Source organism: Aythya fuligula, chromosome 4 (assembly GCF_009819795.1).
Source record: "Aythya fuligula isolate bAytFul2 chromosome 4, bAytFul2.pri, whole genome shotgun sequence".
Classification (NCBI taxonomy): Eukaryota; Metazoa; Chordata; class Aves; order Anseriformes; family Anatidae; genus Aythya; species Aythya fuligula.
In genome coordinates this window covers 35,005,859-35,127,182 of record NC_045562.1, presented here as the reverse complement: position 1 = coordinate 35,127,182, position 121,324 = coordinate 35,005,859, and the positions used below count along the sequence as shown (strand labels likewise).

At 41.1% G+C, this 121,324-nt stretch overlaps 1 protein-coding gene across 3 annotated transcripts; it reads left to right on the top strand.

Annotated features, from left to right (window-relative positions):
* The first annotated feature begins 58,154 nt into the window (after positions 1–58,154).
* Positions 58,155–104,977, top strand: SMAD1 (SMAD family member 1). Of its 3 annotated transcripts, XM_032186989.1 has the most exons (8): positions 58,155–58,358; positions 79,480–80,098; positions 92,656–92,913; positions 95,577–95,693; positions 99,242–99,463; positions 101,500–101,756; positions 103,543–103,688; positions 104,536–104,977. In XM_032186989.1, exons 2-7 carry the CDS (start codon positions 79,699–79,701, stop codon positions 103,684–103,686), a joined length of 1,398 nt encoding a protein of 465 aa, XP_032042880.1. In that variant the 5' UTR covers positions 58,155–58,358; positions 79,480–79,698; the 3' UTR covers positions 103,687–103,688; positions 104,536–104,977. The 3 variants fall into 3 exon arrangements, with proteins under 3 accessions (XP_032042880.1, XP_032042878.1, XP_032042879.1); XM_032186987.1 differs by having other exon boundaries at positions 103,543–104,963; XM_032186988.1 differs by lacking the exon at positions 58,155–58,358 and adding an exon at positions 58,978–59,000 and having other exon boundaries at positions 103,543–104,963.
* Positions 104,978–121,324: the final 16,347 nt, after the last annotated feature.

The window sequence follows — 121,324 nt, the reverse complement described above, 5'->3', positions numbered from 1 at the left end:
GATGGATGGCTGCAGGAGGAATGACTGCACCTGCAGAAATGCAGTCTACTGGAGTTTAAGATTATCATACTTCAAAAATGTAGTAGTCCTGTAACATTTTGACTTCTGCAGAGTTTTGGTCAAGGCTGGAACCCTGGCCTGTTATTTTAACTGCTTTGGTTCCATGTAGATGTGATATCATTTGAGGTGTTTAGCATTTCAGGTTAGTAGTACCTTAAAATTGAAGAGCTGACAGCATAGTCACCAGCTTAATATCTTAGCACAGTGAAGCAAGCAACAGAAGGGTTGGTTTGAGTTAATGGAATAAATTCCTGTGAGAGAACTAAATAACATTATCCCACATTGAATGCATTAGATACGTTAAAAAGACAGCATTTGACATGATGTTCACATTTCTTAACTCCCTACCAGAAGTATTTTTGACACTGCTAAGTGGGTGCATTCTGAGATTCTGGCCAGAATATTCCACTACAGCCACCAGTTTGGAGAAGAAAATTTGCTTTTGTTGCTTTATCTTAGGCAAATGGTTGCCATTCATTATTAGAGAAATGACAAAAAATGTGTGGTGATAAAAACTGTTGCTCCTACCCTTGAGGAACACTTCATCAAAACGTCTTGAAGATGTTGTACGTCAGTAAGAGGTGGACAGGGGGAGTCCATGGAAGGGGTTAGGAAGTGAAGAGACATTTACAGAAGTAAATGTGTGACTGCAGCTAGAAAAGGTGAGGGGTTTGGCAGCAGCAGTTTGGTTCAAAAGCAGAAAAAAATGTTTTCTGTAACTCAGTAAATAGCAACATATACTAGAGGACTGATTTAAATCACCGTCATGAAAATGATTCCAGTCAGCGCATAGGAAACTTTGATTTTAATGATTGCTTTTAATCTATTTTTTTCTTAATGATTGATTTTTCAGTGATTGGAAACCATTAAAATGTGCTGATTATATTGTATACATAATTTAGTATTTCTGTTTGCTAACAAAGAGGACATGCTGTATCTACATACATTGAGACATCTCAGAGTTTAACACAACATTTATACACATTCTTAGTTTTTATATTTGTTAGTCCTGTTTCTTTTTTACTAGATTATTATTATATTTGCTTGTGATTCATGTCGAGCGCCTAGTGGATGAATGTGGGAACTGAAAAAAAATCAGAAGATAAAAAAATATTTATTATTGCTTTTAGTTAAACAAGGTTATTATCGAGGTATTTGAACCTTTTTCTTATGAAGATTATCTAAGTATGTTTTGCATTGAAAAAGATGTTATTAAAAACTGGAAGTACACTTGCAGCAAGATAATTTAATTTGTTTGATCACTCAGTCTTTTAAGCCTGCAGAACGTGTAGAGATTGTCTTGTCCTTTCCTTTTTTTTTTGATTAATGGATGAAAATAATTAAAAGAAAAACAGCTTTTTTGATCTTCTACTTAGTTCCTCAGCTAGGGATAATTCACTTAAATGGATTAGTTGAATAAACAGAAATTAAGAAAGTATTGCCACCTAGCTTGCAGAAAAAAGATGCTTATCAAAAACTTTAACAGTAAACTGAAATTAATCATTCAGCAGCTTGACTTTCCATACAGCCTGAACAGAAAGTCTGTATCACTTAGTAATGCTACTTTTGTAGTATTGTTCTTTGTAAGTCAATTTTATTTAGTTTTAAATTAACTGATCCGATTAATTCTGTTATTATTTTATTTTAGAGACATGGAGAAGTTACCATGGAAGAACAACTTTTCAGCCGTAGACATAAATCAAGAACAAACTCTGAAACTTCTAGGAACCAGGTACTTTTTTTCACATTTAAGAAGGTTACAGATGATTTAGGGAGCCTGTCTTTTAGCAAAGCTGGGAAAAAAATAACACTCAAGTATAGAAATCTCTAATATTGCTAAAGAATATTCCTTCTTTGACTTCTGATGTGTTTTGAAATGTGCAACGTTTCATACTCCTAACAGCTTTGCTTGAAGTAAGTGCAAAAGCAATGACATGAAATAATGCTCATAAATAAAATTGGGATAAATTTTGTTCCTAATACAGCTCTGGTGCTAAATAAATAATAATAATAATAAACTATACACAAGAAGAGGGATTTTGAATGATCACTACATAATATTTCTTCCAGTTGTGGTGTCTCTACTGTTCTCAGCAACAGAATGAGAGAATGTATGTAGCAATTCACTACAATTCACTACAGTGGCCTTCCTTAAGGTTGTAAGGCTAGTGACGGTATATTGTAGTTCAGTTTATTAGCCTTTAGATGGCATTAGCTCCTCGAACATTTTAGCTTTTAATTTTCTAACGTGTTCACGTGTTCAAGTGTGAGATAATGGAAAGGGAACGCACCAGTAACTTCTGAACTTGTATTTTGTAAAGGGGAGCACAGTCAGTATGCTCAAAGCATGCTGTCCCAACCCTCTCCCATTCCACTCCTCTCCAACACACTCACAAAGGAGGAAAAATAAACATGAAAGAGATTTTTGACGGAAAGCATGAAAGATGCAGCCCAGCTCCAGAGCATAGGGTTGAGGAATGTCTAATTCTGAGCTTGGTCTGTCCCCAGGCGTTGTACTGAAACAGCCCTGAGGTGTAAATAAAGCAGCAGGGGCTTGTCAGGTTGTTTTTCCTATCTATTCTGCCTCTGCCAGCTGTATGCAGGCACAGAAGTACCCTTTTTTGTTGGCTTTATGCCATGAGAAGCTCTTTTGTATGCTGAAGTGATACATTAGTGGCTCCCTGTGCAATGGTTAGGTCTAGTTCTACCATTAATGTGTGAAGTGACAGTATTGCAATAAGGAGTTGTGTTTAAGATTATGAAAAGAAATATAACCTACAGTATAGTGCTTTGCTGAAAATGCCATTGTGTTCCTGTTTTTTTGAACCACTGCAGGTAATGTTGCTTGAAATTATGCATTGTCTAGATACTGTGTTGCATTTTAGTAGGATAAAGGCCTTCCACGTGCTTTTAAGTACAAAATTCATGTGTATTCTGTGCAAAAGATGGTGTCAATATAGCTGATGATGACACAGGTGCATTTAAACAGTGCCTACCTCTACTCCAGAATATATTCAATGATATGCTGAATTAACTGAATGATGCATTAATTGAAAAGGAAAATAATCGAGTATGGCTGTCATGCTTAGCAATGTGCAGTTCCTCCTTCCTTAACAGCAGACCTTTTAAACGTTTTTCATCTCAGTCTGAAAGCACAAGACGTTTTTCATAAGTGCTGTTAGGTCCATTTTATAGTTGAGGAAACTGGAACATCAAAATTTGATGATGTGCACATCATCTATGAAGTATCTGACATACCTGGAAATGGAACGTGGGTGGATTCCTGATCTTTGTTCTTGTGCCTTAATTGCCAGATTTATTTTCCATTTACTGTACATCTTTTTATGGTAATAGTGTTGCCGTTTGCCGTAAATCGGAGCTAGCATTCAGATTAGGACAATGGCTATAACAACTGTTTTCTGTCTGATAGAGTACCATAAAAATGCACAGTGCTTTAGAGTAAGCACATGTATCAACAAAGCCCACAAAATATTGAATGCTGCCAGTGCCTATTTTCCTAACTTAAATATCTCTTTTTGTATGCGTGAAGTTTAGGCTCCAATTCATATGATACTGCTCAATGGATTTCCATTGTGGATTTTTTTTGTTTGTTTGTTTTTTTCCTGAAATCAGTGTGATTGTGTCTGTTTGAGAAGCCGGAATTTTGCCTTCTAGTTCCAAAGCGAGCCTTTAATAATCAAGTAGAGACATCAGATTGTATTTTGTGCTGGCATTTTGCTCCACATTGCGTTTGAGTAGGCTTTCATTGCAGCTGCTTCTCAGTTTGACTTAGTGAGGCTGCTAAAGGAATGTCTTGTTCTCATGCCATATTTGTCGTGTTCTTTTTTGTAATTTATTTACTTTGGAGAACCGAACCAGACTTAAGCATCTGTTCCTCAATGAGGTTTTGTGTGTGTGTGTTTTGACCCTGTATTGCAGCTGGTTTCATTACAGAACACAACAGTTAAGTGATTAGCCCAAGGTAATTCAGTGAATGGCTCAGCCTTCCTCAAAATTTTGAACTCTTCTGGCTCCTTGTCTTTTAAACTAGTCTAGCCTCTAAATCATATTGGCTCCCAAATTAAATGAAACTTTGAGAACTGGAAGTCACTTTTCATACTGTATAATTACTGATGGGCATCTTATGTGGGAAAATGTCTGTAAAGCTCCTGCCTGGGAATCCTACCTTTTATTTTTAAATAATGTGAAACAAAGCTTTTTGCATCAAATGGTTTATTATCTGTTGACATTAATTCACAAGGAGTATACATACATAAAATTGAGCATGTTTTACTGCAACGAATTAAGAGTGTTCAGCACCTGTAAGTTGAGGTTGAATGTGATCTGCCAGCAGGAAACAGATGAAGTTTAATACATAAAAATGAAAAAGAAACATATCTCTATTATTACCAGTATTAGAAGAAAGAGGAAAATTATTGCAGAAAAGTATCTTTCTTTCTATAGTGATTTTTAAAAGGCAGACATTTCCAGTTACTCAAAATTCTTCTTTCGAAGTATTAACAATATATTTGAAGGTTTTCTTCTCTGTGCTCATTTTCCTTGTTCCTTCGTCATCCTCGAACTTGGATAGGATTGTGTTGAACATAACTATTTGAGGCAGTGAGTAAAGAAACGATTGTGAGGAGAATGTGTAATTAGACTAATATAGTAAGGAAAAAATTGCCATAGTTTAAGACCTATGTCTTAAAGTGTGATAGTGTCTTAAAGTGTGTTTAAGACCTATGTCTTAAAGTAAGGAAAGGTTGGTTTGTCCAGTACCTTTTCTGTATTTGTTACTGTGTCATCTGGTTTAATAATAATTTTTGAAAATCTTGCCTTTCGTCTTCCATTTTCCTGTCCATCCCTGTTTAATTTTGTTCTTGTGAAAGCAAAGGAGTTGAATAAATTTGAATAAAAAAAGGAATGTTTGTTGTTGTTGTTGTTGTTTTGTTTTGTTGTTTGTTGGTTTTGGATTAGATTTTTAACTTATTAACTTATTGGTTTTGTTTGCTTTTGGAAGAGGAAGATGAATTCTGATAGCAAAGCATTCCTTAAAAAGAAATCAGTAATTGTTACTGTATAGATTAATTCTGCATATAAATTAACATCAGGTGAAATTGTTAACAGAAGATATGCACCTTATGTCAAAGCTGAACTTACAATTTTGTATCTTTTTAAAAATATGTTTTTAACATGCATATCAACTTTATAAAGAAGATATTTGTGTCTTTCAGTTCTATGTTTTGCAATGTAATTTTACCGTCTGATGAAAAGGTATTTTACCCACATTAAATCCCGATTTTGTATTCCTTGTAACATTCTGAAAACACAAAATGCCTTACATAAATACCTCTCTAATTAAATATCTTTCCTGATTTGCCAATAAGATGAAGCTAAGGAAATATATGCCTAGCTAACAAGTAACCTGAACCGAATTCTGAAAGTTAGAAATACTCCTGAACTGCAGGAAATCAGTATTTGAATACTACAGTTGATCACATCGTTAGAGGTGGATTGATGTAGCTGCTGCATAATCAGCTATTTCATGACAGCAGCTCTTGATGGGGTAGGCTCTTCCAGAACCAAAAATGGGTTTATTCCAAATTAATCCTCTTGCAAAGTAGAACTACTCTTCACTGATTGGATTAATATAGTATTAATGCTGAAATACAGGACTCATCTGAAAGAGCTGATTCAGCCAAACAACCGCTTTGCAACAAATGTTTTTGTTGGTTCCCCTAAGGTAGCTAAGGGTCAGATGCCAGCATCTTGAGGTTTTCAAACAAGAGGAAATTGAGTAAGTTTTGACTGAAACGAGTACCTAGCTCCTTGTATCTCCTCTAATTCATGAAGACATAGAGTATGAAATTTAGGAACAATAATATTCGGGAGATCTTTAAAACAAATTTTTACGTTTCTGGTGGAGGTTGTTTGATTTCTAGTTGTTTAAGTTTCATTCACATTCAGTTCCCTTTAATGTTGCCGTGCTTACTCTGGCAACAAACTTGGCTGATGTGTTTGGCTGACGTCGTCCACATTTGCTCTGAGCTTAGGCCACTGGAATTCTTAACATTCCCAAAGGGGTTTCCATCAGTTGTTACTGATTCAGGATGCTTCCTGCTGTGATAACAGACCGGCATCTCATCCAGATATTAATCCAATGATCAGGCAGCAGAGTGGTGACTGAGACAGATAGTGTCTTCTCCTGCTAGACTACTCATTTAATTTTCTGACAAATTACTCATCTTTCCTCCATCAGCACTGGACCTGAGACTGTCTCAATTCTTGCCAAGGAGTACCCCCCTATCTTTGGCTACATTTTAAGCTTTTCCAACTTGTGCTGGTTATCTCTGCCTATTATTTTTCTGACATCATGTATTTTGCTGTCAGTGATCCAGCAACACACAAATAATTTGGTTTTGTTTTTTTTATGTCTGTAATTTATGCTCCGGAGTTGAGTAAATTGCTGCACTTCAGACCCAATCCAAAGTCTAATTAAGTCATTGGAAACATCCCAGCTGACTTCATGAGGTTTTAGATCAGGCCCATAAGTAGTACTTGCCTGCCACTGGATCAGAAAGTATAAAAGACAAACAAAGGAGAACGTTGTTTACCCTTCTTAGCCAGGCATGGTAAGGAAGCATAGTGAGCAAGATGCAGAATACAGTTTAAGTTACGACTGTTATCAGCTGCTAATGCTAAATAATGCTTCGGTCAAAGACATAGTGTGAAAATTAAAAAAAAAAAAAAAGTTTGAAAAAATAGTAGTTAAGCATCACTGCGTTAAAGGATTTGAGAAGAGGCTTCTTTTATTTATTTATTTGTTTTTTTCCTTGTAATTGGCTGGTTAGTGAACTCCATGTGACGCTAACATGAGTAAAACTCTTGGAAGAACCACATGAATGCTAGCTGTTACTTTTATTTTCAAAGTTCCCATTTGACACGTTACAGAGCGCTGTAGGTAAACAAAATGTGTGATTCACTTGATGTTAGACACAGTTTGCTAATTAACAAAGGAAAGCTTAAAAAGAAAAGGAAAATAAATGGTATTTGTTTTCTCTTCTACAGAATCCAGGTAGCGCTGTGAGAAAAGGGGCCTTTTTCTCCTCCTAGTAATACCAAAATTAAATTAAACTTTTCTTAGAAGAACTGAACTTGAAAGGTTTAAAAGAAAGAAACCCATCACACCATGACTTTCCCCAGGGGTGCAGCAGCCTTTGTAAGGTAAACAAGCTGTAGCACTGTGCTGTGGGTGCAGGTGGCTAATTAGCACTCATCATTCTTTAATCCCAGGGGAAGGAAGGAAACCTTTTAAATCTATCAGAAATGGAGGTAGTCAGGCTGCAAAGGAAGCAATGTCAAGCTGACAGTGTAGATTTTGTGTGAACAGTTAATTTGATTAGATCTTTAAAGCAAATATATTTGGTATACTGTTGCACTTTTATATTTTTGAGTTAGGGCTTAAGTCAACCTTTAAAGTACTTTTATTGGTTTTAAATTTGTGAAATATATGTAACTTCAGCCTCATTTCCTCAGGCCTCATCTACACTACAAAGCTTTCTAAGCGAAGTTGCCCTGTGCTCCTACACAAGTTTGTAACCTGGCAAAACGTATCCCTTCTTTAGAAACAAAAACTGTCTTCCCATTACCAAACTAACCCTCAGCCACAAACCACGCAGCAATTGACATAACAACACTGGCACCCAGAAACTTCTGCTCCCACTCATAGCAAACTTTGTGATTTTACCCGTGAAATTTCCTGCAGGGATAGACACGCGGCCCTGGCGAAGGCACCTAGCGGGGCACACACTCTGGTGACACAGCAAGGTCAGCAGGTACGAGGCAGTACATGCTAGCAACAAGGCCTTCTGCTGCAGAAGTATAATGATTTTGCTTCTCACATGTGCAGAGTGATGGGACTCAGCTATCTCATGGAGGTCTTCTGGGAGGAGATGGTAAAACATTCAGGTATTGGGCTCCATATGAGCACTTTGCTTATATGGACAGCACCTACTCTGAACACCTACTACCCATAATCAAAGTGCTAAGTTACAGGCTTCATCATGGAGTCTGCTGAATAAAGTAACATTATTAATATGAAGGATTGAATTCAACCTTATAAGCTATGTGGTTTTGTTCACATCACAAAAACTAATGTTTAAAAATCATTAAAAATCATTAGGGATAGTTTATAGTTATAAGATCTTGTAGTGCCTGATCTTTTTCTTATAGGTCCACCTATAATCAGGTGATTATTTAATAATACCATTGCTACAAAGATCAAAGATTTTGTTTGTTTGTTTGTTTGTTTTTTGTTTGGTTGGTTTTTGAGGAGAAAATTTTGCAGGTTTGAACCCCCAAAAATGTGAACAACAGACAAGAAACCTGAAAGTTAACAAAAAGATAAATTATGCAAATGCTGATTGAAGGGAGAAGGTAATAATATTTTAGTAAAACAGATCTCAGTTGTTTAATTACAGCAGGGGGACCAGGGGGGAAATCATTTTATCAGTCTCAGTAACATTAACATCATTTTGTACTCCCAGTTGTAAGGAAATGAGTATTTTGTTATTTCCAGACCATCTTTTCCACTATATTTCTGTTCTGCTTTTCTATGGAAGCAAGCCTTTTACTTGCAGACTGTTATTGCCAGTTGATTGGAATAATCTTTAAGCCTCTTGATCAGCCAAATTTGATGGAGAAGTAGGGGTGTCAAAGACTTTAGGATACCCAAATATATTTCTGCCCTCCATGACAGGAGTGAGCTTTTCAACCCATCACCTTTCGCCTACAAGAAGCTGTAGCCAGTTGCCTAACCCGTGTGGGTATCAGTGAGGCAAATTACTCGCAAATACATGTAGTTCCATGCCAGCCATAGTGCATATTACTGCTTGCTGATCCAAAATAGTCAGAACACCGAGGCTGGGAAGGGGAAGAAGAAAACTCAAAATGAAAAGAGGCAAGTCATGGTAGCTTAAGTAGGATGTCAGCTCATAGTCACCCGATCTTTATTGCACAGCTTACTGAACGGGCTTGGTCCCTGCGAAGCATTTTATGAGACCACGAGTCTACAAGTGTATCTGCATGCAAAAAATGTAGACCCTCAGAGGACTGCAATGCTTTAGATCAGGGAAATCTTGTTTAAAGACCACTTATTTGTCACAGTTTTCACATTTGGTTCTACAGTAATGTCTGAATTTTAAAAAGAGAAAACATTTTCTCTTCCATTCATGTCTGTGGATGAGAGTACTGAGAGGAAAATGGAACTTTGTGCTTACAAGCACTTTTCCAGAATTTGATTTAATCATGTTTGGGAGACTTGTCTATCAGTGTTGTAGCATTTAGATGATTGAGATTTAGCACAGTAACTGATACTGTGCTGCTTGGTAACTGTTTGGGCAGTAAAAACAATATAGTACAAAAGTAGAAATGTGTAGTAAAGTAGTTTGGTGTATACAACTGCAGGAAATCCTTGTGAGTGTAACAACTACATGAAGTAGATACCATAGCAAAGAAGCCAAAACAAGGGTAAATATTTTGTGGTGATTTCCTTCTACAAAATACTTAGGTCAGTTGTACTTTCCAATGATTAAGTCAGCAACATTTTATTTTCTGAGGCTGGCAGTGACAAGTGGTTATGCAAAGAGGTGTAAGCAAAATATAAAATACACCACATGGAGTGAATGGGTTTATTGAAGAAGCATGTCTACAACACTAATAGGACTACTCTTTACATCTTGAAATGAGTATTTTTTGTTGTTGTTCAATTAGTTCAGTTCTAAAAAAGTGAAGTTAGATTTACACATGAGCATGATAAATCATCACAGCATCCTTAAGTCATGGAAATGTTGAAAACTAAGCCATGGTATACAAATGTGTATGTCTGTACTTATATAGTCTGGGCTAGGGGTTTTACAAACTGTCGATAATACTTCTCATTCCGATGGTAGGTGCTGAGAACATTGTGAACCAGCAGTCTGATTTGGAAAACTAAGATCAAAATACCCATACTATCAAAACGGTGATTGCCATAGTCTCTAAATTAGGAGAATTTCTGCTGTTGCTTTGCATTGTTCCCTCCTTTTTGCAGTAGTATCAATAAACACTGTTAATCATGATCATAATGAACATTCTTTCTGATCATAATGAACATTTTTTCTCCCCATCCTCAAATATAGTGATATAATCTGCTATTATCAAAAGCACAGAAAAAGCCAAGAAATCTTGTCATATTTCTGCATTGTCTCCATCCTCATGGAAATATGTTACTGCTGCAATCTGAACTCAAATTTCACTGAGTTTGTAACCTCTATCAGTTTTCTTTTGAAATGGGTATTAAGACCTCTTTTACATTAATCAGATTGATCTTATCATTCAAACACGTCTTCGTTATGTAGCTTCAAAATGTCTTTTCTTCATAACAGTTACCTAAAATTAAAATTGTTAGTGTTAATAGATGTGGGATGTAATACTATGGAATGCCCATTCTGTGTAAAGAAAACAGATAGATGTTCTCAACAAATAATTCAGCACTGTAGCATTAGCTCTTCTTTGGGTTCAAATCAAATTTTACAAGTACAGGCACTTTCAAATAACACTTTATCTATACTCTATAAAATTTGAACATCATGCAACTTCAAACTGAGAAATGTTTTTCCTGTCAGCTGTAGTGAGAATAATGTACAGGAAAAGGTGATGTAATGATCATATCACTTACATTATTCTCTCCCTAATGAATAATCTTCTGCACTAAGGATGAGCTCACTTACTATTATTGGAATCACATCTGTAAACCACAGTACACTGCTGGATCTACCAGAGTTTTGGTGCTGTAAAATCTGCCTGTAGTTAACGCTTTTCATTAGACTTGCAAAACGTTATATGTACTACATATGGAGTAAATCTTCCTCGTGAGGAAACCAACAGAAAAGAAAAAAAAAAAAAAAAAAAAGAAAGAAAGAAACAAAGCATTTATTTGCAGCATTTGTACTTGGGATTCACACCCTTCCTAAGCACAGCTGTATCTTTCTTTGAAAACCAGTCCCAAACTATTATTAGTCTGGAACATCTAAAACATGACAAATGTTTTCTGTTCTCGTTACGGCCAGAGCTCACATGACTGACACGGTAGTCTAAGTTTAATTTCAAAGTAAGGATAGAAAATCCTCTCTATTTCTATTCCTATTTGTAGTTTACATGTAGACAGTATGCTCAGTTGTGAAACTGTGTAACTTATGTAATATGCTTTCTGTAAATGATGAATCATATTCTTATTTAAACCTGATAAAATGAGTAAGGCTGGGAATCAATTTCATATTCAAGAAATAACATAATTAGAGCCACTGACTAATGTAATTCGGTGTTACAAATGCCTTGGACACACAAGTTTGTATTAATATTAATGAAGCAAGAATGGACAGAGAAGAATACATTGTGTGCAGAAAGTCACATCTTCCCCCTTAGCTAAACAGCCAGTGATCTCAAATCCAAAGCAATGGATTTATATGCATACCCCCATGTGCACAGACATATACCCATCTATAATCACTATTTACAAATTCAAGGTTTAAAAACTTCTCATATTTCAGAGATCATCAGGAAGAAGATTACTTCCCTCCCATTCACCAGTCTTTTCATGCACGTTAAGGGAAGCCATGTGCTCTCTCTTCTCTTACACTTTCTCCACCTTTTTTCCCTCTGCTTTTGCTTCTCACAAGCTCCACAGATGTTGAGCTTGGATGGGACAGGCTGAGAAGCTGGAACTCTGCTGCCCAGGCCTTGTACATTCTAGCCACCTACTCCATCCCTGCTTCACCCCAGCTGTGCTTTATGTTTCTTTAGCTAGCCAGTAAGTTAAGCTGACTGCGGGCTTCTGCATTATTCCTGCCCTTGAATTTATTATTACCTGACTGGTAGACAGCTCATTGCTACTATCTCCTCTGAAATTGCTTTCTTCCTTTTTCAGAATACTATGATTTGTAGAAGAAAAATAAAGTTAGTAGAAATAAGTGAAAGCAAAGGGGTTACCGTGTGAATCATATAGAAAACATTTGAATATGTTGGTAAAATCTCCCTATATCCTGCCTACCACAACAAAAGGAAAAGAGTGCTCAGTTATAGATATAGACCAAGTGATGATTTTACCTGCCTGGGTATTATTAGCCCATTATTAGCTCCTTGAAAACTTCATGATTATCTGCAGAAATTGGTATCACCTACAATTGGCATTAGTAGAAGCTTGGCACGTGTAGAGATTTTCACGTCCTTGTTAAAATTTAAGCTGGGCTGATTGGCATCCAGCAAAATTTTGTCTTCCTACACTACCTTTAACTGAAGTCTTTCTTCCAACAAAACACTTTAAACTAAAATTTAAACTAAATAAATTAATTGATAAATTAAAAATAAAATAAAATTTAAATTTAAACTAAAATAGTCTGAAATGAACTAAATTTTGAGGATGTGGAAATTTATTGTAGATTTACCAGATTGGGCCTGCAGTGCTCATCTTGATGCATTTCATGAACATTTTGGATGTTCCGTTTCTATCAGTTCTTTCTCCTAGGCATGTGCCACACCCTTCCCTTTGAGAGGCATCAGCATGGTTCCCCTGGCCCGTTTCAAGGCCTGAATAATTCCAGAAAATTAAGGCATGATGTCATCTACGAGCAGAAATAAGCCATTACGTCCCTCACCACTATATTAATCATTGAATTATTCAGCTCACTTTCAACCTTCATACAAATATATCACATTTGATAAAATTTCTGTCAGTTGATATTTTTGGTGGATAAATTTCAGCCAGCTAAATAAACATATTCATTCCAGAGTATGAGACAGAAAGAAGGAAAATACATTTGGTTCCTTGTATTAATTTCAGTTGTCTAAGTATTTTTTCTCAGAGATTGGGTCTAATCTTTGCCCACGTAACCATATTTCTGCAGAGCCCAGAACAGATCAGTTTTATTCTCTGCTGTGCAATGCTAGATGAAGCATCAGTCCCTAAACTGAGGAGCCAATGAGGAATTTTCCTTTCAGACTGAAAAACATTAAAGAGTATGTGTGCATACATACTCTTTTTTTTTTTTTTTTTAATTCAAAAAAGGAAGCATGTTTCTTCAGGGCATTTTAAATTTCTGTAATTGCAGCGAAGAGCACAAGGTGCAATAAAACAAGAGTACAGACGGTTACAGATTTCACAAAGTCAATGGAACTTTGTTTCCCCATTGTACAGCAGGTAAAGAAAATACACAAAACTGCTTTGTCAAAAGCAGACGTTTTAGCATAAATGCACAAGCTTTTACAAAAAACCACTTGTTTGATTTTCTTATTCAGCTTCACTTCAAAAAAATCAGGCAGAAGAAGAGTGAATATAATGGACAATAGAAATAAATTCTCTGTGAAGAAAAACAGTAAAGGAAAAGAAGCCTTTCAGAGACGCTGATCAGACTACCTTTTTACTCCTCAGTCCTGCTTTAGCTTTTACTGCTGTGCTTCATTTCATATCTCAAAGCTGAACTCTGGTCTACAGCAATCCTCAAAGGCTGGGGTTTCTTTCCCCCTTGATTTGAACATTTTTGCATCAATGCTTCTTCATCGGTGTGATCAGAATGTGCCTCTTTGATATAGAACATCAAAGTATTTGCCATACAACCTGGAGTAATTTGTTTTGAAGACTGCTTACTGCCAGTCTTCCTCGTATGGCATATAATCAACAGTCCAAACAAGAAGTAAAATCAGTGAAAGTGTGGTATTGCTGAAAAATGAGAGTGGTTCTTTCAAGCATAAAGATTATTTATTTATTTATATGTTTTTATTCTTCAGAAAGGATTCAGAAGATGTAATTAGTTTCTGAAGTAAAGCTGCATGGTTTAGTTTGAAAACGAGATTGAAAACCTCGACCTCTTGTGTGATTTAAATGCTTTCTTGTTTCATTTCATTTGACATGTGTAGTGGGTTTATGTGGCAAGGTTTTGGTAGCAGGGGGCTATAGGGGTGGTTTCTGTGAGAAAGATCTAGAAGCTGCCCCATGTTTGGGAAGGGCCCCATTGTTTTCCAGAGCTGAGCCAATAAGCGATGTTGTTTTGCGCCTCTGTGAGAGCATATTTAAGAGAGGGAAAAAAACGCTGCGCCAGACAGCAGCCGGGAGAGTCAAGGGAGTGAGGAACAGCCTTGCAGGTGCCAAGGTCAGTGTAGAAGGAGGGGGAGAGGTGCTCCAGGCGCCGGAGCAGAAGTCCCCTGCGGCCTGTGGTGAGGACCATGGTGAAGCAGGATGTCCCCCTGCAGCCCATGGAGTACCACGGTGGAGCAGGGTTCCACGCTGCAGCCCGTGGAGGAGACCACGGTGGAGCAGGTGGCCCTGCACCGACGGAGGCTGCCGCCTGTGGAAGACCCCTGCCGGAGCAGATTCCGGGCCGGACCTGTAGCCCGTGGAGAGGAGCCCACGCAGGAGCAGGTGACCTGGCAGGAGCTGCTGCCCGTAGGGGAGCCAGGTTGGAGCAGTTTTCTCCTGAGGGATGGACCCCGTGGTACGGACCCATATCTGGAGCAGTTCTGGAAGAGCTGCTGCCTGTGGGAAGCCCACGCCGGATCAGTTCATCAAGGACTGCATCCCGTGGGTGGGACCCCACAGCACAGGGGACGAGAGTGACCGAGAAGGAGCGGCAGAGAAGTGCTGTAGACTGACCATAACCCCCATTCCCCCGCACCACTCGGGGGGAGGAGGTGGAAGAGGGTGGATGGGGGGGAAGGTGCTTTTGGTTTCTTTCCTTTGTTTCTCACTTCTCTAGCTTGTTAGTAATGAGCAATAAATCTTACTATCTTCTTATGCTGAGTCTGTTTTGCCCGTTACAATAATTATTGCGTGATTTTCTCATCCTTATCTCAACCCTTGAGCCCTTTTCACATATTTTCTTCCCATTCCTCTTTGAGGAGGGGGAGTGAGAGAGCGGCTGTGGTGGAGCTCGGCTGCCCACTCAAGCAGAACCACGACAACATGTCAAGAGAGACAGATGCTTCTGTGTCCACATTTTAGAGCAGATATCACACAAGATAAATCAGTATGTATATATTAATTATCTTTATAGTTATTGTTAAAAAGCAGCTACTTCCAGGTTTAATCATGGTGACTGGATATGAGTGCAGAGCAAAACCATGTGACAATTGCAACACAAGTAAGATTTGGCTTATTGGTGGAACACAGTTATCCAGATCAGTATTTCTCTATTCATCTTTCATTTAATCATATGGAATATATTCTTCTTTTATATCTTGTTCAAGGAATGGCACTTGTAGGAGCACAAAATTTGTGAGTTCATGTCTTGGTCAGTAGAAAGAATAGTGCCACTCATTAGATTACTAATGGGAGCTTCATTTTTATAGCTCTTATTCTTGGAACCATGTCGTTACAACAAAGTTAAAGTTTTCATTTAACTGGTTAGTTTCTTCCTAATGGCTGCTAATAAAGGAATGAAAACATGACACGGATTTGCTTCCTGTCATGATGTCTGCTTTCAAGATAAACCAAAACTAATAAAATATTCTGGGAATCATGTCTTCAGTAACTCAGCAGTACTTTTTGCATAAAGGGATGAGAATTTCCCAACAAGCTCAGCTTGCAAATTATGCAAATACAGACTGCAGCATTTTGACTACATAATAAAAAATTATGAAGGAGTAACCAGTGCTGTTCCCTCTTGCTTACCAGGAGGGTATGTGGTGTCTTATCACCACCTCTCCAAACGGAGACAGGTCCAGGGTGACTATGCAGTCATAATTGCATAGTGCTACAAGATGAGTGCTTTTCCAGTGTGGGACTGGTCATCTTGCATACATAAAATGTGGTGACCAGAACACGAGGGATATAGCATCCAGCTCAGTCATGTGATGATATTCACCATATGAAAACTGAAACTCATCAGCAAGAGAGACATAGTTTTCTCAACAACTTCTCTAAAGCACCTAAGAATTATCACAAATCATGCCATCATTTTTTCTCTGTTCAAAATAGACTTCTTGACCTGACCTCAGTCATATAAATATACAAGAAGATACAAATCAAGAAGGAAACTAGCAAATAGTGAAAATTTTAACAAAAACAATGCAATCCACTGCATATAGTACTAAAAGTTAAGAAACATATTTTTCAATTCAAGACATACAAAAAAGTGTAATAATGCACAAATAGATTTCTTAATTAGATAGCTTATTCAAACTACTTATTCAAACACACAACACCTTGTGAATTAACATTGTTTTTAAGATCTGTTATTTTCAAGTGCTTTGAGATTCATTGTCTTTGATAAAAACTAAGATGTATGGGTTAGAGAGCAAGTCTGTACATTTAGCCTAATGGATAAATTTGTTCTGATTTTTAAGTGTCACAACAGGTAAACATCTACCTGCCAACTCTGAGATCAAGCATTTCAAGTTTGATGTCAAGATACAGCTGAAAATCAGCTGTATTTTAGCTGTGTGATACACATCTAAACCTGATGCACCAAAAATAAAAACGTTAATTTTAATTGCTGTTAAAATTACCTGTATTAGAGATTAATAATCCAGTGTGCTTTTGTATTTATATTGTACATTTTTATTAATGGAAATTTAAATAGTTAGACTTTGGTTACCTTTTCATTTCACATCCCCTTTGTTGTAACTCCTCACCTCTGTCTGAGAAAGGATTTTGGAAGCCTTGCCCAGCCTTGGCTGGTAGGACAGCGCTGAAAACCATCCTATTATCTCTAGCTGCAGAGGCTTATTGCTTAATCCCAGAGAGAGAATAAATCACATAAAACTGACAGTTAAGGAACTTCTGGACAATGTAGGAAACACTGTCAGCCTTTCCCTCTGCCCATGGGCTCCCTGCTGATGCCTGCACCAGTGATCTACCTCAAGATCCACACCAGGTGCAATCAGCTGGCCTCATGCTCTGGGAGGAGGTGATGCAGAGAGCACATTCATCCTGCTGCAGAGTGTGTGGGCAACTCTGACTACCCAGGTGGGGTGTCCAGGCTGCTCAGAGCACCACCTGGCAGCTGTCCGGATGATGTGAACCCAGCTGGTGTTTGAAATGACTTCCTTCTTGTTTCTCTATATACCCTATTGTTATGATGAGGCATCATAAGCTGATGTGAAGTCCCGAGCTTGTTTGGTGTCACAGCAGTAGCAGCAAACAGTTTATGAACTTTTTTCCTGCCTTCTCTGAAGCTTGAAGGATGCTTGAATATGAAGCTGTCAATTTTCATCACAACCTTTGATAAGTACATAGCTGGATAGGTTTGAGCATAAAAGATCATTTATTTTTAAAGTATCTAGGAAAGCAACTGGCTAATTATTTATCACTTTGGTTATCATAGTTAGCATGGCAGCTAGTCGTCAAAGGTGGCCCTGTTGTAGTTCTGCCCCCATGTCTGATGGAACCTTGATACCAGAATGTGCACAGAAGAAATATTTTCATCACTGGGCATCTTTTAAGAACCTTATCTTTCAGCCTTCATTTTACAAGTCAGTACTGTTCTGTAGACTGCAACAACTGCGGGGAGCTCTGAAGATACTTTCTCTTACCGTAACTTCTTCTAAGGTATGCTACATTATGTAGTACTTCAGCTTACTTGCGTAATGCCAAGTTCCCACAAATTCTAATCAATCCGATTGCTGTAGAAATAGGTATAATTAGAATAACAGGAAAAAGTATGATATAATCAGAAGAGAAATGAGTCACATTTGCTGCCCTAAGGTCTAGGCTGACCTAGCGCATGCCATTGTTCTCTCAAGGATCTTTGTTTGCTGATCAATTGTAAAACGCACCTCTTGGTACATCTGGAGTCTTTCAGCTGTGTGCAGTATGTGAAGCATTAGCCAAAGCTGGTTGTGAAACTAGAAGGTAAGATTTTTACTGAAATTTTGGACTGGAGAGTAACTAGAGTGCCAATGATAAAACTGAGACTTTAAATACAGCGAATATTACAGTAGTCCTACGTGAAGCTTGAGACACAAATGCCTTCTTCAGAGAGCTGAAGTGAAGGCCAGAAATGCAGGTTTATCAACTCAGAATTTATCTGCTTGAGACCTTGCATCAAAACACATGAAAATATTCAGAGATGTAAGTGCATTATGAGGCCCATAGGTAATAGTAGTCTCCCTGCAGACAAATAAGGTCTTAATCTACCTGCATAAATGTTAAGGAAAAGTCCTGAAACATTAGCTTGAAACCAGAAATGTCAGCACCAAGTTTCTTCAGGCAAACTCCTAACTTTAATTTTATTCCTTGAATACAAGCTTCAGAAGTATGCTTTTCACCATGAGGCAGATCTAAGGCTAGAAGCAGCCTGTTATCAAATACAGTTCAGACAAATTTCAATGCGATAGAAATCCATCAGAGTATGTACAGGGTTTACATCAAAACTCATGTAAAAGCTCTCAGGATGATATTCCAATATAGTCAACTCCTGCCTCAATTTTGATGACAAATCTCATGAATTTCAACACTAACTTAATCCCAAACTGTATATACTTTCCCCTAATGCCTCAGTAGAGTATAAACCATGTATGAAATGCTCTTGCATATTTAAAGGGATAAAAGCCAGGAATTAGAATTGGTTGGCTCCACAAAGAGCAGCACTCTGATGAACTTCCCATAGAGCTAAATCCTGTTACATTTCACTGCTGCTGGTGCACTTAAAAATAGACAACCAGAATCTTCAAGTGGGGTGCCAGGATCATTGAGACAGACCTAAGCTCAGCCCCAACCAGGGAGATCCTCCTCTACCCCAAGCCGTGCGTTTGCACAGCCTCCTTCAGGCCTGACACTGGCATGTGAGCAGTCGGGAAATATATCAGGTGACAAAATTAATCTGGCTAAACCCAACCTCACCAGCAGAAAGTCATCCATCTCAGAAAAATAGGCTGAGGTGAACCCTTTCTTTAAAAATTCAGATCATTTTAGCACAATAATGATCCCCTTGCTTGGACCTTCTGTACTGGATAATCACATCCTGCCTGCTTTTTAGAAAGCAGATCTTCATATTAAACAAGCATGCTGTTTAATTATTGCAGGAATAGAAGCGTGACTACAGCACAGAACAGACTATACAATAATTTTTTAATCTAGTCATGTGCTGGAATTTTGCAAGAAGAGGATTCTCTTGTGAAAGAGGATTTAAGATTTTAATCAGAAGGTCAAAGCTAATGAATTTTTGTTCATGAACAGAATGTTGCTACTCACATTTGTTTTATACAAAAGTTACTGCCTACAGAGTTTTTAAACTGTAAATAAGACAGCATTATGCCCCTGCATATGCCTAGAAAAGTATAATTCACAGGACAAGTATTTCACTTGAACTAATGCAAAAAATAATCTGCTATATTAGGTCATAAATGAAAATGGATATATAGTCTCTTGTCTCTAGCTATTCCCATCACCAGAATATGAGATACTTTGGCAGAGACCAATGCAAAGAATAATCTCTCCCCAGAAAAGCTCAGGATAGCGATAGTGGGAATCTTACAAGCCAACAGTGGGAATAGACTCATCAGTATTTGTGTAGGCACGCACTGATCTGTCTGTGCTGAGCTTGGCTGAAGCCACTGCTGTGAGTCACTCACAAATTTAAACAAGAAGTGTTGTGGAAGATTAAACAGAGACTGAGTAAGGAGTTCACAGCCTTCCCTGTGTGTGTTTAAGATCCTGTTCATTTCACTACAGATTCACAAAGTGAACAAAAAGGGAGCATTTAACAAGTGTAGAGTGTTTCAGCTTCCTCCTCATTCTTCCTTCTACTCCCTTGAGCAATTTGGGATTATCTAAAATAATTAATTTTAAAAATACTTTAAATAAGTGTTTTCTCATCAAAAACTCTTCAAATTTCAGTGCAGCTAGGTGAGCCATGTTGCTGTAATAGAGATAAAAATTTAAGCCAAATTGTTTTGAATGTTTGTGGACAAATACTTTGAATGTATGTGTCATGCCATGTTCCTTTCTGACTGAGGAAAACAAAGAATTTTTAAAGGAGTATCTTTCAGATGTGGAAAGACTAAGTCAGACTGTGGACGTTTCTGCCACCTTTACATAAAACAGATAGAAAGCAATAACAATTGATATACTAGCTGTTGTTATTCTGTTATTGTACTAGAAAGTACTGGTGATTTCTAAAGGGCATACAAACAAATGGATTGATTTTTCACCATACCTATCCTGGTGTTCAAGGCCTGTACATTCATTTTTCAAAAAGAAAAGACTTCTATATATATTAAAAAAAAAAAAAAAAAAAAAAAAAAAAAAAAAAGTATTATGAAAAGGATCCCATCTTCTTTGCTTTTTAGGTGACTATCATGTTAAATTTGTACATAAAAGCTGGATATGTTTATCAGCTGCCCCTCTAGAAATAACAAATGCAGGATATTGTTCCGTTATCTTGAAAATTATATTACATGCTAGTTAGCAGAGATGTGACACTGGCAATGTACTGCAGCATATAATTCAATCTGATTTCTTTTTTTTTTCATCTTTGTGTGCCACTCGTAAAATCCAGATGTACTGCCAAGCTCTTCAAACACATTTCCAGCAGCAACATGAGCTGAACAAGAGCCTCTCATTCCTTGACAGACTCCTCAGGCAGCTGCGTGGGTGGCTTTGGAGTTTCTTTGTGGTCTTTCATGTGGTTGAGTTGCTGATGGGCTGTTTTGTCTGCTTTGCCCTCCTGGGTATCAGTTCTCTTTGATTTTGAGGAATTTACACATCTTTATCCATCTGAGAATACAGTTCTGTGTAAAACTTCTGAATTATGCAAACTGTGCTTCTTCATAAGAAAAATATATCTTATAAACCCATGACCTGGATTGCAGTTAAATTGCATAAAACCTCAAAATCTGACATTGAACATCTGATTGTAATTACTTATGTACTTATATATAACAAAGTACATTCTTAAAAAGCAGAACCTGATGATAGTTCATGGAATATCAATAGAGACATAAAAAATAGAAATTTAACATTTGACTGCAAAATTTCAAGCTAAATTTTATGACTGCTGCATCCAAACAAGTCCTTTGTAGAAGATGCCATCATGTAGAAGCAATGGTACTGAACTGTACTGTAAAACAGATTCCCAAATAGTTCCAAAACTGGCAAAACTGTGCGAATTCTCTTATTCTCCCTTCTCTTTGATCATCTGCAACTCCTGTCTGTGCTCCAAAGAGATTAGGATCACTGTTCCTTTCTACCTGTTTGGAAAATAGTATCATATTTAATCACATTAGCTCTTATATTTGCTTGGGAAAAAAAGTGCATACTATTTCCACACGCATAATAGCTAACACAAAGCTAAACTCCATAGTTAATAGGCTAATGAAGAAAAGAAAAAAGTTGTGATTAGTCCTAGGCTCCTGAAAATATTTATTTCAAACTGCTAACCCATGATACTGTTAGATGTGAAGTCTTTGAGTGTTTATTACCACCTGCTAGCCTATTACCACTTGCTACTGAGCTGCAGACAGGTTTTTTTTTTTTTTTTTTTTCCCCTTAGAGTGGATTTTTATTAAAGAGAAGCTTTATCACAATAGGGTTCTTGCCATAACAATATTTACCATATAGTAAGAACAAATAAGTGCTCATGGCATCTGCAGATAAATACAAAGAACATGAACAGTGATGACAGGAGAATATGATATTTACATTAGTGCAGCTAATTAGTATGATTAAATTAGAGACAGCTGGGATAAACTACAGCATGCAGACTGATAATTTTTTGACTCTGAGATATTTTAATTCAAATGATCTTTGAAGGAAAATAGAAGAAGCCTCCAGAGTGAACAAAGCACACTGCTATTGGAGGTAGGATGACTTAATAAATCTTTTTACTACTGTCTAACCGGTAGGCTACATTGTTCAAAGTCTTTATGATGTAGGGATACAGTAGCTCCCTGACAATATAAATGGAAGCGCTAGGCTTGTGAATATGTTTATTTCTCCCTGGGAGACTTGCTCTTGTCTACCAGAAAAACTCTATTTTGCAGGTATTTTAAAATTATGATGCCATAAAGTGGTTTGTGTTCCAAGTATGATTTTTTGATGTACTGTTTAAAAAAAGACAAATTATTAGTACATTTTAAAAGTATTAAAGAACTGATTTTATAAATGTGTAACAAAGCTCTTCATAATAATGGCAATGCCAAAGCTCATTCAGTCCATCCATTGATAGTATCAGCTGGGATTTGCTGAAAGGGTTGTGACAGAAAGATGGGTTGCAGGCATGCTTTGATATGCCAGTAGAACCAAGGTTTATCCCTCTCCCAACTTACCCCTGACCCAACTCATATCATTGAAACATTTGTTGGGTTAGGGTGAGTACAGGTGAGAGCTAGCCTAATTCTAAGGTAATGCTGCTCTGTTGGAAGGAGACAAAGATGAAGCAAGAACAGTATCCATTTCTTTCGTTCCCCATCAGGATTGTTTAAGATCTTCAACAACAGTAAAGCAATGACACTCGTTTCAATGAAGGCTTATGTTCTGTCTGTATCTAATAAAAAAATAGGAGTCAGCATTGGCCTGTATATCTTTACCATTACCTACTCATGGATAGATTATTGCGATATGCTATGTGGGAGCTTACTTCACATATCAACACAGCAATGAGGAACTGGTACAGAAATTGCTTGCGCTGTGTTCAGTTAGGCTATGTCAGCCTTTAACCAAAGTCTGAATTAAAGATATGACAATCAGCAAGTATTGTTTCTCTTCTGGCTCTCAGCAAGTAGACAAGCAGAGAGGAGAAATAAAATGAATCTTGGTTCTGCCTTCTGACCAAATATATCAGCCAGAACTGTTGAGCTGAGCAGAGCACATTTATTATGATTTGCTGATTGGAAGGCATGGTTTCTTTTCCTTTCATGGAGCAAAGAAGAGAGCAGGGAGGAAAACTGTGCTCCAGAACTCGTACCTCTGAGTGAAAATGCCTCTTTGATAAAATAAATCAGTTTCTACTCTGCCCACCCACCTTGATAAAGGGAAGAGCCCTGAGCCACTCACTTGGTCTGAAATAGGCAAGGCATGGATGCTCTAACAGATGCAGCAGCAGTTGCTTCATCAGAAAATGAAAAGGAATTAGTAGAAATTTTATACTATCATAATTCTATCTGTATTGATGATAGCTTCACCATTTAATAGACTAAAGAAAACACTTCTTCAGTAGTGGTGTGTGTGCAGTTGGATTTAGATCTGTCAAATTAGTGGCTGCATGTGATGTTCAGACACGCAGTCGGTCTGCATTTTCCAATTCGGTTTGTTTTTGTTTTTGTTTTTGTTTTTCTTTTTCAGGCAGATGTTGTAAATTATCTATAAAAATATTAAAGACAGGCACAAATCCTTTCTGGTAGATTCAAGTTTGATGTGGAATCCACACAGGCTTTAACATTATCTACGCAGACACTGAAACTGATATGACTCAGCAAAGATCCTCAAGTGACTCGAAATGATTTTCTGCTGCCATTTGCCCACTTCTTGGCACACAGCATCAGCCACACATCTTATTAGCTTCCCAGAAATCTGTGAAATGTTGAGCTCTGATGTTTTCTCTCAGCCACAAAGAGACATGAGTATTTTAACCATTAGTCTCCTTTAGCACAGCCAAATAAATACAGTCTGGTGAATGTAACAAGAAACTTAGCAACTCAGAGTTGCAGCACCATGGTGACTATAGCTCAGAACTAAAATTTCTATGATGTTTAGGAAGTAACGAAAAGATAGTTTAAATCTTGCTCCCTCTTTTAAATTAACTTGCTTCATTTGCATGATAATTAATCATCGTGTTACCAAGTGTTGCTTATCGAATCCATAGAAGATAAAAGAATTGTCTCTACTTATGGTAAAAGATGCACACCATTTTAATCGATATTGAAAGTAATTATTGGGAGGATTTTAACTGTATCTGCTGACAGATAAATGCACATGAATAATGCACACAGATATGCTCTTACTGCTCTGTCAACTTCCTAGTGCATAAGCATGGATAGAGGTAATAGCAAGTCGCGGTGCAGTAAGCAGTTTGTTGCTCCCATCCTCCTGAATTGCACGTGTATACAAGTCTAATAAGCACACGCAAACCCACGGTCCTCTATTCTGCAGCTACATCAGTGTGGCCAGATCTTTAATCAACCAAGTTTGAGCTCTGAGATAGCACTATGCAAATTTGTTTCCAGACTTATACCCTGCGGCACATTGTGTGTGACAGCCGGTGATAACCTGGTACTAACCAGCAAATTCCCCTTCCCTCTGTCATCACTGTAAGTTGCTGACAGGCTTTCTTCATGGTCTCTTTGAAGTAGGAGAGAGGTAAGTCACCTCTTCTCTCTGGTAGGTGTCTCTTAAAGCTCAGGCTTTAATGACGGTGAGATTTTTACACGTGAGCACAAGGTAATGGCAGTTTCTATTCTGGGGCCAGGAATCAGGATGTAACTGGAGAGTGCCAAGTGCTTTGCCCTTTATAACCAAGGCCTGCTGCTCAGGAGAAAGGAAGTAATGCTTGTGCTGCTTAGTAAATATGGCACCCTCGCTGATACCAGGCTTTTTTTTTTTTCCAAAATTGCTTGTTTGCTGCTGTTTTTATGACACTTCTTCCTGATATCCTTAGCAAAATGAACAATTCCCTTGCTATTTCATTGTGTAAGTGGGATAATTGTTGGGAGCTGACTGTGGCTGGAGATGAAGTTTACTCATGTACTTAGAGCAGGTTATCCTTTGAGAGAATGACAAATAGAACGCCAGATAGCTCAAATATTGTTGCCTGTAACATACCAACTAATGGACAAGCTGTAAACTACACCCTTGTGGGCTACTAAATTCCTTATTGTATGCAGCTGCTCTTATAAGTGACTGTAAAAATATGCCTCTAAGGAATTCTTTAGTAAAAGTAACGATCTTGCAAGAGGTCAGTCTTGTCTAACAGGCAGAATCCAAACACTTGCTTTGGTAAGACAAATAACTGGAATTCATAACACGAGGATTACTTCCTTTGAGTCAGCATTTGCCATATATATATGTCACTCAGAAGAGATGCGTACATGATCTTCCTAATAGTGTTTCTCTTAATGTGTATCAAACATTGTTATATACTCAGGGATACCTGTCAGGCCACGAAAGCCCAGCTTAGGAGGTATAGCCACTAGAAAGCAGGAATGCAGCCCATCCAAATGGCTCCGAGTACCTGTGACAGGTACCCAGTGGAGAACAAGCATCATTTCGGGATCTACTCGGGTTACTGTGGTAACAGCATGAGCACAGCCTGTGCTTTGGTTATGGGATGGGGAATGTTTGCCCAGTCCCCTGCTTAACACCGCTGCTGCTGTATCAAGTCCTAAAAAGGCCACAAGACCACACATTTTGGTTAGTAACACCATCTCTTCCATACAGACTTACATTTAACTATGTAAGGCAGCTGCCATGGCCATTCCAGACTATAAACCTGTGACAAGGATCATACATTATCCTCCTGAAAAACGCTCGCTAAATCCTCAACCCTCAAAGTCTGTAAAACAGCTAATTTAAGATCCTAAAGGCTACTGCTGTCATGTATTCCAGAATTGAAATTTTTTCTTTTTTTTTTTGTAGTTAATTTGCAATTCTTAGATACCAATTTGCCCATGAGCTTCTTTGTCTTGCAGCATGTCAACAATCATAATGACTTTTAGACATATGGATACATGTTGCTTTTCCCAGTTATCAGTCTCCTTTATTAATGATATTTTTTACGTAATTGCCTATGAACAATATGCTTGCTATCTGAAGTATTTATTAATGATATTTTTTACATAATTGCCTATGAACAATATGCTTGCTGTCTGAAGTATTTATTACATAAAAAGGAATTTTCTTTATAACAAAAATAGCGAGGAATATACTAAAAGTGGTGTCTAAATTCTGTAGTGATTGAAATACCACAAGCTGGCTGCAAAAGAGATTTTAGTATAATGTATTATTAGCAATTGTTGTTATACTTCTGTGGTTGCTTGAGACTGGAAGCAAAGTCTAGTGGCTTTTTTAATTGGTTGGAAACTGAAATGCCAAGGTATTAACAAGACTGCCTTTTCTTATCCCTGCCAACAGGCAGTTTCAAAGAATGTTTATCAGTATGAAAATGGCTCTCGGTGTCCATATATACGAGCTCTGCATGACAGAGCTAAATGGCTTGACAGCTATTTCTGTATTTAAATGTGTTTCTGATACCACAGTGCACTTTCAATAAATGTACAAATATGCTTTGGGTTATTCTGCGATTTATTCAGTTCAGTCAAAGGTAAGCTCTAGGCAGGACTTGCATCCATAAATATTGTCTGAAATGTTTGTTTCTCTCCCTTTTTAAAACAAACTCCCTTGTTTTGTGAATTGACATCTCAGATAACAACATGAGTCAGAGTATAAAGTATTTGAAATCTCACTAGCTACAGTAAATCTCATACAGGCTTTTAAAACATTTTGCTGAATCAGAGAGAGTTCTCAGCTATGTTCGGATTAATAAGCTTTTCACTCTTGGCATTTCGAAGCATGCCAAGCAAAACCCACCCTTGCTCTTCTGCTTGCTCTCTTTTAGCTTGTTCATAGGAGTTTGTTGAGATGTTTTTCAGTGTATTTGTGCATCTGAAAATACTGAGGTATCTGCTTTGCTGTTGCAGGTTTCACCTTATTGCTGAGGTTTGGAAAGCTAAAGCTTCATGTGTTTGAGTATATACCCAGTAAGAGAGGAGTCTGTTCCTAGCTGTTGCATTTTTACCTACTCCTACTTTTTGTGTTTCTCTTTTTTTTTTTCAAAACCAGTGAAGACCAGAGTGCATATTTATGGAAAGGATGAAACTCAGTAGTCATGGAACCCAAGTATAAATACGGCTGTGTCCTCTGAGAAGGATACAACTTGAGGACATTAACATATGGGTTGTTTATTACACTAATTTCTTTATTTGTTTTATCACTTCACTTTTGACTTAGACATGTGGCTTTTAAAACTTCTTGCCTACGTCATGTTACAAACAATAACTGCTGTAGGTTAAAGTCTAGCACAGTTATTTTCCTGAATAAGCAGTAAGACTAGAAAATGGTATGTCCTAACTGAAACAGATAACTGTATTAATGACAAGCTCTTTAACAATATTGATATTTTAATTGATACTGATAGGGTTCAAGGCTAACACATAGCAGTGACTGTGCATGTTTCTCTAGACACTTCTGTACATGGACTTTGTGACTACTGATAGCAGTTTAGATCAGCCTCTCTATTTGCAGGTGGACAAAACATTCCTTATAGCTGTGCACCTGTGTCTGGCTGACACATTTTCTTTTGCTGCTTTTTCTTCCTTATCTGTCTCTGACCCCCAGAAGCAGTCCAGAGGCTTTTCAAATTCCTGCAGTTCTGTGGTTCAGTTTGGGAATTATCCTAGGTTCTAGCCTCTTAACAAAACTGCTTTTTATTATTATTATTATTTAAGTTTATCTTAAAGCTCCTTACTGTTTCATATGTACATAGACACAATCACTTTTGTTTTCCTTATAAAATGTTAACTGAAGTTTATCAAAGGCCAGCTTATTCTTTAGATACTTAAAACAGGAGGAGGAACACTGATGATCTTTTTTTCCAGTTTGTTTGCTCTTGGTTTTACTCTGAATTTGAAGCTAACAGATTTTAAGAATGGGTTGGGCACTTTTCTTTCAGGAAGAATAGAAGTTGTATTGTGTCTCTGGCAGTGGATCGAGAGAGCCTGTTAAGGCCTCTTCGAGGCCTTTTCCTTTAGGGGTTTCTGAAAATTGCAGTCAACAGTCTTTAGAACAGGACTACATAAGAAAAGAAAAGATTATTTTTATATTCTTCATAATAGAACGACTAAAAATATTTTTTTTTTAAATAAGCAGCAATAAAATACTGCTGACACAAATTAAAACTCTTCACACTGCTCTAGCTGTGAACTCGAGCTTTTGTGTTGAGAACTGAGAGATTTAAACCATTATCTTCCCAGAGATTTTGCAGTGACCCAGACAACAATAAAACTACATATGGCTCTGAAAACCACACTCTATGCTTGCCCAAATAGTGCTGTTGGCCAGAATAGCTATTCAGGGTAATTGTGCGTATGTGTACTGTCTTCCAAAATAAATCAATGATTTTGTGGAATAAAAATGTCACAACAGGGAGTCATTCCAGACTTATACCATCAAAACTATTCCAGAATAGCTACACTATTCACTTTTCGCATGCAGTCCTGCAATGGTGTCCATGCTTTGCCCATGTCTTGTTGGTTTGTCTGATTAAAAGCTTGTACTTACTCAACTACATTTTAAAACAAAGATGGGTATTAATAGGAGCTCCCAATCACATTATGCTAACAACAGATATTAGGTGAAAGGCTAGGCCAGTGAAAAACAGTGACATTCGGAAACACTGCTTCTCTCTTAACCTTCATTCTATACAGTGACACTTTTTTTTTCTCCTAACATCTCTCAGTTATGTATCTCAGGTTGCATGGTCATTAGAAAGGTGACATTGCACAAGCCAGACTGTCAATATGATATGAGAAAAAAAAAACTTGCTTAAAGTTTAAAAAATACCATCTTGCATTATAAAAATTCTCAGTATTTTCACGGTGTGTGATTTTAGTATATGAACTATGTTTATTTTTTTAAGTATTAACATGGAAATGGGAGGTTACCCCAATACAGAAGCTATGGAAAGCAACAAGTATGGTTTATGACACAAGCTCTGGTCTCTGATGCTGAACCTGGAACACAGTTAGGATACCTTAAAATTAGAGCTACTCACACAAAGACAGACTAATGCATGTAGTCTAACTTCCTTTTAGAGCAACAGTAGACAGTTAAAAACGGTTTGGATAAAGACAATAAAAATACAGCAAACATACAGTCATATTTGGTTGTTAATCTTTTCATCCAGTCTGCCATCACATTCAAAACAAGCTGGAAATTTAGGTGAGCCTTGCATCAGCGTAGTAGGGCATTCCAAATCGTTCATGAATGTTGCCCCATTCAGATAGTGTCAGCGTATGATGTGCCAGTACAAACAGGGTCACTGCATGCTGGATTTGGCAATTAATTCAGAAAACTGGTGTGCCAAGGCCAAAGGGAACCCAGTAAGATAAACCTGACTATTCATGGTCAAAACTCAGGAAAATAATGACCATGGTATTCAGGCCAAATGCTGAAATGAGATGGGCTGATCTGTGGACATAACTTCATGTTGAGATTTAGTTTTCCTGTTGGTTTGCATCTTGCTATTGTTTGACAGACTGTCCAAGAATGTGCGAGATCTGAGTTGTTTTGTTTGCATTTTTTTCCCCTCACCCATCTTGGCTGAGGCAAACTCTCAGGACAAAATCCATGAAGGAGGACCTTGTGGATTCCAAGACATTTCAAACTTTTGTACTTCAATCTTGCCCTGATGCATACCTGATAAGGACACACAGAGACATTTTCAGGGTCTTTGTGCATTCCCTTTCAGCATAAAACTTAATAAGAATGTAATTGCCTGGATACCTCCCTCCCTTCTCAAATTTGGCTGTAGTTGCCTGACTGATACAAACGTTATTCAGGTTTGCAGGAAGAGACGCGCAGAGACAGTGTGATGATAATGATTTTCTTTCCATTAGAACAAAATCTAAAGATAGAATTCATTACTAAGACTTCAGAAGGTCAGGAACTCTGCAGCTTTCTGAGACCCATAATGGTAAAGGAAAGTATGTGATGTATTAATGCACCATACCTATCTTTTACCCTTGCTGTAAAGGAAGTTGTAGCAATATAATCACAGATGACATGAGGACAGTGATTCAGCCTAAAACCAGCATTCCATTACTGAGGTAAAACCAAAAAAGTTGTCATTTTCAGATTGTGCCTTGAGTTCTGTAACCAAGGAGGGGAGTAGTCGATTATTTCCGAAGCAGGAAGTACAGAAATTCTAGCACATAGCTGATTATCTGGAGTATGCTCACCCCACATGCATCAAATTGGTTCCTCTGTTGTACTCGAATCACAAGTTGCCCAGACTGTGGATCTATAGTTAACGAAGGGGGTGTGAATGTACATGCTATGAGTGATATGTAGACACATCATGCCTTTCAGGAAGGCAAGGTGTCACCATCAGTGGCAAATACAGTTTACTGTATTTGAGAGGGATGGTAATTTATCACGATCTAATTTGGGGAAAGGAAAAATAGTCTAGAATAAGCCTCTAGAAAGTTGGCAGTCCTAGTCCTCTTTTAGCCATATAGGTATCCTTTTCAAGTTATTGATCAGATTATATTATTCTGGACGAGCTGCTTTAGAAGCTTTTTTGATCTGACAGCAAAATCATTAAAATCATCATCACATTTATTACCTTTACTAGTAGTCAGAGTAGGAAGATAAAATACCAGCTAGCATTCTGTAGCTTCCCAAAGCCCATGGCTGCCTAGCCTCTCTGATTTGTGAGGCCTGGAAGATGCAAGAGACTTTCTCCTTATGAAGAGAACCTTGAAAATATGGCATGATTAAAAGAAAAGAATCACTGAATTTGAAGACTGAAGATATTTCTGCAAGGTGATGGGTTATTTGTAGTACTCTGGCAGAAGCTTACCTGATAGGTACCAGGAAGAAGCATCTTAGGAACAAGACCCAGTTTGACCAGGTGGGACAGGCAGCTCCAACAGTAACCACCTACACGAAGTGATACAGGCCAAAACATTCAAAGGACCTACCATTTCATCAACTACAGTATTACGGACAGTGTAGAAGAACACCAAAAGGGAGTCACAAATCTGTTTATCTTCCACTTCAGCAGCTATTTTGGAGTAAGTGGGAACAGATCTGCAAACTTTGGCTAGTACACACTGAGGAGTGAGTTGTGGCCAACATAGCTGTGCAGGCAGCTAATCCATTGCTAATGCAGTTGTGCTGATTCTGATTATGAAAGACCAGAAGAGAAGACATGGCTAAAGGTGCAGTTTTACAGGTGTAAGCTTTGACTGCACTTCATCCATGTTGATAGTATTGTCTCTATTGTAACAGCAAAGCCTTCTACAGGTAGATCTGGCCTATGGTCTCTCCCAAGTATATGTTCTGTCAGTGAGTCTAGCCAAGTGCAGGAATGCCTGATCTCATATTTTCCTTTAAGAGATAAGAAGCTAGCTAGAAAACGAATTTTATTTCATAGTGTAGTATCGAAATCAATGTTGATGTCCTCTCCTGCAAAGATTTTCTTGTTCCAGACAAGAACTCTCAGCGCTGATCTCCACGTGGTCACTGTAACTTTACCTGACCAGGGAACAGCAGAAAAGTTGGCTTCTCACTTCTGAAGCACCAGCTGAAGGAAGATACAGTTATGTGTTGTAGAACTGGAAGTACAGCAGGTAGAGGAATGCATTCTCTTACGGACAATATCAAACACTACAGGCAGTTAAGATTTATAGTTAATAATCGAGAATTCAGCTGAATATGTAGGCAGCTTCTCTTCACCGTTCACTGCTGCTAGCTCAGGCCCTGGCTTGTTTGGAGAATTGTCGTTTGAAAATATTATGTATGCCAGCAATTATGGCAAAGTGTTCTGTCAGTAGCGTGGATCAAGTAGTCAAAATGATGCACCGTTTACTAAGTGCTTAGCTCCTCATTTGCTTGCTGCAGTATATGAATAAACATCAAGTTGTGGTCTACGCTGAAGAAAAACTTTCCCACAAATTCTTAACACTTTTAAGCTGTGTTTGTGAAAGAGATTTAAAAATCATTGGTGGTGTGTAGCTTCAGCTCTGGGGGCACTTTGCACTTGCAAAGTGTTTATGGGTGGAGGAGACGTTTCTTCACTTCGTTTCCACTTCAGGACCCTAATGTCTCTCAGGCTTTGCTAACAAAAGGGTTTCCTTTCAGCAGCACTGTGGGAAAAACACAACTGCATTTGAATATTGTCTGTATGACAGCTTCCTCGGGCTCCACAGCTGACAGCTGTACTGATTAAGAGTTGCAGGTTCAAAAAATCTCACAGTAGGCAAGGCCCTGCTGGCTTTAATAGAAGTTACTCACATGATGACTACAAAATCAACATGATTATTTTTCCTGTATAAAGACTTGTTTGAGAAAACAGGTCTTCAGGAAGACTTATTTAAATACAAACTAGGTATTAGATTATTATTATTATTTTTTAAAATAAGCTACTGAATTCGCACTAGCACAGAGTCAGAACCATTTATTCAAGGGTTGATTTTCTTTTGTCACTAGAACATTAGATAGATTAGTGAAACAAAAACATTCATAGCTCAAGGTCCTTTCTGCCTGTGGTAGCTTTTAAACAAACCCATTGCTGAGATTTTCCTTTGCGCCTTTTCTCTGGACTGATTAGCCAGTGTTTGTTGTCTGTAGTTTTGTAATTTCCACTTCTTGGAAGATATGCAAATTCAGGAAACTATTATCTTGGAGCTTTGTATTATCCTGAAAAAAGCAAAAGGCTTACTGTTAAACTTATGTGTGAAAAGTCACCTTCTCATATGTAAAGAGCTGAGCCTTTTGTCTTTGTTTTGATGTGGGTGTGGATCAGCTATTTAACAAAAAGTGTCGGTAAAGTTCACACCACTTAATGCTTTGTGGAGACTTGCTTAAATACAGACCTTCTAAAATAAGATGTATTTCGGGTCTTCTCAATAAACAAACACTTTAATTCCTTATATAGGTCAATGATAGTCATGTGGGAGCCTTTGCTCAATTTAAATACTGTCTACATCAAAAAGCATCCTCTCTTCTGTATTTGAAAGCTTGGGTGTTTTTTATCCTATCCTAATAGTTGTTCTAATAAAAAACATTACCTCTTCCTCCAAACTTTGCTTTATTATAATATAAAGCATAGCAGAAATAGAAGGAGTTAAAGAGATTATTATGGAGAGGAATGATAGACCAAAAAGATCAGGATTGTTTTAGAGAGGGAGCCAAATACCTGACAGAAGTATAACAAATCAAAAAAGAAAGGCATAAAGAAAGTAAACTGAACACACCTGATTACCTCTGGCACTCTAAAAATGTCAGAACAAAGGTTTTACAATGAAACTGGAAAGGAAAAATACAAATGTTTGTTTTTCACTGGGAAAAAAAAAAAAAAGGTATTTTTTTTCCTTCTATGTCTTTATGTAAAATGTCCTCTGTCCTGATTGCCTATTAGCTTCTGGTCTCTGTTGCAAGAACAGATGAATTTTAATATTCATCTTTTTTTTTTTTTTTTCCAAATGTTTTTTTCTAAGGCATCAAATTTAACTTTATCCCTCGATATCATTTTTCAATTGAGTGCTGGAGAGGCCATCATCCAATCCCATGTGCTGAGCGGAGGTTTGCAGTGGGATTTAATAGGAATATGTGGTTCTAACAAGTAGCTGCCTCTCTAGGGAATGGCATATCAGACTGCACACCAGAGTGTGAAAAGAGAAGGCATCCTCCTGAGTGCTTTTAGTCCTACCCAAGTTTTCAGATACATACTTTTTGCCTTGTGTTCTATTATTTTTTAATGTAGTCTATAGGTTTTATACTAGATAATGTGTGGCAGGAGAAGTAAAGAAACAATTGATTTGCCATTTCAGAAAGCACTAAACTAGCCAAAAAATAAAAGCCTTTTGTATCTAAATGCCCTGGAGATACTTCTAACAAGGGCTTTGCAAGTGCAAGACTACCTAGGTCCTTCAGGTTGAACCACTGCCACCTGTACTGATGACTGACAGCTATTTTGCCCTATTTTGATGTGTTTTCACCGCAGCAGTCTCTAGTCTGGTAACCAGATCAAGGTTTGTGTTCACCATATTTATATTGCATTGGAAATGCTGTTTGTGTTATTTTAATCTTGATAGGGTAAGGTAGCATACAACATTTTATTTAAAATAAGAGAAAGATTTTTATGAGGAAGCCTTCATGATTAGAAAACTCCTGTGAAAAAGAGTTTTTGTGGTTTTCATGAAGTCATTCTGTTCACAGTCAGATTGCATGTCACTTGCCGCATCTATGTGACTATATCGTTTGTACATATTGCATGTGGATAGGTCATCATGATTTGTAACTAAGACATGCTTTTGGACCCAGGGAGGTCTTATTTTCCAGTGTCAGCTCTGCCACTGATTCCGTGAGTAATTGAACTGTAACAGCAAGGAGGTTTTTTTTTTTTTTTTTTTTTTTTGGTGGTGGTCTTTAATAGGAGGGAAAGCCAACCTTGTCTTACTCATACATTTGATATCCACGTGACTGGTGACTTGTAGGACGAGAGTGTTGACTCCTGGGAGTATCAAAGTGTTGCCCTGTGAGGATGGCTTTCTGCAGCATGTAAAGGAATTCCGTGATTTCTAGCAATTCTAGCACTAAGGGCAGTCAGAGGGTGAAAAATACTGCATATAGGGCTGGAAAAAAAGAATAGCATGTATTATTCTTTGTGATTTACAAATATATATATATTTTAAGTTAATATCCATTATTTCTAACAAGAATTATATCCATAGTTCTCTGCATTAAAATAGATTTGTAGGGGAAATGGGAGTAGCATGTTCAGGCTTTTCATGTTTGCCAGGCTAAACCTATCTGCTTAATTGCATGCCACAGCATCCAAACTGCAGAATTGTGTTTCTGTTTTGTTTTTGTAAAACAACTAGCTTATCCCGTGGCATTTAAAATGTATCTTTGTAGAGCCCAGAAAAGCAAACACTTTAACCATTTAGTAGTTATCAAGAGTAATTAACTGTTAACAGTGTTCTTGGGAAGTGTGATATTTTGTTAATGTTCTACAGGAAAGTATAAATAAATCCAAGGGAGAAGTTTGTCATGAGCGTCACCAAGATAGCTAACACAGAAGAACAGAGGTAGATTGCAATGGAAGAGAAAAGGAAGTAAGATTAATTATTTTCCTGACATTCACCTTTATTGTCTCAAATCTTGTGGTAACATCTCTCCTCCAACCTTCAGAGAAACACTGGGGTCTGACTTCCTTGAATTTAGGGGGTTTGTACCAAAGATGTGTTCAGTGGGTAGTATTTCTCTTCCGAGTTTTCAGAAGCAATTGCCTTTTCCAGGTGGAAGATTTTCATTTGGCTTAACCAGAACAGAATTATTTTGCTAACTTAGTGAAAACTCTGTAGGAACTGAAAGTAATGTTCCTGCTTCAGTCTTCTGATACTGACTGTAGCCCTTTTTAGAGGATATTCCTCTGACAAGAAGAACACAAGGATTATGGCAAAGCCATACAAATCTCATAGGCAGCTTTCAGGCCCCGGGACACTGTCTCGCTAGGGACAACACTGCATATGCCAAGGAGGGCACTGATCTTGTGTGCATTTCAGTCTTCCACTTTTGTTGGGTCAGGGTATCTCCTCCCCAGGGATGCCAGCCCAATATTTGAAGAAGCTTTAAAGAGGGAGAGGAAATAATATGCCTGTCCCAGGAGGGGAGAAGGGAGAAGTAGAGCAGAGGGAAGGGCAGCAGGCTGGGGAGAGCGTAGGACAGTACACGGCACAGTAAGTTGAAACTTACGTTTGCTTGTAGAAAAAGTCCTTGCTCCCAGGTGACTAGAGATGGAACAAATGGTGATGAGGGATCAAATGTGATGTTAAAATGCTAAGCACAAAGCTCTGTTGCTACTCTGCCTATGATAACAGCAGGCACTCACATGGGATGGGGGTAGGTGGGAGAGGCTTGCATGGATGAGGATGGAGGAAAATCACAAATGTTCTCTTCAGCCTTTGTCTTTTCCCTCCTTATTTTCTCTCACTCATTCTCTGGCCCCTCTTCGCCCTACTCCAGATTTTCCTTCCTTCTGGCAGTTTTGTGAATGGAGTCACATTCCTACCAGCCTCCTCAGGATGGCTGGAAAGGAGGCAAACGGGGATAAGGGTTGCAGCTGGGGCTGAGCCACGTTCTGTCCCCGCAGCAGTGCCAATGGACTGGGAGGAAACTGCTTCCTCCTGCTCCATGCTCTTCCCTCTCCTGGCCCAGGGTAAGCCAAGCTGCCGCCGTGCTCGAGGCCCAGTGGTGCTTCCTCTTCTTGCGAGATCCCTGGCCCGCCAGTTTGGGCAAGGCAGCTGTGCAACGGAGCTGTGAAGAGCAAGGCTGTAGGGCAAGAGGCAGTTGTCTCAGGAGGTGTCTTTGCAAGCAGCAGATGCAGGTATTAGGGAAATGAGGGGAAGGCCCCGGAGGCAGTGCTTTGATGAGGCTCCGCAGAGCGCAGAGAACCTGCTGGAGGTGCAAGGGGCCCCTGCTGCAACATGGGGAGTAGGGCTTGAAGAGCTTTGCCTGGATGGAGCCTACATGTACTTTGCTGTGCACATTTACATGCAAAGACGTGGGGCAGGGAGAAGAGAAAGTGTGTGCTGTTTCACTTGGTGAACTGGGAGACCTTGTCTGGGGCAGGCAAGAAAGTGGAGCTACAAATAAACAGGAACAGAACAAAGAAACATGCTGAAAATGTGCACAATATTTTTAAAGAACAAACAGGAGATGGAAAACTTTCCAAAGCTGAACTGATGGTTATCTAAAGGTTATATCAGCCTGGAACTCCTCTTGTCCTCTCCTTTCAGCAACAGGTGCAGACTGCTTTGGGAAGCAAGGCTGGGGGTAAAGAAATCACTGACCAATAGCTAGCTTAAGTGGAAAAAGTGAAATAATTTTCTGGCTTGCTAGGAATGTGAGAAGCAATTTTCCATGTCTTTGTTGCCCCAGAAATGATGTTAGCTCATCTTAAATTAATTTGCAATAAAACCTTTTACATAAGCATTGTACCAGTGTGACCTCCATCCAAAGACAGCAAAGACTTCATCTTACTGCAAGGTTGTGCCTTTGTGTGATACAAAGTAGTTTGGAAATACACTCCCTTTCTTGTAAGGCAAATCAGTGAACAACTGAAGCTTTTTGGAATGCCCCACAAGGCCTTCATCTGTGTTGTTTAAAATAGATCAAGTGGTTCACCTGCCTCATTGGGTACTATGCTGTGGGAGTAACAGCCAGTGGCAGGAGCAGAGGGATACTTTATGCCAACTTTTCTGCTAAATTCACATAGCTCTATCAATCTGAAATCTCTGTGATTTAAGATCCTAAACTACTCTTCACTAGTAGCTAGATTAGAATATTTGCAGGTTCCTCAAAATCTTTCCTTCTTACTAACACCAGTTTCTTTTGAATGTGCAAATTGCTTTTCTCACGATCACTAATCTCTTGCTAATGCTGTTTTCCCCATTGACTGTGTCTATTTCTAAGCTGAAAATCCAAAAGCATCATTCACTGGATTATCAGGTTTCTTGGTAAAACTTGTATTTGAGCCTGTGGAATCTCTTGTTCTTCAGATATACTCGGATAAATGGTAATTTCTGAGAAATGTTCACGGTATTAGATAAGTACATGCTACTCAAGTTTGTCTTGTCAGTATTGGAAATTTAGACCATGTTTGAGTTCACTGCCCAACAGAAAATAAATTCACCCCTGTATTATCACAGTGAAGGCAAAAGTGGACTAGCTTGGGGCAGAGGATGTGAAGGGAAGGGGGGATCTTGAATCATAGTGAGCTCTGCGTAGTAGAGAGCTAGTTATAGAAAACTCTCCACTTCCATCAGTCTCAGCCATCTATTCTGCCTCAAACTTTGAATTATTTCCAATACATGCTCTATGCTCTTATTCTGGTTGTTCAGATCACTTGCCCACTAAAAGACTAGACACCACTTTTTATTTATTTTTTTTTCCTGGATCAGTTTTCTCCTAGATTAGCTATTTGAACTGACTCAGAAAACGGGTCTGACAAGCTCTGAGGACAGAAGCAGGTAAACAGTGCAATCACCCTGCTGGGAGAAGAGCAAGGAGACAAGATGAGCAGCCATGGTGAGCCGTGAGCTGATAGATCCTATGTCCCCATCTTGTATGACTCCATTTCCACAAGGGTGTTGAACATTTTTTGGAAGGTCTAACAAAGCAAAGCTGTTCTGACAGCAGTGGAGGCCAGGCAGAGGTTGGCCCTTCTCTTTCAAGTTCTGCTCACAAAATAAGTCCTGCTTATAAGGGTCATGAAAAGGCAGAAGGTTGTGTTACTTGCCTACGTGTCTTGGTTTGTCTTGAAGATGGTTGGAGTTGCCCCGGCCTTCTTTCTTGGGAGACACGGAAAAATGAGACATTGCTCAGAGGTGATCTGTGCTCAGAGATGATCACTGCTCAGAGCAGATCTGTGACTTTACCTCCTCCCTACTGCTGGAATAGTTAACGGGGTTGACATGTAAATTATCCTTACTATGCGTTTAATGAAGAGCTGAAATTGTCTCTCCTGACCAAATGAGTACAGTCCACCCAAGGAACCATTACACAAATGCTCCAGGACTTGCTCCCAGCTACTTGGTTGGTTAATTACATGCCTCACCTCTTCCTTATCAGACAAGGAACCCTATTTCATCATCACCAGAATGATCACAGACATTACAAGGGCAGCAACAGTTTGTGAAATAACTGCAATCCCTTCACCTAACATTCACTTTCAAAACACTGTTGGCCAACGCAGTGTCGGAGCACACCATCACACTTGCTGCATGCAGATCAGTGCTATGTAGTATCCTGCTGTGCAGATTTCACACGAGATGTACTGTTTGGATGTGGCTTCTACACAGCTCACATACTTTCCAGGTGCATCTGTCAGCCCAGCGACCCTGGCCCAGAAGACAGCAGTACTGGGAAAGGACCTCTGACACTGTTTGCAGCTCCTGTACCCATCCCAGTCAAAGACCAGCCACCTGCCCGTGGGCTCCTGCGGTACTTCTGAAGCCAGTTGAACAGGTTTGGATGTGGCATGGGCTGCTCTGCCAAAGCCAATAGTGCCTGGGGCACCCAGGACAGCCTGTTATGCCTGTTGGTAGTCTAGAGGGTGCTTTGCTCTTGCTCAGCGGCTTTTCTGTTCTATGCTGGATGGTCCTCTAAAGGTGGTCACACCTGACTCGGGTGCCATTGATTGTTTTGTGACTGTTTGGCTGAGCCTGGGCCTGTTTTAAACCTAAGTTTGTTGAAAAATACAACATGCCTGCATAAATAACAGGATGGATGGAGAATTCATGTTATTTAGAGACTGCTACAGACTCTGACATCAAGCTGCCCATTTTAGGGCACAATGCAGGCGATTATCTCCCCCCAAATAAAAGGGGAAAGCTGGAATATTTTTACTGGAATCCAGTTATCCACTTTACAGTGTAGCCCCATGAACTGGCAAAACTGAGGGGACATGATGCTGCAGCACGAGGTCAGGACAAACCGAAGGGAGATGCTGGGACCTCCGTCAGCTGGCAACATCTGCACGGGGAGCCACAGCCTCAGACCTCTGGCGAGCTGATGAAGTTAATTTATGTGAAGCCTGGGTCAGTAATTCAACACAAATGAAGCTGTAGGTGTAATGATGTTTTGAATCAAAACAAACTAGTTCAGAATTTAAATCAGTAAGAAGCGCTTCGAGCTATCATTCAGGAGAGGAGCACTGCTGGCGTAATGGTGAACATTTCTGAGATGCAAATCAGTCAGCCTCTCTGAAGGCCATTTGCTGGGCTTCCTGTGAAATTAAACTTGGCTCCTGAGATATGTGAGAAATTATATGTGGCTCCGGAGCTTTAATGCAAAATGTATATCAGCATATTCTGAACTGCAGCTGTGCGAATTGCTTACTGAAGTCTTGCTTACCTACGTGGCTGACATGAGCCATAGGATGGAGTTTCACAACACTTTCAGCTGACATAAGCCGGCACTGCTGCCAAAACAGTGCAAGGGTGCAGTTAGGTGATCCAGCTGAGCCAAACTAACAGGTCACTGCTGCTCAAAGGGGCTGGCTCCTCTGTGTGTCCCCCAGACCTGCCTCCCTGCTGCTGGCTGTGCACTCCCTGTGCTCCTCCTGCACTGGCTGTGCTCTTCCTCTGATCCTTCAGCAAGCCACCTTAGCTCCCATGCAGTCAAAGCGCACCAACAGTTGGTTTAAAGGGCCAAGCAGCAAGATTGCTCGGGCACAAGGAAGAAAGTCCTGGCTCCTCATCTGCAGGCAGGTCCAGAGAAGAGCGGAGGAAGGTGTGGGACTGATGTTTTTTTGGCAGCAGGAAGCCTTTAGCTTGGCTGCATCTTTTAGCTGCACCCAGAGCTAGCCGTGCTGCAGACCCACCTGGCTCTTGTTTTTTGTTTCCCCACCACCTCTCTCCTTGTGCCAGCGCCAGCACTTGCACAGCCAGCTGATGAGCTGTCTGGGGAGCTGAAGCCCCAGGAACAAAAACTCCGTTTAGCTCTAACCAGGGTCAGCTTTAGAGATGAGTGTGAAGGGGGCAGGAAGGAGCAGGGTATGGGAGCAGAGGGAAAGACTGGCTGTGGTTTCTTTTTGCAGTGGCAGTGACTGCAATAAGGTGTTGGTGAAAGTACATGCCTGGAGGCCTGGTGCTGTGGTTGAACCCTAGAAAATGAGAAGTACTGAGTTTCCAGAGTGTATTTGCATGACGCTCAGAGGAGAAAAGGAGTGGATTTCTGTTTCACGTTTTGTGCACTGACTTCTTCCAAAGGGTAACTTGACCCAGTTATCCATCCTGGGAGATCCCAGATTTCTCCTCCAAATAAAATCACTCAGTAAGGAGCGTGTAAATGAATCACCTTGTCAAGCAAGAAAAAAAAATATACCGTCTTTGGCTTTATGAAATACATCTAACCTGTTTGGTTGCTAGATATGTTTTAAAACATAATAACTGTTATTACTGCCGAGACAAACACAATACTATGCCAAAAACTAAACTGGATTCACTGTAGATTTTGCATTTTTAAATTCCAGTTACCCAGGCTGTCTGTTTTCAGTTCCAAATCATCGCAAAACAAACAGCTTTAACTTCTCAAGAAATGCTGGATTTACTTGAAAGAACTCTGTAGATATTAAGAGGTTGTTGGATGTGTTTTAATGCTGGCTGCAACAGCTGAAGCTTAAAATCTTGAAGTTTAGATTACACGAGGCTAAGGATTGCAGAGGAAAAAATGGAAAATCTGGACTGATGGTGTTCATGTAGCCCATGCATCGGCTGGAGAGCTGAGTGCACAATCACACTTTCTTAAAAATAACCCCGAAAAGCTACCCCACAAAGTGGTGTCATTGCATGGCTGAGGAGGCAGTGGAGGCCAGGAATGAGATGGTGGGGTTGGAAAGAGGAAGGGGGTAAAAGCCAGGGCCCTGAAAGAAACCTCTGTGTAGCTGTGACCAGAGGGGACATCCTGACGGGCCACAGCAGAAAGAGAGAATGAGCGGTGACACGGAGGGTGAGAGCAGAAGCAGTACACTAAGCCTGCCACCACATGCTACATTTAGGGAGACCTCACACCAGCTACAGCCTTATTTACAAGCATTTAGGTTAGCTACTCTTCTATTTGTTGTTAGGAAAAAAGTCCTCACTTTGCCACATTACCACCTCTATGCTGCAATTTGGTGAAAAGTTCACAATAAAAATGAAACCAATTACTGGAACCTTTTTCTGGTTAGGTTTTGTTGATTTATTTCCTCTGACACTGAAAAATATATTTTGTGCACATTTCTAATGCCCTTTGATATCTGTTTTATACAAATCTTTAGTTGGCTGCTATTGGCTAGGTTTTAATGGCACTGTTTTAATGTGCAGATATTTTTTTCTGTCATACCTATGCTTGGATGTGAAAATAATTTCAGCTTCTGCTGCTCTTCTGGCAGGACACTGACATTTGTTCTCTGTGTACAAGAACAGCTTCAGAGTTCTTGGGAGGAAACAAGTAAGAAGATTCAAGAAAAAGGATGAAGAAAATTCATTTAAAATTTAAATTCACTTTAGATTTCTATTTTCTGCAGTATTCACAGTTCCACCTTCTTCTGGTCTAAGTAAACTGCTACCTTAATTAAATTTGTGTGCTCTCAGATTAACCCTTGGGATCACAGACTATGTGAGTTTGCAGCAATTTGGAGATTTATTTTTTGAGAGTTAGAGCTGTGGCTATCACCCCAATGAGATGCAAGAATTTAAGTCCATCCAAATTGGAGCCAAGTAAGCCCAAATCCTATGTATTCATTCTGCCTAAAGACCTCATCTTTGACATCAGCTTAAGTTAGGCTGGCCATGTACCTAGATTTTTATTGTGCTATGAAAAGCTTTTAGGAACAGGTCATCTTTGGGCAAGGCCCACTCTGTTAAAAAAAAAAAAAAAAAAAAAAAAAGACAAGAAGTACTTTTCTCACTAAAGAAAGAAATATCAAGTGGCAAGCTTGTATTGCCACATTACTAATAAAGATGAAGATAATACTGCGTAGTACTTGAGCTATTTAGAAAACATATCCCCAGTCAGAAGAGCTTTCTGGTTTCCTTCAGCAAAGCTGTTAGATGACTTCAGCCTCTGTGTGCTCTGGAGAATGTGCCATATTGTCTGCTGCCAAGCACTTCCACTCCCTGCCCTCTGCAGCACTGAGGGCATCAGCTCTTTATGCTGGCCTTTTTGTGCATTAAAAGCCGTATTTTTGGAAGGTTATGCTGGCGGAGCAATGCTGAGCACTGCTTGCCTGTCTGTATTTTGCAGAGCCCTTAGGCTGTCTGCTTGGGTTGAGCAAGTTCCTCCTGAGCTCCGCCGGGTCTCTGTGGACCTGCATGCTTGACACACGGCTGAGACCACCCTAATTTCTGAGGGGCAGCCTTCCCACTGATCAGACCGTCTCCAAAGCGGTGGCTCCGTGGTGGTTTAACCATGTCTTACCACTGCAGCCCTTCTCTTGTGCACTAGTGCTGACATTTGTCCCAGCTGTTTCCTTATGCTAATCCAGCAGAAAACAAATACCTCAGAAAATAGTTTTCTGCCACAAAAGGAGTACCTCGATTACCATTCACACCTGTCAGCCCTATTCTTGTTTAGCTGGTTTCTGCAGTCCCCTTCTCTACTCTCCTTCATGTATGAAAATGTTATTTGCTTGCTGTAAGGTATAAGTCAGATTGGTGACTGTACAGAGGGAGAATTGTGTGGAATTTCATCCCCTTGCCTCATGACTACACACCAAAGTTGACTTTTTTTGTTTTATGCCTGCATGCATACATGGTTGTTTGACTTTTGGTCACATATTTATGGTTGTGCGTCCTTAAATCTTTTAGTATATTAAAATTGCATCAGTCTGTGTTTTCCATTTGGAATGTCACTTTTTTTAAACCTAAAATCTAGTTTGATACTGTAGAAACATAAAAGAATGCAAAATTGTTATGAATTAAGAGTTCAACTGTTTAAAATGTGGGCAAAGGCTGATATTTGCTTGCTTGAGATATTTTTCTATACAAGCTCAGAATATAATTTAAGAACAACTTGCATATTCTGTAGGCATGGGACAGTAACTTACCAATATCCCACTGACACTTGAAGATTTAGGACTGTATTATTCGAGACTGTTATACTTTAGGGATTTTAGTACTTTGTGTCATGCGTGCTGCTGAAATAAGGGTATGTTACACCTATGCAATTTCATCACCTTGTCATTTAGACTGGACCACAATACAACCCGGGATGGTGCAGGCAGGGGAAATACGACATACCACTCATTTCGGTAGCTTGCATGCTACATGCTGAAAAATGTTGTTACTCCTGTTGAATAACTCTGTCAGGCCCATTTCTATTGAGGCTTCACAGTTTGGTCTTCGGAAGTCGCTCGTGTTAAAAATAATGAAGAATCGTGAAAATGTTGTATGAGCTAAACTGCGAGAGTCTCTCTGTCCTCTCACAGCCTGCTCCCACTCTGTTGCTTTTGCTCACATGTGGTGTTGTAAAGCAATTAATATATAAAAAAAAAAAATCATTTTGCTCATCTCAGAAGTATGAAGTTTCATAGATCTATGCCAAACGTATTGTCTCATATACTGTAGCTCTGGTTACCCATGTTTGGAAGTTTCAGAGCTCATCAGAGGGAAATAGATGCAGTTTTTTGATGACACAGTGGAGCAGGCACAATATTGGACCAATATTATACCTGTCACAGTATTATACCTGTGTCCCTTGGTAGTATCTTTGTTAGCTTAAAGACCCCAAGTCCTTCAGGGAGTGTCACAAATACATATTCTGTCCCTTTGTGCTATATTTTTATATTTATATCTCTGATTTAGTTGACAGATGTGAAACAAGCACATGAAGCCAGATAACTCCCTAGTAACTACACAGCTGCAGATGTTGAAGAGAGCAAGTTATTCTGGCTAAGGTCAGTATTAATTTATGCTCAAAACTTTCCTTCCAGACATGCCATTTTTTGATGGTATAATATATCTTACTGTTATTTTGGGCTGATCCCTCCCACATTGATCAAACTGCTTCCCCATCTGTGGCCTCTTCTAGCATGAAGCTGTAAAGCATTCAGAGCCCAGTATTTGCTTTTCCTGGGTGAGAGGAATAGACTTAATGCACATACAAAAGCGACAGTAGGTTAAAAAAAAGTCTAGAGACAGCAAAATTTCAAGGCTTGACAATATCTTACATATGTGACAGTTTGGAAAAACAGTTTTTTCTCTACCTTCATCTTGTTATTTCTGCTCATAAGGACAACACAATCTTTTCTGTTAAGAAAGAAAAAAAAATCTAGTTTGCTTTTGTCAATGGCCAAACTCTGAATTTTCATGTATTTTTTCTTCTCTTTGATCTGTTTGAAACTCTTACCAAATTCCTGCTCTGCTATGACCCCAGGTTTGGCAGAACCACAAATTCAACTCTGTATAATATAAACAGATAGTGTAAAATACAGTGCTGCTTTATAGTTGATTGGAATTAGCTAGTGGTCATTCACTTTGGGGCAACATGTGGTTGCCTAATGCTTTAAAATTTGAGGTAGATTGGTTAACCATGCAGTTTAAGAAGCTATTTTTAAGCTATAAACTGACCTCATTTAGCTTGGACAACTGCCGTTCCCATAAAGGAGAATATTAGTTTTAATTTTTTTGAAGTATATTTTAAGAGATTCTAGGTTAGCAAAGGTCACAGAGAAGCCTTAAGGCCTCTTCTAGCATCCCTCTGAGCTTCATAGGAGTCTTTCCACTTTTTTCAAACTTCTGTGGATGATGATGAAGAACAAATAGCTGTCCTCTGATGGGAAGGCTTCAAAGATGGGATGGTACATTGTGGCCGTGTGCCTTTTTGCTATGAACTAGCCAGCAAAGTTAAAGAGCTGCACAAACCTGACACTGGTTCTAAGCCTTTCAGCAGTTCTTACAGGTTCAGCTCAGCACCATGACAATGAAGCTGCAGGACTTCAAGTCAGCTTGGAGCACGAGTTGGAGCAAATGGTCACCTGCACAAAATATATTCTATAGATATACCCATGAAAGCTTGCCCCACAAACACATTTATGAATGCCAACTGAATGTTTCACTGTAGAGGTAGTATCCCAGCAAATGATCTTATCGACCCTTGGAGTAGAGCAGGGGAGATTCATGCAGACAGCAATTGTTTTGGGTTCAGAAAAGAATTGCAGAAGAAATGCCATCACCTACTGAAGCAGGCTGGTAATAATGCTACAGCTCTCCGTGGTATTATTTTGTAGAAATGAATTATGCCTTGAGAAAAATGTATTTCTTGGGTGCTTATTCAGTGCTTATTTACTTATTTAGTGTAAGTGAGGAGTGTTTGTTCAGGGCTAAACCCTATTTTATAACTTTTAATGTGATGCTGCAAGTTTAATATCATGCAACAAGAGAAATTTAAAAGAACTTAGAAGTAGCTTATCCACTTTGTTATTACCTGTGGTTTCCTGTATTAGTATTGTTTTATATGGTCAAGCTACTTCTGATGTTACATGATCGGTGAGGTCAGACATCTGCCTCTCTCTAATAACCATTCTGGGCTGTATTGAAATAATGCAGAGGTGCCTAAAGCAGGACTTGGGCAGACTTCTTTCTAAAAGCACAAACCTGGAAGCAGCATACATAATTTGGGCCTCGCTTCATCCAGTGGAGCCCCAAACCGCGGTACAACACAGCCGTGCTCCTTTTTGACTGTGTCTGGGCCTCTCCCTTGCAGTCGGGCAGCTCCTCTGCTGCAGATGGGAGGGGGTGAAAGACAACTTGGAGCTGCATCTGATGGAAGACCTTGAGCCAGCAGAGAGATTGCAGATGATGAGGAGAGCAGCAACCGTGGCATCTCTTCCTCAGCTTCCCACTGAGAAGTAGTTGTGCCTATTCAGGGGGATTCCAGTTAGTGTGAGTTGAGTGTAGGCATCTTACAGCGCTGAGGAAATACTGTTGAGGAGGAGAGGGCTTTTAGAGGAATGTTGAAGCCTCAGCATTTTCCAGCTAGGTGTCTCAAGACAATTCCCTGGTTAGAGTACTGATTTTTTGTTGCTGTTGTTCCATGCAAAGGCACCCACGAATAAGAAGCAACAGTACTGTTGCTTTTGCTGCACTACAGGGTATGAGCCAGCTCTGCTTAGAAAGCAGGCAGAAACATGGCAAAAACTAGAAAGCTCTGTTGATGACGCGGTGTATATAAAGCAGATATCGTCCTACTGAGAGGATCTCCATGCCAGAGCTGACACATAACCCGCTGGGTTAAGAATGTGGGCAGGTAAAACATGGAAGTGCTTAAACCTGTGTAAACTATGTCCTAATTCTTCCTTCACATGGTGCAGAAATACTGTGTTCCTCACTGAGAAATCTCAGTATTGGCCCATGACCACGACTTGTTTCACAACACATAGTACTGTGGTGTTTGTGCCTGGTTTGGGATATAGCTGCTTTGTTTCTGCTACTTACCACTGTTGCCTGCAGGTTTTCCTCTGTACACACAAAGGTTCAGTGTTTGCCTAGTAGGCAATGCAACCAGATTTCTTTTCCTAATAACCACTTGCACTGGAAATAAATAAATAAATAATCATAGGAAAAACATTTGGTCTCCGGAAAAGAAAAAAAAAAAAAAAGAAGAAAAAAAAAAGCTTGATTTTGCAAAATTCAGATTTTGGGGCCAAAATATGAGTAGGCTGTTATCCTTTATTAATTCAGGGAGTTTGGTTATTTTGCTTGTCATCAACACAAAAACAAAGTATTTACTTTTTTCAAAATAAAAGATCACCCCAAGGAAGCTCTAAAGTATTAAAAAAGGGAAAAAAATAGTGTGGCTCTAAAATGGATATATCCATCACTTGTAAAGCATCTGATCTCTGTAAGTCACTGGACAATTCCTGCTGATTCACACTGAATTAGAGTCAGGTCTCAAGAAACACCAGCTTTGGTTGGTTTAACTTCTTTCCCTTGATGGAAAGCTGGCACGTGGGATGGAGCAGATAGCAAGTAAGAGTCACTAAAGTAAAGTCAGTAAAAATGGCTTGAGTGACAAGCGTGCTTATGGCCTCCCAGTCCTCTAGACCAGGGGCCTGGCCAAAGCATGCTGTGGTTGCCCCTCAGCAAATGCACCAGTGTTTCTTCCCCCATAGTGACAGACAAAGTGGGAGCCTGATGAATGCCCGTATCTCACTCTGGTATGCGGCTGAAATGTCTGGGAGTGTTCTGGGAGCTCGAGATTGGGTATAGGTACTGTGATCTTTGGAAACAGTAACCTAGGAAGTTATCTGAGTGGTTTTAGTATAGTGGTAGCCCTTTGCATTCTTTGGATTTTGTTGGTTAAAGTAATGCAACTACATAGACTTGCAAGACACTCCCTAGGTCTGCCTCAGTTTTACTGGTCTCTATTGCTTATGCCTGTGATTATATCCTATTCTTAGAGGTGTTACTTTGTCGATGTACGCCATCCCTTAAAATCACTCTTATTTATTGCCTACAGCGCGCACGCAGTACCCACCTCTAGTAATTTGCAGCTGATCTCTGGGAAATGCTGCCAAGATTCCGGGCAGGCTTCAGGACGGTCTCCTGTACTGCCCGGGTGTAGTGTTTAGTGGCTGGCCCGTTTCATAAATGCTTGCCACGTGCTGTTGGTTGTGCACCTGCTGCGGCAAGAAGCCTGAAGTGGAGCCGCAGCTGCCTTCATGATGCAGAGCAGAGCGGCCCCAGGCCAGCAGGGAGTCAGGAGCAGGCGTTTTGTAGGTGCCAAGCCTTCAGCTTCAGTTTCAGCCGAGCTGCGATGTGCCGCGGATCTCCTGCCAGAACGAAGGTTGCCTGTTCACAGTATAGACATGTCTGTCATGTTTGAAGTTGTGTCTAAGGAAGAACTGGAGATAAGACAGGTACTGGCAACAGGAGAGAGGAGAAGGGAATTTCTACATTTATTAGTCATGTTGCTGAAGAAAGAGGAAAGATTTTATCGTGTCTGCCTTGCTGAAAGCAAGGCTCTGGGTTCACAAGACCTGCTGGTACCAGCGTGTAACTGTGCCTACTTTCATGCCTGCTACGGCTAGAAGGCTGCCACCACTTTCCTTACAGTGAAGAGGAAAAAGGTTCTGTGGTTAGGATGTTTGCTGTATGTTTGCCCATGTAGGCATGACCAACAGATGAGAATTAAGCTGTCATTTGTTCTAACCTTTCAGAAAACGTGACTAAGAGGGAACACAGCACTAATCAAACAGAAATGGGAGGAAAGCTCTGTAAGGCACACCACGCCGGCCCCGCTGGTGAAGTGCTGAAGTCCTCCCAGCTGCCCACAGCTTGGCAGATGCCTGCCTGCTAATTAAAGAACTGATCATGAATGAAAGGCAGACTAATGATGCAAAGAGAACTACGGCACTCCTACTTAGGGCAAAGCCTTATTTTTTTTTCTTTTATTTATTTATTTATTTATTTCTGGTGAGCTAAGCACGGTCTCTTTAAAAGCCTTGGCCTTCTTTCCGAAGTGTTATTGCTCTGCCCCACCCCTGCATAAGCAACACCTGCGTACCTGCAGGCTGCTTTCTCCTTGATGGCTTGTACACCTTGATCATTCAGGTTGCTGGAGTGGTCTCATTAGCACAGTGTAGTCATCCCTTTTGTTAACACAAGGACATTGATCTGACCTTGTCCAGATCCCAGTGATGCTGTAACTTGCCGTGCTAGTAGTCCTTTTGCTACATTTGCATTCTTGGTAGCCACTGGGCTGATGAGTTTTAATAGGAGAAGGGAGCCCTTCCCAACCAGGACACGCACAAGGGATAGCAGGTGGTAGCAAGAAGAGCACCAAACAATTGTGGGTGGTTCTGTGCTGTGGGACCAACTGCAACAGCCTGCTCAGCAAACCCCTAGTGTTTCAGAGAGGTTTCTGAGTGCTGACTGGCTGCTTATGATGTATGTCAAGGTGATCTGGGGGTCTGTACCATTGCTCTGGGTGTAGAGAAATGTATCACATACCTAGGAATCCTGGAAGTACAGATCCTTTTGGGTCTGAGGAAGCCTGATGGATTTTAAGGAGGAGAGAGGCATTTGGGAATAATTAACTAAGAAACAGTTAACTTCCAGAAAAACTGCAGAGGCTTAAGTTCTTTACCTCTCCATAACGCATGTTATTGAAATTACACGAGGGACTACAGTGCTGTGCTCAGGAAACTCAGTTGGTTTACTAACAGGTTTGTGGCTACCTTCAGCTGTTTCTGCTTCTCCCTGGTAGTGTGGAAGGCCTGTGACCTGAGCATTAGTGCTGTACACCAATGGTTTCTACTTCTGGTAAGACCCACCAGAACAGAGAGGGCATCCATCCTCCAACAGGTATTTTGGGTCCTCCAGCACACCCAACACGTAAGCAGTGTATTGATAGATTAAGGTCACACTTCCCTTGTTCATTGGAGGAATAGGGAACTCAAGGCCATTGTATTGTCAGTTTTTTACACTCCTAAAATGTGAATGGGGTGAATGAGATGCTCCTTTGTTATAGTGAGGAAATGAATGAGGTCTTCATTATGTGGGAAGGAAGGAGAGAGAGAACAAAATCTTAGGAGTGAGAGCAGGGAAGCAAATACACAGAGGAGAAAAATAATCATGGAAGCAGAACAGGCACAACGTAGGCTGCAGAAAGAGGCAGGGGAGAAACAAATGTAGGGCTTACTGGGTTAGGACATCAGGAGGCAGAGAGATGGCTGGCAGAGAAAAAAGTAAGCATGTTCTTACCCACCAGAAGGACTTGCACAGGTATCAGCAGGGAGGAGCTGCTCTTCCCGTGCTTTACAGGATCAAAGAGCAAGTGGAATATTTCTGTGTACGTTTGTACAACGTGTAGCACATGCAATTCCAGTCCTGATTACTATTAAAAGATAGCACAGGTAATTAAAAAAGCATCACATACAGGCCCAGGTAGGAAAGACAAGACAAGGGTTGGCAAACCACTGGCTGACCTAGCCTGTCGCTCCTTATTTTATTCCCATTTATTCATCACAGAGCTAATTAGTGGCATATTATGGAACTGAGGTCATTAAGACTTAGGCTTCTTTGCATCTACTCCAACTAATTTTAAAACCAACTAGCATGTTTTGGTACACTTCCCTTTTGTGGACCGTGCCACTGTGTTCCAAACCCCCTTGCCCTTTCTTTTGGCATTTGCATGTGGTCACTGCCTTTAGTAGGGCTTCCTTTCAATATAACGCAATGGCTGGAGATTTCCCAGAGAAAATGTGCTGCTTTTCTTCTTTCTGTACTGCACTCCTTGCCTGGAGCAGGTGGGAGCAATGCACCAGTTCTGCCCCATGCACGTCACATCAAAAGGACCTCTCTTGGTGTGTGCAAATTGAGAACTGAGCTGCATTAGGGGGAACTTCAAGGATGACAGCACTGGAAAATCAAATCAGCTTTAAAGAGAAACACACAGCATTTAGCTGGCTCTGCACTGATAACAAGCATTTACAATCACTAGATCACGAGAACTGCACCATGCAGGGATAATTGCCTGTTATAAATGGCACTGTAGTAACGAGGAGACCAGTGATCTGTATTTAACAAGATTATACACCACAAATCAACGATAAGGCAGGCATTGCTTCTCTGATTCACTTTTGTCAAAGATGAATGAACACAAGGCAAGGTAAAACAAAAATCGAAACAAAGAAAGCACAAAATATGTGAATGCTTTTCAGGCTAAAAAAAATACAGAAATTAATTCTTCTGCAGACTGATACAGCTAAATACAACACAGAGAGAATGGGAGGTTTATAAATTCATCTGGGCCTCAGTGATCCCTCTGTGGATACAGTATACTGTGAAGGTGATAGGAGCCCTGACCTCTTGGAATTACCAGAGTCCTCATGGGCATTTTACTCACAAGCCACTGGTGTCATTTTGTTGTCCCAGCTAAATTTCAGTTTGGTTAATTATATTCTGACTACTTGATTCCCCAAGAAGCATAGTTGTCGCTGTCTTTAATTATTTGAAGATGAAACTTTGCATGTTTTGTTAGTGTATGACAGTTATACGTAGAATTTTATGTGTATACTGTTTTGCAGGCAAAGATACAGGATTGGAACCAAGGAGCTTCAAACAAACCTAAGGATGAACGCACGTTAGAACAGAATCTGTGGAAATGAGTTGAGGTAAAGGTTGCTAATTGTTAGTGTGAATGGGTGGGAAATGTAAATGTAAAGGAGAGGGAATGTCTCTAAGAGAATAGGTTATGTGATGTGCTTTGTTTCTGCACACATTGCTAGAAAGTTCTCATGATGCTTGCAGTCTTACAGCAATTCAAATTTCCTGCTTTTGGATCTAATATTGAGAGGTTTTAGAATGGGATTTTGAAAAGAGAGGGCTGGCAGGTTATACCAGGATCACAGAAACCAAACGAGCTCCCTTTCTCTATTATGTTGCCTCTGAAAATGCCATGTCCACAAGCAAAACCAAGAGTGATTTATTTAATTAATCACAAGGCATGACTGTAATTTTATTTCTCATCTGAAAAATGAGAAACATGGTCCCAGCAACACAATGCCCTTCACATATGACAAACCAGGACCACTCTGGGCTACCTCAGACATCCGTGAGTGTAGCCTAAAATTGGGATAATACCTTAGCAGTTCTCAGTTGAATCCTAAATCTGAGTCCTAAACTGTTTCTTACACTATCTGTGTTTTCCCTGGCATGTATCTTATCTGAGCACTGACCAAGCCTGACCTATTTTGTGCAAGATTTGATGAGATCACAGTGCAAGACTGTCTAACTGCAGGCCATAAATTGTTGTACTCCTCCATCTGGTTGCTCTCTGACAAGCGTATGCTTTGCTTAATCAGGGTTACAGACTCCCTATCAGTGCCATCTTCTAGGTGCTGAAAGCCTTAGGAACATGAGCAGCTGGGCTGTGGGGGTCACGTGCTGTGCGACTGGACTTTGCAGGAGCTGGACCAGCTGCACATTGGCTGTGAGGCCGCTTTCTGGTTGCAGGTTTTCAGCTGGAGTAAGGCAGCATCGCTATCTCTTGCTATTTGCAGCTATCTGGGGACTTTCCGTGGTGATATCCATACTGAATATTTGATCCTTGTCTGTAAAAGCGATACTTTTCGGCATCCAGATAAAATGCTTTACGCTGAAAACTACTTTATACCTGATTGTGTGCAGAGGCACATGTAGGTACCTTAGTTTTCTCTCTTTTTTTTTTTTTTTTTCCCTCCCTAATTTTAAAGAGTCATTGACTGTGAGATTTACAAAACAGCTTTCCTAAGTGTTAGTAAACCATGTAGTCCTTTCCTTTCTTCTCTCTGATGCTTCTGACAACAGAAAAATCTCTGGGTATGCATGGCATGATTTGGTCATGAATAAAGGCCAAATAGATATAGAAAAGAATAATAAAATTACACAAAAATAAAGAGTAATAAATTGTTTTGTCAGGGCTGAAAACAAGAGAACCTTATTTGAGAGGCTTCCCAAGTGGACAGGCTGCTCCTGTCCACTTGGGAAGAGACATGATATTTCTCAGGGAAAGAAGAGATGAGTTTTGTGTCACGAGATGAGCTATGAGCTGTAAACAAGCATCAGCTAAGTCTCAGTTTTGCAACTAAGTATTGAAAATACACTTTTCAGAATGGTGAGCTGCAGCATGAACCTGGGGGAGAAAACCACTATTAGTTCTGTTCACTGAATGAGATGGGTCTTTTGGAAAGAATGCATACAACCGTGCAATCAAAGACATGTGTCAGGATGCCCCTCAACTAAATACTTAATTAAGATTATACCGACAACATTGATTTTGATTGGTCACAACTTTTAACTGCCTAATTTTGCAATTTTTATTTATAATGAGGATTCATAGCTGTGATTTGTGCAATAACATATGAAGTTTAGAGAGGGTTGCTTTTAAATCTACTCAGCTTGTTTGTCATAATTTGGCTATTTTTGGTCAAGCAAGAAATGAATGGAATTTAAAATTGGTCTCAGTGCCCTTGACACGCGGGCAACCTTTCCAACACTTTGTGTGCCTGCCAGGATGTCTGAAACTTACAAGCTAATTTCCTCCTGAAAGTGCAAACAGAAACTGATACACGTACATTTATTGTCATGGCTATCATTTATTGAGAACTCACTAAGAACTCATTGCCTTTGGATTACTAATTAAATGCTAATTTACTCACACTGGCTCACTGAATTCCTCAGTCCTATCACTCTTTCTCCTCACATTCTCTTATTCACCCGTAAGCCCAGCTCCTGTGCTTATCACAGTCCTTCTAACACTGTGTTTGCAGCTGTGCTCGGAATGAAAGAATTTTGCATTGCTTAAAAAGAAGCTCGCTATGTCTATCAGTTTCATAGCCACTTTAAACTGGCTGAAGACACTATTAAAAAGATAAGTTTTGCCCTTTCTTCCACCTCAGCCCTGCCCCTTCACAGGCTCAACGCAAGGTTTTGGACAAGCACACAGTGAACAGATCAGGGAACTGATTCAAATTAAAAGTGAACTTGGGCCCTTGGAAAACCATTTGTTTTTCCCAGCCAGATCAGTTCCCCAGGCCTGTTCAGTTTGCAGCTGCACCAGCAATTGTGCCAGCACAAAGGGGGTGGGTGACGTGGGGTTAGGGATGAGCAGGAGGAAGGGGGGACTGCTTTACTGCTGACTTGTGCAGCCAAAAGTGACACTGAGCTCTTGCACTAGTTCAGAAAAAATTGAGAAGAGGTTTCTGAATTCCTCGAGATTTATACTAAGTATTATTTATGTGGGGAATGAAAATGAGGCACGATACCTTTTTATGTTTTTAATCTCTGTATAGAATGGGCTCATTGTATTGTCACAAAATATTAGCAAAACATGGAAGTGAAAGGCTGCATTTAGATGCAATATATGTGATTTTGTTAGTCTTCCAATGGTGTAATTTAGGTGTCTCCTCTTTGGGTAAGAGCTGGAGCAAAGTCCTTACATCAGAGCCTACAGAGAAAGACACCAATAAAGGAGATAAGGGAGCGCCCTGCTTAGTACTTTTTCTCAGCCCAAACCTTTTGGATTCATAACTTTTAATAAGGATCTTGGCAGCTTTAGCCAGCTACATTAATCTCAGGCAAGTAATGAATTTTGGTCTGAATCCCATCATCTCAAGGGTGGAAAAGATGAATGCCTGCTCAATCTGATCAAAGACTTCTCTGGCATTTTCAGACAGATTTACAGCAGAAGCTTTATTTAATGCAACAGAGGAAAATACATATAATAATTTTGGAAATTATCAGCTCCACATTTATTCTCTATAAATGCCACTTAATCATGGTAGGCCAGTTTAGGAGAACTTCTAAGTTAGAGTGAAGTGGGTTCTTTGTTCTTTTGCATATGTGAGTGAGTAAGGAAGCAAAGGTAGATCCCAAGCAGACTTTTGACTCTACAGGAACAAACTCATGAAGGGTTCATTTTAGTAGATGGTTGGACATACTGAAGAAGGCATATACAGAAAACCCTCACAACATCTATCTGCAAGGCCTTTATAGCCTACTTCCTCTAGGTTTGTGTGCAACCTACACAGTGCCAGCTCAAAGCTTCTCTTCAGGGTAAGCGATGTTGAATCTTGATGCTCGAGGATGCGGTCAGATCAACCTCTGGCACAGAACAGCTGCTGAGGCACTGTGCTCCTTCTCTCCCCCTGCCCCAGCTGCCTGCAGGTGCCAGCAGAGCACTCAGCAGGGAAAAGGGGGGAGAGGAGGGCCACTGTGTCCTCTTTAAAGGGGACAGGGCGTCAGGTGAACATCTCAGCGGCTGCTGTCATTCTGATGCCCCATTCAGATGGCCTTTGGAGGCCACAGTTCATCCACCCCATGTGCACCGTAGCACTCCTGCTGCTGTGCAGGGCTGAAATACCTTGGCCCAGCACAGACCCAAGCACCTTTCTCGGCAGTGGAAATCAGCAGCCAACTCTGTGCTACCAGGGCTAGCCAGTGCCTTGTACCCAAAGGGGTTTGGAAAACTGTACTGAGCTCTTTGCAGTTATGATGACCTCTTAAAAATACTTCTTACCTTCTCCCACATGCTGTCTTCTGCCCGAGGCATCTTTCCCAAACAGATTTGTGTAACTGCTGAACAGTCTGCATATCCACTTTTAATAATGCTGGGGTGGGAGGCTTCTTTAATACCTCACCTATTTAAAGAAGAAGACAAGCCGTGGAGGACAGAGGCTGATAAGTACTGTTTTTACCAGCCAGCCCAGGAAAGAAGGAAATTATGAAATCAAGTATCCTTAGAAAGCCATTATTCTTCCTGACAGAGCTCCTCTCCTCTCAGAAAATACTGCTCATATTTTCCCACGCTAGGGCAACACTCTAATGGCTAAAATGAAAGTGACTCTAGTGATTTTAATGTAAATAATAAGTTATGTGTTTGATACAATTTAATTAGCCACGAAGCTCTAGTTTCTGGCACAAACCTGGTGAACATAAAGGTGAAGCAAAGTTACTGTGTTTGGTGCTAAACTGTCTCCAGAAGGCACTGGCTAGCCCTGGAACCCCTGTGAATAAGCCAGATGAAACATATGCTGCCTGGCTGAAGTTAACAAGAAATACTAAATCATAATCTGCATATAAACTCTGATTTTAGAGGATGATTAAAAGCTAATAGTAGAGGTAGCAGTTGTCATCACAGCATTTCTTAGATATTTGTTTTGTGATGTAATAGAATAAAAATATGCGATATAATGAGTGTCTTAGCACTGTGCCTTCTAACAAGCTGTTTTTGAGAGGCAGATTTTAAAGGTGATTAGGCAGGTGCTTGGTGAGATTTTTAAAAGTGTCTAAGAGATTAATGTTGCCTTTGAAAATCTTATTAGAAGTTTATCTGCATAAGTGCACCAATTCCACTAAAGTTCAGGCTTATGAGCCTTATAACTGATGGCTTCATTTGATTTTACACCTGATCTGATGAAAAGTCAGACTGTTTCCAAAAAAAACTGTTCATCTCCTTCTTCGTTGCTCCTAGCCCCACGTTGTGTTTTCTTGCAGTAGACTGAACACTAATGTCATTGCACAGTAGGATATGAAAAAAGAAATAATGTCCTCTGTAACATCTTCAGGTAGCACAATTATTCGGCCCTATGCAGAGGAGGATCTCTGTTGTAGGAGTAGCATCAAGCCATATTCCTGGATATACGTGCCCTTGTGCTCTCTGCTTTCCATTTTAATTAGGGTGTATTACAAGTAGCTGATGGAGATGGAGGCGTTGAATGTGCAGAATTCCCAGGTAAGAAAGACACTTGTTGATACTGCTCACATGGAGTAAGGGGTTTGGACAGTCACCTGTGAGTTGCACGTCTTAAAGCAGGCAGCAGACTTGCAGTTTTGACTTGGTTGTGTACAAAGGCAGCCCTGCCAGGAGCGGCACGCTGTTTCTGCTTGTTCTCAGGTCTTCCCTCACAACTGACCAAGCCAGCTCTGACCAAACCTCTGACCAACCCTGTCCAGAACAGCCGTTCAGGTTATTAAACATCAGCAAAAGGCCACACCAGGCTATTTTGTTGCCCTTTATAGGTAAAGGACCATATTAATGCGATCCTCCCCAAGCCTCAGTCTAAGTAGAAAATAATTTAATTCTCTCATACCGAAGCGAACCAAACAGTCAACCCTAACAACAACAAAAGAGGTAAAAATGTGGTTCTAACAAGACACCTGACAAACTGCAGTGCTCCCCTAATTATCGTCTTGTCATATCTGCTTAGTGTGAACCGTGCACTGAGTAGATGCTCGGAGCCTGCTGCCCATCTCAGGCCTTCTCCACGTATTTCTCTGTGTGAAACTGGAGCGCTGAGGTGCTGCTCTTGGGGCTTGTCACTACTGCTGCACCCAGACACCTGGCCCTGATTTGGGTACAAAAACAGTAACAGCCTCTTGTTTCTTCTGTGCATTGCTTGGAAATGTCTTCATTACACTGATAGTATCTCAGTTACATTGTGCTCCTCCTGACCTTGGGCCATTTCAGTTCTGTTTCTTCAGACTCCTCGCACACCTGGGAGGATGGATGTGCCAAGCCAGGACTGCTGTTGTTCCCGTAATCTGCAGGGCCTCAGTCTCTCTGTGCTTTAAAACGAGGTCAATGCCATACATAGGGCTTCCTATGCAGGCAAAAACGTGTACTGGTGTAGGTATAGATGTGATTATGCCAGTACAGATGCATCACGCGTGATCTTTTCTCATGTAGAAAAGTCTTCCACTTCATGCTTCGCATCTCCTTCCAGGAATGATGATTGGGTGAAAGCCAAGGTATTTGTTAAAAAAAAAACAAAAAAAAAAAAAACAAAAAAAAAAACATGTTTCATTACACTCATACGTGTGCTGTGCTCATCTGAGTGAAGATTCCTACAGCCACAGCTGGTCGCGAAGCTCACCTTCCCCGAAGTGGGCTCCACACATTCAGCTGGACCCACCTCGGAGCAGATGCGTGCGGATTCAGGGTCTGGCTCCATGTCAGAGGGCCGCAGGGGTGAGACCTCGTTCCCCTACAGAAGAAACCTCACGCACCTTCACCTTCGGCATTAAGGGGGGCTCAGGGGGTGAATCCCCTGCGAGAGCCAGGGGCGAGCAGCGCGCTGCCAACGACTCGGGCTACTTGCCAGCCTGCCGCTGCTCGCCCTGCTCCCGGCCCGGCCCAGCCCGGGGGGCGGTCGCTGGGAGAGGATCCCTTTTGCCGGTCTGTCCGTCTGTCTGTCCGTCCATCCGTCCGAGCTGGGCGGCTCCGAGCTCCTGACGCCAGGCTCGGAGGCAGGGCGAGCGCGGGGCTGCCCGGCGGCGGCGCAGCGAGCGGGGAGCCCCCGCCCGGCCCGGCCCGGCCCGGCCCCCTTCTTCCCCGCAGCCTCCGACAACTTGGCCGGCCCCGAGCCTCAGCGGGCGGCTGCGCCCTCCTCGTCCTCCCCTCCGGCCTTCGTCCCAGCGGGGGTCCCCGGGCAGGGCGAGGCCCCGGGGAAGCGGCTGGGTGCCCTCTCCTCGCCGGCATGATGGCGGCACGGCCCGCCGGGGCGCGGGCTCCAAGTTTCTGGGTAGGTGCCGCCGCCGCGGGCTCGGGGGGACGGGAGGGAAGGGGACCCCAAACCCCGACCCCGACCCCAACCCCAACCCCTCGGGGCAGGGCAGGGCAGGGCAGGGCAGGGCAGGCTCCTGCCTTTGTGTGCTGCGGGGAAAAAGCCCCGGGGCTCGGAGGGAGCGCGGCTGGCCCGCCTCGCCGCCCTTCTTCCCTGCCGCCCTTTCTTCGCGCGGCCCCCTCCCCTCTTTTTTCCTCTTTTTCTTTCTTTCTAATTAACGTTTAAAATGAAAAATCTCTGCTCGGAGGTCAAGCAAAGTTCACTTTTTTTTTTTTTTTTTTTTTTTTTTTTTTTTTTTTTTTTTTGTCCTCCTCCCTGTTTGGATGCCCGAGATTTTCCCCTCCTCCGTCTCGTTTCTTCTCCGTGTGCCCGAGCCCTCCTGTCCCCAGCGCAGCTCCCCGGGGCTGCTGGAAACGTCCTGCTGGGGAAACACTCCGTCACGCCTCCAAAAAATGGGCCAAATCCCGGCTTTTTATTTTTATTTCTTGTCAACTGGAGTCGGTGGGAGTTGTGGCTGAGGAAGGACTGCTGTGCTTGCTCTTTTGTTAGCAGATCAGTCTGGAGAAGATGCGGGGTCTGACCTTATACTTTGCCTTTCCGGTATACAGATGATCTTTAAGCTGTAATTGTTATTTCGGTGTATTTTAGGGGAAAAAAACGGCGTTCGCTGCATGTAAAACAGGGTCTCGGCGTTATTTGGGGAAGGAGAGGGATTGTTGGATGGAGGTGGGGAGTAGATGTGTGTTCCAGATAGAAGCAAATGGCAAAGATCTCTGCGTGGAGCATGGCATTGTTTAATGGGTGTCAGCGCTTAAAGATACCACATCCAGAAACTAACGTGCTGAGGGAATAGCTCTGTTTCACGCATGTCATAACTCACACCTCAAATCTCTTTTGCACAGAGGAGAGCAGTCAAAAAGAGAAAACTTTGATTCGTTTTGTTTTCCCCCAGTAGTTCAGCGTGTTTTTAAGCAGCACTGGAGGATAAGACTGAAAGCTGCAGCTAAGCCAGCCCGCAGAGACTGCTGCTCTCCCCAGGCGTGTGTCTGTAGCACATTCTGCTGGTCCTCCCGTGGCTGTCTGCACCTTGTCCTGTCAAACAATAGGAGCAAATCATGTGAGGGAACTTGGGGTGTCAACATCGACTTTTTTTCCTTTTAATTGTCCGTAATTGCTCGGCTGAATTACAGGAGATTAGTTTGTTAGTTGCAACTGATTAATGTTCATTTTATTTTTCCACTGAATCGGAGAGCAGTGCTGTGGAGCTTGTTAGCAGTTCCCGTTGGATTTCAGTGCGAGTTTGGAGTACTTGTTTCTTCACTGGGACTGGGAGATCGTTAGTATGATGATGAAAGCTCCCTAGCCCTTTTTGGAGTTCTTGCCCAGGTCAGAGGGATCAAATCCTTGCAGCTTACTTCAGGCTGTAAGTAGGAGCTTGAGAGAAATTTCCCTTCAGTTGGGTGATCCAGAAGCCTTCCACAGCTACTGGAAAGGATCAGTTCCAGGCATGATCGGGTTACCCTAAGGGTAGGGATTTGTCCTTGCTTCAGTTTTGGCCCCGTCAACCGCTAGGTATGTAATCAAATACATTTTTTCCTACTCTGTCCTGTTCAGCTTTCCTTTTTGTCTACCCTTGAAGATGTGATGATCCAGTACATTTGAGAAAAGTGACTGAATAAGCAGATGGAGATGTTTCTGTTTCTGGATAAATATTAAGTATCAAATCAGATGTTTGAAAGCTGATGAGTTTAGGTTTGGTGTTCCTCTGTAGTCTGAACACAAAGTAAGGAGTTGAATGTACACAAGTAATACAAAGGTTCAGAAAAGTATTTACTGTGTTCTAGAATAGTGGCAATATATTTGGATTAAGTTGTGAGTTATGTTGCTTGGTATAAAGATTTAAATTTCAAAAATGAAGGGCTTGTGACTTTTTTTTTTTTAAATTGAAGCATTAATGTGCTGTATATCACATATGGCCAGTGGTGTGCTCTGTGAAGTCCAGGCTGTGTGTGTAAAATAAAAGCTTATTTGAGTAGTCTTACCAAGCCTAATGGAGGCATCATCTCAGCTTTATAAATAATGTAAGTTGTGTATAATGTGGAGTCCCCAGAGACTGCAGAGAAAGCATCATTACCAGCCTTTTCAACCTGCTGGAGATCTTAAATTGATTTACAGCACTGAACTGGTGCAAAATGATACATCAGGATGACATGGGGTCAACCTGTAAAAGTCTATGATGTGAGCCCGTTAGTTCAGTCATCATAATTAAACCGTATTATGAGGGCAGCAAAGCAAGTGTCTGTGACACGTCCCATTGTGCTTCAGATATGGGTGGTTTAAGAATCAAATACAGAGAGCACCATGTTTATTATTGAAGTTATGCAAAGAGTAGCTGAAATTAAAGCTTGTGGTGCTGTGAAGAATAAATACTGAACCAATTTAGGCTGACTCTTCACCTTTTTCTTGTAGTCATTAGCAGCTGAAATAGATGAAGGCATGTGCAGCGTGGAGGTGTGTGTGTGGAGAAGTGATTGTGAGTGAACGTCTCTGAATTTTATATACTCTTTCTCTAGTCTCAAAACCAATTAGACTTTACCTGCAGACTGCAGATTAGATATCAAATGGACAAACAGGCAAAAAAGCTAACTTTTTTTCCCCTCATATTTTTGTCCTACAAAATGCTTTAACTGCCTGTTAAAACTGTGGAAACATTCTTGCAGATCCGAGTTCTTTTATAAGACAGAGCAGCTTAGTCATAACTTGAACTATATGACCAAACTTATTTTAGAACAGAGACTGTAATTTTGAGTATGGGTTGGCATAGATCACCCTACTTTTCTTAGTGGAGGCAACTGCAAGCTTCTGATTCATGTTTCTGCTCTAAATAGCTTAAAGTAGTGTGCCACAGACAGTAAAATGTTTAATGTATTACATATTACACATCTTAGGTCTTGCCACTTCTGCTGATAAAATCACTATGAAGTGTTTTGGGGAAAATCTTGCTAAAGCTCCATTTCTTTTTTTCCAGGAGTCTGCGTGCTAGTTGGTGATTTGAGGGTTTTGGATGTCTTAGTAGTTAAACCAACTTTTCATACCTGAATTGGTGTGAACTCTGCTCTACATCTCTTGAGTTTCTCCCCTCCAAGAAAGTAACCTATCTTCTTTTTACTTGAGGGTAACTAGAAAGCTAATTTTGAGAGAAGCAAAGAAAAGTCACTAGTGGTGAAATAAGTGTTAGTATTCGTCTTCAGTTACAACTCAACAAGATGTGCTTTAGCTGGGACGCTTTCTGATGGGTCAATAAAAGAACTGAAACTCGCATTTGGGTGCAGTGTCTTCTAACATGTGGGTATGGAGCTCTCTTCTGCTGTGTCAGTGCAGGTGAATTAATGGAGTGACCTAACTGAAAACAAGGCCATACAAATCTGTGAAAAATAAAATTGGATTTCATGAAATACTTTATGGTTAACAAAATGGTTCTACTGATGATTTATTTTATTCTATCTTTTTTTAAGTTGTGGCTTAGGTTTTGATGACAGGCTCAGTTGTGTTTGCAGAGCGGGGAAAAGTCTGTTCTGTTCTCAAAAATTTGTTTCCCTCTAGTATCTGCAGGCTAGTATTAATCAAGAGTATAGTCTTAATAAAGAAGATACACAGTTCCTAGAAATTTACCTTTGAAGTTGCTTTAACAGAAAAGTTGCATTTAAACCATAAGCACCAGTTTGGCAAGTGTAGCCTGAAATGCTTGCGATTTACAGGCTCGTCTACACAGGCATCTTACGCTGCTCCATCCATTTTGCACCAGCTACAACGGTGTAACTTTAGAACAACATAGAGGATTTTCATGTTAGTGTTTCTTGCTTGGGATGGGAGTCAAGTTATTTTAAAGTGGTACTTTTAAAAAAATTGATAGAGCTGCATCCACACAGACTGCTGTGTAACAACTATTTCCATGAGAATGTGGCTGTTCCTCAAGATTGCAAACAAGGGAAAATGTTAGATTAGGCCTTTTGTGAAGGGCTTTGCAGTGGGTGGGTTCAGGGGTGATGAGAAGGACACTCTGAGCTGTTAATGGCTGCCACAAAGATCTCTATCCTCCTCCGAGAACAAACGTTAATTTGCATTAGAGAAGCTTTTTTGTTTTGTGTGTATTTGAATGGGGGTGTCGTTTTTTTTTTAACAGGATAGAGAAGCCAAACATTTCATAAAACAAGCAGGCTAATTTCAAGGAATGCAAAATGTTTTCCAGAATGAAGCCAGGTTGTACAGGATCTGTTCCCACTTCAGCTTTTTGCCTGCATGTGTTGGCTTTGGAAGTGCCTCCTTGCTGAATGGGAGCAAAGCTGGAGCACGCTACTTCAAATTAGATGGGGAGGTGAAATATTCAGCACACATAACACTGAGCTCTACCCAGTTGTATAGATAGGTCAATTTTTGTTATTATTTTTCCTTCTGTGGAAGGAGGGACTTGCCAATACAGAGAACTTGACCAGTACAGCGATTCTGGACACTTGCACAATGTGGTCATGCTGATATAACTCTGTAGCTGGCCTGGGCCAATGTCACTTTTATTTTGATATACCAACATGGTGGAGTATACCTGCATGGGAGTGTGATGCTAGAATAGATGTCACCCATCTTTCTCATTTTGTTCTACCCCCACCCTTTACTTAGCATGCAGAGGCAAGGTCTGGAGTACGAGGAGGAAGACAAATTATTTTTAAACGTGCCTTTATATAAGTCATTATATTTAGGCACTGTTCAAAGCAGTGTCATCCAAAGGCAACTATTATGTTGACTTGGCATGTAGGCAAATCATTAATGTGGTTCACCAGTGATTTTTTGAAACATTATTTCATATTTCTGTGCTTATAAAGGGAACTTTTCCCAACATGGCAACAGATGAGACTGTCTAAATAGCACTTAATGGTATTCAGAAGTATTTAACTTGGAAGTTCTTGTCATTACAAGCATTAAAATGCCAATCCACATCAAAGTGATGTGTGACTATCAATCCAGTATTGGATAACTTGGAAATCAGATATCCATGTTTTTTTTTTTTTGTTTGTTTGTTTGTTTGTTTTTTTACAGTGTTAGAGTAATTATAGACAGAATCTTGAGTGTCTTCATTCTCCTCTCTTCTGTGCCCAGAAGCTTCTGTACCTATGGGCTTAAGAGTCATGTATGCCTAATAGCTTCAGCTGGTGGACCTTATTTCTTTCACTGTGAAGAAATCTTGTTAGAGGAGAAACTGAAAATGTATCACTTTAATATGTATTTTGTGCAAGAGTAGAAGTTGGATTTCAGGATTTACCACGTTACAGAGTTTCTTCTGCAGCAGTTACAAGACTGTTTAAAAACTTGTCCAGTTAGGCAACAAGAAAAAAAAAAAAAAAAAGCATATACGCACACAGAGCTAACACTTAACACGCAGCAGCTCAAAAATGGTTTTATGAATTTAAAGAAACCTTTGTGTTCAGATTCCCTAGGTCGTGCAGTGACCATACTTGATAATACTTTTGCTTGCTTTTCTTCCTCTGTTTGTTCATATTGGGAATTAGCATTTTCTTATTTTATGTTTTCATGAAGCACCGATTCACTGGGGAAAATTTTCTGATAAATCACTTCTGACTTCTGTTTTCAGGTGCTTTAAAGGATTGCCAATACTAGCAGCATTCTGTCTGGTGTAACGTGTTGATACCAGGACATGACTCTTAAAGACTCCTTATTCTTACTGTGGCATATATATGGGATTATCCACACTTGATAGGTTTGCTGTATTTGCATGTGCACATATCAATGCCTAAAATAAAACGCACTGCTGTTGAAAGTTGAATGATTTGGACCAGGTAAAGGTAGAGTAAAACAAGATAAAGTTGAATAGAGTCTGCAAAGTTACTAAGGTGTGTGCATATAATGACTATTTGTATATAAATACTTAGAAGCTGCTTAAACACTTAAAAGCATAAAATCATTGGAGTTTTGGTTGAAGATGAAGTAAATATCTGGGGAATCAAGTTGCAACAAACTGTGGCTTTCACTGAAATGTGTTTCTGAGGGTGATAGAAGGAGGAAACATCTGCTGCTTGGTCAGATACTGTTAACGTGTTGCATATTTGACTATACTAGCAATGTATTTCACCTTTGTATCTGTTAGGTTTCCTTTGAATATTAATGTGGAAAGAATTAAAGCAATGCACTTGCTGGCTTGCATTTATTTTAGTAGTAGGGAGTTTCATTCAGCTGGCATGTTGAGGAACAAAATACGTGGCTTTTAACTAGTTATATTTCCTGAGGCAGTGGAAAGAGGACTCTCAAAACTTTTCTCCAAGACACATATGGAAGTGTGTGTGTTGGGGGGGTAATGTGGAATCAAAAGAAAGTCCATCTGGAACTGACATCTCCTGCTGTTTCACTTGATAACTTCTTTAAGGTTACAAACATAGCTTAATTTTTTTCTGGTGTCCCTGTAAATTACACAGTGGATAGCAAGTGTGTGAGAAGGTTGTTTTTTTCTTAAAGTCTTTGTTCTTTTCTTTCTAGCCCTCCCAAGACATTGCAAAACAAACTCTTTTGAGTGTTCCTGTGGGACGAAATGTTGGCAGAACACCTTTGCTTGCTGTTGGCCGGTTGTCTTTTTTTCAAGGGTTTCTGAGCTGTGTTGTATGAAACAAGAAAGCCGCTTCCAAGTCAGGCCACTAGCCCCAGATTTATAGTATAGGTTCTGCTCACAGGTTTGGAAAGGTTACTGAAATATGATCATTAATAAAACAGTTCTGTTTCTTGAGGGGTCTTTCTCTTGATATCTAAGTACTCTGTTGTGTAATTTGACGTATTTTTACCACTGTTGTGGTTTCCTGAGTGGAATCTGCTTTGGGGAAAGCAGCTTTGGTTCGGATTTAAACTTAGGTATGAGTTGTCTGACTTCTCTTCTTCTGTTGCCCTTACTCCACGTATTAAAATAAGACAGCCCATCTTAGCTCTGCAGATATCTTGGGAGATGAACACATGGACATGACAAGGATTCAGCATGGTCGCTGAAGATATCAGTATGGTATGGGACCCTCTGCAGGTCAGTACGTTTCAGTAGCTCACAGACAGTGAAAGAAGTGGTGAAAAAGTGGCTTATAACCAGAGCTGTGTGAAACAAGGGTGACAGGACAAATGACTGGCGTTTTAATGGAACGGAGCCATAGGTGAAGCAAACTTCAGGGGTACAAGCAGCAAAGGAAGGATGAGTGAGACAACTCACAAGACTTCTGGATGCTTTGAAAATATTTCAAATCTTGGCTAAAATTTGGGGAGGGATATTGTTGTTAATACTTTTCTGTGCTTTGCATTCCAGTCTATCTGATTTGTATTTGAAATTCTTAAAAGAAGCACAGTGAGGTCACAGGGCGTTTTAAATAGAGCTTGCTGAAGTGGTCAAAATCAGGGAAGCAAAGTGATCTGATTGTGATTCTGATTGTAATTCGTGAAAGCCCATCCTTTGTAGAATTCTGACCAAATCTGCTATCCTCTGTTGAAATGTATGACTTCTGATTAACAGCACTGAATCCACTGAGTTTGTCTTCCTGGTAAAAATGCCGTATTACTTTAAAAGCCAGGTCTCTTGTGACTCTGACTGTGCAAAGCAAATGAAGCTCTGTCCCTACCCCTACCTAATAGGCACTTGATGTGGTTTTTGTATTTGCACTGAAGCAAGCAGGCGTCTGTCTAATTTTCCTGAACTAATTGTTTTTTGTTTTTATGTACGTAGACCAAAGTATTGTTGTTTTCAAATGATTATTAGGTGGGTTTGTTTTGAAAACTTCTTTATTCCAGTTGTATTACAGCAGTATTTTTATTTTTATTTTTTGTCAGAACAGCAATGAAAGTGGTTTAGGAATGTCTTGCCTAGACCTTGTAGACTTTATAGCACGTACATGATGACTTTAGGGATTGCTGAGTGCATGAAGTGATTACATCTGTTTAATTTCACATGTGTAGTCCTTCATGAATCTCAGACATCTAAGATGGGTGCTTTCCTGCATGGAGAGCGAAGAGGGAGGTGGAAGAAAATCAAGTGGCATCATTGTGGTCCCTCCATCGGTCTCCAGAGTTCAGGACCAGAGTTTGGTCTCCCTTGACACAGTCTCTTGGTTGTTGCTCTTCCCATCAGACACTTTTGCTTTTTCATCACTGAGACTAGGAGATAGATAAACTGGGAGTTGGTTGTGTCTTTGCCTCTGTCCTGTTCATTACCTGATGAATGCAGTGAAGAACTATACAGTTTCAAAAAGGTGTGAATTTTGATCTTACTGGCTATCTGGGGAAACCTGCCTATATATATAGGTTGCCATCTCAGCTATTGCAGTTTCCTGTTCTGTGTTTTTGCCCACTGCTGGCTCTGCAGTCTGGCATATTTAATAATAGGCCTTTTATTTTAGCCATGCAAGTGTCAGTGTTAAGTGCTTCCACTTGGGTGTTGTAGCCAAAGGAAAACTTTGTCCATATTAACTTAAAAACTCGAGATAACTTAATTATAGCTTCTGTAACATGTGGTATTAGATTTCATCAGGGAAACATTCTATAAATACTCTCAGCTAAAAACCCTGTAGCGTGGGGTATTTTTGGACAGATGGGTATGAAATCGCTTTTCTTTTTTCTTAAGCTTGCTTGAAGTGCTTGTTAGACCCTTGGGTTATTCAGAACCAGCTGGGACAGAGCTTTTTGCTCTGGGGATGAGACAGCGTTGTGCAAATGAGCTGTATGCTGCAGAGACTGAAGGACTTGTGTCGGAGCTAACACTAAATCTTTGTCCTGGATAGCGTTTAAAATTAGGGAGGTGGCAGTTCCACGAGACGGAAAGGCCTCTAACAGCTCAGCTCAGCTCCTCTCAGACCAGGCCACAGATTACTTTGCTGGGGGACTTTGGTGCTCATCTTGCTCTGAGCTGATTGCACCGCTCTGCAGAAGACTTCTTGTGGTTGTTCCAGGTTAGGAAGGTGAACGGGCTGACAGACCATAAGCAGAGCATGGAATTATGTTGGAGTACCAAAGCTGGAGCAAGGAAATGAAGGGAGACCTTCTTCTCTTTGGGTGGGAACAAGCTGTCTGAGCTGCTCATCTGCTTGTGGACCTGTGACCTTGCTGGCCAAAGGCAGCTGTTGGAGGTAGCCAGTTGTAAACGAGTACTGTAGTACTCCCAGATGAAGATTTCCTTAAAGTGCTTGCCAAGGAAAGGTCTAATTTACAGTTTTTTTCCCAGATACTTATGTTGGTGATTAGCATGGCAAGGTTAGACTGCCAACAGTTACGTCAGTCACAAAGCCCCAGTGTAGTTATATAGGCAGCAAAATGACAGTGATTAATGATGTAGCTTATTTTATGGGGGGTGAGGGAGGATGGATGGGGAGGAACACTTCAACAAGCTTTTCTGGTCAAGTGCTGTTTTGCTGCTATAAACTGCGAGCTATGTTGGAAGTGTTTTTCTAGTTTAATGTAACTGCATGGGCAGAACATCCTGTATAAGATAGGACAAATGTTCTTTTTCTCACGGGGAAAAGAATATCCTCCAAGTTTAACTTCACGGTAGTAGAAACTTTTTTTCCCCCCCTTTTTACAGTATGAAATAATGTGAAACAACCAGCAGACTGTGTACTGTTAATGTCTTTTTTTTTTTTTTCCCCTAGAAAACATCACCTGACATAACTGGCATAAATACTCCAAGGGCTGTTTACTAAGGTTTCCTGGCCGTTGCCCTTGCCCACACTAGTTTATCAGGTATAACTCATGACCAGATGCAGTATATCTCCTGGAGTCTGTGAACTGGGAGCAGGCAAGTAGGTAAAGGTGGATAGCAGAGTCCACCTGGTGATACCTCCACCTGAGTGTTCTCTTCATTCTCCCCAACTACTATGTTCAGTCACCAAAGCATTTTTTTTTTAATTTTATTGAAGGGAGTTACTGAAAGTGTAGGACTGTAAATGTATGTCCTCATCTGCCTGATGTGAAGACATGCCTGTGTGCCATCATGCATGCCTCAGCCAGCTGCAGAGCTTCTTGCTCTTATTTTGGCTGAAAAGAGTTGATCAGCGTTTGTGTGTACCACTCTGATGGTAGATTATAGAGTGGTCGTTTCGGGAGAGGTGGAAAGTGGGCAGATTAGATGGAAGTAGGAGGCTTCCTGAATAATATGCCTTCCTGGCTGTAGTGGTCCTTCCAGAAATTCAGCAAGTGACCCCCTGCTTCTCTCTCCACTTTACTCCTGTGTGTGCATAGGAGGAAGGAATTTAAGCACCTACACTGCAGCAGCTGAGACTGGGGAGCGCTGGTGGCAAGCTGCTTTCACTGAAATTCAATAAACACAGTACTGCATTTCTGACTGTAGGCAGGCTTCCATCACACCTTTGCCTAGCTTCTTGCCTCCCCCTACGTGGGACACAGGGGTCCTCAGCCTTACAGGCCAGCCAGCAGCTTGGGTTGTTTGAGTCTAAAGTTTTGTTGTCAGGAGAAACCTGGGAGTCCTGGTTTCAGCCTCAGAATTAAAGGCATCTAGATTCTCAGCTTAGAGACAAGGAATGTGAAATTATTGTCTGCTCTTCTTGCTCACTGGCATTTAGCCTAGCAGTAAGTAGTCTTGGAGAGCTACAAGTCCTGCAAATTCATCCTGGTGTTTCTTCCCAGCTTATTTGGGGGTTGGAGTCCTCCTGTCCTCTGTACTGGGACAGCTACAGCTATTTATTCAGTAGCTGGCAGCAATGGAAAGCTTGGGAAGCGTTGTGCCAGGTTTTTAGCTAGTTTGCTGCTGACCCCAGAGAGCATGTGTTAGTCAGGAAATGCTGTGTTTTGGTGTCTGAGCTGTAAGGGTGCAGTGCTTCAGTTCTGCAAAGCCCCAAGTGTGTAACTTTAAGCTTGTCTTAGAAAATGATGGTGGAATGAGTAAGTTCCCTGAATTCTGTATGCAGAATCGTATAGGTTCTGTTAATTAAAAAAAAAAAAAAACACAACAACAACAACAAAAAAACCTCTCAGATAAGAAAAGGATATTGAGTGATTCTTTATATGTGGCTTGATTCCTCTTCCAAAGTCATAAAAAGCTTGCAGATAACCAGGGGACCAGATAGACAGATAACAACCGTTTTCGCTTGTTGTAAAACTTCCGTATTCCCAGCAAGCAGTGTAGGAGGCTATCTCCCGCTTCCTTTCGAGCTGTGCAGTTGGCGAGTGCTGTATGAACCATCAGCTGCTATCTGTGGGCTGAAGCCTTTGTTCGAAATCCTCCAGTGCCTTGATCTCAGGACAGGAGAAAATAGTTTGATGTGAGATTCTGCAGATGTTCTGACTTGGAGCTGTGACATGGTTTTGCTTCATTCTGCAGCCTTTTGGACCTCCTGGAGTCTTCAAACATGGGTGCACCCTCGTTTTGTGCTTTTAGAAGGGGGAAGATGTCTGAGAGTAAAGGATCCATGCATCTCCTTCCCTGCTGGCAGTAGTTGGAGGCCCTTTGGTCGGCTGAGATGGATGCAGTAGCGCTGGCACGTGCTCCAGTCTCGGCCACGGTGCCTTGCCCTCCAGATCCTTGCTGAAAACTGTATTTCTTCATCTGTTTACCTCTGCATGAGTAGCTTTACAAGTTTTGTTCTTCATTTGTAAGTGGGAGAACCGGAGGCTTTAAGCAAGGAAGCGGCTTGCCCAAAGGAAATAGGATTTGTCTTGTGAGCAGCAGCCCAACACCGTGTGTGACGGTGCTCATCCTGCTGATGAGGTTTTACTGGCATAGGGATGCCAGGAAAAAAACATCACTGATAACAAATTAACCGTCAGTTGTCTTCCTGGCATAAAAATGTTCCTAAGAGTGGAGCCTTTAGATTTCATCGTTGGCCTGCCTGTCACCGGTGAGGTTGTTGGCCCCCCTGTGCCAGGTGTGCCTGCTGCTTTGGTTTAGTGTAGCGAAAGCCTTGATGAAAACACTTGTGAAAGTAACAGACCACATAAATGCCTTCATAGTTGTGTGTCAGTGACTTTATTCTTCCACCAGTATACTTCTTAATGCTGGTGGGAGCATAAGCCGTGCTGAGGTGTTAGTGGTGTGCAGCTGAAGGCAGTTCCAGGTTTTGGTATGGACAAGCCCAAACGTGTAACTCACGTGCTGATAAAGGCCTCCCTCAGTCTCGATCTGTGGTGTGTTTTAAGTGGGCATCCAAAACTTCCTGACCTGATCTCAGGTGAATCTCTAAATCCATATTTACCTGCAGATCTTAACAATTCTCATTTCCTTCTGTAAGAGCTGAAGAGACATTTCTAAACGCTGTGATCTTGGCCTCTTCCATTTGCCAAGGGCCTGGCAGGTTCGGGAGGCTTGGCAGATATGGGGTGAGCGCCATGGGGTGTTTGCAGCCTGGTGGTGGGCTGCTGCTCACTACCTCTCCTGGGGACCAGGGACAGGCAGGAATTTGTGTTGTTGGAGGTCAGGTCCCAGTTTTCAGAGGGCTGCGAGTGGCAGGCAGTAATTAAGCAGTGCTTCATCAGAGGGTGGAAATCTGGCAGATCTGCTTGTTTGTCTCTGGGCTGTGTAAACTTGGCTTGTGAAGCTGTATCATCATTAAACACTTTGTCCAGAATGACAGTCGTGAATTGCAAGGCGGTTTGTGAAATTGAATGTGGACCTTTCACTCTGCATCTTGTTTCAAAGACATGCTGAAGATAGTGCTTTAAAGGCTATCTAAAGGCAAAAAACACTGCTGTGGATTTTGGAAATCAGGCAAAAAGGAGGAAAACTAGAGGAATCCTTTTTTTAAAAGTAAAGCGTGCATCTAAAGAAGTGTGTACTTCATACATCATGAAGATGCCCTCAGCAGTGGCAATCCAGAGAGGCCATTCTTATCTCAAGTGTATAAACGGTGGGTGGGGGACTAATCTGTGAAAAGAACTACTGATTTTAATGACCTTTCTTTTCTTGGTTTAATTTTCATCAGCCTATTCTTTACTGAGGCTTGACCTGATTGATAACACTTTTGTTAATGAATAAATAATTTTTCCTTCTCAGTTTTTGTTGCCTCTTTCATTGGTGAAACATTCTGTTTTAAAGCTGAGGATTTGGAGCTGTAATTTAACATCTTTACTTAATCTCTGATGAATGAGGTCTGGGTCACAGTCTTTAGAAGTGGTTTAATGCAGCTGATGTAACTGTATCAGTGCATGCTCTTGGTAAAATGAATCATTTGTAGGAGCACTGGCTTGTATAAGCTGAGTATAACTGGATTGCATTTAGCGTGGTTCCCTCCTTAAAAATACTTCACTGTAGAGCTACTCTAGATGGGGCGACAGCCTGTCGTGACTCCATGCAGTCTGTGCCATCCTGTAAGGACAAAACATCTTGCATTTTATGGGCTGTACTCAAAAATGTTGAGAACTGGGTGCTGATGGGCATTTTTCAAGGATTTTTGCTTTATGTTGCAAATGTGTGTTTTAACTACTCTTCAAAAACAAACACAAAACCACCCTGAAAGTGACATGTCAGTAAATTTTCCCCATCTCACCTGTGAAGGAAGTTCCTCCTGCCCTACCCTGATGAATTGGAGGGAAGTGCTTTTTTCAGCTGATAAAAAGAAATAAAATTCCATGCCCTTCCCAAAGGAGGAATTCAACAATTGGACAAGTGGCGTGGGACCATGTGTCGGTTTGTAAAAGGATATAGTTTGTAAAGATGTTTCCTTTGATGCCTGTGATGAATATGGATGTGTTTCCGTTGGAGAGGGTTTTGATTAAATTATGCAATTAGAGCTGACCAGACAGATCTAAATATAGGAAGAGGTTTCAGTTATCCTGCCTTTGTGTGTAGTAACACACCCACACAGATGTGTGTTTGTTATTGTTGTAAACAACACCTGTTTTCTGAAGACAGTTCAAAAAGTCAGGAAAGGGAATGCTCTTTGTGGAAAAAGGGAGTTGCACTCAAGTTTTATGATGAAAGGGAAGGGAAGCTATTTTCCCCAGCTTTCTGTCTTTTTAGTGAAGGACTTCTGACGTCGATGGCTGGGCTGGTTATGGCATCTTTATGGATACACCGTGTTCACAGAGCTGCAGGCAGTGGTCCAGACAGGGCTACAGGCTGCTTGGCATTTTCAGGACATGGCCTGTGACATCTTCTGATGCTGACTGAGTTCCTCACCTTCTCCTGTCCTCCTGCACACTTAAGGTGACTAGGGGGATGACATGGTGTGTACAAGCAATGTGGATAAATTTGCCCGAAGATGGGCAAATTTCACTGTGATGATAAATATTTACTGCGACTAGTAATTCATTTTATCATAATTACTTGTTTCGATAATTTTTTTTTCTTTTGAATGTTGGGCTTCACTTGAAGACTTCTTTAAGTGACCTTTTGCTTAGAGAGCATAGAAAATGAAGTCTTCTCCCCCTTTACAGCATTAAAAAAAAACAACTCATGAACACCATCCTGTCACGGTTTGTGGTTCACAGCATTGTATTCATCTTACGAGTTATTTGAATGAAGCTCATAGCTTTGTAGTCCCGTATGTGCCAGAACTTTAACTGAATAATCAAATCACAGTTCCTTCCTGACTTAAGTTAATATTTTAACTTGCGGTTTTAGAGATAATCAGTGATAACACATCTGAGTCAGTCCAGCGGCTTGCCGACACCAGAAGGGGTTTCTCCACACCTGGGCGTATAGTTTGGTGCATCCTACTTGTACGAGCCCTTCTGTGCACTGGGCTTATCCAGCTTCCACTCCAAGTTATTTGGTAAACTTGGTGTTAGTTTTTTTTATCCGTAGTCTTGGTAAGATGAAGCAGTGCAAAGAGAAGACCAGTAGATGGTAAAGGAAGAGATAGATGGCAGTTTGTGGCTTCATGGAGTATCTGAACACAGGAGTAAGTAAAATTCAGCACTGCAAACAAGGAGTTTTGCCGTTGTTTCTTAACTTGGTTAAGGCTCCATGGCTTGAGGATTTGGTGATTGTTTAAGAGGCTGTACATGTTGGTGTTTCTTGTAAACAGGGAGGAGTTGTGCTCTAATTAGGGTGAAGATAAGCTTCTTGCAAGATGTGTTGTTCCAATTTGTTTTCAAGAGCACAATTTTTAAATGTCAGAACAGTTACAGAGAACAGTATCTGGCATTGGGAAAAGCTGCTCTTAATGAAAAAGGGGGAGCAAATTTAATCGATGATGCATCTGTTAAAATTGGGAACATTTATTTTCTGTGTCACTTCTCACAATTACGCGTTTATTTACAAAGACTCTTAAGCTATTTTAGTTGGATTATAACACAGTATTCAGTTTCTAATGCATACAGAAATGGAGCATTTTCTCTGGAGAAGCAGTAGTGCAGTTACCTTCAGTCTTTCAAATCTAGGAACCAGAAGCTGAGTTGGGAGGAGAATGCAGGAAGGTTTACCTTTGGTTGGTGGTAGAAACCAGCCAGAGGCTGTGTATGTGGTTTGAACCGTGGTGATCATTGGCAAGGAACTGGCAGATGCTGATGGTACCAGGTTTATTTCATCATGCTCTGGAGTAACTGAGCACTGGGGGGTTGTCATTTGGATTTGACAAACCCTAGTACATGAAGCATCTCTTGGGCTTGCTTCCTCACTTTGAGTGAGCGGTGGATCTGCTCTTTGGTGCTCGGGTGACGTTCAGAACTCCATCAGTCTGATTTGGCTTGTTAAATGAGGGAGAAGTTGTGCAAGTCCTTCTAAAGGCAAACACTGTTGATAGCCATATGCTCTGAGGAGAACTGCTAGATGCTTCTTGCAAGAAGCTGGGCAGACTGCTGCTGTAGGTAGCTGGGTTCCTCTCCGTACCTGCACTTCACAAACCTCCATACGAGCTGCTGCACTCAGTGGTGCAGGTACGTGTCTACAGGGATTTTCTCTGGGCTGAAAAATGGCATACTGGGGGCTGCCTTGAAAGGACATTCAGTCCCTCATTAGATACAGTGAGCAGTTAGTTGTCCTAATCCTCTTTTTTGGGCATGGTGCTTCGGTCTCAGGAACCTAGAGAGGCTGCCTTATGGGACAGGCTCAAAGTACCTTGCTGGCCCTTGCTGGGTGTCTAATACAGTGCCAGGAAAACAGCCTGTGCAGTATGTTGAAGTATTTTCAACACCAGTATTGAAATACTTTTTACTCAAACACTTGATACATACAGGTATTTATCACATATTGACACCTGTATCAGTACAATGCAGAGTAGAAATTAACACCTGATTGCATTTTTAATTTATTTTTTTAAGCCAAGAATACATCCAAAAGAGTTAACTTTCTTTCTTGGTTCTTCTTATCCTTTTCAGAAATGCAAGGAAAGCCAAGTTAGGTTCTGTATGAACTCTCTAATGAGTTTTACAGCAGTTTGAAATGAAACTTGCTTTCTTTTTGCATGTGTATTGTAATGCTCTTGAAGCTTTTACCAGGTTTCCGTGCATTTTTTCAAGATGAACCAGATCTGATCTTTTGCCATAAGAAAGTGCAAAGAAAGAAGTCTTTGATTAAAAACAGAGTAATTCAGCAGAAGACTTCAGACGTCTTGTTTTACAAGTCACATTGCATGAAGAAGGAAATCAAAACTTTTTGCTGCTTTCTCCGAGGATAAGGAGCCAGAGGAAGCTGGTGCACAAATGGTGTAACACATTCTAGCATTACAGATGTTTGGACTGCATGCTCTTTAGTAATACGTGGAAATAGCTTTTGCTGGGAGTAAGTGACAGCTCTTTGGCTTCTATGCCAAAATTTGATCTTTTTTCTTCTAGACCTTTTATTAAAAAAAAAAGTTGTACTGAGAAGAAACGTGAATTGCTGCAAAGTTGTCTTTCTGAGAAGGTAAATGACTAAATATTTCTTAAGAAGCAAATTAAAATTTGTTTATTTCTTTATGTTGTCAATAGCTAATGGACCCTTAGAGGAGGCATGCTGAATAAAATAAGAAACTGAATTTTAAGAATGTAGTCAAAGAATAGACAGTTTTCTCTGTTAACAATTATGTAGATTCTCTTCGCCGTGGTTCCTGCCCCTTTTTATGTCTAACTGTTTTGAGCATATAATAAAAATACATAATAGGATCCTTTCTACCTGCATCACTGAGCCTGTAATACAAATAACAAAATGAGTAGGAGAGTTAGAGCTGCTTCTTGTTTGCCTGAAACTCCGGCTAGGAGTTGTTTCACCTCCCTGACAGCGAGGATCATCTAATTGTCCTAACCCTCTCTCCACCCACCAAAAACAATCATTTATGCAAAGCAGGACAGTTTCCTATGGGATCTCCTGTGGGAATTTGAGAACAGTCTCACTGAGTATTTTACTGTCTGCTTCGTGTTGCTGACAGGGTAACCATCTCTGCTTTGAGGGCTGCAGAACTTCACTTTTAGGCATTTTGCCTGAGTACGTTTGTTTAAATCCACGGCTGGTTAAACAGCTGTGTGTATAATGCTCTTTTTTTTTTATTATTTTTACAGCCTCCTCACAAGCTGCATGTGGGTTTGTGTGTCGGTCCAAAGATGACACAAAAGATAGCAGCAGTGAAGGAGGACAAATAAAGCAGTGCTGGTATTGACAGAAGTTTGTTGCTTCCAGCTCATCCATCAGCAGACAGAACATGTAATAAAAAGCGCGTGGTTTTTGATGTGTAAAGAGTGGCTGATAAGTGGGTAACAACTCGATTTCCTTTAAACTGATTCCAGGCTGCCTTTTGGAGGGTGTCCTGTTGTTTGGACCATGTTTTTATTTCACTGGTAGCTTCTGAGTAAATGTACCCTTGAAGGGCTGGTGGCCACTCAGCTATTGGAAATGCCAGCTCCTGGTTTCCCAGAAGGGTATGCGTATTTAGGGAAGAAACACTCAGGCTGTGTCATCTGCTGACTCGTGGTTTAATCTTTATTTTGTACTCCCAGCTGATAAGACCACTGTGCAAAAGTAATACAGGAAATGATGCATTGCAGAAACCAAAAGTGGCAGAAAGGGAAATGGAATGTACTGGCAAAAGCTTGGTGCTATGGGCATGCTTTTGACTTCTTGGAAATGAGAAACTCCACCTACACGGCCTTTTTTTAGTTTCATACCACTATTGGAATTCAGTGTTAGTGGTACGCAACAGCCTGTGGTTTTCTTTCTTTTCTTTCTTTTTCTTTTTTCCTTCCCCCAACCCCTTTGCTTTGTCTTCTGGCTTGATCGGGGCTTGGATGTCCTTCGGCCAGGCCGGGCTTCAGCAGGAGTCCCAGGGCTGGAGGTTAGTGACAGGCAGAAATGGGGCTCGTGTTGCGTTCAAGTGTATCTACAAGTACTGTGCCTCATGTGCTCCCTGTGCTGCCAAGGCATTTTTCCCTACAGTGGTTGCTCCACAGGTGCCAGCTGTTAAGATAACACCTTTGTCTGTGATGATGATGAGTGTTTGGGAACGTATTTATGGGAATGGGAGACGTGCGTGTTACAGGATTTGAGCCAAGAATGTCAGAAAGCCTATTCCTATGATCTATGTACTCGTGGCTACATCTGAATGTCTTCCTAGGCTTTGCAGAGCTTGTGTGCTAGCACGTGTTAAACAGGTTATAATTCCAGGCAGCAGTACAAACATATAGTTTTTAATGGGCAGGACTTGGGGAGGAGGGAGAAGTAGCTTGGCCATTTATTTTTCAAGCAGCTTGGTAGAAATAGGTCATGCATAGGTAGAACTGTGTCTGCGTTCGTTACCAACGTTGACAGAAGTTTGGACTGAGATTTAGAGTTTGTACTTTCTTTTTCACTAAAACTTCAACTCAGGTCTTTTAAATATTCTTGTTTTAATTCTAACAGATGTGAAGCAGAAAGCTTGACTTGATTGCTCTGTGCTGTACCACTGTGCCTTGTACCTTTTGTGTGTGGAGGTAGTATTTTTTGTTTGAAAGGGGCAGGAAAAAAAGATACTCAGAGCATTCAATGAGATACAGATTATATATGAGTTATTCGTAACTCAGTACTTACAAGCATAGAAGCATACACACTGGGTTTCTGATAAAAGGTTCTTATACTAGGACAACCTTTTAATAGTGCCCTTCAGAAAGCATGTAAGGATTAAATACACCCGGAGTACAGTCAGTGGCAGTAATGGAGTTCCAGTTCAGTGAGCAGTATGGCACGTGCCCAGCTAACAAAATAAATTCTTAACTTTGCCCCAGGCCTGTGCAAATCTTGCATCACATTGACGTTATTTCAGATAGAAGTCTTAGTGTAAAAGGCATGGCAAGTTACCAGTGCGAAGTGCAGGTAGACGTGGTCTCTGGTAGTTCATAATCATTATTCACATAAATGTAGTCTATGCTTTCAACCTAATAAAACTGAACCTTTGCAATTAGATAATTGTTTCAGTGACAACTTAATTTGAACCAAGTGGATGGTTTTCAGCTTAAAGCACTCCAAGTGTAGTGGCACACTATGAAACCAATTCGTGACAGTCAGGAGGGTAAGCGTGGCCTGGCATTTACAATTTTAGGATCTGCAATCGTTTCTTAGTCTAAATAATTCTGTCCCATGCGGCTGCACTGACATCTTCTATCCTGTGTGTGTATGGGTTATTTTTTTTTGGTCTTTCTGATGGTAACAAAAACATTCGTATCCTCTTCCCCTTCCCTCTTCCTCTGCAACCTGTTGGTATCCACTCCAGGATACGTTTCCTGTCTGTCTTCATGCTGCGTTTGAAAACCGATGGTTTAGTGCTCTTTGTCTCTTTTTTTCTCCCCCTTTCTCCCCCTGGCAGAAGCAAGCTTTTTGCTTGCTTCCAGCTTGGGCAGATGTGAAACTTGCTGCTCACAGCAGACCCTGCAGCAGGAGCAGGGGCTTCTGCCTGCCAGTGTGGAGTTCCTCCCCCAACCTTCACCCACCGCTTCCTCCCTGTTCCACGGCTCCCAGCTCGGGACCTCTGTGCCATCTGAAGCCCTCTTATCAGTTCTTCCTCCTTCCCACTCCTTCGCGTGTCCTTGAGTGCAGCAGGCTGGCGTTGCAGCGGGAGGGGTCAGGATGTAATCAGTGCAGTAAGTTCACGATCGCAGTCTGCTTAGGAACCGAGGGCTGTTTGGTGGGGAGGGAAGACGGAGCTTTGCTTTCTTGTGGGAGATCAGTGAGGGCAAGGTTCTTTCTAGTTTACTTTTTTTTTTGGTTTGTTAATCAAAGTAACTCAGAGGTGAAGCTGCACTGTGTTTTTTTTTTTGTCTCAGGTTGTGATATGCATTACTCTGGTGCAGTGATTTTCGAGCAGTATCGCTTGCGGAGGGCTGGGTGGCAGAGTGCTGTGGGGCATATTGCTTCCAGCTGCTCTTTGAAAGCAAAACGAAAAGCGCTGCTCCTCTTGTTTGCCTTCCTTGGGACGTTTTGCTGTTTGAGGTTGCCACCGCTGATAGATTGCGGGGAGTGCCCTTCACACTTAGCAGTGAAAGATGAAAGCTGAGGGACTGTTTTAGGCTGGATTTGGTGGGAGCTGTGTTCCTAGTACAGAGCCCTAGCCTTTCTGGCAGGTCTGTATGGGAATACAGCCATGGCTTTTTGTGTTTTCGTTTTTTTTCTATCCTGCTTCTCACGGCACTAACTGAGGCTACACTTGGGCACTGAGCAGCAGCATTGTCGGAAGCTGGCAAGTGCACTTGTGGTCCCCCTTGCTGCATGGCACAGAAATCACTGAGGCTGTGCAGCAAGTTGGGTGGGGGACCTGAGGAGATGGAGGAGTTGACCTGCTGCCTTCTTCATTTTTCCACCCCTGTCTGTTCCTTCTACCTCGTCCTAACTCCCCCAACAATTTTTGACTTTCTTTGTGCTGCTTCGCTATTTTCCAGGGCAATCCCCTCATATATTCAGGACTATTTAGCAGGGAGGAACGTGAAAGCTTCACCAGCAAGCCCTGCTGCTTACAAGTCTGTATCAGGCTGTTCTTTGAGTCTAATTCTGAGTCAACACTGTGTTTTGGTGATTTTTGGGGAGGTTGGTGGGTTGTGGGTTGTTTTTTGTTGTTGTTCAGTTGGTTTTGGGTAACTCAGATCTTGTAGGGGGGAATGTTTCTTCCTGTTGTTGGTTAACTTAAAAAGTAAAATCTGTTTTCCTCTCCCTCTTCTCCTGCAGGTTCTCAGCCTTTAGCACAATGAGAAGGTCACGTCTATCACGGGGGAATGTCAGCATTGCCATCCCGGGACAGGAGGAGTGAAAAGGCAGAAGGACCAGAATTATTTGGGGCAGACTGCTTTTGACTACTGATACAATCTGCTGGGTGGTGGTGGTGGAAGAACAGGACGGTCTTTCCTGCTTGGTCTGCGGTGTCCAGTGTGACCAAGCAGGGTCACCATGAACGTGACAAGCTTATTCTCCTTCACCAGCCCAGCGGTGAAGAGGCTGTTGGGGTGGAAGCAGGGGGATGAAGAAGAAAAATGGGCAGAGAAAGCCGTCGATGCGTTAGTGAAAAAACTGAAGAAGAAAAAAGGTGCTATGGAAGAGCTGGAGAAAGCATTAAGCTGTCCTGGTCAGCCCAGCAACTGTGTCACAATTCCTCGTTCCTTGGACGGCAGGCTTCAGGTTTCACACCGGAAAGGGCTGCCACATGTAATTTACTGCAGAGTGTGGCGCTGGCCAGACCTGCAGAGCCATCACGAACTGAAACCACTGGAATGCTGCGAGTTTCCCTTCGGTTCAAAACAGAAGGAGGTTTGCATCAATCCCTACCACTACAAGCGGGTAGAGAGTCCTGGTAGGTTCTTCCTTGTTTGTAGCTTCACACCTTATCTAAACAATGCAAAGTATGCCAGTTAATCATGTGACTCATCAGCTTAAATAAGCAAAAGTGGCTGTTTGCACACGTCAGATTCTTCCTCTGCGATTTATCTGGATGTAATCATTAATTAACAGTTCTCTCTTTCACAGGATGAGTACTTGACATGTGTAAATGCATTTCATCACTGCATGGAGTCACAGTCTCTGCATACGCCTCAAGCTGCTGGGCATGGTGTCACCTGGTTTTGTTGGTGGCCACCATCCCTCAATTCATTTGTTTTTTTATTGAACTATATAGATGGAATGCATATGAAACATGGCTATGTAATGATTACTGCAGTTTGTGCATGAAAGCTATTCTGATGTGGTTTTACAATTTCCAAATGATTCACTTGTGGTTTTACAATTTCCAAATGATTCACTTCTATCACTTCTGTTTCTTCATCCTTCAGAAGATAATACTGTCTTTAAGATCTTGCTTAATTTTGGCCTTTTGAAAAGACTGATTTTAGTCAACAAAGGTACCCTTTCACCTTGAAACGCTGATAGCAAGGGTTATTTTCTGCATGAAGTTTTACTTTCAGGTGTTCTGAACTGGAGGTTGTTAACCTGTTATCCACTCCCCCACTTCTTATTATTTAAAGAGCAGCCCTTTCTCTCTGTCTTCTGTTTAAAGGCCAAGCCCACGCTTAATTTTGCTTATGTGAGTTATTATCGGGGGTGTTTCCGGGACTAAGATGCAATGTGCTTGAATGTATCTGCACTAGGCTCTGGGTACTTGTGAGGTGGTGCAGGGACATCTGCAGAAACACACTGCAGGTGTGAGTGGGCTTCCCTGGTTTAGGTTTGGGAAGTCTTATCTGTAGTGGGCATTTTATAAGCTGTGAAGCTGTATCTGCAGAGTGGCATGGATAGCTTATGATTTGCAGTGGAAATAAGGTTGTCACAAGAGTATTTTTCTGTGAATGGAAATTGCATTTGTCTTGAATCCGCAACATTTAATGCGTATCTAGATGTTAAATATTTCCCTTTGGTGTGTTAATATGAATTTGGAAATCATGTGAATGGTACTCATAAAGTAAGTTTTTTTTTGTTTGTTTGCTTTTTAATGCAGCAGATGCTTAAGCAAAGGAGCCCTTTGCATTGGAAAAAAGAGTTTTAAAAAGTTCTTAACAATTCTGTGTTAGCCAAAAGCAGGACAGTAAAATAAATAATTGTGTCCTTGTGCTGCTAGCTTTCTACATGTCTGCACCAGGTGCTTTTCTTGAGTACTCCAAAATATTGAAAATTAAGATTCCTCAAAGACATCTAGTTCAGTCAGATTGAGCAACAGTTGAGCTCTTGCTGTTACTGTAATTTCAAGTGACATGTTACAACTCATTTTGCTTTAATCTTGGAAACGATTACTGAGTTTGAGAACACTTTCATTTGGATCACTTATACCATATTTAAAATCCGTTTTTGTAAATGCCCTGTCACTTCAATGAGAAACACAAGATAAAAATAGCATATAACCTGCAAAAGGTGTCTAACTAAAACACTCATTTTGACTAAGTACTGCTAAGTAGCTTAAGTGGTTGGAAAGCTGGGGTTTGGGTGCTAAGTCATCTAAATTTTGTACTTGGGAGACAGCAAAAAGTTTACTACTTGTAAGCCAAATTCTGGATTGCTTTTTAATTGTCTTTCTATAAGATAAAACTTTTCTAGGTGCTCGTAGCTACAGAATTTTTGCTGGGGGGGAAAACAAACATTCAGTAACTTAAATAAAGTTGGAGATGGTAGAAATCAAATATTTCCCTTTTGCCTGGTGAATGCCTTCCTTCAGGAAAAAACAGTTCTTTCTGATCACCTGCTTAGTTGGCAACTGGGCAGTTCTCTTGCAAGTACCAGTGCTGGAGTCAGTTTGGTGGAGCTGACAGAAGTATTCAGCCCTTCAGGAGATCCGTGTGTCACTCTAACCATTTGAAATGTTCTGGAGGTGGCTGGTAACTAGGAGCTAGCTCTGTTAAATAGTGGTTTGGAGGTTTGAATTTCTACGGAAGTTGAAGTTGCATCTTAACTTCTCACCGTGTCTAAAAAGCAAGAGTGGAGCTGAACCCTGCTGTGTCTTTGCTGAGGTCTCTGGCTGGGTTTGTAAAGGAGGGTTTTACAGCAGTTAACCACAGCTCTGGCCTTGTTTTGGGGGATATCACACAAGAGTGGGTGGTAAAGCGTGGCCTCTGGAAACAGGCGGTAACTGGACTCTGTCTGGCCTGGAGATGCGTGCTTCGTAAGTTACGACTTCTTTTTTCCTTTCCCTTCCCTGATGTCCGTGTCCTCCAAGCATCCTCTTTTGTCTTCATTTCCTGACAGTCACTTCCAAATTCTGCTAACCGTTTTTTCCCACTTTTGCCTGGACATTAAATTAAAACACCATTACTGCTGCCTAAGTGCTTGCACTTGAAGATTAGTAGGAATTCAGGCATGAGTCACCATTTCCAACAGTCCTCAGACTCGAGCAGATACCACGGTTTGTTTCCAAGGTTATCATTGCAGTCAGGAGGGTTGGAAACGTACTTGACAAAACAAAGTTGGAAGCTTAGATAGCGTCCGATGGGCGGTGTGTGGAGGCTGTGCGAGTTCGTTGTGAAACTCTGGCTCTGCTCGGCAGCGCGGTCGACACCTGATTGCTCCGTGCAGATCCAGCTTCTCGGGAGCTGGTGCATAGGGCGTGTACGTGGGGTGGGATCTGTGCAGTCTGTGCACTTCCCTGTTCGTTGTCGTGTGGCTTGTGTCGGTGTTGTGCAAGTTTTGGAGAACGGATTAACGGTAAATCCTCAGACACTTAAAATCATGTAGCGCTTCCAGCTGGGCAATTAGTCTTATGGATGCTTCTCAGTTTGCACGGTGCCAGAGGGATGCATGGGTTTTCTGCTTTGATGCCTTGCTCCATCCTTGCTGTTCAGCTTGGAAAATACTGGAGTTGGCACGCAGTAGTCTGAATTCAAGCGAGATTTTCTTTCTGTTAGCCAGGCTAACAGATAAAAGCTGTTTGTGTGCAGTCCAGGGGAGGCTGAGAAGAGGAGAACTGCCTGGAGCTTCAAACACGGAGCTTCCCAGCCATCCCTGACTGCTGGCATCTGCCCTCAAGAGACTTCATGTGATGTGGAGGTGAGGCAGTAACACCCAACCTGTTGCAGAGGCTCTGCACAGGTGCCGGTACCCGAAAACCAAAATGGACAGAAACATACTTTTTGGCAAAGTCAATTCAGCCAGCTTAGTGCCCTCGGCTTGTCAGGAGGGGGAAAACAGACCTGTTTGAAACAGCAGACCTGTTTCATAGGTCTGCTGGGTGCAGAATTATTTCTGGTGCAGGGCAGTTAATGGCCATCAAATTTCTCCCTTGGCAAGGCAAAACAGAGCTTTTAATTAAGGAGGGCAGGGTCTGAATTTGATGCCTTTTAAAAACTGGCATGGTCAGCTAAACTGGTGTGAGTACTTGGCTGGATCTGCTTTTTCTCCTCAGTTTTAGCTTTTGGTTTAGGGATATCTGGATACCAAGCTCCTGCCTGGTTTGGGATTCTTAAGTCTGATCGAGACACGAGAAGTAGCTGGGCATAGAGACCGGGAGAGGAAAAAGCAAATGCGTTGTTCCTCATGCCTGTCTGAAAATGCCACAAATGACATCTCCGGTCTTGCTGGAGGACAAGTGAAATGGCCTTCCAAAGGCTCCCCTGAGATACTTCTTTCTGTTCTTCTATTCATTTTATGTTTTTGTGGATGTACGGCCTGTGTTCCTTGCTGCTGTCCTCAGCTGTGTCAATGGGATCAGGTGAAAGACGTGACCTAGAATCTGGACAAACATCTTTGTTTTAAGCCTAGATCCAGTTTCCTGTAATAGCAAAACAGGGATGGGATGGGGGCAGGGAGGATGAAGAGGGGCTTAAATTGACACTGCTATTTAAAGAAAGAAATAAATCACACCTCTAACACAGCATTACGGGAAGAGGCTCAGTTCTTCTGCCTTAGCTAAAGGGAAGGAAGGAAGATGGAGAAGCTGAATATTTCATTTTCTCATAGTCTTGGTGGGTACCAGCTGTGGGGTCCATCTGATGCAGAATAGTGTTAGTTGGCCTCTGCTAGGTGTCCTTAATCATTATCCTTATAGGATAAAGAAGCTTGGAGTTTATATGTTACAAAGAAGGCAAAAGAACAGCTAATTTCTTCATGTGCAGAAATAGTTGATGGTGCAGAGTGCTTATCTACAGGGTACATACATGCATCCAACTAAATGCTGTCCTCTGAGAGTGAATGGCACGTGTCCAGAATTTACTGGTGTCTTTACAGAGATCGGGCTCAGAAGAAACCTCCTTTTCATTGATCTGAGCAAGCTTAAACCTGGCTTGGGAAATGCAGTTGTTACTTCTTGCTATTAATTTCTGGAGGTGTTAACTGATGCTCCTCTGTGCATCGCCGTGTGATGCCGGGGAGTAGCAAAGCTGATCTGTCCAGACCCAGTAACCTGGTTGCGTTCATCCACCAATTAGTGCATCCACTTGGAGATAAAAAATAACTGAGAGCTGGTTCAACTTTTTATAATTACCAACAAAGTGTGGATAAAAAAAAAAAAAAATGGTTTTCCTCTGTTCAGCTTCTCTTCTCCTTTGGAGAGCACACTGCTTGCTGCTGTACATCAGGGAGGCTTTTATGGAGCTGATGGTGCCCGTCTTCCACCCAAATTGCACGATGAGCAGTAGCTGCTTGTTTGTGACATGAATGCGCTGTCAGAATGGCTGAGCTGTTAATTTTGCCTAAGGATCATAATGTTCCTTTCCATTATAAACATGAATTTAAAGTGGATGTCTGCTTCAACAAGCTTGTCTTCGGTGGCAAGAAACATTTTACCTGAACGCATAGGTGCTTTTTGCCACAAGAACAGACCAAGTCCCCAGGCTCTGAGAAGAGCAGTAGGTGTGTCGTGCTGGTTTTGCTCCCAGCACGGACTCCTTGCCTATGACTTTAGCTTGATTGTTTTCATGCTTGCCTTTGATCTTCTCTGTTTGCTCCGAGTGAGGCTCCATCAGGCTGCACATCTACTCGCATGCACCAGAGAGGAACTCGAAATGGTGGAAGCCCTGGATCAGGCAGGTTTAGATTCAAGCCTCGTCCAACAGGCAGGGGCCGTAATTCTGACAGGGCCACGGGGGGAACCAGAGGGAAAACTGGGGGTGAGCGGTGATTCCCTGTGGGACTGCCAGCCCACAGCTTGCCTGGGCTTTCAGAGGCCTGAGGTTTGCGTGGTCCCAGCACCTGGGAGGACCGGAGGGGGCAGAGAGCCTCCGGCTCGCATCCGGCCAGATGGAGAGGCTTTGATGGCCTGGCCTCCAGGGAGCAGGCAGACCAGCTGCGTGCGGTGCTCCCCCGCCGTCCGGCCTTCTGGAGGACGGTGCTGGATGGGGAGAGACTGGGGGGACACTGGGAACACGGAGGGGGGAAGCTGCTGCTTCCCTGGGGGTGGGAGTGTAAGGGGGAGGAAGCTGGGGAGGGAGAATATATGCGAAATGGGAGGAGGAGAGAAAGAGCTGAGAGAGGGGAGTGGGAAAGAAAACGGAGGAAAAAGAAATCAGAGCAGCACAAGCCAACAGCTGATCTGAACCAGGGAAAGAGGAGATGGTACACAGAACCAATCTACAAAAACCTGCTCTTTTATCCCCGTAGCAGGGTTTCTGCACCTCTGCAGGGTTGGGGGTGCGTGAGCATTGCTGGGAAGCTTTGCCTTATTGCTGTGTAACCCTGCTGTTGGGCGTAACTTTAAAAATAGCATGCTACAACAGGTGGGTGCAATTATAGGATGGTTCCCCAAAATAGCAAACAACTGTCAGTTTGCTTGGCAAGTAGTGGGAAACTTTCCTCGCTTCACTTTTGCAGAATTCCCTTCTAAAATTCCCCCCCAGAGCTGAAATAGGGAGACAAAAAGGAGAGGATGGTCTAAACTGCAGGGGTTTTTGTCCAATCTCACCATGTGTCAGAAAACAGAGCCATGACAAAGGGATGGGATTTGTCAAGAACAATGTGTTTGTTTCCTTTTATTTTTAATTAACCAGATTCAGATGTTTCTTCTGACTTAGAAGACCAGACTTCCAAGTTTTAACCTATCCAGTAGGATGGTGACTGTGGTTTTCATACAGGTAATTTGAACTCTGCTCTGTGTAAATGTCCAGCTTAATACACGCTATCACACTGTAACTTCCTCCTGTATCAGGACTGCTTCTCCCTCCAAATCAGCTTACAAGAACTCCCTCACTAATGTGCATACAATTAGTACTAAATTCTGAAATTGGCCTTGACAAATGTCAGTTTAATCAAAATGTTAGCTTATCAGAGCATCCGCAAGTAAAATCTAATGTTAGCTGAATATTGTAATGCAGGAAATGTACTAATATTACTTGCCAAATGCATTTAGACCAGATGTCTGATGTAAAAGTAAAGTCAATAAAGCGACAACTGCGTTTTTTTTTTTCTCCCCATTCTGTTTTTAAATACAGTCTTCAGTTGCAACTATGTAAAAGGACAAGTCAAGCTGTGAGGTCTACAGAAACTGCAAAATAAAGCAAAGAGTTGAGAAAACAAGGCAGCTCTCAGCTTTCTCCCGGAATAGAAGGTCTGGAATGTCTGTCTGTCTGTCACCCAGCACAGACTGCTGGACAGCTAGGACTGAGCCTTTTCAATTGCAGCTACTGGAACTTAGGTTTGGAGCAAAAGTCCAAAAGGCTGGCACTTTGGTTAGAGAAAACAGTACAGCAAAGGTGTGCTACCACAGCCTTGCTTCAGCCAGGTGCTATTGGAACAACATAAAGTAGTGAGATTCTTGGAGAATTGCGTTTGCCACAAGAGCATTAATTATTTTTAACCAAGAGTAAACTCGAACCTAAGCGTAGACATGTCAGTGTCTTTGTATGTGAGAACTTGTCCTCTGGTCAGAGAACATTCAATTTTGCCAGGTCTTGTTTCAGGCAACACGAGAAAACCTAATGACATTCAAAGTTTTCTTTCTACTTGGTGTTTTATTGTTTACAAGCAAGATCTTGGCAAGACACTTCAGGCAGCGGGCCTCAATGACTCGTTAATGCTAGAGACAGCAAGCAGAGCTGAGCACGCTCAGCTGGGTATGCGCTGGTACCTGCTCTGTTCCCACCGTGGGACTGGGCTGCTCACCAGGATGCCACAGCCGATTTCAGCAGCTGTGGCGTCAAAAGCAGGAAATTAAGCTAGAAGTCTTCACAAGGATTGAAATTTGTTAGTTTAACACTATGTTTTGGGGTTTTGTTGTGTGTTTTTTTTCCCCTTGTTTTCCTGCAGCTTCCTTTCCTGCTTTGTCTTTTCAGGGTACAAGCCTCAAGTTCCTCCCCCAGCCCCATGTTTTCATGCCCATTTCCAGACAGTACCAACTGTTGTGTGAGGATTTCCCTCCTTCCCAACCTGCAGTTTTATTTTTCCCGTAAAACATGAGTGGCTTTGCATAAATCCATATGAAAATACAGCTATATGATGCTTGGAAATTAAAGTGCACCATCTAATGATAGTGCCCCAAGGCCTTCATAAGGGTTGGAGGCCATGTTTTGGTATAAGCCTGCACAAACGCTTGTACATAACATACATCTACCAAGTCATCGTGATTTTTAAGAGCAGAATGGTTGAAAGTGCAGCAGCAGTTGCTCATCCTTTTGTTTCCTAAAGGTCACAGAAAGAGTGACATTTACTTTGGAAAGAAAGGGTGATCAAAACTTCCTTTCTTTTATATGGCTCCTTGGTTTATGCCAGTACTTGGTCTTTAAATTTCCAGACGTGGAAGGAGATACCCCCCTACCTAAATCTTCATGTAACACGCAAAGGGCAAAAAACAAACCTTGAGGGAAACTAGCTGTCACCTGGGATTGCGTTAAATAATATACCCCATACAAATCGAAAACAAGTTACTTCAAAAGTACAGCAGGTCCTTTGGTGAGTAGGTTGTTTGCTTTTTTTTTTTTTTTTTTTTTTTTTTTTTTTAGAGAGAGGCTTTAAAAAAGAAGTTGTAATCAAAAATTGGCAACTTCCTATGTTTGCTAAAATCAATATCTCTGAAGTGTGAAAATAGAACAGAAAGGAAAACCAAAATCTCGAGGAAGGCACACCTGTTAGTTTTCTGAGGAACAAGATGACATGCTGGAGATACAAAGAGTAGAAATCAGTAGCTGTCTTCAAAGGCCACCATTACACTTTCATAAAGGCATTTCTTTCTTGGTGTGGTTAGTTGAAACATTTATCTGAAAAGCCAGGTCGTCTTTGGTCTATCTTGTATGTTTTTGGCATTCTTGGCTCTTAGATGAAATGGCCCTGTGGGTGAAATTGCCCTGTAGCTGTAATTTCTTTAATACAGCTCCACTTGTTTGGTGCAGGCATACTCTGATGATGATTTGCATGTTTAAAAACAAGCTACCCAATTCCCAGGCTGTCGTACTGGGTTGACAGATACAGGCTCTCGTCTTTGCTACGGTTCTGCAAACATACCCAGCTTGACTGCCAGGTGGTTTACCTTCTTCAGCCATTAGTAGTAGGGTTACTGCTAGTAGTCATGTATTAATGCTGGCCTCCAGGTCCACATCTGCAGCAAAATTTAGGCACAGTTCAGCCCCTTAAACCTTTTAATCTGGTGTTTGAGAAAGTCCAAAAATCAAGCTGTCTGATGACTTAAGGCCATAGTCCATTAAATGGTTTGTTACAGTAGATTTTTAACACAACAGTGTATTTTGTAGTGTGTTTCCTTTAAAGAAGTGCATCCTACTGAGTAGTGATCATTTAAAAAAACAATCTTTCATTTCTCTGTATCTGTTTTCCCTTCCACTAAAGGCAGCAAAAAAGGGGGAAATTCTGTCTGCAAACTGTCACAGCAGCATCCTGCAGAGATCCCCACAACAAAGATGTGCAGCCCTTCATTGTTTTATAGCAACAGGTGTGCTGGCTTAGCCCAGAGTAACTCGCTCATGCTTTTTCCCCTTCAATTATACCTTTTCCTGGAGTTGGCAGCTGCAGCAGAGATCGGCCTCCTCCCCTGCTGTACAGAGCCCTGGTAATTTGTTATTCCATATGGTTGAGGGCTGCAACCTGACCAGAAGCCTTACACAGGGCGAGGGGAGCATTAATGGTATGAATCCCCCTTTACACTTTGAGCTCCTGGCATCCGTCCATACTTGTGAAGGGTCCAGTCCCTGATCACGTCTTCGTTTACGGGTGAGTGACGTTCAGATTAACTCCTCAGTGACTCCAGCAGGAGCAGCGAGGCTGCCAAAAAGCCCTTGAGCTGCAGAGAGATCAGGTTGTGGCAGTGAGTGATTGTCTCGGCCTTGGACTAATTGGAGTGGTCTCTGTCCTATCTGGCGTGGCCTTTGGGGCTTTTTCTCTTCATTTAAGGTTTTAAGCAGGGAAGTGTGAAATATCACAGAATCACAGAATCACAGAATTTTCTAGGTTGGAAGAGACCTCAAGGTCATCGAGTCCAACCTCCAACCTAACGCTAACAGCCCTCCACTAAACCATATCCCTAAGCTCTACATCTAAACGTCTTTTGAAGACTTCCAAGGATGGTGACTCCACCACTTCCCTGGGCAGCCTGTTCCAATGCCTCACAACCCTTTCAGTGAAGAAGTTCTTCCTAACATCTAGCCTAAAACTCCCCTGGCTACATCTAGCCTAAAACTCCCCTGGCTAAAATAGGAGCAGTGCCCAAGTACGTTCTGTAGTGATGTTTTGGAGTCTATTTAGGTGGTATCAGTACCACTTGTTTTCTTCCTCACTTCTCCATGTGTATGTTGAAGAAGTTGATATTTAATTATTTTAGGTTGGAGAACTAGTTGGAGGAAAAGTGTAGGGAAGAGGAGATGGGTTCTTGTCTCAAGTCTTTCTAAACTTCACCAGTGGTTCTGCCCAATAGGCAAAAACATGCATATATTTTCCTTGGGGAAAATCAGACACTGCCTTATTTTAATTACAGAAAACATACAGAAAATATCCTGTTCTCCAGCTATTTTAGAATGCTATAAATCGCGTGGCTTCCTGTGATGTCATGTGTGTCATTGTTTAATGTGAGGTTGGGGATGGGAAAGGTAGGTGATGTACTTTCTGCACAAATTAACTTTAGAAAAGTTAATGGTTTGACCTTCATCCGCAGGAAAGGAAGAGATAGGAAAGCTGTGTTTTTTTAAATGGTCAGAAACGTAAGGAAGAATCATAAAGACAGGAAAGGGAAAATAGTTTTTAACACATGATCTCATTGTTAGTTTTTTCACTTCACTAGTAATTTATGAGTCCAGCAGACGTTGGCCATAACAATTAATGTGTTGCTTGACCTCACTACAAAAGAACTGTTAGGCTTAACAGAACACGTTTAATTCGAAGAGATCCTAAAATTCAGAAAGACTGGGTTTGACATTAGCTGTGTTGTGAGAAGGGGGATTCGTGATGTCCACCTGAATGCTTTTTTTTGGTGGCTTTTACCAGCGACCTCCGAGAACAGTTGTGTTAGAGGCAAGAGGCAGCTTGCCTGGCCGAGGGAGATGCAGCTCCTCCTGGGGTGTTTCGCAGTTGGGAGCTTCCAAAGTACGGTAGATGGATGTGCTTTGTTTCAGAAAATGCTGTAATTAGGAATTTTCCATATTCCTGGTAAGATGGAGTTGGTTAAAAATTTCGTATCTAAACAAATCTCCGTAGGAATGACATCTGTCTCAAGTACTTGAGATCCACTGAAGCTCAGTGAAGCTGCTCTAAGAAAGTGAAACATCAGATCAAGTCTTTAAAACTTGTTTTTGACACTAACAGCCTTAATTTCAGTCATGAGGTGTGACTTTTTTTCCTCAGAGTGTCTATTCAGGGAAGGTTTCTGGGATCAAGCCTTTCCTACATTAATGCCAGTAGCAGGCAAAAATCTGGTGCATTAATTTCTGTCTCCGTTATGCATAAGCAAAACAAAACAGTAAGGAAAATCTTTTTATTCAGTTAATGTTTGGCTTACTTTCAGAATAGAGAGCAAGTTGTGTGGCATGGCATCCTTTCGTATAAAGTTTAAATTTGGGCCTAGGCCTTAGGCCTGGTCTATGGGTGGAACAATGCTGTGGTGCTCTCACACCCCGGACACTAAAGGGAAGAGCCTGAATGCTTCTGTATAAGCCAAGTGCTGGAGGTGTTCTGATGCATTGGAAGAACCCCTTTAGCAAGATGACTTTTTAACATTTCGTTCTTGTTTTTCGATGAGTTTATAATTCATCTTTGGGTGAAGCAGCTGTCTCTGAACACCTTTCTTAATAGCAGTGATACAGTTTTGGCTGCGGAGGCTTTTTCTTTTCCTTCTGTTTGTCTCCAGTGTGGCCACCGGGTTTTGGGGACAGGACAGGAGGCTCAGGGAGATGGCTTTAATGCCTTGTGGGTTTTGGCACCTTCCCTTGAAGGCACACATGGGATTTCCTCTGGTCTTGTTGGGCTGTGGAGTTGGGAAATAGAGGTGGTGAAGGGAAGGGGCAGGTGTGGAGGACAATAACTTCTTATTCCACTTCTGTGTGCATGGATCTCCCTCTCCCTGCATTTCTTTCTCCTCTGCTTTCCTTCATCACCCCAGAATCTCAGTCTCTAATAAGACTAGCACTTAATCTTTTGGGTACCTTGCACTTTACTGTGAGGCATTCAAAGGTAGAGGCCGAGGCACTAGAAAAAGATCTGATTTTTTTTTTTTTTTTATCTTGGTGTAGCTGATATTGTGTTCGTGTGCCCAGTTAAAGAGACCTTTGTTTTCCTCTGGTGAGGAGGCCTTGAGAGTGCGGGGAGACCAGCGGTTTCTGATGTGTGTTTCTCTGATCCCATAGTAGCATATAGTTGGACCTCAATTGCAGCTCAGTTTTATTATTATTATTTTGAACTAGATAATTTTTATTTAAATTGCACTTGTAAACTGACTTGAAGGGTTAACAACCATTTTAGTACTAACTGGTAAGAGCATAGCCTAGGTTAAAAATAAAATTACAGCTGTTGGGACAAGGCTCAGTTCAAGGCCTATATAATATTAGTATTGTCTTCAGAAAAAAAATACCTGTTGTCATTAGCAAGGCTTTGGGTTACAGGCCATTACGTGATTAGCAGGCTCACAAGTGCAGCAGAATGAAGTGCCTGTCAGCATTGCACTGGGACTGCTTCTCAGCATTTCTCTGTGCAAATAAAACCGAAATGTGGAATTGCAGCTCGGCCTTGGCTCTTCTCCCCTGGCCCTCTGAAAACAAGCTGCGGGCTGGTGAGCAGGGCAGCTAGCATGATCGCTACAAACTCAAGCTATGCAGTAACCGGATATAAGGAAGAGAGTTCTTGCTTAGACATGTGTTCCTAGATTTGACTACCTTGTTTTTAAAGCAGCTGTAAATTTGCCCTAGGGGGTGAAGAATGTTTTTTTTCCAGGTATATCCTAGTCCTTCAGAACTGAGTCTCTAATGCTGTGTCTCTTTCCTTTTTTTTATTTATTTTTTTCTCCCTTTTCAGTTCTTCCTCCAGTGCTGGTCCCAAGGCACAGCGAGTACAACCCTCAGCACAGCCTCTTGGCTCAGTTCCGCAACCTAGGACAAAATGAGCCCCACATGCCGCACAACGCTACTTTCCCGGACTCTTTTCAACAACCCAACAGTCACCCGTTCCCCCACTCACCAAACAGCAGCTATCCAAACTCTCCTGGAAGCAGCAGCAGCACCTACCCCCATTCTCCAGCCAGCTCAGACCCAGGAAGTCCTTTCCAGATGCCAGGTATGGTCAGCTTCTGTGACTCTTCAGAAGTGACAATGTGTTGGACGTCACAGGTATCTTCATATTTTTGCGTAATAATGCTTGATTATCAGCCAACACCTGTGTTCAATAGTAAGCTGAGAGATGGTAGGTAATAAAGGCTATGTAATTGGTTTGTCTAAGGTAATAATAGCGAGGTTTTAAATATTTTTTACTCTTTCAAACACGATTAAAATGTTAAGATTAAAACTGTTTTGGAGTGGAGGAAGTGATTCAAAACTAGGGGTTTTTCTGGGATGGTTGTTCAACAGTGTAGCCCAGAGAGCGTAACACTTAATGTGCAAGAAGAATGCTATGGCTCATTCTTGCTTAGGAAAGAGGTCATCATAAATTTAGCACAGAGCTGTAGTTCTGCAAAAGAAGGATGTTTCTCAAGGAGATCATGCTGCTGCTACCTGATAAAATTTCTTCATGCAATAAGATTATCTCAAGAAACAAATATATTTCAACGGTAAAACAGTTCCTTAAGGCCCCAAAAAGAAATCTTCAGGCTATTTTAATTCCTAAAGTCAAAAAAGTAGCAAACTTTATTTATTGTTGACAGCTGCTTGCAGAAAATTCTGTGCAGCTGTCTTTTTTATGTTTTTATATGCAAATTCGTAAAAAGAAAAAAATTGCAGAAGAGCCTGTGAGAGATCTTTTGATCTAAATGCTAGAAGGACTCTGTGCAAATGCTTACGGATAGCCTGGTTGCATGTTTTCTTCAGGGGCTGTAGGAGACCATGTGTAAACAAAAGTGGCAGACTTGTGAAAATCTGTTTTCTATTAGGTAAAATTATCATCCATAGATTTCTGCTGCTGATAGGTGTTTCTCTTGAAAATGTTTCTATCATGAATGAAGACTACTGAACTTGCAGAGGCAGGAGGGAAGGAAGAAGGTGTTGTGTTTTTTTTTTTGTCTTAAAATGTGAAAAGTTGAGGTAGAAACAGCTGTCTTGCCTCTGTGTTTTTGTTTTGCTTTAAATATGATTGGTGTGGTTGGGTTTCTTCCAGCAGGCAGAAATCAAGGCTTTTCCAACAGGAAGGTCTTCCTGAACATTGGCCTGTGGAAGCTCAGTTGATCTTTGAGGGGTTTGTTCTGTTCACATCCCCATAAAGACGAGTCAGCAGCTGCAGTGAAGAAACTGAATTAGAGCAAAGTCAAGATACTGATGTCCTTCATACTTAGTTCTGGACAATTGTCCGCTGCTAGGGAAAGAGGAGATTGACTTCTGGAAAATACAAAAAAAAAAAAAAAATAATTGTCCAAAGATCTTGAAAACTTCACAGATACAGGTTAATTTGTTGCTTATAGCCTTACAGCCCTGTTTCCTTATCTGTGCATCACCAACATCATGTTTGCACACACACAAATGTCTCAGGCTTAGTAAAACAGGAGACTTTTAAATTCCACTTCAGACCATTAAGCTTTTAATGCAGTCCTGTAGTCATTGTCTTCTCCCTGCTGCTCACTCCTTCAACCAAGGGTATTCACAGAAGGGAATTAGGAATGTACCTGCCAGTGCTAGACATAAAGCTCGCAGCAGAATATCTCTGAAGTAACAAGCAGTGAATAAATGTCATTAGCTTGTGTTTTTAAAAAAAAAAAAAAAGAAAAAAAAGAGAGAAATAGTTACAAATCAGTGGTATGGTTCTCCTGCCTTTTCTTGACACTGATTTGGTATTTAGGGTTTTGAAGGCCTCAAGATACTGTTGTGGGATGAGCAGCAGCTGTGTTCACCGGAGGTAGAACAGTGGTGATCTAACCCCAGCTTGTGCAACAAAAGCTTGCAGAAATTGGCCAAGGGTTTCTCTCTTTTGCATGTGCCCCTGTGCAACTCATGTGGAAGAGAGGGTTCTGTGGTGTACAGGGAGGTGGTGCCATCAGCAGCTTCCTGCAGATTCTGGGAAGCACCATAGGTAGCTGGAGAGCAGCGCAAGTACCTGGTTACGGCAATTCGAGCAGCGCAATGGCAGTGTTTTAGTGAGTACAGTCAGAGTGCATGGGATGGTTTTTATGTTAGTGATTCAATTCTGAACTGGACAGTGCAGCCAGTAGGAGACACGGGCAAATAAATTCCAGACCCAAAAGTTATGTAAAATTTGGGTTCCTCTATACTTTCTACTGTTTCCTCTCTAGGGAAAAGGAGCTAGACTGTAAAGCATTACTTTGCAATAGTAATAATAAAGTCGTGGATGTATCAGGGATGTTTGCATACTTTGCTGGTGGAATCATGCTGGAAACAGAAGTTAGAACTGAAAGCTTTCTGCTCCAACTTGTGTTCATATTTACCATATTCAATATTTACTTTGGGTCTGATCCTGAGAGCGCTGTGTGTTAATGTCTATATGGCACTTTCAACCTGCAGAAGACATGGACTGGCAACGTAGCTAAGCTTTCTTTTGTGGCTTGGTGGGGGGCAGGGAGTGACTTGTTTTTATAAGTGTTGTGCTTAATATGCACAGTAATTCTTTGCTTTCCTGAATCAAGGTCCATGATTGCTTTCTTAGATTTCTGGTGGGTGGAAGTTTATAGCTGAGTCAGGATGGAAGCATTTCCAGGCCGAAACTGTTTATGTGGGTATGTATATATATACTTTAAAGAGAGGAAAGGGTTTGTGTATCTCTGCTTTTTCTATACTTAGCTGATACTCCCCCTCCTGCCTACCTGCCTCCGGAAGATCAGATGACACACGATACCTCCCAGCCAATGGATACCAACATGATGGCACCTGCAATCCATCCTGACATACACAGAGGAGGTAAAAATACTTCCTTCTCCTTTTCTGCTTTGCTTCTTAACAGTGAAGTACTTCAGAACTTCTTGGATGCTGTTAATAATTGACTTTTCATTTTTAATATTGTGTGTGTGTTGTTTATGGAAATGTTTAGCAGGAGGAAAGAGGACAAAAACACAAACAACTTTTTATGTCTTACACCAACAGGGAAAAATAATAAATCTGGAGATGATTTTTTAGAAGTAAATATTTATTTATAACAAGAACATAACTCATTTCAAAATGAAAGTATGTGGGCTTTATTACTTTCTGACTCCCAACAAAGTCATGACCAAAGTAATTTTTATATATTTTGTGTCTGGAAATTATAATTCCTGAACAGAGAGGATTCTTACAATGCAGCACATTTCTATGTGCAGTGCTGAAATTATGTATGTGCAAGGAAAGGAATCTCTGTATCCCTTGCAAATACATTAATTTATAGGTGCAGTACAGTTAACACTATACAGCGCTTACTGAATTGTGGATGACAGTAGCTATAGTCAAGCATAGTTCTCCAAAGACTTGATCAGAGGATGGATAATACTGTCAATTATGTAAATGCCCACAGATGTTTTTCACAGGCAACTGGAGTATCTGTATTTTTTGCTCTGAGACGGTGCATGTCATAAAATGTCTGTTCTCATTATGTTTTTGTTTTGAATTCAGTTCTTAAATTAACATCCTTAGAGAATATGCTCTGCTTCAAATAGTTAACACTTCTCCTGGGTTTAAAAAAAAAAAAAAAAAGCTTTTTAAAGCTTTTTTTAATTTCACTTTTTGTCTGTGTGTGTGTTTTGATCCCTCCTCTCCCCATTTTTATTCCATCTTTGAGTCTGGCAATGGCAGCACATGGTTCAAAACTCAGAGCTGTCTGCCAGCGCTGGCATTGCTACAGACTTTGAAATCTATAATTTAAAAAAAGTATATATCCTATTGCTTTATGTACTATGACATAGACATCTTTTTACACATTGCTTTTTAAAGCCTTTGCAGCCAGCCGTGACTGCTGAGTAAAGGATTTAGTGCATTCGTCACATTGTGAGAAATAGCCCCTTTTAGAGAACACATAAGCTTACACAGTTACTGACCATGCCAAGAAAGAGCAGCAAGCTGAATGCTGTGCCAGAATGATTATAAAGATCACAAGCGCATGAACAATTTAACTATTGTTTGAGTTTTGTACTTGTTTTGTTGCTAAGCTTAATGTCTGGTTTCAGGAAGTATATTTACTCTCTTAAAATAATTTGGATAGGTTCCCTGGTAACCTATTTACTCTCTGTGTGGAATGAATCTTGCATGTGATAAACCCCATCTGTGTAGCATTTCCAGTTTTCACTGATATGATACACTGCGTGTGTGTATCTTGCTGCTGTTGAGGGCCCAAAGTAAATAGTAAATTTGCAATGTTTATGCTTGACTGCAGACTTTTTGCATGTTTGCACCTCTTAAAATATACATGTACCATAGAATTCTTCCATTAGTAAGAAAAGGTTTTGCATTTTTCTTCTTTCTTTGTAAAATGCAACCATTCCAAAATAAAAAGTCTGTTAGTATTTCTCCCTCCTAGTTGTTTAGTACAGTAGAGTCTTACCTCTGCCCCTTCAGTTTTTAAAAAATAAGAAAATAACAACAAAATCTCGGTATGCCTTCCTGTGTTTGTTATTTGTGTGTGTGTGTATGCTGTAATTTCACCACTTTTACAACCTGCAGCAGACTTTTTAAAGACCAGTTTTTAGTGTAAACTTACTGCAGCACTTCTCTTGCAAGCTCTCAGAAGCATGTTCTTCACAGTGATTTGTTAGTCTTGGGAGATTTGACTTAACAAGCTGCATCCTGTCAATGAAGTTGGGTAATTTCCATTGTTGGCCCATGCTGGGAATAGAGAGACTAAGCGCACCTGCTCTGCATGACTTAAAGCAAATGTAAGGAAGTTAGTATGAAATCTGTGTGAGAGAGATATGATTCATTCTGGAAGAATGGCCAGCTGGCAAGATTTCTTCCTGACTTTTGAGAACTGGGGTAAAGCTGCAGCTTTGATAATTGCTGGCATCTTCGTGTAAATTCAAAGTGTAGTAACCTCTTACTAATAATTAATGACTGATTTTTGTTATTTTATTTTTTAACAGTGACATGAGAGGATAGAAAATAATGAGGGTATCAGGAAAGACCAGCTCCTTTTTGCCACTGTTTTAAGTAAGGTGTTAGTCAGCAGTAGACATTATGCTCAGAAGTTTTGCACAATGATGTAGGATGTTACCCTGCTTTCTGCTGTTTGCCACCTTTTCTATCTGCTAGGTAATGTTTGTTTGGGGAGGAACTTCTTTTGTTTCATTTCGCATCTCAGAAAAATCACAGTGGTGTGATCTGTGAACAAAGGAAAGTATGAGCAGGAATATGACAGAAAATTTTAATTGGTCTTAGTTGGCTGATTTCAGTTAAGACTTGGGGTTGGAAGAAGGAATCCTCTGGCCAGAGAAACAAGTTTTCCTGAAACACCAGTCTTATTTTCATGTTAGCACTTTGGCCTGTAGTTAGAGCTTTAATCTGCAAAGCTGGTATCTTAGCAGCAAGTCCAACTGCGCTAGGCTGAGGAGGGAAATAGTCTCCTTCATCTAAAAGAAACCACATAAAGCAACCACATCCCTTCACTAGCCTCCTTTTATTTGGAGGCAGTTTAATAATTTGTAGCTGTATTTGGCACTTGAAAGAATGCGTACTGGGTGGAGACATCTGAAGCAGCCTGTGCTGTTGTTGGACACCCACTGTGAAACTCCCTTTGGTAAAGATCTTCTGAAGAAACTTTTCCCAGTGCAGAGCCACAAGTGTTACCTCAAGACTACCATGTGTTCCTAGAGCTTGTCAGATAGACCTTGCAAACCATGGATTTCCTATTGGCATTCTGCACAGTTCCCAGCTTTGCTTAGGAGCTGCTGAGGAGGAGCTTGTCGCTACCAGATACTGCAAAACCAAGTCCTGAGAAGTCCTCGCTCTGGAAGTAATTCTTCTGTTGGGGAACAGTTGCAGGTTTTTTATTTGCTAGCACTTGATGAGTAAAAGGTTCCCATTAATAATACCTACCTTGATTTCATCTTCTCTTTGATCCAGCAGAATTATTAGGATTCTGTGTGTTAGGCCCTTGTTCAGGGTTGTGATGTACAATTGCAGAAGTGTTTCTCTGCTTTCCAGGCCTGCGCCATAGCATGTTGTAGAAAATACAACAGGGTTATTGGGGCACTGCTTGGTATGTTGTTGGGAGCTTCCTGCACTTTTCTGTGAATATCTAGTGCCAGCCTTTTCCACTTGTGAGTCTCGTGCTAGTGAAGTTGAGATGAAATTATCCTATTGTGTGTTTGTGGTAATGAAAAGTTCAAAAATAACTGAAGACAGAAGAGCCTTTCTTTAACTGCAGCTGCTTATCCAGATCATCTTTCAGTGATCTTCAGCCAAAATCTGCAGTTTTATGAATCTTTAAATCTCAGGCCTGTATTCCAGTGCCACTAGACTGTAACACTTGCATGGTTGCTTTACAGATGTTCAGGCAGTCGCTTACGAAGAGCCAAAGCACTGGTGCTCCATTGTCTATTACGAGCTGAATAATCGCGTTGGGGAGGCATTCCACGCTTCTTCCACCAGCATCCTGGTGGATGGCTTCACTGATCCTTCAAACAACAAAAACAGGTTTTGCCTGGGGCTGCTCTCCAACGTTAACCGCAATTCCACCATTGAGAATACGAGGCGACACATTGGCAAAGGTGAGTTTTAAATCTTTGCATCCTTTTTTGGGGGGGTTCTTTCGCGGGGATATTTCCACTAGGAATGGCTACTTGCTTCAAGAATAGGCTGCTCTTCTCAGCATGCGTGATAAGTGCTTGTTAGAATATTGGTAAATACATAATTTTCTGGCCAGGTCTCATAAGCACAGTATTGTTCTTACCTGTTGTGTAATTAGAGGAAATTTTTATCCCTAATCAATTCTTTATTGCCCAAAGCCTATCATAACCTTAATTAGAGCAAGAGCTTAAGGCAGTTTTTTTAATGAAATATCTTGATTTATCTTGATTATGGGTGCATATGGAAATCCAAATGATAGTTCTTGGCACAACATTTTTATCTGCCTTTAGTTCCAACATAAATTAGCTATCCTAGCATGTTTTTAGAAGGACAACTTGCTAAAACAGTTTTTCCAAGTGCATTTTTAAAGAAGCCGGTAAGCTTTTTTCATTGGGAATCTTGTTCTTCTCTTCTGTGGCTGTGACAGTGTCCTGCAAAAGAGAAAAGCTTCTGGTTTGTGTCTGACTTAATACAGTCCTCTTCTCTGAGGACTTGCCTATAATGCAGATGACATGCAAATCTGACATTGGCCCTGCAATGGGGTGTTGCTGCCAGACAAAGTTTTCAGGAGCTTACGTTATTAGCAAATTTTCAGAGACAGTTGGGAGTTAACGTGTGCCCAACCTGTGGTTATGTGGAATAAGTGTCAATTAATGAAGTATCTTCTTCCTTAGAGCAGTAAAGAATTGAAACCGAAGGAACTGAAGGTCATCAAGTTTTTGCCCTTAGCCTGGAAAACTTTTCCCTACGGGAGGACTTGAGCAGCTCTCAGCAGTACGCCCCACCTGTGCTGCGCCACTCAAGTCCTAACACTTCTCCCTTCTTTTCCGCCCCATCCATCTTACCAAGTATGAGGATATTTATTTAACACCTCATTCATTTTCCCTTTAAAAGTAACCCAGCTGCAAGCAGACTCGTGCTGAAGCACTTAACTGTATGTGTGCCAAAGCAGAGCAGAAAAGACAAGGAAGCTGTTGAATAAGTATGTGTGTGTAATTATTGATGATTTAGAACTGTTAGTCTTTGAGGAAAAAGGAGTAAATCCTAAACTTGAAAGCAGCCATAAATTGTTTTGCTGATCAGATGGTGTTATATGTGTTCCCACACACGTACACATACAGAAAACAGCAAAATCTTACATGACAGAGCACAGTCAAGGCATTCTGATGGGATTTCAGTTTAGTTTTTAAAGTCTGTGTGTTTGCTTCTTTGACTCGTGATGTTGTGAGAGGTGAAAGGTTTGAGCAGCAAATAATCCATTTATAAACACTAAAGGCGGATTTTCTTGGTTTCTCAAAGCCTTTAGAATTGAGTTCTCCCAAGCACATTTCCACAGAGGTTCCCCGTATGTCACATTTTTGGGCATTGCTGCCACCAGTGATGGGTGAGGGAGTGGGAAATAGCAGTGAGGACTGGGAAGTTGATATGCACCCTCATTTGACAGACACATGAAGAATATAAGGGCCATTTTCTTCTTCCAGCTTGTTGGAAATAAAGCATTAAAGTGAGCTGAAAAAAGCCTCATGCTAGCAAAAATAGCATTCAGGACTTTTTGAGAGAACCCAGTATGAGGCTGTTTTATTATCTGCTCTCCCCTCCTGCATTCCCAGTTACTGTTTCTCATAAATATAATGAGAACAAAGTTCAGCTGGCCTAGCCATCCAACGTACAGCATCAAAATTACTGCAGTACTTGGTGGAGTATTGTTGTTGAATATACAGCACATTAAAATACAACAATTACTGATTATCCTCGTATATGCATACCTACATACACACCCTCCTTTCAAATCATGTACTGATGGAACATAAAAAAAAATAAAGTTTTAAGACAGAGTATGGTCTGATATGCAGTTAGTGTTAATCTCTTTAAGCAGAAACATATGGAGACATACCATGAAAAACAGATGCGTGGTGTGAATTCATCTAACCTCGTAATGTCAACATTCTCCTTCCAGGTGTTCATCTCTATTATGTTGGTGGAGAAGTGTATGCCGAATGCCTCAGTGACAGCAGTATTTTTGTGCAAAGTCGGAACTGCAACTACCATCATGGTTTCCATCCGACCACAGTGTGCAAAATACCTAGTGGTTGCAGTTTGAAGATTTTCAATAATCAGGAGTTTGCTCAGCTTTTGGCACAGTCAGTGAACCATGGCTTTGAGACAGTGTATGAGCTTACTAAGATGTGCACTCTCCGTATGAGTTTTGTAAAGGTATGTGAAAATTTGCTTGAGGTTATTTCGTAAGCAAAATAAATATTTTTTTTTTCTTAACGTGGTGATTCTGAATTGTTGATTGCCTCCCTCCATCAGCCTGTTAATAACTTCTGAATTTAAATATTTATGGAATAGTGTTCTGGAAGTGTAAGACAGATCTGAATGATATAAAGTTGTCCACAGACCGAAATCAATCTCCTGATGCATAGACTTTGAAAGCTGAGGTGACTTGCAGATGGTCTTCAGCTTTCTCTCTATTCACTTTCTGAAGCGTTGCTATCATGTTTGTTAATTACTCCAGTTTCATTGAAATGCCTCTCTGAAACGTAATGATTCAATTGAATACTTCTATTTAATGTGTGTATAATTATTTTCATAATTACTCTAGATTTATGGGGCTTGTCTTTTTAATTTTGGGGGGGATATGGCATGGTACAATACAATAAGCTTTGAGAAGAGAGTTAAGTAGTCAATTACTTGGCCTAAAAATGTAAAAGCCACCAATTCACTACATAGCATCAGCTTTTGCCTCTTTAAATTACACTACTATGGTCTGTGCCGACTCCTGTTCTCAAGCATGTTCAGCTGAACTTCATGTTTCTGTTCCTGGCTGGCATTTTTGGAGCTGGGACAGCCATGAAAGTCATTGCAGTGGTTGTGGGAATGCAGATAGCATAATCTTCTAAATCTGTCCTGATCAGCAGCTAGCAAATCAGGAGACACAGTAATTATTTGGAATAATACACGCACCTTTCTGTTCTAAGGGGACATGTAAAGTCAAGATTTGTTATGAGGCTATGAATATCAACATGTGTACTGATTTTTTTTTTTTTTTTAAGTCTGGTCACACATCAGAGGAGGATGGAACTTTTCAGATGTGTTAGGGTAGGGACTGCTAAAATGCAGTAGGTTGTTTATGGCTCCACATCCTGTAGAGTTGTACAGCAGTGCTGTCTGTACAGATGCACAGGACCTCCTGCATATTGGATGTTGCACTGCATGGTGTTTGGAGCTGCTGCTGCCAGTGTTGGGAGCTGAGTAATTCCTTCATTAGGGGTTAATGCAGAGCAGCATCATTGCGTTGTCTACAGACCTCCACCAAAAACAGTTCTCTTACAAAATGATTTTGAAAGCTGTTTAAATATCTGTTTATATCCTTGGTAATAACTGTTACTAGATTGGATATGAGCTGAAAGAAGACCTATTGGCACTTGTCTTAACTTGGGAAGTAGTCTGCTGGGCAGTTATCATGCCTTCTTTCTCCTAAGAGTAATGTTTCTGATCTATCATTGTGTTTGTTCTGTCCATCCTGCGAAACATGCTTTGGTTCTTGTTGGACAGATGCCTCACCTCCAATTCCATCATGTCAGTCTATGAGCTCATTTTTTAATTCATTGATCTGTTGTCAGCATTTTTCCCCGTTTTATTCTATTTTTGATCTTGGTGCGTAAGACTTGATTATCCCTCTTTTCAGAAAGTTTATGCGTGGGACGTCATGTAACTGGTGGTGAGGTGTGACAAAACTTTGCATTGCCAAAAGTTGTCTTTGAGAATTTAGAGCCTCATTCCAAGAGATCACAAAATGACACTTCTTCCATTTTTTTTTAACTTCAGATTTGTTTGTTGAAATGTGGTAATTGAATGTCATCCTGCTGATAATCACTGTTGAAAGCTAGATTATTTCAGTAAGAAAGAAAACAATTTGTATGTGCTTCTCACATATTCGTTATTATAAAATAAGGTGATTTTTTTCTTCTTTCCCGACTTATCGTTCTGTTTCCAGGGCTGGGGAGCTGAATATCATCGCCAAGATGTAACGAGCACTCCATGCTGGATAGAGATACACCTTCATGGTCCCCTTCAGTGGCTGGATAAAGTACTTACTCAGATGGGCTCTCCTCATAATCCTATTTCTTCAGTGTCTTAAAGGTCCCAAGCTCTTGCATTTTGCAAACAATTGAGCCTTGCATGTACTTGAAGGACGTATGAGTCAGACACATACTTCCCCCTCTGCCCCCCGAACTGGCAACAGCTGAATAAGAGCCATGAAAATACTTGACTTCTGTGACCAACTGTTGGATTCAGAAAAAAAAAAAAACAAAAAAAAAAACACAACAACCCTTTGACATACTGTTGGTGTCAAGAATTTTAGTTTACGTTGTAATATTCTATTGCAAAGTTGATTTGTATGGCTTAGCATAAGGGGGACAACTGAGCCCAAACCACAGTCTGTCGGAGCAAGTTCCCGAAGGATCATCCTGTAGTTGGCACTCAGATTTTTTTTCTTCCTTACGTCCATTGCTCACTTTTTTTTTTTCCTGTGTCCTCTGGGGCTAAGAGCCAATGTTGGTGAAGTCTGCCTTTTGCAGGATTTCTGCAGTCCACTCTAAAACCATTTGTCTAAGCTGATACTTGCTGTTCTCTTTAAAAGACAAAAACGTCATATGGCTTAATCTCAATAACTGTGTAATAATCTTGGAAATTGTGTCCTGACCATACTGCTGTAAGAATGTTAGGTATGTTTTTCCTAAATGTATGTACGGTGTATTTGAAAGTTTAGAAATTAATTAGACTTAGACCATAAAGGAGTTAGGAATATTTGAATGGGGGGAGGTGGGAGTGGGAAGGGAAATGACAACTGAAATGTAGAATATATTGTAAACATAGCTTGTTAGTTTAAACAGAGGTCTGAGTTTTTGCTGTGCGTTTCATTTTTATAGTGGCTTCGTCTTGTTAATTCTGACTATTTTTGCCTCTTCCTTTTCCCCCCAAACAGTTGTGCAGCTGGTTAATTCTTTTACCTGTGAAGAGGACAAAATGCCTAATTCCTGCAGTTTGAAGGCTGCAGCTCTATGTATTTCAAGACATAATTGTACAGCGTGCTCTTTAACTATTGAGCAGTTTTATACAGTGTATGTAACAGAAGTAGGCTTTTAATTTTGTAAGAGAATCTTGTTTTGCCAAACATAGTAATTGTTAATTGTTTGGAGGACTTCAAAATCCCTGTGTGGGTCTATTTCAAACTTTTTAAAAATATATATTTTTAATTTTTATTTTTTTTACTGCTTGGTTTATTTTTTTCTTTGATCTTTTATATTCACATAAGCTGTAATACTCTAAGTACCTTTATTCCAAATCTTAGTGGGTCCTCTTTACTGGAAGTTTTGAATAAAACCTGTTGTTACTGCTTACATTTGATTAAAACTTTGTCTTGTCCACTTCTTAGTAGATTTTTTTGACAAACCAGATACAGAAACAACTTGGAGAAGGAACAACCAGAAGTGAAGAGACACATTATCTCTCATACTGACTTCAGTAATAAAACAAGCTCTCTAGAAAGACTTCTTAACTAGGCAAGATTAGAATGGATGTAGTAACACTGAAGTATCCTAACAACTTTGTAAAATTTCTTTGAGATCTGATCATACGATATCTGAATGAGCCGAATTTCTGTGCTTTTACAGCCTGCTAGGTGTTTCAGTAAAACTGTGGAAGTAACTTCTAAGTAAGCACTATTGCATGCTTACTGAGTTCTGAGAAATATGGTGAGAAATACTTCACATAGGAAACATTTCCTACAGGAGATAGGAACTCAGATGAGATCTGGCTTTATTTGTAGTTGTAAAATGTATGAGTGAGTCTCATCTCCTCTCTTGAAGAACTTGGAGGTTTCCATCAAAAGAAATGCCTCCCTCCATTACAGTATTTTTCATCACCGTTGTTTGAATGCCTGTGTTCCATGAGGAAAGTATTTGGAGAGCACTTTTGTGTACCAGCCTTTACCTCCTTTCTTGGCTGCGTGCCTTAGGCAGGTTTACCTTGTGGAGGGTGTTGCTGCCTCCCAGCTGTTTTGCTGGAGACCTGCTGGAGGTGAAAACTCCTGCTCCCTGCCCTAGTGGCAGGCATCCCTGCTCCTTTCCCCACACTTTGCTCTGGGGAGATGAGGGAAGAACGGTCCCTTTACACCTGCAGAGTGTGCTGCTTGGTTGGATGATGGAGTTTGAGAGATCAGGAGTTGACTGGAAATCCAGCCCCTGGGCCTGGCTGCAGTGGGTTGTGGATCGCTAACAGGAGCATGGGGGAAAGTCATGAGAGTCACTGAGATCCACATGTGTTCAGACAGACATATGAATGTGAGCATCACTGTAATGATGCCTCTGTTTGGAGATTGAGTCAGTCCTATCTTTTACAAAAATCTTAGTCCCATTGCTTGGTCCAGTAAAGGTTTTTTAAAGTAACACTTCTCCCCTTGTGAAGTGGGGGGAAAAAATCCATGTTGTTCAAGTTCCTTATGTAGGAGAACTTGGTTAAGGACTGATTTTTTGTATTTTTTAATGATTATTTGTAAGCTTTAAGAACAAAATTAACTTTTCTTAATTCAGCTTAACGTTTTTAATAAGTAGTAGTCATGGCACAAACATAAGTCTTGAAAGTACATAAAAGTTGAAGATGACCAAAAAAAAAGAGAGAAATGTTTGCTCTTTGCTCAGTCTCTGTTTTTTGCCTTCAGCCCCTACTACATTAACTTTCAGCTGTTCCCAACCAGGCTCCTTCCTTTTGTTGGAATACAGCAGCAGTTGGGTAGTGACGTCTTTTTTTAAAGTTCAGTAACCGTCAATCATGCAGACGTTAAGAAATAAGATTGTTTCTGCCTTTCCATATTCGGATGGTTCTGTGAAAGCTTTAGTAAACTTTGAAATAACTTTGGAGTAAGTAAAGACTGTTTTGTTGCAAATATTTTTGAATGTTAGTGTCTTGTATGTCTTGGGCTGCCAGCTGGGGAAACAAACCAATAAAACCAGCTCAGATGCCATAGTCTGACCATTCTCATCCTCAAGAGATGCTGCAAAAGCTCAAATCTGTTAGTATGTCTATTATCTTACATTGTTTGATATATTTTTTTATAAAATTTGTCTGATATTCATAGTTTGCAATCAGAAAAATGCGGATTTATATTTCAAGAACCTCTGTAGGAATGTAGTACCATAATTTGTCTCTTTTTTTCTAAGTGGGGATTGAGATCAGCCAATACTAACTCTGTTAGAAACTTTGTGGGGTGTTAGTCTTTTTGAAGTTCTCTTCTGTTTTGAATTTTTCTTTGCTCTTGCAGTGCAGTGTACATAATATTTTCTTTATCTGTTATCCAGCTCTTTGTGTTGAGGAGACATTAGGTGTAAGGAAAAAGTACATCTTCATGTGATGGCACAGGACATCCCGGCTGGACTTTGTTAGATGAGCCAAGTGGATTGGAATAGCACCTGAGATTAATAGCCAAAAAATAGGAGATATTCCAGAAATTACCTTGGAAGAAATAACTGCTAGCCTGAGGCTCTTGTGAAGATTTTTGGAGTGGCTTGTAGAAATTTTCTTACTGATTTGCCTTGTTCTGGATAGTTGGAGTCAGAAAGTCAGCAAAGGTATGGGACAAGACAGGAGGAAAAGAGTTTTTCTTGCTGACCTTGCACAAAGCAGAGAAAGATGAGAACTAGAACCTCCAGGGGAGCCTACGATGCCACCTCTATAACCAGGTGAGTCTCTGTGAGCCAGTTGGTGATATTTCCCCATATTTTCCTGGGTATAATCTCCTGAATGACCAAGTTAAACACAAAGAGACTACTTTATGAAAATATTTGCTCATCTTCTCCTAGTAATGACCCTCTTGTCTTCTCACTTTGGAGTTGAACATGTTTTGGCTTTTTAATGCTAGAGAGAAAATAACTCTTCCAGGATGGGTATGACTTTTAAACCATATAAAAGCCTCTGGTGAGCATTTAAAAGACTCGATGAAAGCCAAGGGAGGTAGTCACAGTTACTTGTGTGGTTTTCAGGAAGCGCTGGAGAACAATAATTCATATTTTAACATATCCTGTTATCAGAGAATCATGGGTTTGATCTTTGAATGCTCACAAAGCTGGCATTGCTATCTAGTTTGATAAAAATATTCCCGTACTAAATCACTTCTTTTTTTTTTTTTTTTTTTTTTTTTTTTTGCTAATGCGGACATATTTTCACAACTGCAGTTTTTTCTAGTCTCCTCTATGACTCTCACCATTTTAAGACAATAAATTAATGCAGAGATGTCTGAAATTTCTGTGGCCCTTTCTTGGTGTGCTTTTTCTCTTTGATTTTTCTGTTGTCTTGCCACACTTTAAGCCTTTGAACATCCTGGAAGCTAGCTCTGTTTTGGTGGTCTCGTGTATTAATTGCTGCTGGTTCGTTCTGTTCAGTAGACTGTAGCCTCTTATTCTGCTCTTGAGGTTCATGATTCATAACTGTGAACTGGCAGTCACCTTTTCTGGACTTGTGCCTGAATATACAATATGATTCTACCATCACCAGTCATGGTAGAGCAATATATTTTTTACATACATCATCTCACAGTTCGTTTTCTCCAAATACATGTATAATTCTGTGAGGGAGAGAAGTGAAAATGGCTCTTATTTTACTCTGTCCCATTCTACCCTTGACTTAGACAGTTCAACCAAGAGACAATCCCTTGTCATGGTATCCTTTCTGGGTAAATTAACTTTCTTTAAGTCCACCTCCCCAACTTCTGTATTTTGACGATGTTCCTTGTTTTCCTTACTCTTTGCGAATAGCTTTTTGTCAGATTCTTTTCTCATACCTACTGCATGGTCTGTTTTTCAGTCAGAAAAACAAACAAAAAAAACCCTGTAACATATGCTTGCCAAAGACAGGTGAAGAATGAGGAATTATGGATTGCTGTAGGCCCTAGAAGCCCCCCAAATAGATGAGCATGGTTCACAGGCTTTTCCAGTCCCTGCCATCTCAAACAATACTTTTTTTGGAGGAGGAAGGCGAATGCTATTGGATGTCAGTTTTGCTTGGGATTACTGTTTTAAAGACTTTTACAGTTACAAGATGCACCTCCCTCCTTTTTATGGAGGTATGTCACATGGTTTGCATCTGACTGAAATTGTCGGCCAGGCTTTGTACTTGGTGTCTGTGTTCTCCAACTGTTGCCGTTGGCTTTGTAAGCAAGCACTGCATGTGTTCTTGCCATCTCTCGCCAAGCAGACTGCAGAATAAACAAGCTGTCTGGCTTGTAGAATGAAGCTGATGTACTCTCTGCTAGCCCTGGTGGCCCTTCCTCAGAGGGGAATCCTCGGCAGGACAACTGAAGCCAAGGCATTACTTTGTATGGCCCGCTGATGCATGCAGGCTGGCTGGAGCAGGCCCTTTCCCGAGGGCTGCTGACCTCATGAGGTGCCGGGCCTCTTCTGAGGCACCACAGGCTGTTGTTCTGCTGCACACCACCACCAGTTTGTCCCCATACGTTTATGTGCTGAGAACTGCTGAGGTAGAGGGCTCTGATTTTCCTACTCCTGTTCTGTTGAGGTAGCTGAGGTGGCTCCTATTTCATTCATCCCAGCGGTAGGAGATGATGATCTCTTCAGCTGCAGCAGCTCAGTCTGATGAAGTGGTGATCAAGAAGCTGCTGCAGTGGAGAGAGATCCTCCAACACAAGAGTAACTCCAGTTTGTCAAACAAACAAAACTTTACAAACAGTATAAAAATCTAGAAATTGATTCAGTCATTTCAGGAATGTAAAAATTTTTATTCTAGTGAGCATGGATTCTAGTGAGCACATCTGGCCATGAAGGTTTGAGTTCAAAGATCTGCAACCTTTCTTTAAAACTTGAAGGCAGCTGCTAGCTGAAGGTTTGAGTTCAAAGATCTGCAACCTTTCTTTAAAACTTGAAGGCAGCTGCTAGGTAAATTTTGAAGGAGAAACAGAACCTTCATGTGCTTCAGATTGTAGAGAGGATTTGCAATCTCTTTTGGTGGTAATAAAAACCTGCTACTTACAATTCTGTTATAGTAAATGGAAAGTGAGATATAACTGTAAGACATTGGGTACTCTACTTGCTAAGCAGGCTTTCCTTGCTCAGAGTTTGGTTTAAGTGGGCATACCACTTGTTTAGACTTGGTGGAAGCTGCTGCTGGTCTTCATAAAGAATATTCTGATTTTCGTATTGCAGCTTCTTTCTTTCCCCAGTATGCTTGTAACATGCAGATGCATTCTTTCATGTGAAGAAAAACAATGTCCCTAAATGCTACTTCCCTTACTTTTGTAATGACCTTGGGCTTCTTGGTTTTCTTTTTCCTTCAGTTTACCAAGTCCAACTTAGAACAAGCAGGAGAATGAGTCTGGATGTGTGCAGTGCTGCAATAAGACTATTTCCCAGAGCACTTGGTTCTTGGCAGGAAAGCACAGTCTGTCTCGTTTCTGAGCCCTTCACTTCTGCCTTTTACTGATACTTTTGGGATTGGTAATCCTGAGCATTTTCAGATAAATGTGTAGAGACTGAAAGATGGCTGCTGTCCCATCAGATATTTCTTCAAACTTGTGGACCGGTCTCCTCAAGTCAAAATCACCATAGGCCTTGGTGCTGGCAGCAGCACTGTTTTAAAAATTGATCCAAACATGGCTTCGTTTTGAACATGACTCAGGCAATGGTTTTACTACAAACAAACTTTACAAACCTCTCAAACACAGCTTGATGCCTGTGTCTGTTGGATTTGGTCCATGCCACTTTCTTAAGTGGTATAGAAAGAAGCTACCTTGATCTGTGTGCTCTGAAGAATTATGTTTCGAGGAGATGGATTTTTATGTGGTGCCAGGAGAGGAGCTTTGTAAAAACTCTTTCATGGAGTAAGTTTTAATTTGTGTATGGGTTTCTTTGTGCCTCTTCTCGTAACAGTTAATTTGATGCTAATTCAGAATATAATGTGTGCACTGTGTGACCAGTCTGTTTTCTTGACCCATTGTATTCCTCTTGTTTTTTCAGGAATCGAGACACTGCAGTAAATGTTCCCATGATTTCTGCAAGACACAGGAGAAAATTTGAACAGCTATATAGCAGTAGGGTTTAGTTTGAATAGAATGAGTTCGCAGTTATAGAAAGAAGCATTTGCATTTTTATATTCAAAATATTTTTTAAAAAATAATCTTCAAAACTTTTTCCTAGAAAAGTGCTTGGATATTGACAGGGCATATGCAACACTGTAAACAGTTACTGGAGGTAGGAGCCTCCTGCTTGAGGAGCCTGATTCTGCAGAGCATACTGCCAGTGAGGAGCCACGTGTTTTGTCTTGGGGGATCTGTTAGTGGCATACAAGTCCCAGATTAATCTGGATTGCAGGTGATCAACAGAAGCAAAATAGGTATGTATATAGCAGGAAAGGAAAGGTCATTGAACTTGGTGATTTTTTTTTTACAGGCTGGGCTGCTTGGGTTATGACGACACAAGTAGAAGTGAATCCCCTTATCTTCTGTCAGATGTAGATTTAGGATGTATCTACCTCCTATGGCCGTGTTGGGGAGGAGGGAGAGGATCTGTGGTGGTGGGACTGATGAAGCTGGCGAACCAAGTGTTGGAAGGGCAGGCAGAAGAGGAGTGACTAGCTGAGAAGGTACAAGCAGATCTGTTTGCTGACAAATTTTTCTTACGGTCACTTGAGAACATCAAGGGAATGTACTTTTCTGTGCCAGCAGCTGTGGGTGGGTGGTTGATCCACATGGCCGTGCAGTTGCATGAAATGATCCTAGACACGTTGATCAGACCTGGAGCTTCACAGCTCAACATACAGGAGGCTGCCATGTGTATGAGCATCGTGCGGGACTGGGGCAGGGAAAGGATGGCCTGATCATTACGAGTAGTTTCATCATGTGTGCCGTGTTTCAGTGTTGTCTGGCATGGTTTTTCTTTCAACAGTAAGGTGGATGAAAGCATATGCAGAGTATGTGGCCTTGCCTTTGTTTGTCTCTGTGCTCTGGTCACCCCTGGTGTTTTGTAAAACACTGCTGTGCTTCCTTGCATGGGAAATCACTGTGGCCTCACAGGTGTTGTATACAAGGAGCTCACTCAGTCAGAGTTCATTGTATCTACAACTCTGTGTAGTATGCCTGAAAAATGTGACATGCCTGTCGCATAAACAGGAAATGACCCTTGGGGGGGACTGAGTGTAGCTGAAAACCTAATCTAAATAATGCCGTTAGTCGTCTCCATATGGTAACCTTTCATTGCCACGCAAGTTTGGAAAACATGGTTGTAACTGGCTTCCACATGCTGGGTGGATGCACAGATACCAGATGTTGCCTTGCATGTTTAAGTTTCTATCTAAAATCAATCTGAAGCACAAATATTCTATGTACAGCAATTGTGGGTGAAAGCCTGCATGTGTAAAAGTTAGTATTTACATGGGAACTGGGCTGGACCTATAGCACTAGAAACAAGGTTGAGGTTTCTTTGATCATCTGAGCTTCTTACGGCAATAAATAGTTGAAACAAAACAAAACCAGGGAGGTAGCATACTTAAAACATATTTGACGATATGTTTTCATTAAAAATATATAGTTGTCATAAAAAGATAGAATAAAATGTGTTTTTAAGTGCTGGCTAGAATGTCAGTAAAGGCTGGCTTCATTTCTTAAAATCGCCAGAAACAATACCATGTAATGTAGCAATAGACTGACGATATCCTCTTTAGTCATATAAAATTTAGGCACTCTCAGTTTCTGTGCTTTCATGTGTATAATCTATGATCTGTATTGTGTCTGTTTTTCAAATGCAGAACTAGAATGTGCCTTGTGAAGTTCCTGCCTCATTCCATGTAGCCTGCTCTCTCTTTCCGAAGTCTTTCCACCTCCAAGTTCTTTATGGAGTTGCTGAGAGCATAGTAAAAGGGTTGGTTAATAAAAGTAGAGTAAAAATTACATGAGGTACTGTAAAAAGGCATTTAGCATGTACCTGGAAAAACAACAGTTTTATTTATATAGGTATGTTAAATAAAAGTATTCTCTTTATTGCTTATGGGAAGCAGAACTTGCAGACTGCAAGTCTGACAAATTTAACCTGGAATTGCTGGTTTGCTACTGAAGTAAAAATACTGCAATAGGAATTACATTTTAAATTACCTTCCTTACAGAAGGCAAGCCCTATAAGACGTTATTTTCAAGGCAGAGGTAGGAATGGAGAGCAGTGATTTACTTTGCTCAGTATGGGTTTGTTGTGCACCAAATTTGTTTGTGCTCCTTTTAAAGTCACTTTTCATAAGAGTTCAGATTTGAAGATAACAACCAAACAAATGGGTCTGTGTGCTTGTAGGAGCCAACTGTGCTTGTTGCTGTTCTCTAGCAGTATCTGTTGGGAGTTGTGCATGCATTATCCCTGAATATCAAAATAGAGATGTACCTAAAAATTGCTGTACCTGAAAAATGGAGCTCAATCCCATCTGTATGGTACCCAGTAAATTAGCTACCAACTGGCATAGCCATTGCGTAGGGTCCAGTTCTTCATGCAATACAGAAGTTACTTCACACTACAGGTGGTTATTCTCTTTATATACACTATAGGGCCTTTCAGTGATAATCATGTGATACTATGTCGGAAATACACAGTGTTAATGACAGAATAAAGCTTGGGGTGCACAACACATTTTTGTCTCATCAAATGTGCTTAAGTGATGATCTCATTCTATTTTTGTCTGGAAAGTTGAATAAAGAGATGAAAGGAAATGAGAGATCGTAGTCCTGATATGTAAAAAGAGAAAGGAGAAAAAAAAAAGTACAGATCTGCTTCAATTCTTTCCACCCCATCTTGTAAACTAATTCTGCCTCTTAGGAGCCTACTGGAGGAAAGGGAAAAATCTGGATGGACTTGCTACATGTGGTTTCCTTCTGGCTCAAGCTGACCCAGCAAGGGGGGGAGATCTCACAGTGGAACAGATGCTGTGTTCTTCAGAGAAAGTATGAATTGCTTCCTCTAAACAGATTGATCTAAAAGTCTGAGGGCTATGAGGCGAGGGGAAAATATATATAAAAAAAAATAGCAACAGCAAAAACAGTGTTTTGAAAATGTAATGCAGAAAGGGAGCTCAAGAACTTTGTAGGTCATTTGCTTTGCCTCCAGGAAAATAGTTGTTCAGACTCTGGCCTTCCAGCACATGTCAACAGTCCTGCTGCTGCTTGCTTTCCCGAGAAGCATTTCAAGAGCAAGCTCTGGGAGGTAGATGGGGTCTCTTCATCCTTCCCTGTTGCAAAAGTGCTGATATGCTTTTGTCCACATACCCATTACCTGTTCAGGATGTACAGCAGGGGGCTGCTGTTGCTGATAGGACTCGACCTGTGCCAGCTTTCTGATCTGGGTTTGAGAAATGATCATGAGGGAGAAGGAAGCAAAAGCAGCAATGGATGGGCAGTGTGAATTGTTGGGAATAGTGAGTGGCAGCCCTCTGCTAGTTGTCCTGTTTTTGCAAGTGTGCTCTTCAGATACTGTCAAGAAAGAGACTGCAAATGGAAAATGCGACTTTTTGGTGCATGAACAGTTGAGAGTAGTTTTCATGAAAGCTGTATGTAACAAGTTGTTGAGCCTTGTACATGCTATGCATATGGAGAAGTGCAGTAAATCCCAGTCAGGTGGTGGGTTGGCTGCATCATGTGCTCTTTCAGGTGGTATGGACAGAAGGACTGAGTATAGGGATTGGATAAAAATCAAATGGAAGATATTTCACAGTCTCCCTAAGTATTCTTTTCTAGTTCTTTATAATCTTTGTAGTTAGAAAGTTTGTTCTACTTTTGGTTTAAATCTGCCTTTCTACAAATGAACCCGATTCCTTCTTAGTCTGCCTTTGTTGGTGATGCCGTGAGTCATTCACTGACATCTTGATGATGCCTATGAAGATACGTACATTCCTGCCCCTTGCCCTACTTTTCCATTTCTCCTTTTTCCAAAAAAATAATTTTTAAAGTTCTTTTTTTTTTTTTCTTCTGCTTTTAGAGGCACTTGATGAAGTTTTTTTCCTCTGGATTCCAGTTTGCTTACCTCCCTTATAGTAAGGTGCCTGAAACAGCATTATGGTCTGGTTGAGATCTCACTAATACTTCAAAGCTATTGACCGGAGAGCTGAGTAAAGTGATTACTTCATTTCTTTCTTGTGGCACTTCTCTTAATAGATTTTGGGACTGAATTTTGCAACATCACTTCCAGTCTGTGGCTTTCAAGCGTTTTTAGTAGGATGAGTGCTTAGCCAAATAGTTTTGTTTTATGGGGTTAAAAAAAGAAAAAAAAAAAAAGGTTATATTTTGTGCTTACCTATAGTGGATGTCACCCTGCTAGAAATACAGCAAGATTCAATCCTATTTTCCTGTGAATCTTGACAAAAGATAATACTCTTGTGAGAATGAGGAATGAGGGAGTGGTGAGGTGGGGAATTTGGCCTAATACCTGGATTCTTACACTCATAATTGTGTCAAAATACTAAATTTTGTATATTCTGGACATTGATTGTGAGGAATATCCAGATTTAATCTTCAGAAAAGTTTAATTAAGCTAATTGGCAAGGATAGATCCTTTGGATGAAACCTTTTTGTTCTTGCCTTTTCTTTTTTGACTCTATTTCTCTGATACCTTTTTAAGCTAAAACAAGTCTTAAATTTTTGGCAAGAATTTACTGTTCTTTCTCAAGTAAGTGTTAAAATATTTATCTAGCCAGCATCCAAGGGTCATTCTTTAAAAATAAGTAAAAACAAAACAAAACAACAACAAAAAGCACATTCAACAATTATGTTAAAGTGAAAGATGGAGGCAAAAGTTTTTTTTCCCCATTTGTGCGTGTGCTTTCACTTTTTTCAAAGATCATCAAGAACAAGAAAGAGTAACATTTCTTTTGCAGGTTAGACATTAAAACTTGGTCTCTGCATATTACAGTGCACGAATTATGAAAGCATGTAGTTAGATAACTAACATTTGGTCTGTACTTGCAGCCTTCTTCTAGAAAGGCCAACCATAAACTTTTCAGAAATAACCTTCACTAAAATACATGCTGCCCTGTTGTCTGAGCTTCTGAGACGCTGTAGTCATCATGAAGTAATCCAGGAATATTTGTGTGGATGGTGGGAGAATCCAATTAGGAAATTGCCCATCAGAGCTCAGAATGCTTGCTGTATTACTGACATTATTTATTAAATGTTTCATTCTAAAATATAACTGTAAATAGATATGATACAAAATTAGCTGAAAAGGTCAGAGGAATGATCTGTGACAAATAAAGGAGGTTTGATTTTTACATTTATATATTTCTCTAGATATAGTTCTGCTTGCTGAAGAATATGAAATGAGGGTTGTACTTGCTTATTTGAAAATCATTGAAGGTTCTGGTTGGTGGGGTCTGCCTCTTAACTGAAGAGACTGGAGATATCCTATTGTATGGTTAAGGAACTTGGTCTGCCACCTGTCTTGACATTTAATACTACAGTAACAAAACCAAACCAGATTTAACTGCTTAAACATAAGTACCTTTGTGGTCTACACTACTAGTTTTATGTAGCATACTGGAATATCTCTGTCCTGTAGAGTCAGGGCTTTGACTAGCGAATTTGTGCTGGCTTCTCTACTTTCTGCAGTGTAAAGATAAGATGTCATCTGACACATGGATTTCTAGGGGGGGAAGAAAGGACAATTTCTCACGTTAAAAGTAAGTAGAGATAAGATGGGGAAAAGAGAGACCAACACCTTTATTATTTTATTTTATTTATAGTAGTGACAAAGACCAGAAAAGAGAGGCGTGAGGGCCAGCTTTTCTTCTACTTAGCTGAGTCTCAAAGCCCCTGAGGTACTGAGACAGATAGCTTTGTACCTGGGAATCACAGAATCGCATAATGGTTTGTGTTGGAGGGGACCAGTAAAACCGCTGTATTGGACTTTCGGAGGGCTGACTTTGAGCTGCTCAGGACACTGGTTGGTGGAGTCCCTTGGGAGGTGGTTCTGAAGGGCAGAGGAGTCCAGGAAGGCTGGGCGCTCTTCAAGAGGGAAGTCTTAATGGCGCAGGAACGGTCTGTCCCCACGTGCCCAAAGACGAGCTGGCGGGGAAGAAGACCGGCCTGGCTCAACAGAGAATTGTGGCTTGATCTTAGGAGGAAAAAGAGGGTTTATAAGCTTTGGAAAAGTGGGCAGGCCACTAAGGAGGACTTTAAAGAAGTAGCGAGGCTGTGCAGGGACAAAATTAGGAAGGCCAAAGCTCATCTGGAGCTCAATCTGGCTACTGCCGTTAAAGATAACAAAAAACGTTTCTATAAATACATCAACACAAAAAGGAGGACTAAGGAGAATCTCCATCCTTTACTGGATGCAGGGGGAAACTTAGTTACAAGAGATGAGGAAAAGGCGGAGGTGCTCAATGCCTTCTTTGCCTCAGTCTTTAGCGGCAATACCGGATGTTCTCTGGATACTCAGTACCCTGAGCTGGTGGAAGGGGATGGGGAGCAGGATGTGGCCCTCATTATCCATGAAGAACTGGTTGGTGACCTGCTACGGCACTTAGATGTGCACAAGTCGATGGGGCCGGATGGGATCCACCCAAGGGTACTGAGGGAACTGGCAGAGGAGCTGGCCAAGCCACTATCCATCATTTATCAGCAGTCCTGGCTATCGAGGGAGGTCCCAATCGACTGGCGGCTAGCAAATGTGACGCCCATCTACAAGAAGGGCCGGAGGGCAGACCCGGGAAACTACAGGCCTGTCAGTTTGACCTCAGTGCCAGGAAAGCTCATGGAGCAGATCCTCCTGAGAGTCATCATGCAGCACTTGCAGGGCAAGCAGGCGATCAGGCCCAGTCAGCATGGCTTTATGAAAGGCAGGTCATGCCTGACAAACCTGATCTCCTTCTATGACAAAGTGACGCGCTGGGTGGATGAGGGAAAGGCTGTGGATGTGGTCTACCTTGACTTCAGCAAGGCTTTTGACACCGTCTCCCACAGCATTCTCCTCAAGAAACTGGCTGCTCTTGGCTTGGACTGGTGCACGCTTCGTTGGGTTAGAGACTGGCTGGATAGCCAGGCCCAAAGAGTCGTGGTGAATGGAGCCAAGTCCAGTTGGAGGCCAGTCACTAGTGGCGTCCCCCAGGGCTCGGTGCTGGGGCCGGTCCTCTTTAATATCTTCATCGATGATCTGGACGAGGGCATCGAGTGCACCCTCAGTAAGTTCGCAGATGACACCAAGTTAGGTGTGTGTGTCGATCTGCTTGAGGGTAGGAAAGCTCTGCAGGAGGATCTGGATAGGCTGCACCGATGGGCTGAGGTCAACTGCATGAAGTTTAACAAGGCCAAGTGCCGGGTCCTGCACCTGGGGCGCAATAACCCCAAGCAGAGCTACAGGCTGGGAGAGGAATGGTTGGAGAGCTGCCAGGCAGAGAAGGACCTGGGAGTGATGGTGGATAGTCGGCTGAATATGAGCCAGCAGTGTGCTCAGGTGGCCAAGAAGGCCAACGGCATCCTGGCTTGTATCAGAAACAGTGTGACCAGCAGGGCTAGGGAGGTGATCGTCCCCCTGTACTCAGCTCTGGTGAGGCCGCACCTCGAGTACTGTGTTCAGTTTTGGGCCCCTCGCTACAAGAAGGACATCGAGGTGCTTGAGCGGGTGCAGAGAAGGGCAACGAAGCTGGTGAGGGGCCTGGAGAACAAGTCCTACGAGGAGCGGCTGAGGGAGCTGGGCTTGTTCAGCCTGGAGAAGAGGAGGCTCAGGGGCGACCTTATCGCTCTCTATGGGTACCTCAAGGGAGGCTGTAGCGAGGTGGGGGTTGGCCTGTTCTCCCACGTGCCTGGTGACAGGACGAGAGGGAATGGGCTTAAGTTGAGCCAGGGGAGTTTTTGGTTAGATGTTAGGAAGAGCTTCTTCACTGAAAGGGTTGTGAGGCACTGGAACAGGCTGCCCAGGGAAGTGGTGGAGTCACCATCCCTGGAAGTCTTTAAAAGACGTTTAGATGTAGAGCTTAGGGAAATGGTTTAGTGGGGACTGTTAGCGTTAGGTCAGAGGTTGGACTCGATGATCTTGAGGTCTCTTCCAACCTAGAAAATTCTGTGATTCTGTGACCTTAAAAAATGCCCATTGGGAATAGCACAGGTGTCCTTGATGCTTTCTTGGATGCTTTCCTGCACTGTGCTGTGACTGAATGTTTAGGGCCTGGTCTGAATGTTTAAGAACTGAATTCTGTCAGAGATGTCAATGTTGAGGAAGTGGTCCCTTAGTCACTTGAGCATATTTTCATGCTTACCGAGACAGATTGATTTAACATAAAACAGGCAAGAATATTTTCCCCTTCTGCTCCTTGTTCCACACGCCTATGAAGTTAAAGTGGAATTGTGCTACAGTTAACAGATGTAGTCGTTTGCACAGCTCATCCTAGTGACAAGCCTCACTTTCTGCTGGAGAGTGTGTTCTGCTAATAGCATTTAACCCTCAGTGGGAACGGCTGGAGTACGAATGCCTGATGGGAGACCATCTGGAGAAGAGCTCTTCCTGAGGCTTATCAATATTCCAAGCAGGAACCTACGGGGACTCTTTGCTCTCAGAGCAGCGAGACTGGAGAAGTGGTGACAGCTATAATGGCAGGGCACTAATGACTTTAGAGAAATGTTACTTTTGTAATTGGAAATGATACAAACAGTGTCATTAAAACAGATTGTTGATGCAATTTTTATTCTTGTCATAAGCTTAGTTCTAAGAATGGGTTCACTCTAAGGAGATGACATCAGAATTTTTAGGCTTTGCACAATTAGATGGACAGATCATGAGCCTTTAACTCACAAAATGCTGTTTTCCAGAACACCAATTAAAATGAGTGAGGATTAGAATGACTTACTTTTCCTTCAGTTGAACAGCAGTGCAGAAGAGGTGAAATGTCATTCTTGAAGATGTGGCTAAAGAGCTGAGGGCTTTGATTTGAACTCTGATTTTTTTTTTTAATTATTATATTTTTTTCTTTAAGCAGTTGCACTTTAAGAAAAAATAATCTGTATAGTCCAAGATTTGGCAGAAAATATGAGAAACATAGAGAAACCAATGAGATATCAGAAACCAATTCAAGAAACATCTCATTCCCCTTGTAACCCTGCTGCTCTAATCCAGTCCCCACCCATTCAGTCTTTTTTTAGAGTAAGTAGGCACACAAAGTCAGCAAAATGGTGGTGGGGAGGAGACACTTCAGTGAAGGAGACCTTGAATACTTTTAATGCAACACTTGATTTTTTTGCTTGTTTGTCATATCAGGTAAATTTTTAATATCTAATTGGCACATAAGACATTCTGTCAGACCTTGACTAGTGGTGACTGTTGTCCTAACTGAAGTATTTGGCATCTGTTTACTGTGTTCTAGTATCAGTCTTGCTGCATGAGAAGATAACACTAGGAATATATTCTCCTGAAAAAAAAAAAAACAAAAAAAAAAACAAAAAAAAAAAAAAAACAAAAAAAAAAAAAAAAAAAAAAAAACAAAAAAAAAAACAAAAAAAAAAAAACCACAGCAAACAAGGACAAAGAATGGTATGTATGTATATAAAACAGCACTTTCTTTGGATATCCCTGCACTCATCTTTGAATGTTTCATCTCCTGAAGATTTGAATCTGGCCTGTCTGGACAGAGTTGAGAGTTGGAGCACTCCTGGGAGCTGGTAGAGCTGCTGGCCTTTCCAAGGCGGGCAGAAAGTCTGAAACTGCATTGAACTAGGGACAAATAGATACAAAGCTGGAAAGTTTGGAAAGAACTAGGTACAGCTTTTGACGTCTGACTACTGTTTTCTTTCCACAGCAATGTTAGATGCCCTTTCTCACTGTTCTTTAAACAACAAAATAGCTATTTCTGTTTAAAGCTGATATGCTGAAACAGAATATTTGTTCAGAAGGCAAAGTTTCAGTCATTCAGTCTGTACCTCCTTTGCTTCTAAAATTACAAAATAGGTACAGTTGAATCTGATCTCAAAATGATGAAGGGTGCTGATGACTGCAAATCATCTGAGGTGAATGCTGCAGTTTTGTGTTTCATTCTCAACAGTAAAACACAGTCTTTAAATAATGACTTGTGCTATAGGACAAGTCTTCATACCACTTATATGAAGTTTCCAGTTTCTTTCCCGCACTGATTTTCTGAGTAAGTCTCCTAAGACAGAAACAGAGCTACTGGTTAAAATTATGCTTTGTATTTTGTTTGTCTTTTGTAGGAAATAAGATGACATTCCCACATACAGTGTATATTGTAGGGACATCCCTAACTTACTGCAGCAACCATTGAGACGCCAATGGCAATTCTGCTGGGAAGTGCAAAGCTCACTGTAAAGGACTCCCAAACAGTCCAGTTCCACTGGTCTTACGTGAGTAACCCTCCAGATTAAAACCAAGGTGGGAACTCATACTGGCAGAGGTGTGACTTCAGTGTTTTACATTCTGAATCCCACTGAATGTACTCCACGTAAATGTTGAATGTGTTTAAGTTCCTCAGGTTGTTAGAACACTGCTGTAGCTGAACAGGATAGATTTATGATTGTAATGAGGTAATAATAAATCCTTTTGTATTCAGAATACGTCCAAGCTGTGTGACAAAAATACATAGCACTAGCTTCCCCTCCTGGCCAGAAGAAGTAAGTGATCTTGAAGGTCAGAGACAGCCGAATTATTTCTCTTTTTTTACCTTTATATGCTAAAGATAGAAATGCTAGTTTTCAGAGCACAAATTAATACTTAACTGCTAGTGATAGGGGAGGAAAAAAGTGC

What these genes read in the sequence shown, in the direction of transcription:
- SMAD1 (XM_032186989.1), top strand. Translation starts at nt 79,699, where the DNA reads ATGAACGTGACAAGCTTATTCTCCTTCACCAGCCCAGCGGTGAAGAGG. An exon ending in AAGTCCTTTCCAGATGCCAG is followed by an intron (nt 92,914 to 95,576) that starts GTATGGTCAGCT and finishes TTCTATACTTAG; the next exon opens with CTGATACTCCCCCTCCTGCC. An exon ending in GAGGCGACACATTGGCAAAG is followed by an intron (nt 99,464 to 101,499) that starts GTGAGTTTTAAA and finishes TTCTCCTTCCAG; the next exon opens with GTGTTCATCTCTATTATGTT.